Source organism: Momordica charantia (genome assembly GCF_013281855.1).
Source record: "Momordica charantia cultivar OHB3-1 chromosome 10 unlocalized genomic scaffold, Mcharantia_2.0 BLBB01000010.1, whole genome shotgun sequence".
Taxonomy (NCBI): Eukaryota; Viridiplantae; Streptophyta; class Magnoliopsida; order Cucurbitales; family Cucurbitaceae; genus Momordica; species Momordica charantia.
This window is the reverse complement of record NW_028275158.1, coordinates 7,022,176-7,165,386: the sequence shown is the minus strand read 5'-3', so window position 1 is coordinate 7,165,386 and position 143,211 is coordinate 7,022,176. Positions and strand designations below refer to the sequence as shown.

The following is a 143,211-nucleotide window of genomic DNA, read 5'->3' as shown; positions in this document are numbered from 1 at the left end:
ATTATCAGAAGATTATAAGTACTAAAAGTTGAAAAAACATGAACAAATGGAAATAAAATGATTGGTTGACTTACTTGAAGGAAGATCTTTCCTCACAGAAATACCACAAACAATTGGCCTGCCCATCTGTCCTTCAAATCTAATGGTTAAATCTTGAACATCTACAGAAGCTTTGAGGTCAGACATAACGAGAGGCTTATTTCCACCCACACGAGCATATATATCCAGGCCGGCAACAACCTACAACCGAACCAACAACATATCTATCGAGATTTCTTAAGATTTGGAACAAAAAGCATAAGATGTTGTGTGTGTAATTCGGCTATGAGACGCGGTTTCTCACCTTCTGGTCTTGTAAATAGACATCAAACACCCTCATACCAGCAGGGCCATTGGTAAATACAATTTCAGCAAAATACAGGTCAACAACATAATTCCCAGGCTCCAACGACGAGAAGCTGTAACAAAAGTTCCCGAACCGAGCCGTTTGGTATAGAGGATGTTCAATTTCATCAGACCTTATGGTGTCACCACCCTTAAACCACTTGTCTTCCACATAGCATACCCCATCCAAAGTCACAGCATCACTTGTGGAACCTGCATTGACACTTACAGCTTGAAGGGGTTCTTCAGATTGCAGAGAACTGGTTGCTGGTGGAGGAGGCAACTCAAAGGAAGATTCTGGTGACAGTTCTTGCTCATAGGTTTGGCACAACTTGGAAAATTTAACAGATGGGGTCCTCTTATTGTAGTTAACCTCAGTAGAAAAGCTATTTTCAAAAGAAAGCTCCATGGAAGACTCTATTGGTTTACAACACTTAATATCCAAGAATTCCGGTGAATCACAGTAGTTGTCTCCCGGAATATCGGGAGAACCAGCACAGACAACTAGATCAGGAGAAGTCAAGGTAAATTCGAGCCCTGAAACTTGCAAGGATTCAAGATTAGACCATAAAAAAAGAACAAAAACAGAACACAATTAGGGTTTTTCTCGCCATCGCTTCAACTTACTGAAATTGAACAATCAGAAACTAGGGTATTCAAAAACTGCAAATCATAAAGAAAAAAAAGATCAATTCACAGACGAAAATGAACGGGGTTACCTTCATCACCTGGGCTGCAACAGGAATCTTGATCTTGCATTTTCTTGAAGTGGGAAACAGAGGAAAGAACAGGGCAACGAAGAATCGAACCCCAGGAATGGAAATCTAATCAGTGGGTCAGATCAGACGTCTGTATAAAGTAGGAAACGAAGGTTAGAAAATACAATCTGAAGACTTTAAGATGGAGAAATGGCAATTAGAAGAAGAAGGAGGAGGAGAGATTCAAATGGGTGAGGCGGGAAATAGCGGAAATTCCTTAGAGAAGCAATAATGAGAGTATCCAAAGAGAATCAAAAAGGAGAAAAGAAATGGGAGTGCTCTCAAATTTCTGATTCCTTTTGTGTCAATTTCCCATGGAAAAATTTTGCGTTACTCTTTTCAGGACATGTTAGTCGACCGTTGGCTTTTTTTTCTTTTTGAATTTTGAAATTTGTATCAATCCAAATTATATTTAATTGGAAATTAAAATAAAAAAAAATAAAAAAAAGGGATTTTGAAATTCGTTAAACCGGGCAAGCCGGGCAGGGCCAGGTGGCTCTTGCTCACGTGCTGGGTCATTTACCTTATTAGTTTGTTTTTTCTTTTTTGAGATATATTTCCCTTATTAGTTTGTGTTTTTCCATGTTAAGAGATGGGAGAACTCGACAGCTCATTTGATATCGTTCTTGTTCTTGTTCGTGTTTTTTAATAAACTAAAACATAAATGTATTTGACAATATTCAAAATTTTCTGTGAGATGGCTTCTATTTGAAATTCAGTAAATAAAATTTACAAATACACAATTCAAAAAAATTCATAAATGAAATGAACTATAATTTATAAGATATAGAATTGCTGGTAAGAATTAGACTAGGGACGATAAATGCATATGCGTAAATTGGAAAAAATTTATTTTTAAGTTAAAAATAGTACTAGAGTAGGGGTGCACCATTCAGAGAGTCTTATTTTTTTTTTTTTAAAATAGAATTTTAACATCCTACCAACATATACATAGATATATATAATGAAAATTTTCTTTAGCAAAACTTCCAAGACATGATATAGGAATCAACACCTACCCAAGGAAGATAATCTATACTATAAGAAATAAATGACACCTATAAACTCGATCCACAACTATTGAGAAGAGAGTTAGGTGTCTTACCAAAACGAGAATAGCTTAGTGATAATTGACATATATCTCCAACCACCCTCACATGTTGTACTAAAAAAAGGCTTCGACACCTTCTCCACTAGACCAAGAGGGAATTCTCTTAAAAAGTATAAATAATGTAGCATATAATGAAAATCTTTCAAAGTTGAGGGACCCTTCTATAATAGATCTACCTGTGTTGAAAATTGATTGTGTTTCTTATTTAGAAAAAAAAACATATTTAGTAATTATTTTTTATTTCTCGTTTTCTAAAATATTAAATTAAAGAAAGTATAATTTTTATATGAAAATTAATTTTTAAAATTAAGTATTCAAATTTTTAATGTCATATTGTCTTTTTTTAATATTTATATGCATTTTATAATGTTTCAAATTCTTGTTTCTCGTTTTTAAATTTATTAAGAAATCTAACATTTGGCAACTATTTGTATTTCTTATTTATCATTTTTTGGCAGTGTTGATGCTTGGATTTTTGGTCTTCCCGATCCTCTCCAGAATGCACATCAAACTCAATGATCAAGGGACCGAATACCTGCAAAATCGAGTAACTCTAAATCGGTGTGATTACTGTCACACGAGCTTCGATGCCAAAGTTAGCTATGAGAGAATAGCTAAGCAAGCAGGAGTACTTAGTATACGTGTTAGCTTACCTTCAATGGGTGATTCCTCCTCTATTTATGGTTAATCTTGCTCTTAGGGTTTCACGAATTTCAACCCTAGGTCATCTCCGAATAGTCAGGTTTACTGGGTCATGATACATGCGGGCCTTTTACCAGGTTTGGGCCCGAACATTGATTGGTTGGCACTGGGATGGAGAGGGTGGTCGAGAGCCTTCTTAACCTAAAACGAGAAAGGCTCAGCGTCGAGGGGCCGAGGTAGGGTCAATAGGCTGACCCTTATGCTCTGAGTCGGCCCCAGCCGTTGGTGGTCTCAGTTCTTCCTTCTTCTTTTACGGTCCAATCTCTATTCTCATATTAACCGTATTGCTCCATAAGTAGGAAACATTCTCAAAATTATGTAGAAATTTTGGAAACAACAAAAACAAATTTATTGTTTTTCATATTCCTTTTTACAATTTGTTCCAAAACATGATAAATAAAAAATTGTTTTGTCATGCTCCAATCTATAATAAGTATTAGGAGTCATGCAAAATTCTATAAGAAGAAACATAAATAAAAAAGGAGAGAACACATTACCAAATGGACGATCCTAAAGTGTTTCTTTTAAACTTTACATATCAAATACGAAACATCTAACTCTAAATCCATTCTCGTAACTTATTCTTTTACATATGGTCCAAAGTCATTGTATCATTTTTGTAACTTATTCTTTTACAAAATCTAATTACCCTTTGAAAACAATCTCAAAATTTTGTTATGAAAGTCTTTAAATAAATTTAGGAACACTAAAAACATGCAAATTAATGTTAAAAAACCAATATAAAGCCACCAAATTTAGAACCTCACATTTTCATGAACAGCGAAGAAACGTGTAGATTCATACAGCTCCTTCTTCATCAAGTTGCGCCTGGATTCAATTTATTTCGCATTAATGGCGACGCAGAAATTAATTACCTCCTTACCACCTCCAAGGTTTTCAATTCTCAAAAGAAATTAATTATTGATGACAAATATTTCTTTTTTAAAAAAGGCATGAAAATGAAAGAAAAATAATATAAAAGATATTTCTTTAACTAAAAGTCCTTATTATTAATATCGAAGGCATGAAACAAGAAAATCTCGATTGGCCACAAAGACCAGCCAATTCGAGATGCAAGACTCCCAGCTGATTGGCCAAACTGTATTAGTTTATTTTAATAGTCTGGGGTTGAGTAAAAAAAACTAAAAAAGGACAGTAGTTGGATTTTTCGAGTGCGTACAATGTAATTTGGGGACAATTTATGAGATTTATCCATCAAATTGAATATGAACTCAAATTATAAAGGGTTTTTTTTCGTTTTTCGTTTCTCTCTCTTTTTTTTCTCGTTTTCAAGTTTTGAGAAAACGTTTGAGAATTGTTGTTCCTTGTTATTTGTTTCTCATTTTAAAGAAATGTTTACAAAATTATTAAAAGTTTTGGAAAGAACAAAATTGAGCTCGTTTTGGTTAAGCCTTATTGTTTATTGGTTTTTTTTTACCTCTTTTTTACTTTTGAGAAATATAAGCATTTTGTAAATATTCTTTCTCCTCTCTCATTTTTAAGAAACATTTCTAAAAGTGTGAACAACAAAATTAAGCTTTCTTGTTTCAGCTTGTTTTCAATTATTTTCAAAACATAAATAAAAATATTATTCTATCATTCTTGAAATTTAAAATGCATTATAAATATAAGAAAAAATTTTGAATATTTAATTTAAACAATTAGCTTTCGTATAAAAAATTCACTTTTTTTTTAATTTAAAATTTTAGAAAATAAGAAACAAATAAACGATTATCAAATATGTTTCTATTTTTTCAAGAATAAAAAATAAAAAACAATTATCAAATGCAGTTTTGTTTCTATTTATTAGGGAGAAAAAATAGAAGCAAACAACCAAACGAACTCCAAATTTCTTATTTCTTGTTTCTAGTTTTTAAAAAAACAGATATAAATATTATCTTATAATTTTTTATTTTTGAAATGCATAATAAAAATAAAAAATAAATATTTAATTAAAAATTTAAATTTTTATATAAACTTTTAGATTTATTTTAATCTAAAATTTTAGAGAAGCAAAAAGTTTCTTTCCAATAGAAAAAGAAAGAATAAGAAATAGTTAGCTAATATAGTTTTTTTTCTTTTTAATTAAAAAGAGAATATGAAAAAAAAATATAGGAATATTACCAAACCAACTCAAAAAATAAAATTAAAACGAAATTCAAAACCATATGGATTAAATTTAGAAATACCGATTAAATCTCGATATCTTTTTTCTTTTTTTAATACAACATATGTGAGTGTATGAATCAAACAATTCACAAACTCTTGACTGAAATATGTAAATTATCGTAAAATTATGTCTTGGGCAATTAAACCAATCCATAAATAAAGATAATTATGAAATGAAAATTTAATGGCCATACATACATACACATCCACCATGAATGCTGCTCCACTGCGCAGCTCAACCACCGCCATTAATGAACCATCAAGAGATGCAGAAGCAGCGTCAGATGAATTTAAATCACACGCCTTATAATTGGACCCTACGCCCACAAAAACAAAACACTCTTCCATTTCCAATTTCCAATTTCCAATTTCAAGATGGAGAAGATCACATATAGCAATGGCGACGGCGACGGCGGCGATGAGATCCTCGGCGGCGGCGGCATGCGGGCGGCGGACACGTTCCTCCGCCTTGTTCCGATGGGGCTCTGCGTGGCGGCGCTTATTGTCATGCTCAAGAACTCTCAGACCGACGACTACGGCTCTGTTGCTTACTCCGACCTCGGAGCTTTCAAGTATGGATCAAAATTTAGATTAAAAAACCCATATGATTGTTTTTTGATTCTGTGGAGTTTTTTTAGGTTGTTTTCTCGGATCTGAAATGGTTTTTTTTTCTTTTTATTTTTTATGTTCTTAGGCTAGATTTGATAACTATTTTAGTTCTCTCCGATAACATTTTTTTTTGTTATGTTTTTGAAATTTTAGCTTGTTAACTCTTATAACAATTCTCTTGGTAGGGTTTTTTCCCTTATTTTATTTAGCTAAATTAAAAAGAAAAAAAACTACTTTATTTTCTTGTTTTTTTATTTATTTAAAATTTTGTTTATAAATCAAAGGAGATTTTAGATTTTCTAAAAATCAATTTTTTAATCATTGATTTTGACAATAACAAAAAAAAAATATTTCGTCCACCGCAGGTAAAGAAATATTGTTAGTAAACAAGGATGATTTTTGAAAACAGAAGAACCAGGAATAAACAAGATCGTAATTTTTAGTTTGCTGTTTTTTAAAATGATGCTCGATCTCTTACCATTTATCAATGTGTTTTTCACGGTTGGAATTCTTAGCCAAATTTAAAAAAAAAAATTAAAAAACAAGAAAACATACCAAAAGTGGTGTTTGTGGGCATAATTTTTCAAAACAAGAAATAAAAAATAAAATAGTTATTGAATCTCTTGTGTTGTTGGAAAAAAAATGCAGGTTTTTGGTGCATGCAAATGGGATATGTGCCGGCTACTCGTTCCTGTCGGCGGTGGTGGCGGCCATGCCTCGGCCTTCCACCATGTCTAAAGCTTGGACTTTCTTCTGCCTCGATCAGGTTTACCTAATTTTCAATGCTCCCAAAATTAACATTTAATTACAACCCTAAGCCAAACTTATTATAATATCATGAATCTTCAAAGGATATATAAATAAAATAAGATTTACTAATACCAAGACTCATATGGGTAATGATAGGTTCTATCATTTTTTTTCTTTTAGATAAACAATAGGTCTAAATGGATTATTCAAATTGGTCGAGTAAAACAAATTTTGTTTTTTCTTCTGTTTATGAAAAATAGAATTGTGTCTTTAGCCCTATTAGAACTCAAGAAGAATATAAAACCATACTTTTATTATTATTTTTTAAATAAATTGAAAATAAAAATAAGAAACTTTTTTTTCGTTGTTTTCAAAATTTCTATACAATTTTGAAAATGTTTCTAAAAATTGAGGAACAAGAAACATAAATAGTTGTAAAATATTTTGGTTTCTTAATAAAATTGAAACCCAGGAATGAGATAAAAAATGTTACCAAACATACCCAAATTAGTTGTTTTTTTAGTTGAATAACATTATTGGTTAAATTTTTTATTTTTGACCGTATGATTTTGATGGATTCTATTTCATCATTTTTGTGATAGTAATTTGGACAATATAATGGGATATAAATCATAGTGAAAATGACCTATTAATCAGTTTTTCTATTGATTAATTCCAGAATTTTTGAAGAATTTTTTTTTTCAAGTCTCTATTTTTTTGCTGCCCACCAACTTCAACAAAATAATCATATATTTGATGATGGTATAAACCCCATGGACTACGCATTTTCTAACTCTCCCAATGAGAGACTATATAGATGAGTATAGAATGACTTTTTACAAGAAAATGCTATTAAGTCAAAGTACTCCTCTGGTAACTACTTGTTTTTTTTTTCTTGGTAGTACATTTTTATATTTTTAGAATTTTAAAAAATATACACCTTTTATTTTCTAATTGAGCACCAACGAAAATTTTCAAACTTGGCCTATTAAATGACAATCAAATAAATCTCTTTTTATTTGGCACGGAAAGAAGATAATCACCCTAATTTAATAAGCAGGGCTGACCTCATATCTCCCATAATTTCTTCCTACCTTCTATATGAACTCATAATTAAGTGAGTTAATACGTCTATTAAATAATTCAAATATAATCGTTCTAGATTGCAAAGTTTGAGTAGAGTTTCCTTTCTTCGTATCTTGATAGTTGCTGACCTATATAACCCTAGCGGCGGGCACGGTATCGACGGAGGTCCTATACTTAGCCTACAATGGCGACACCGAAATAACTTGGAGCTCGGCCTGCGGCTCATTCAGCAAATTCTGTAGCAAAGCCACAACTTCAGTGATCATCACCTTTGTTGTGGTTGCTTTCTATGCTTTCATTTCAATTCTCTCTTCTTACAAACTCTTCAGCAGATACGGTGCTCCCATGGCGGATCCTTCCAAGGAACTTGAAATCGCAGCCTTCCATGCCTAAATTGCTTTGGTTTTTATATACTCTCAGTCTCAGTTCTTATTGAATTAGTGGTAAAGAGAGAGTCATGTGCAATTGTGTATAAACTTTTTATGCAAAACCAAAACTTCTAAGATTCTGAAATCCATGAGCAATAAGCCCTTTGAGTTTGAGTTATAATCTTGGGAACTTTGTATTAATTCATCATTGTGACATGCTAAATAATTTTGAGATCAAATCAAATGTAATGATGTTGAAGGAATTGAATTCAGCTGTGGAGCTTAACGAAGCTTTTTGGCTTATAGCTTGTGAAGAGTTCTTCGACTTGCCTCTTAAGTGAAGAGTTTTTGAAGTTTTTGACTTTGAACACGTTGAAGATCTTAAGCTTGTTGATGATGAAGATAAGATTCAATTCTTGAAATCTTGTAGTCTTTGATTCTCTTGGCTCTAAATCCGACATCTAAGGCATCAAATGAGGGGTGACCTTTTTTATTTATAGAGTCTTAGTAAATTTTATATGGGGCTTCTTTCTCATAGGCTTAGTTTGACCCCAATTTACTTATGATCTAATTAGCGGATATCATCTAACAACCATAAGATAAACAAACTCGTTGACATAATTTGATTTGTCAATTCTAAAATTAATCCTAAAATTAATTTAAGTTTCATGCTAAATTACTTTCCATTCCTGATGCTAAATTACTTTCTTATTGAATTAGTGGTGAAGGGAGAGTGGTGCAATTGTGTGTAAACTTTTTATTCAAAACCAAAGATTCTAAGGTTGTGAAATCCAATAACAACAAGCCCTCTGGGCTTGAGTTATAATCTTGGGAACTAATTTCTATTAATTCACTATTTTGACATTCCAAATAATTTTGAGATCAAATCAAATATAATGATGCTGAAGGAATTGAATTAGCTAGTGTATTGATTTTATAACTTTTAAAGGTCCATTATTCAATTTTAAAAGATAAAAGATTGTGGCAAAATGTTAACCATACAATTCAAAGCCTATTTTTGTTGGATCTAACGAAACCCCCCCTAATATTAGATTGCCAAATAGGTATAAATATCCATAATGTGAAGTTTTTCCCATCAAGCCATTTTAGTTATTGGCTATCTTTTTGTGTTTGCTTTTGTTATCAATCATGGCCATCTCCAAGGGAAGCATGTTTATCTTTGTTGGCATTCTCTTGTATTGTATGGGCATGATTGATATTACAAATGCAACACGATTCATCCATTATGATCCTCTTAGAGGAGATGTTAGTCCTGGATGCAGTCCTACCCATCCTGAACTTTGTAAATTACATCATGCCAACCCATATGAAAGAGGTTGTACTTCAATCGATCGCTGCAGAGGAGGAAGTGATATCATAGATGGAGAAGAAATGATTGTTAAAGGTGATGCAGAAAATAAAATCAAAGATGGTAAAGAAAAGATTCTTAAGAGCGATATGAAGAATGATCTCATTGGCGGTGCAGAAAAGATTGTTAAAGGCGATGCAGGCAAGATTATTCCAGAGGATACCAAACATATTTTTTCATAAAATTGTGCAGTGAGATAAATTTTATGTTTATTTCTTCAATGCACATATTTATTGAATGATGGATCTAATTTAATACTTACATATATTGTATTTTTTAGAACATTATATAATAAAGTTTACGTGCTTATCATATAAAGAAATGTCTCCAAAAGTGACTGTTTAGTCTCTAGTCCGTGCTTTACATTTCCAAGTCTCCCGTCCAATGTTATTCTGCAGATTTAATTGTTTTTAAATATTTTTTTAGAACTATATATATATATATATATATATATTAATTAAAAATAAAAGTACTATTTTTCATTTCTTAAATTAAAAAAAATATTTAATTTTATTTTTTATTTAAACTAAATAATTTTTATTTTTTTATATCTACTAAAATATGTTTACTTTAAAACTTTAAATTCATCTATAAGATAAATATACGAAATAACTATATACATATGGTATTATGGTATTTGTTTTTAATTTCTTTCAACTATTTATATCAAATCACTAATACAACTATTGACATCAAATGAAATTTTATTTTATTATATTTCAAATTAATTCATCATATTTTCTCTATATTAATAGATATTTAATTGAGTCATATTTTATTTTGAACAAACTAACACAGGTATAAAGTCAATAATTTAATTTTTAGATTTGTTTTACAATAACTTTTAATATTTATAATATACACCCTGATATCATACACATTAATTTATTATAATTTAGTTTTCAAAATGTTGTATAACAAATACATCTAACTATTATAATAAACATTTGATATTAATTAGTTGAATTTGGGAAAGTTTTCATTTGATACCTTAAACAAAACCTCCTCAAATGGGGGCCAAGTGAGTAACAATGGTCAAGGAACTCGAACTAGAACAGACTTAGAAGCAGACTGATAAGCTAGAAGCTGTGAAACCAGGGAAAAGAATCCCAAAAGTGCTAAAAAAGGCATACAGGTCCAAGGTTGAAACAGAAAGCAGGCAAGCCAAACCAATCAAAGGAAACTCACAGTACTTAGGGTAAAAAACTGGCAAAAGACAAATAGGTTAGAAACCCAAAGGGTTCCGATTAAACTTAAGGTATCAAACCATTGGCGAAAGCCAAATAGCATAGAAACCTTAGAGTAAATCCTTAAGTATAAAACCATGGGCAAAAGCCAAACAGGTTAGAAACCCAAAAGTGGTACAGCTAGCCCAACTAAAAGTTAGATCCCAAGACAAAAACCTAAAGAGTTAAAACTAAGTGTACGGTAAAGTCCAAGAAAGCAACGACAACCAACAGCGACAAAAGGGTATGGGGCTATTCCACAAAAATAGTCATCCATGAAACGACAAAGTGTCATATACTCTCAATATAGAAGCCTTAGCATTTTATTCATACTTATTGGCTTCTACATTGGGAGTGAGGGCTATTGTTATAGGGAGAAAGAGAAGATCCAATGAAGCAAGAGAAGACCGGGGAAGAGCCAAGAGAAGGCATGAACCAGAAAGGGGGCTAGTACTAAGCGACCCATGCCTGCCCCCGACCAACTAGTGGTTGCTCAACGCCGACCAGGGCTCGACACCGAGACCTTCTCAGCGCTGACCAGTTCTCGATCCCCCGGCTGAGAACTCCAGAAGACCCAACTCGAACGCGATGCCTGCCGGCCCGAACCCATCGCGTCCTGACTCTTGATCCGACGACGGACCCATCACGAGATACGTTGGCCCATATAACCAGATTTCTTAGATGTGTCAAGATTCGAATTCCACAGTCCCTAGACGGATCAGGATTCAACTTCTATAAATAGAGAAGTAAGTCAAACCCTAAAGGTATACCTAAATACCATACTCTCTACTTCCATACCGATCTTAGTGTTATTTTGGTTTTGCAGGTCACGTCGATCCTTAGTATTTAGAAGATTGGTGTAAATTTGGAGGAATCCCAAGGAGCCAAATTTCTGCCTCAACAAACATTATTTTGTTTTGTTTTTTATTACAATTTAGTAGGGGTGAATTGATTCCATCCATAAATTTTCTTGAAAATTCAAATTCATGACCTTTTAATTAGAGACATGTACCAATTACCGCTAAGTTAAGCTCATGTTAGTAAATTGGTACACATTGTTAAGTTAAATAGTTAAAATTAATATTTTTCCATTATTGTTTACTAGTTGTGCTTTCCATATTAGTTAAATTCTGAATTCGCTCCAAAGCGAGCATAGCTCAGCGGTAATTGGCATATACTATGGAATTCCAGATCTAAAGCGAAATAGGATCTAAAGTGTCCACGTGGTTCGTTACTGTGGGAACAGTCAACTATGGTAGGATTGCTAAAAAGGAGATGAAATTGAAATGGTAGGGTTGTGCACAAAAATATGTTGTACCAGTAGCTGTTTGTTTTGTTTTTTGTTTTTTTTAAGAAACATTAATTAATTGTACTTCTGAGTATTTTTAAAATTTTCAAAATTATTTTTTATTTTCTAATTAAGCACAAATGAAAATTTTTAAAAATTAAAAACAGTTTCACCCAATCAAAATTCATTTAGAAATCACTCTAAAATCATCCTCACGTTTCTCATAATTTTTCTAGGTGTCTTCTATTCATAATTAAAATTAAGTCATACATGAGTTAAATAGTTAAAATATAATTATTATAAATCGTAAAAGTCTCCGAGTAAGGTTATTTTCTTTCCTCGCATCTCGATAGTTGCTGATGTGCATCACCCTTACGGCGGGCAGCTGTCGATGGAGGTCCTATATTTAGCCTGCAATGAAGACACCCAAATAACTTGGAGTGTGGCCTGCGGCTCACAAAAATTCCACAGCAAAGCCACAACTTTAATGATCATCTGCTTTGTTGTGGTTGCTGTTGCGAGAAATTTATGATGAGAGAATATCGAATTTAAATTAACTTGATTTGTATTTATATATAAGTGTTACAATCATTTGATGCTTTCTTTTGAATCCAAACTTCAATTCATGGGCTCGTGAGCTTGTTCTTGAATTAAGAATGGTTGGTGCCTTCGGCTTCTAACTTGTTGAAGGATCCTTGAGGTCTTTAGCTTTGAACTTGTTTGAAGATTTCAACTTGTTGATGAAGTTCTTAGGTTTATAGCTTAATGAAGTTATTTAGCTCTACAGTTTGATGAAGCTTTTTGGCTTATAGCTTGTGAAGAGTTCTTCGGCTTGCCTCTTGGTGAAGAGTTTTTGAAGTTTTTGAAGTTTTTGACTTTGAACACGTTGAAGATCTTAAGCTTGTTGATGATGAAGATAAGATTCAATTCTTGAAATCTTGTAGTCTTTGATTCTCTTGGCTCTAAATCCGACATCTAAGGCATCAAATGAGGGGTGACCTTTTTTATTTATAGAGTCTTAGTAAATTTTATATGGGGCTTCTTTCTCATAGGCTTAGTTTGACCCCAATTTACTTATGATCTAATTAGCGGATATCATCTAACAACCATAAGATAAACAAACTCGTTGACATAATTTGATTTGTCAATTCTAAAATTAATCCTAAAATTAATTTAAGTTTCATGCTAAATTACTTTCCATTCCTGATGCTAAATTACTTTCTTATTGAATTAGTGGTGAAGGGAGAGTGGTGCAATTGTGTGTAAACTTTTTATTCAAAACCAAAGATTCTAAGGTTGTGAAATCCAATAACAACAAGCCCTCTGGGCTTGAGTTATAATCTTGGGAACTAATTTCTATTAATTCACTATTTTGACATTCCAAATAATTTTGAGATCAAATCAAATATAATGATGCTGAAGGAATTGAATTAGCTAGTGTATTGATTTTATAACTTTTAAAGGTCCATTATTCAATTTTAAAAGATAAAAGATTGTGGCAAAATGTTAACCATACAATTCAAAGCCTATTTTTGTTGGATCTAACGAAACCCCCCCTAATATTAGATTGCCAAATAGGTATAAATATCCATAATGTGAAGTTTTTCCCATCAAGCCATTTTAGTTATTGGCTATCTTTTTGTGTTTGCTTTTGTTATCAATCATGGCCATCTCCAAGGGAAGCATGTTTATCTTTGTTGGCATTCTCTTGTATTGTATGGGCATGATTGATATTACAAATGCAACACGATTCATCCATTATGATCCTCTTAGAGGAGATGTTAGTCCTGGATGCAGTCCTACCCATCCTGAACTTTGTAAATTACATCATGCCAACCCATATGAAAGAGGTTGTACTTCAATCGATCGCTGCAGAGGAGGAAGTGATATCATAGATGGAGAAGAAATGATTGTTAAAGGTGATGCAGAAAATAAAATCAAAGATGGTAAAGAAAAGATTCTTAAGAGCGATACGAAGAATGATCTCATTGGCGGTGCAGAAAAGATTGTTAAAGGCGATGCAGGCAAGATTATTCCAGAGGATACCAAACATATTTTTTCATAAAATTGTGCAGTGAGATAAATTTTATGTTTATTTCTTCAATGCACATATTTATTGAATGATGGATCTAATTTAATACTTACATATATTGTATTTTTTAGAACATTATATAATAAAGTTTACGTGCTTATCATATAAAGAAATGTCTCCAAAAGTGACTGTTTAGTCTCTAGTCCGTGCTTTACATTTCCAAGTCTCCCGTCCAATGTTATTCTGCAGATTTAATTGTTTTTAAATATTTTTTTAGAACTATATATATATATATATATATATATTAATTTAAAAATAAAAGTACTATTTTTCATTTCTTAAATTAAAAAAAATATTTAATTTTATTTTTTATTTAAACTAAATAATTTTTATTTTTTTATATCTACTAAAATATGTTTACTTTAAAACTTTAAATTCATCTATAAGATAAATATACGAAATAACTATATACATATGGTATTATGGTATTTGTTTTTAATTTCTTTCAACTATTTATATCAAATCACTAATACAACTATTGACATCAAATGAAATTTTATTTTATTATATTTCAAATTAATTCATCATATTTTCTCTATATTAATAGATATTTAATTGAGTCATATTTTATTTTGAACAAACTAACACAGGTATAAAGTCAATAATTTAATTTTTAGATTTGTTTTACAATAACTTTTAATATTTATAATATACACCCTGATATCATACACATTAATTTATTATAATTTAGTTTTCAAAATGTTGTATAACAAATACATCTAACTATTATAATAAACATTTGATATTAATTAGTTGAATTTGGGAAAGTTTTCATTTGATACCTTAAACAAAACCTCCTCAAATGGGGGCCAAGTGAGTAACAATGGTCAAGGAACTCGAACTAGAACAGACTTAGAAGCAGACTGATAAGCTAGAAGCTGTGAAACCAGGGAAAAGAATCCCAAAAGTGCTAAAAAAGGCATACAGGTCCAAGGTTGAAACAGAAAGCAGGCAAGCCAAACCAATCAAAGGAAACTCACAGTACTTAGGGTAAAAAACTGGCAAAAGACAAATAGGTTAGAAACCCAAAGGGTTCCGATTAAACTTAAGGTATCAAACCATTGGCGAAAGCCAAATAGCATAGAAACCTTAGAGTAAATCCTTAAGTATAAAACCATGGGCAAAAGCCAAACAGGTTAGAAACCCAAAAGTGGTACAGCTAGCCCAACTAAAAGTTAGATCCCAAGACAAAAACCTAAAGAGTTAAAACTAAGTGTACGGTAAAGTCCAAGAAAGCAACGACAACCAACAGCGACAAAAGGGTATGGGGCTATTCCACAAAAATAGTCATCCATGAAACGACAAAGTGTCATATACTCTCAATATAGAAGCCTTAGCATTTTATTCATACTTATTGGCTTCTACATTGGGAGTGAGGGCTATTGTTATAGGGAGAAAGAGAAGATCCAATGAAGCAAGAGAAGACCGGGGAAGAGCCAAGAGAAGGCATGAACCAGAAAGGGGGCTAGTACTAAGCGACCCATGCCTGCCCCCGACCAACTAGTGGTTGCTCAACGCCGACCAGGGCTCGACACCGAGACCTTCTCAGCGCTGACCAGTTCTCGATCCCCCGGCTGAGAACTCCAGAAGACCCAACTCGAACGCGATGCCTGCCGGCCCGAACCCATCGCGTCCTGACTCTTGATCCGACGACGGACCCATCACGAGATACGTTGGCCCATATAACCAGATTTCTTAGATGTGTCAAGATTCGAATTCCACAGTCCCTAGACGGATCAGGATTCAACTTCTATAAATAGAGAAGTAAGTCAAACCCTAAAGGTATACCTAAATACCATACTCTCTACTTCCATACCGATCTTAGTGTTATTTTGGTTTTGCAGGTCACGTCGATCCTTAGTATTTAGAAGATTGGTGTAAATTTGGAGGAATCCCAAGGAGCCAAATTTCTGCCTCAACAAACATTATTTTGTTTTGTTTTTTATTACAATTTAGTAGGGGTGAATTGATTCCATCCATAAATTTTCTTGAAAATTCAAATTCATGACCTTTTAATTAGAGACATGTACCAATTACCGCTAAGTTAAGCTCATGTTAGTAAATTGGTACACATTGTTAAGTTAAATAGTTAAAATTAATATTTTTCCATTATTGTTTACTAGTTGTGCTTTCCATATTAGTTAAATTCTGAATTCGCTCCAAAGCGAGCATAGCTCAGCGGTAATTGGCATATACTATGGAATTCCAGATCTAAAGCGAAATAGGATCTAAAGTGTCCACGTGGTTCGTTACTGTGGGAACAGTCAACTATGGTAGGATTGCTAAAAAGGAGATGAAATTGAAATGGTAGGGTTGTGCACAAAAATATGTTGTACCAGTAGCTGTTTGTTTTGTTTTTTGTTTTTTTTAAGAAACATTAATTAATTGTACTTCTGAGTATTTTTAAAATTTTCAAAATTATTTTTTATTTTCTAATTAAGCACAAATGAAAATTTTTAAAAAATTAAAAACAGTTTCACCCAATCAAAATTCATTTAGAAATCACTCTAAAATCATCCTCACGTTTCTCATAATTTTTCTAGGTGTCTTCTATTCATAATTAAAATTAAGTCATACATGAGTTAAATAGTTAAAATATAATTATTATAAATCGTAAAAGTCTCCGAGTAAGGTTATTTTCTTTCCTCGCATCTCGATAGTTGCTGATGTGCATCACCCTTACGGCGGGCAGCTGTCGATGGAGGTCCTATATTTAGCCTGCAATGAAGACACCCAAATAACTTGGAGTGTGGCCTGCGGCTCACAAAAATTCCACAGCAAAGCCACAACTTTAATGATCATCTGCTTTGTTGTGGTTGCTGTTGCGAGAAATTTATGATGAGAGAATATCGAATTTAAATTAACTTGATTTGTATTTATATATAAGTGTTACAATCATTTGATGCTTTCTTTTGAATCCAAACTTCAATTCATGGGCTCGTGAGCTTGTTCTTGAATTAAGAATGGTTGGTGCCTTCGGCTTCTAACTTGTTGAAGGATCCTTGAGGTCTTTAGCTTTGAACTTGTTTGAAGATTTCAACTTGTTGATGAAGTTCTTAGGTTTATAGCTTAATGAAGTTATTTAGCTCTACAGTTTGATGAAGCTTTTTGGCTTATAGCTTGTGAAGAGTTCTTCGGCTTGCCTCTTGGTGAAGAGTTTTTGAAGTTTTTGAAGTTTTTGACTTTGAACACGTTGAAGATCTTAAGCTTGTTGATGATGAAGATAAGATTCAATTCTTGAAATCTTGTAGTCTTTGATTCTCTTGGCTCTAAATCCGACATCTAAGGCATCAAATGAGGGGTGACCTTTTTTATTTATAGAGTCTTAGTAAATTTTATATGGGGCTTCTTTCTCATAGGCTTAGTTTGACCCCAATTTACTTATGATCTAATTAGCGGATATCATCTAACAACCATAAGATAAACAAACTCGTTGACATAATTTGATTTGTCAATTCTAAAATTAATCCTAAAATTAATTTAAGTTTCATGCTAAATTACTTTCCATTCCTGATGCTAAATTACTTTCTTATTGAATTAGTGGTGAAGGGAGAGTGGTGCAATTGTGTGTAAACTTTTTATTCAAAACCAAAGATTCTAAGGTTGTGAAATCCAATAACAACAAGCCCTCTGGGCTTGAGTTATAATCTTGGGAACTAATTTCTATTAATTCACTATTTTGACATTCCAAATAATTTTGAGATCAAATCAAATATAATGATGCTGAAGGAATTGAATTAGCTAGTGTATTGATTTTATAACTTTTAAAGGTCCATTATTCAATTTTAAAAGATAAAAGATTGTGGCAAAATGTTAACCATACAATTCAAAGCCTATTTTTGTTGGATCTAACGAAACCCCCCCTAATATTAGATTGCCAAATAGGTATAAATATCCATAATGTGAAGTTTTTCCCATCAAGCCATTTTAGTTATTGGCTATCTTTTTGTGTTTGCTTTTGTTATCAATCATGGCCATCTCCAAGGGAAGCATGTTTATCTTTGTTGGCATTCTCTTGTATTGTATGGGCATGATTGATATTACAAATGCAACACGATTCATCCATTATGATCCTCTTAGAGGAGATGTTAGTCCTGGATGCAGTCATACCCATCCTGAACTTTGTAAATTACATCATGCCAACCCATATGAAAGAGGTTGTACTTCAATCGATCGCTGCAGAGGAGGAAGTGATATCATAGATGGAGAAGAAATGATTGTTAAAGGTGATGCAGAAAATAAAATCAAAGATGGTAAAGAAAAGATTCTTAAGAGCGATACGAAGAATGATCTCATTGGCAGTGTAGAAAAGATTGTCAAAGGCGATGCAGAAAATACGAAGAATGATCTCATTGGCGGTACATAAAAGATTGTTAAAGGCAATGCAGAAAAATACGAAGAATGATCTCATTGGCGGTACAGAAAAGATTGTTAAAGGCAATGCAGGGCAAGACTAATCCCGAGGGGTCTCATTCATAAATGATGCAGTGAAATAAATTATATATTTATTTCTTTAATGCACATATTTATTCAATGATGGATACAATCTAATACGTATATATATTGTATTTTGATGAATATTATATAACAAAATTTACATGCTTATGATATCAAAACAACTCCAAATGCTAAGAAAGAAGAAGATCGAGACCATTCTTTTCGAGACAAAGGGTTTGAAAAGTGCATTGCTAAGCAAAAAATAATCAAAATTATTTATTTATTTGTTCGTTAAATTTTATACAACTCCATTCAATCCTTTTCAACCACTGAAATTTTAGTTTTAGTCATCTAACTTTCATACAATACTGTCTCCTAGTTTTTTCCCTCTAAAATGTGAGATTTTATGAGATTTGATTCTCAGAGAACATATATTATTAGCACAAGAAGATTAAATAAAAAATTGATTAATAAATATTAATGTATTTTAAAATTAATTACAATATCTTCAATTAATTTTTATAAGAATGATTTATTTGTATTATTTCAATTTCTCTAAATACTATCCAACAAATTTTAAGATTTTAGAATGAGATGTAAGGTTGATAGGACAACAATAAGGGGTGACAAAATATCTAATGAAATTTAAATTTTGAAATTAAAAAAGATCGTAAAGGATAAGGAACAACAACCTAATTTTTTATACTGGTTGGCAAGTTACTACTCTATACTCTCAATTATTGCTTCAACTCTTTTTGGGTGAGAATCAAATCAATCATTTGTTCCAGAGTAAATTTTCTACTCATTCTTTTACAGTTTTAGGATACAACTTACAACCATCTTTTTCACTAGTTCAAAATCTCAAATTACACCCACACCTTAATACAAGTCCCAAATCATTAAATAATGGCCGCTATGGCCAAAATATTAATATGAAAAAAGCTGGTAACGCTAACCACGGACAACACTCAAATAAAACTTGATTGAATGGCATCCTTTTATTTTTATATAATTATTTGTAAGACGATATTATTACAATTTACAAAATATAACATCTTTAAAAAAATAATGACAAACATAGCATTTGTTTAAAATTTATTAGTCGGGTACGGTTTTGGCAATGATAGCCAATATAATTTTTTTTATTTTATATGTTATGCATTGATTTACTTATAATCAAAAATCGAATATAATTGCAAAAAAAAAAAAAAAGTTTTTCTTTTTAAGTAAAAAAAATATAAATATGAGAATTTTAATCTCTAATCTCAAATGAAGCAATTAGATGTGTTTTTAAAGCTGTACTAGGTTTATATCGATTAAAAATTACTTATCAACTTCAATATTGATGGATTATAATTATAGTAATTAGTCATTAAATCGAAGATTTCTAATTTTATACTATATTTATGATTTCTTAATTTTTTTTCTATAAAATTTTATATATTTTAATTATAATAAATTTGAAGCCACCTCATCAATATAAATTGATTTGGGCCAATTTAAATTATAGCTCCTTGCTCAAGAAGTAAAACTTACTGGCTGTTTCGAATTCTCACCTCCACATCTATTTTATTTAGTACTAAAATTAATAAATAAAGACACCAAAATTATAAAAACTCAACACAATTGTATATTGGCCCAAAATTTCTTTCTTTGCCTAATGAACGTAGATAGCCATATTTTTAGTCCCAAATAGGAAATGGTCAAAACTTCTCCATATTGCAACTATAGATTGTTTTTCATGTGGATTTTTTTTTTTTTTTTAGCTTTTCTATATTTTGTTGAAATTCATTAATGTAAGCTCCTTTTGCATCTTTCATTAACTTTTTTTTCTAAGCCTATATTTCTCCTTGATTATCGTATGTTTTACCCTTTATTTTTCTTTTATTTGTTTTTTGTCAGCTAATATATACCATGTAATTTCTACTTTGTTGGTCGATACACAAGTTTTCTTCCTTCAATTTTTGAATACTTACCTCTAATGTTTTAAATTTTTAACAATATGTCAAAATGTATCGTCGACATATAAGAGAGGCGAAAAAGTCATTTTTTTTCCTTTTTCGTCGACATGTTGTGGCAAAAGGTTAATCTACAATTCAAAGTCTATTTTTGTTGGATCTAACAAAATGCCTAATATTAGATAGCGAACTAGGTATAAATATCCATAATGTGAAGTTTTTTCCATCAAGCCATTTTAGTTGTTGGCTATCTTTTCGTGTTTGCTTTTGTTATCAATCATGGCCATCTCCAAGGGAAGCATGTTTATCTTTGTTGGCATTCTCTTGTATTGTATGGGCATGATTGATATTACAAATGCAACACGATTCATCCATTATGATCCTCTTAGAGGAGATGTTAGTCCTGGATGCAGTCCTACCCATCCTGAACTTTGTAAATTACATTCTGCCAATCCATATAAAAGAGGTTGTACTTCAATCGATCGTTGCAGAGGAGGAAGTGATATCATAGATGACGCAGAAATGATTGTTGAAGGTGATGCAGAAAATAAAATCAAAGATAGTAAAACAAAGATTCTTAAGAGCGATACCAAGAATGATCTCATTGGTGGTGCAGAAAAGATTGTTAAAGGTGATGCAGAAAATAACGTCAAAGATAGTAAAGAAAAGATTCTTAGGAGCGATATGAAGAATGATCTCATTAGCGGTGCAGAAAAGATTGTTAAGGGCGATGCAGGCAAGATTAATCCCTAAGATCCCATTCATAAAATGATGCAGTGAAATAAATTATATATTTATTTCTTTAATGCACATATTTATTCAATGATGGATGCAATTTAATACGTGTGTGTATGTATATATATATATATTTTGTATTCTTATGAATATTATATAATAAAATTTAAATGTTTATCATATCAAAACAACTATAAAAAGTGGATTGATAAGGAAATAACCCTTTCCTTACATTACTAATTTCTTTTGTAAACATGAGCATAATTGAGTGATAATTTATATGTACTAAAAAATCGTGAGTTTAAATCCCTATTTCTACATGATGTTTTACTTGGAAAAAAAAATAAGATTTTAGAGTAGAAAGCGCTAAAGTAAAACTTGAATGAGTAGCTTCATTTTTTTTTATTTTGAATTATTTCTAAGTCACTATTTTTATAAAAGTAATTACTATAACATCTTTTAGAAAATAATTACAAGCATAGCATTTTGTTTAACATTTTCTAGTCAAGTTCATGTACGGATTTTGGCAATGATAATCAAAATAAATAAATAAGTATAAATATATATATATATATATATATATATATATAGAAAAAAAATACAACAAATATGAAAATGAGAATTTAATATACTTTTAACCCTGACAATTTACTTTAAATACTTGATGGGTTACCACTATAGTAATCACTCATAGGGAAGAATTCTACCTTTCACTATATTTATGATTTTTTTTATAAATTTTTATAATATTTGATTTTATCTTTAATAAATTTGAAGTCATCCATCTCTATAAACCTACACATTAAGGCCAATTTAAGGACACCAAAGTTAGAGCAACCCATGTGCATAGCTAAAAAAAAAATATATTTATTGTTATATTAGAACTTTTCTAGAACTAGAATCAGAAATGTATGGATGTTGTTTATTAAAATTTTCTAGAATTGGAATAGACATCGTATATATGTGACAATTACTAGAATACCTCTTTCTTATTTCTAGTTAATATTGCAAATTAATTAACCAAAATGTGTGATAATATTATCTTTGATTAAAACAATAATTAAATTTATTTTGTTACTATTTTATGATAGTAAATACTTTTTTATTATAACAAATTATTTAAAATTAACAAATAATGAATATTTAAAATAAAATTACATCACATAAAAAAGATTAATATAATTTTTAATAAAACAACCTAATATAAAATATTATTAAAATTTATTTTTATAATCTTTAATAATGATGAATTATATTTTATCAATTTGATTGATATTAATTAATAATAACAAAGTATAATTAAAATCATTGATAAATTAAATATATATTTGTAATATTTTATGGTAAAATCCCATCAACTAACAAATATGGTATAATTTGTTATTAAAAAAAAAGTTATTAGTTGCATGTATAAACAAAAATTATGGATCTGGTCCATAAAATAAGAAATGAAAATAAGATTCACAAGGCTGTAGATGAGATTCAAAGTGATTTCTAAGTTTGAGGTATGTCCACGAATTAATTTTATTTTTATAATTTAATAAATGTCATAAAATGAAAATTTTCATTATTATTCTTTTGAACTAAATGAGACCTAAAATTGAAGGTTCAAATAAAGTTGTTTTAGTAAACAAATAAGCATTGCATTGGAAAGAAACAAACTCACTAAGGATTACATCACTCACAAGAGTGGTGACCACGCATCACCGTCACAATTTACCAAGGAAAACAATTGTCCCAATGGATAGAGAAACAATTAGAAATGTCACATTTGACCAACAAAACAACTTGACTGTTCAAAGAACTAGGAATATGACAAATATTAGCCCACTAAACATCTTCTTTAAAGTCACGACATCCTCAAGCACATTCAATGATGTTGAATTAATCGAGGTATCTTTGTCCTAAATGATGAAGCCATTGACCTTCACTTTGTCAGCCACAACAACACTATCAACATCCAACAAGGAGATCCCCAACACCTGACACCTGGCCACCATCCGTCACAGAAACCAATGTTTTTTTTTTCTTTGAGTTTTTCTATATTTTATTCAAATTGATTAATGTAAGTGTTTGGGGAAGAGAATACCCTGGACACGTGGAGGACCCCTATTGGTGCTCCGAGATGACTCATGAGTCATGCCCAGCTCGGAAGGCCAAGATCACCACCACTGCTGTGCATATCCTTGCATAAACATTTGGCGCCGTCTGTGGGAACGACAATCTAAGTCATCTCAATCCTTTTAAACCAATACGCGAGCGAAAATGGTTCAACCCGCAAACTCGACCAATACGGCAGACCGAAGGACCCTAGCTGCCAGCGATGCCCACCAGAGGGAAGTCGGAGCAGCAGCGGTAGAGGGGCAAGGTCACGACGGCCTAGCAACAGAACCCCTCCGCAGGTCGGCACGAATCACCGCGCCTGTTCTACCGCCTGCGCACCCGAGGACATCCAAGGCCACCCGTGGCAGAGGTGGGACCTCTAAGAAGGGCACCCGGGGTCCAGCCCCGGCTCCAACAAGTGAGAACTTTGACGCACTCCAGAGAGAAATGGAGGCAATGCGCACACAAATGCGGTCCATGGAGAAAATGTATAACGAAATGATACTAGCTGCAGGCGCAGGGTCCCGATCTGAAAATCGAGTGACGCGTGTGGACGTACGCGAGCAAAGGGGTTCCCACCTCGGCCCAGCCGATGAGGAACGTCCCGAAGACAACGAGAGCGAGGGACACACTCGCCAGAGGGGAGACCTCCGTGAGCATCTCAACAAAAAGAGAGGCTCATCTCTCCGAAAATGACAGTCACCATCCCGCTCACACAGGAGCTCCAACCAGCAGCCTGAATCCTCTCACAACCCAGCAACTCCCGCAGGGGTGATCACAAGGGAGGAGTTCGACCAGCTGAGGGGCAAGCTTGATGCTCAGGTGGAGGCCTTAAAAGCCAAATGTGAGCAGAAAGAAGATTCACTGAACGATGACGACTTGGGAGAATCGCCCTTCACCTCGGATGTTTTGGAAGCACCGATCCCTCCGAAGTTCAAAGCTCCTACCGTGAAGCCTTATGATGGGTCGAGGGACCCCAAGGACTATGTTGAGGTCTTTGAAGGCCTCATGGACTTCCAAGCGGCATCAGACGCAATCAAATGCCGCGCCTTTCAGATCGCGCTTACTGGCAGCGCGCGATTGTGGTATCGGAGACTGTCAGCCAGCTCTCTTCTCGGCATTATGACAAAAAAACAGCGACCCATCTCGCCACCATCAGACAGAAGGAGGGTGAGACGCTGCGGGAATATGTCACCAGATTCCAAGAGGAGCAGTTGAAGGTCGCACACTGCTCCGATGACTCAGCCATGTGCTACTTTCTCACCGGTCTAGCCGACGAAGCCCTCACGGTGAAACTTGGAGATGAGGCCCCGGCCACCTTCGCCGAGGTGCTTCAGAAGGCGAAGAAAGTCATCGATGGACAGGAGCTCCTCCGAACCAAAACCGGCCGACCGGAACGAAAGATCGGCCGGGGCAGAAGTGGAAAAGATATAGAAAGGGCAGATCCCAAGTCCAAGGACAAGGGATCCTTTTCCAGCGACCAAGCTGGGTATCGAAGGGCGGAGAACAAACCTACCAGAAGCCGACCTTACGAACGCTTCACCCCGACCACGATTCCAATTTCCGAGATCCTAATGAACATCGAGGAGTCTGGAATGGAAAAACTACTCAAGCGTCCTGAGAAGCTTCAGGGAGCCCCGGAGAGGCGCAGCAAGGACAAGTATTGCCGCTTCCATCGGGAGCACGGCCACAACACGTCGGACTGCTGGGAGTTGAAGCGCCAAATTGAGGATCTAATTCAAGATGGCTACTTCAAGAAATTTGTGGGAAAGCCCAGGACCAGCTCGGCAGAGAAAAAGGAAGAGCAAAAGCGTTCAAGGACGCCGTACCGGCGCACTGACCGACCTGCGGTCATCAATACCATTTTCGGAGAGCCAAGCGGGGGTCAGTCCGGACATAAAAGAAAGGAGTTAGCTCGTGCAGCCAAGCGCGAAGTGTGCATCATCAGGGAGCAGGGGCCGACCTGCCCAATCACCTTCAACGGTGCAGACTTGGGGGAAGTCCACCTGCCCCACAATGATGCACTTGTGATCGCTCCCTTGATTGATCATGTGGTGGTCAGGAGGGTGCTGGTAGACGGAGGCGCATCTGCTAACATCTTGTCCTTACCGACCTACCTCGCCCTGGGATGGACGAGGTCGCAATTGAAGAAAAGCCCGACGCCGCTGGTTGGGTTCTCTGGAGAATCGGTCATCCCAGAGGGTTGCATCGACTTGTCGGTCACGCTGGGGCAGGATCAAACTAAGGCACCCAAATGGCCGAGTTCGTGGTAATTGACGGTAGATCGGCCTATAACGCCATCTTTGGGAGACCCATCATCCACTCATTTCGGGCCATTCCCTCGACACTTCATCAAGTTTTGAAGTATCCCACCCCCAATGGCGTGGGCACGGTCCGAGGAGAACAGACCGCTTCGAGGGAGTGTTATGCCTCCTCACTCAAAGGTTTCTCGGTCTGCGCACTCGAAACTCTGGCCGGTAGGGATGAGACGCTCGAGTTCGAGGCCGACCTGCCGAGAAGGAAGTTTGCCGCACCCACTGAGGAGCTCGAGCTTGTTCCTCTGCTTAGTCCCGAGAAGCAGGTAAGCATAGGAACCAAGCTGGGGGCAACCGACAGAGAGGAGCTAATCCACTTCCTTAGATCCAACTCGAACGTCTTTGCGTGGTCCCATGAGGACATACCTGGCATTGACCAGCGAATTATGACGCATCGCCTCAGCATAGATCCATCATTCCGACCTGTGAAACAAAAAAGAAGACCTATAAACAAGGAGAGGAGTGATGTAATTGTTGAGGAAGTTAGCAAACTTCTGAAAGCTGAATACATAAGAGAAATTTCGTATCCCGAGTGGCTCTCCAATGTTGTATTAGTTAAAAAATCTAACGGAAAGTGGAGAATGTGCATAGATTTTACGAACTTAAATAAGGCATGCCCGAAAGATTGCTTCCCACTGCCGAGGATTGATCAGCTCGTGGACGCCACGGCCGGGCACGAACTGCTCACCTTCATGGACGCCTACTCTGGGTACAACCAAATCAAGATGCATGTCCCAGATCAAGGTCATACCGCTTTCATAACAGACCAAGGTCTGTACTGTTACAAGGTCATGCCCTTCGGGTTAAAGAACGCAGGAGCGACCTACCAGAGAATGGTGAACAAAATGTTCGCCAAGCAAATCGACCGGAATATGGAAGTGTACGTGGACGACATGCTTATCAAGAGCAATCAGTCTAAGTCGCATCTCTCCGATCTGACCGAAGCCTTCGAGGTTCTGAGGGCATATCAAATGAAGCTCAACCCAGCTAAATGTGCCTTCGGAGTCTCTTCGGGACAATTTCTTGGCTTCATGGTGAACAACCGGGGAATCGAGGCCAACCCCGAAAAGATTAAAGCCGTGATCGAGATGGAGGCACCTAAGACGCTGAAGCAGCTTCAGTGCCTCAATGGCAGGATTGCGACCCTGAACCGGTTTGTTTCAAGATCGACAGATAAGTGCCTTCCTTTCTTCAAAGTCCTACGAAAGAAAGGGCCGTTTGAATGGACAGCGGAGTGCGAACAAGCATTTCAGCAATTGAAGAGCTACCTCTGTTCGGCACCTTTGCTCGCCAAGCCCATGCCGGGGGACAAGCTCCAATTGTACTTAGCAGTGTCTGACAGTGCCGTCAGCTCGGCCCTAATCAGGCAAGAGGAAGCGCGGCAAAACCCGGTCTACTACACAAGCAAGGCTATGACCGAAGCTGAGACTAGATACCCTCAGATGGAGAAGTTGGCTCTCGCTTTAGTCACCTCGGCCCGACGGCTTAGACCATACTTCCAAGCCCATACGGTGGTGGTGCTCACTAACTTGCCCCTAAAAAGCATCTTCCATAAGCCAGAAGCTTCTGGACGCCTGATGAAGTGGGCAATAGAGCTAAGTGAGTACGACATCCAGTTCGAACCTAGAACTGCGTTGAAAGGACAAGCAGCGGCAGATTTCATAGCCGAGCTCACACCACCTTCCGAGCTAAACGAGTCCGACCTACCGTGGGCAATCTATGTCGACGGATCCTCCAATGAGAAGGGGTGTGGAGCCGGGGTCCTCTTGTTCAGACAAGGAGGCAAGCGATTTGAGTATGCCTTGCGGTTCGGCTTCCGGACTTCTAACAACGAGGCTGAGTATGAAGCATTTATTGCCGGCCTGCGAATCGCTAGAGCATTGGGGGCCTCTTGTGTCAAGGTCTTCAGCGACTCCCAGCTGGTTGTGAGCCAGGTCAAGGAAGAGTACCAAGCCAAAGACTCCCGAATGGAGAAGTATTTGGGCAAGGTCAGATCGTACCTCGCCCAGTTTCGAACTTACGAAGTAAGCCGGGTTCCCCGAGCAGAAAATTCTAATGCTAACGCCTTGGCCAAGTTAGCATCGGCGTACGAGACCGACCTGGCCAGGTCGGTCCCCGTCGAGATCTTAGATAATCCCTCGATCTCATAGCCAGATCTGATGGAGATCAGCGCTCCAGAATCCTCATGGATGGACCCGATTGCGGACTTCATTAGGGGCAACTCACCACAAGATCCCAAGGAGCGCAGAAAGTTGGCAAGGCGAGCAGCTCGGTTCGTGGTCCGAAGTGGAGTATTGTACCGACGCGGCTTTTCCCTGCCTCTATTGAGATGCCTAACCCCTGAAGAGGGCCTGTACGTCCTCAGAGAAATCCACGAAGGAGTGTGCGGCAATCACTCAGGCGCCCGGTCGCTGTCAGCCAAAGTGATTCGACAAGGATACTATTGGCCGACCCTCAGCCAGGACGCCAAGGAGTTCGTTAGAACTTGCGACAATTGCCAACGCTACGGAACCATAATCCACCAACCTCCCGAGCTGCTCACCCCCATCTCGGCCCCGTGGCCATTCGCGCAGTGGGGGGTAGATATCATTGGTCCTTTCCCTTTGGGCAAGGGCTAGACCAAGTTCGCTGTGGTTGCTGTGGATTACTTCACCAAGTGGGCCGAGGCCGAGGCGCTCTCCCACATAACGGAATCCAGAGTCACGTCCTTCATATGGACAAATATCATATGTCGCTTTGGTATACTGCAGGCCATTGTGACAGACAATGGGAAGCAGTTTGACAACGTCAAGTTCAAAGACTTTTGCAGCAAGCTCGGCATAAGTCACCTTAGCTCGTCCCCCGCACATCCGCAAGCAAATGGGCAGGTGGAGGCAGTCAACAAGATCATCAAGCGAGGCATCAAACTTAAACTGGACTCCAAGAAAGGCAGGTGGGCCGAGGAGCTACCAGAGGTTCTATGGTCGTACCGGACCACCCAAAGAGAATCGACGGGTGAGACCCCGTTCTCCCTGGCCTTCGGCTCCGAAGCTGTAGTCCCGGTTGAGATCGGCATGCCATCTGACAAAGTAGAGCATTACGAGCCTACGGCAAATGAGGAAGAACTGCTCCTCAACCTCGACTTGTTGGAAGAAAGAAGAGCAATGACCCAGCTACGCCTGGCGGAATATCAGGGCAGAATGGCCAGGCATTACAACGCCCGCGTTCGACCTCGGACCTTTCAGGTCGGACATCTGGTCTTAAGGAGGGTCCAAACCCATGTGGGTGCCCTTGATCCGGCTTGGGAGGGCCCGTTTGAGGTCAAGGGCATAGTCCGACCTAGGACGTACGTATTGGCCGATCTGAAAGGGGACGTCCTCGCGCACCCGTTGAACGCGGAGCACCTGAAGCGTTATTATCCTTGAAATGCCGGAAGGATTTTCAATGGATCTGTAAACACTGTTTCAAAAGAATTATGATCGGAATAAATGTGATGATTTAATTTCATGATTCCGAGTTCGACCAGAAATTAAATGGGGGCCACGGACTCCCACACGGTCGCATTCCAGCAGTCGGTTCAAATTCAATCCTCCAAAGCCTAAGGGTACGAGGTGCGATGCCAAAACCGCTGATGAACTTAAAATTCAAACCTACCTTCAAGGTAAAGGGACGATGTGAAACACCTACCTTCAAGGTAAAGGGACGATGTGAAAAGTTCAAAATGGTCAAGCCTCCAAACTTGGGGGTACGAGGAGCGATGTGAAGAATAGCTACGGACTTAGGATTTTAGCCTTTTAACGTTTTCAAGTTAAGGGTGCGATGTTAAAAAATCCAGAGTTGGTGCAATGCATTGAATGCTAGACAGAGATTCAAATTCAAACTTTCAAATTATTTTAATTAAAGGCGCGACCTCAAAAGTAAGAGGTGCGAGGTAACAGTTCAAAGAAAAAGCAAAGAAAAGATGTTGCCGACAACAAAGTAGAAACAAATGGGAGCCTCTTTATTGAATGGAGAGCAGAGCCAAGGCTTATAGACCTTGCAGCTCTGCCCTGACACTTACAAACAAGAAAGGAAGAGAAGAGAGACAGAGAAAAGCCTCATGAAGGATGATCGCCCAAGAATCCGCCTGAGGAGCGCCCTCCTGTGCGGTGCCGACCTGGTCCTCTTCGAGATCAGAGTAGTCAGAGTCCAGATCACTGACATACTGATCCACCAACGCTTGGGGGCTAGGGGTGCCGCCAGGCCCAGACGCCCACTTCTCGGCATACCTCTTTTTCAGTCCGCTGAGATCGATCTGAAGGTCAGGCATGTCGGAAGCAATGCCCTTCATGAGGAACTTGAAGCCCGCGTCAGAGAAGTCCTTGGCAAATCCATCGAAGTCAGGATGCTGCCTAAACGACTCCTCCAGTAGGACTCCATTGCTGAGACGCTCATTCGCCGTCTCCAGCTCGGCAGTCGCATGCTCCAGCTCATTATCCTTCGCTTCAAGCGCCTGGAGCATGTCGTCCTTCTCCTTCAGGAGTTGGAACTTCTCCTTCTCCAAGCCCCTGGTGATAGCGTGGGCAGCTCGGAGTTGGGCCTTGCGCCTGTCCTCTTCCTTCTTCAGCAGCTCGGCCTGGGTCTCCACCTCGGCCTTCAAAATCTCCACCTCAGAGTGAGCCTTCAGCAGCTCATCCTTCATGGTGGAGGAAGCAGCCTCCAAGGTAGCAGAGAACTCCTCTTTCTCCCTCGCTGCCAGAACTTCCCTCCCATCCAGCTCGGCCTTTACAGCCAGAGCCGATTGAATGGAAGCAACAAACGCCTGAGAAAAAGGTACAAATAAGAAAGTTAGACCGAGCTACCTGTTAGGTAAATTAAGCAAAAATGGAGACACTAGTCTTACCTCAGCGGCGTAGTCGATGGTCCTCTGCAGAACGGACCCTGGGTCGCTCACAAATTTGGACGCCCTCCTTAGGCAGCGGTCCAAACTCGCAGCCGAGATGCGGGACACCTGGTCCCTCACCCCGGAACTTGACGGCTCAACTCTGAACCGTGCTGTCACATCAGACGTCCCGCCCATCCTGGCCTCAAGATCGTCCACCCGATCTGCGAAGCTCGCAGGCAAGACCCCACAAGCTCCGACCTCCAAGGGGGAGGTCGTCTTCTTTTTCTTTCTCCTTCGCTTCAGAGGGACTTCCTCCCTCACCTCCTCGCCCAAGGGCAAGGCGTCCACCGCCTCGATCTGATCCCTGGGGCGCTTCTCTCTCGAGGGACCCCCAGAAGACTCCAGCTCGATCACTAGGGCTGGATCTTCCGAGGCAGGTCCTGCCACGGCAGGGGTGGCAGGTTTTGAACTCTGGGCGGCCTCAAGAGCATGGGCTCGGCCCTTGGACTTGCGCTTCACGTTGCTTGCAAATCCGCAAACCATGGCTGCAAAATAAAAGCAGAGGTCAACACAAGGTTAGAGGAAAAATGGGGGAAGCAAGCTCGGCATACCAAGTTCGGAGTTCGGCCTTGAGGATTCAATGGGACGAACTGTAGGGTTGTAATCTAGCAGCCCGGACTCAAGCAGCAGCTCATCGGTCACCAGGGTTTCGACCTTCCTACCCCTCGGAAAACGCTCCTTGTAAAATTTCAACGTGTCGAATGAGGCTTGCGTAAGTTCGGGGACTGGTCGGATTGAAACTGCACGAAGACAAAATCCGAGTTAGACCTGAATGTCAGAAAAGAAAATCACAAAAAGCAAGAACTACTTCGTACCTAGGTTCCCAAACCTAGTGGGGACATCAAAGAAGGAACGACCTGACTCGTCCTTTGCAAGCCATTCCCCAGAAGCGTAGAACCACTTCCTCACCCATCCCTTGATGGAGGTCGGCCCCTTAACTATACCGCATGCGCCTTTCCTTGCGCACATATAGAACCGACCAAGCTTCTTAGCTATCCTTTTCGCTTCGAAGCACGCGAGGAGCTGGTCTACGTCCAACAGCTCGGCCTCCTCACTAGCCCGAGCTCGTAGCCAAAAAAGGATGGCCAAAGCGAAAATAACACCCCACCCATTGGGGGCCACTTGAGCCGGAGCCAACCCAGTCCGGAAGAGAAATTCTTGGACAAAAGGGTGAAGGGGAAGTCTGAGGCCGTACTCAAACATTTTGAAGTAGAGAGTGACCCATCCCTCTGGAGGATCGTCAGCTCTCTCCACTTCCTCCGGAATCCTAAGGAGGATGTTCTCAGGGATAGCGAACCCCCTACGAAGGGATCCGAGGTAGTGCTCAGGTATCCTAGAAGGGTATTCCAAACCCTGACCCGAGGTGGAGGCGTCACTATCCTCCCCGTCATCGGAGAATCTAAAGTTTTCTATCTCCTCGAGCTCGGACTCTAACCTATGAGCTAAATCCTCATCGGATCCTAAGTTGCTGCTAAAAGAGGACGACATGGCAACTACGTTCGAAAGAGAAAGTGAGGGAAGAGACCGACCTACCAAGGGTTCGAGCTGCCTTCAGATCGAACTCCAAGAATTCAGGGAACGTAAGGTATGACCTGAAGGATTGGGGGCATTTATAGCCCGTCGGAAAAATTTCCCCATCGTACACGTGTAATCAATGAGCGGCTAGGATCCTCCCTGAGATCTGAAGCGTCGGAATATTTGAATATTCCGATGATAAATCTACCGCAATGGTCATATTTTCCCACGAATAGGAAGTCGTCATGCGTCCAAAGCGAATCAAATGAACTTCTCTGCCAGGTCGAGATCGGACCAGACAGAGAGGGGGGCCAATGTTTGGGGAAGAGAATACCCTGGACACGTGGAGGACCCCTATTGGTGCTCCGAGATGACTCATGAGTCATGTCCAGCTCGGAAGGCCAAGATCACCACCACTAGCGTTGACAAATGCTAAGTATGAGGGCCGAGGTGAACCTGGCCGAGGTCCGACCTACCGAGAAGCTCGGTGGGGGCCGACGTGAGCTACTGTTAGCAGCGTGATTATCGGGTATAACCGTCGGTCCCGAGATTACCGGGTGTAACCGACGGTCCCGAGATTACCGGGTGTAACCGTCGCAAGATTAACGGGACTACCACCCATAAGTAGAGGACTTCACTCCACGATCAGGTACGATGATTTCTGACCTCGAACTGAACTGGGAATCCGACCTATACTGACTTGATCGTCGGAGTGCTCACCTTTTTGTGCAGGTCTGCCCAAGTGTTCAGATCGGTCCGGAGGCCGAGTTCTAGCTGCAATCCGAAATACGCTGCTGTGCATATCCTTGCATAAACAGTAAGCTCCTCTTGCATCTCTTTTTTCTAAGCCAATATTTCTCCTCAATTATATGTTTACCCTTTGTTTTGTCATTGTTTTGTCATTGTTTTGTCATTTTAACATATACCATGTAATTTCTATTCTGTTGTTTGATGCACGAGTTTTCTTTATTCTATTTTTCTATACTTACCCTCTATATTATAGTATATGCACTTATTATGAATTTTTACCATATACACAATACTTAATTGATCCTCCCATCTTCTCATTCTTTTTACTAACTTATCGTAACTCCATTTTCTATTTATCCTTAACTTTATTCAAGTAAATTGTCCAAAACGAGCATAGTTCAGCGGTAATTGACATATACCTCCAACCAAAAGATTGTGAGTTCAAATCTCCTCCCCAATCTGTTGTACACAAAAAAAATTATATATATCCTTCTCTTAACTTTTAGACAACATATATCAAGTCGAAAAGTGTCTTTTAGCATGTGCTATGTGATTTATGTTTAGTTTTTTGGTGTACTGATTTTATTTTTATTTTTTTTTCTTTAACGTTTTTATTCTCATAAATCCATGATCAATTTTCGTTTTCACAAAATGACTATTTTGCAAGTTTTGATCTGCATTTGATGGCTTCTTCTACTCCGATTTTATATTTTTTATGATTCTTACAAACATACATATTTACAAATATCTTATGTTTTCACTCAAAAAAAAATCTTATAAGTTGGACAATAAAATTATCTTGGGATGGTGTAGTGGCAAGGACCGCCTTAGGTGATCTTGTGGTATCATGCCTACTCAATTTTATACTATATATATATTCTGTACTATGATTTCAACTTTTAATTAAATTTGTCAAATAAAAAATTGGAAGAATGTAGCAGAAATTGCTTACCACAAGTGTATGAGACAAGTTTTAATAAAGTGATCAATACCAATATCATCCTTAAGTACCTAAGTATCACAGATACAACTGTTCAATTTTATTTAGAGAACCAAAATTAAATGAGAGAATATAATCAAAATAAATAAACATGCAATAATAAAGATAAAAACAATGGGGAGAAGTGTTAGCCAGGGAATTGATTTCACCATTGAATCTATGAACAAATTGCTTAATTACTCAAGGTTGACGAATTATTAATTCTATAGGCCAAGAATTCTCAAATCTCAATTGTTCCCAAGTGCAAACTAAATCTCCTTAGCAATTAAGAAACCAATATCCCTATCTAGCTTCTAGTAAAGTCTTTATTGAATAAGTCTCTTAACGACCTCAAAATAAATTTTAAATCTCCCGATTTTAAAACCAACTCCTTCTGATCCCAACTCTCAATTCTCAACTACCTCTCCCGAGCGTAAGATTGCAATTCTAAGATCAATTAATCTTGACCAGTAGATTAAAGGCATGAAGCAAAGAGACACATAAATAGAATAAACAAATGCATTCAATCAATAAAATCAAAAATCAATCCATTAAGTTCAATGACTACGTCAGTCCTAAGATAAGAGATTTAACTACCATATTCAATGTAAAACAATAAAATCTCAATGAGAGTTGCATAACAAAACTAGAAAAATCAAGGGAAAGGAGAAGAAACTATGTTCGACGTGTCAATCGTCCGTCCCCGAAGCGACCTCCACAATGATGAGACTTGAAAATCTCTTTTCTAAGCTCGCTAATGGTCTCCTTGCCTTCCAAATAGGCCAAAAAAGGCAAACTACCGAAAAACCTCTCCAAAACTCCTCTTTCTCAGCATTAGCGTTGAGATGCTATGGACAAGGTTGAAACACTCTGAACACTGTTTCAATGCTATGACAGATTTTTCAAGCACGCTTTCTCAACGTTATCTCCTCGAGTCTTTAGCTTCAAATCTTGTTGTTATTTCTCCTTAGTCACTTTGACTCTGATTTTCTCTCATTTTGATCCAATTATGTCTCGTTTCCTTCCAATACTTCATTCATGTAACATGTATCTTATGTATTTAATTTTTCATGAAGAAACGAAAACTAATAAATAATTCCAATATAAATCTCATAAAATATAGCTCACAAAATATGCTACGAAAGAGGAGTAAAATATGCCTCGAGTTTTGGCTCCCGTGCATGGATTCCAATATACTTATTTTCTTACGAGCCCAAAGTTCAAATTCTCTATTTCTAATCTTCAACATAATATTGTGAAAAAAATATATATATCTTCTTCGCATAATACTTTTAAGTCAACTTTTTACGTGCGTTTTTGTTACTTATTTCAGTTTTTATTGTTGTTTTCATCCAGATTATTTTGTTAGTATTGCTTCTCCTTTAAAGTTGTCATTTAGTTACGTTGAATCATGCAAATTTGGCAGATTATTAGCCATTCAATTCAAAACCAATTTCTGTTGGATTTTTTTCTAGAGAGATAAATATTGCACAGCACCAAAAAAAACAAAAAGTAATATTAAAAAGCTAACCAAGTACAAATATCCTAGTTTGAAGTTTTTTACGTCAAAAACCATTCCAATTTTAGTCCCCTTTTGTATCTACTTTTATTATAAATAATGACAATCTCCCACCATGTTCAATTTTATTGGAATTCTCTTGTTTATTATTGGCATGATTGAGATTTCAAATTCATTACAGAGGCATTAGTTTTGGTGCTTTGGAAGGTGATAAATTAGGTGCTTTTGAATATATGACCTTGAACATCCTTAATTTTGTTTATCACATGAAGTCCATCGATAATAAAGAGGTTGTAGCGTAATAATCAATCGTTTCAAAGAAGAAGATGCTATCAAACATAGGAAAGAAAAGATTATTAAAGTCGATGCACGAGATCGATCATGGATAGGGAAGTATATAAGGAAAAAAAAGATTCTTAAAAACGATAGAAAAGAAAAGTTACCTAACTTTCATATATATATATATATATATATATATATATATATATATATATAATTTTTTCCAGGAAAAAAATTATTCTATTTCTTGATAATTAATGCTACTCGATTTTATGACATATTTTCTATTTTGTGATTTCAACTTTGAATTAAATTGGTGAAATGAAAAATTCGAAGTTGAGTCAAATGTTTTTTGAGTTTTGGATCTAGTACAATCACTATTGTAAATGATTGATAACAAATTCAAAAAACAAAAACAAAAATATTTTTATCATGATTTGATTCTTCCTAATTTAATTTTCCGTATTTAAATCAGTGATGATTGGCCAAAAGATATTTTTCCCATCCCCTTTCGAAGGGGAATGGATAAAAAGTAATATTTTTTACTATTCATAATCATTTTATTTTTAGTTAATTTTTACATTTTTTTAAAAAATATCTTTGATAAAACTTTTAATTAACAATAATTATATTTTGTGGACTAAGTATGGTGGTTTTTCGAGAGTCTTAGATCTCGTACATGTTCACGAGATTATTAATTTTATCCTAAGTTAAATTTTCAATTGATAGAATAAATTTACAAATTTAAAATTAAATTTGATTCATTTGATTAAGTGCCATTTAACATTTCTTTTTTTATTGTGTCATGACTTCTCATACAACAAAACGTTTGGAGTGAGGATTCAAAGTCATAATCTTTTAATCGGAGATGAATGCCTTAATCAATTAAGTTAAACTCAGATGGACCTTTTTTATTGTATCTTTTTTTTTGTCAATAATAAAAAAGAAAAAGAAAGTATGTATACGAGTATTATTTTGTTTGGTGCAATTTTTATATTACATATATTTCTCGTGGTATTTTACTTGTATATATTAGGATTAAAATTGGATCTCAAATATACTTCCTTCTCTTAAGAGTTATAAGTTAATATATATCTTCTTTGTAGAATACTTTTTAAAGTCCACTTTTTATGTTGCTATGTTAATTATTTCAATTTTTGTGTTCTTTTCTTCAAGAGTATTTTATTAGCATTACTTCTCGTTAAAGGTTGTCATTTAGAATCCAAAGTTGGCAAATTGTTAGCCATACAATTCAAAACTAATTTTTGTTGGATTTAGGTTCTAAAAAGATAAATATGCCCAATGCCAAAAAAGAAAAACTAATATTAAAAAGTTTACCAAGTATAAATATTCTAGTTTGAAGTTTTTTCTATCAAATCATTCAAGTTTTAAGCTCGTTTTGTATCAACTTTTATTATCAATAATGGCAATCTCCAAGAGAAGCATGCTCAACTTTATTGTAATTTTCTCAATTAGTATTGCCATGATTGAGATTACAAATGCGATACGATACATTAGTTTTGGTGCTCTAGAAATTGATAAATTAGGTGCTTTTGAATGTAGTCCTGAAGATCCCAAACTTTGTTTAACACATAAAGCCAACCGATATCAAAGAGGTTGTTCTGCACTTGATCGTTGCAGGGGAGGCTAGGAAGATGCTATCATAAGTAGGGAACAAAATATTCTTGTGCAGGAAACAATATCATAGATAGGGAAGCCAAGATTCTGCAAGGCGATACAAGAAATGATATCGTAGACTGTGAAGAAAAGATTCCTGAAGACAGTGCAAGCAAGATTTATTTTTTATTTTTTTTTTTATTACCCAGTAATCGGCTGCTCTTTGGCCTTTATGTCCCAATACCTGGGGTATGTACATTATCCCCATACCCGTACATACTCAAGGGGTCATTGCTTGGTGGAATTGCATTCCATGTGACTTAAACTCAAAACCTCAACGATATTCCTTGAAGCCTTAAGCTATCCTTTGGAGACCAACCAAGATTTAATTTTTCTTATTCAAGATTATTTTTCATTAAATTGTGATGTGAAATTAAATTTTATATATATATTTATTATTATTATTATTATTGTGCTTATTCGTTGAATAGTGGATTAAATCTTTATTTATTTTTAAGAGTTTTATATAATAAAGTTAATTTGATTATCATACTAAGAACTCCAAAAGTTAAAAAGGAAAAAGGTCAAAATTGTTTTTTTTTTAATTTGTTGCTTGAATATTTAAGCACTGTATTTAGTTGTTGATTACTTCTGAAATTTTAATGTTTAGTTATCTAACTTTCATACAATTTCATTTCTAGTTTTTCTATAAAAATGCATAAGATTTACGAGATTTGATTCCCAGAAAACACATACTATTGAACTAGATCCCTATTAAATTATGTAATTTGAAAATTATAATCATGAATATATTGATTACTATCTACAATCAATAAATAATTATGTTCGAGTGAGAAGCGTTGCTCTCTTGTGCATATATACATTTTCTTCTCTAATTTTCTGGAGAAATATAGGATTTTGATTTTCCACGGAAATTTGTAATAAACAAATCCTTAAGCTCCAAAGAGAAGTAATAATAAATGAGTTAAATGGACCATTTAGAACAGTTCTTCAAACAACTTCAGATGTTTGTTTTACAATTTTATGAATTAAATGGACACTAAATTTAAACATTGTATTTTGCTCTATTCTAACAAAGTACATATTTACCATTATTTTAAAAATAAATGGTGAATACTGCTCAACTAATTTTCAAATTTTAGATTAAAACTAATTGAAAAATGGTAGCTCCCATTTAAAAAGTATTTGTAAACCTATACTTCTATTAGAATAATTACAAATATAACATCGTTTAAAAAAATAATTACAAATATAGTATTTGTTAAAATTTATTAATTACTTACAAATTTTCAATATTTTTTGATTCACATATAACCAATATTGATTACCAATAATTACAAAAACTATGCATATTAACTTATATATTGATGATTATAATTATAGTAATAAGCTGCCTTCCATTTTTTACTACATATATGTGATTCTTTAAATTATTTTTGTAACTATTTGTAGTAATTATAATAAATGTGAAAACATCCATCACTATAAACTTGACTTTTTTATGACCATTTTCAACAATAATGCTGGAAAAATTACAAGTGTCTTTTGGAAAGACGACCTACACGACCTCACAGGACCTTTTAAATTAAAAAGTAGAAGTATAAGCACTACGCAAATTTGTAAAATTATGGTATAAGTCGCATTTTAAAAAGACGATATGCTAGATTAAAAAAAAACACATGGTGCCAACTAAACGCCATGCAACTACTAGAAAATCGTGAGGTGGCGTAAGTCGTTTTTCTTTCGAACATTATTCTTAGAAATAGTTTGGAGTTGGTATATGTTTTAAATTAGTTCTAGAGAAAACATTATTTTTAAAAGAATCCCGATAAACTTACTCATTACGTTCAATTTAAGAGACCAAATCTATAAACTCAAAGACGTAATTGTATGTTGTATATTGCAAACTTGAGCATAGTTGAATTGGAATATTTTTATTCTAAAAAAAATTGGAATATTTTATTTTTTAAAACATTGTTCATTTTTCTGAACTAGTTAACACTACAAATGTTATGCGCACATGCTTATCGAAAGTTTGAAAATGATTATTTACTGAAGTTACCAAACTTTATACGATGACTCTAATACCGTATCAATAATCTTGAGATTTTATTTCAAAATAAATTTACAATAAAAGGAGTAACTCATATATATTATAAATTTTTGTTAGGTTATTTATCTTTTCAACGTGTGATTTTTAACACTATTAATCTACCACTCATTTTATATTCACTCTTAATCCATTTTTTTGTGTCCACTATTCCATGGAGATGAATATTAAAAAATAAATAATTTATCTCACTACAAAATTCAATGTAAAATACATTTTGCATCATCACAATTTACTCACTTGTGTGGAATTGGATTGATTTTGCGTGCAACTTGAAGAGTATTGGTATCATTTCCTACATCAACTTTAAGAATATTTTCTCTTTTAATCTTCTCTTCACTGTCTTTGATATCACTTCCTGCACCGCGTTTAAGAGTCTTTTCTTCGTCATCGTTGATATCGTCTCCTCGATAATCACCTTTAATCTTTTCTTTGTCATCATCTTTGATATCATCATGTCTTGCATGACCTTTAACGTTGTCGTCTTCATCATCATCGATATGATTTTTTGCATCACCTTTAATTTTTTCTTCACTATCTATGTAATCATCTCTCCTACAACGATTGATTGCACTACAACCTCTTTGATATGAGTTGGCCTCATGTAATTTACAAAGTCCAGGATGTTTAGGACTACATCCCGGACTTACATCTGTTTTCAAAGCATGGTAATTGATGTATTGTATTGCATTCGTAATCTCAATCATTCTGAAGCTAACCAAGAGAATGCCAATAAAGACGAGCATGCTTCCCTTCGGGGTCATCATGATGGACTATAAAAGCCGATACAAAAAATTTGTTTAAACTTAAAATTAGAATGGTTTTTGATTTCCACAACTTAAAAACTGAGTTATATTTATACTCAACCCAATTCTTTAATATTAGGTGTTCTTTTTTGGGCGTGTGTATATTTATCTCTTCAGAACAGAGGACCGAAATAAGTTTTGAATTGTATGGTTAACATTTTGCTAGATTATCGTAAAATTAACTTAGTTTTAGTAAATGTTTTAAATATTGATATTTAATATCGATGGGTGATGGAATATTTATGGAAAAATCATAACAATAATAAAAAAGATTTAAATTAATAAATAATTAAACATTCCATTTTAACTTATTAATAGTATACAGTGATACATATAATATATATTTTTTTATATTTTATCAATTTTTTTGTGATATAATAAAAATGTCGATTGTTCATCATGACAATGTCGAATTCATAAATTTGAAAATATTTGACATGTCAATGAAAATTTAAAACTAGGATTTTAGCCTCAAAATATAAGTGTTTTCTCGGTAGCTTTCTCGAGAAAGATCGCCAAGGCTCAAAAGAGATGAGTGAAAAAAGTGGAGTTTATGGTGGATAATTTATTACGGGAAAAATTAGTAAGCACCTTTTTAATATGAGATTATCAGATTAATTGGGTCAAACTCATGTTTAACCGCCAAATAAGCATAGTTTAATAAGGCATATGTAATATATCACTGTCTAAAATTTCATTTCGTGGGTTCGAATCCCACGCCCACTTCTTATTATACTTAAAAACAATGACCTTTCTTTTGAACCCACTTTTATAAACAAAAGATTGTAACAACCCCTGCTGGTTTTTGCAAAGGGAAGAAAAAAATCTATTGCTTTAAAGCTAAAGATTTATTTTTAGAATTTGAATTAAAAAAATTGTTAATAATTTTTTTTAATACATTATCCCCATTTCAACCCGCCTTGTTTCCATCATTATCCTACACTTAAGTTGAAATTAATACTCTTAATTAGTTTTAGTTTCTATTTTTTTAAATAAAAATTTGTGAGTAGCTATAAGCCTTCTTATATGGATGAATGAGACCATTTTTTTTGGGTATTGATTCTTTCCAACTTTGTAGATAATTGCTTTTAATTAGTTAGTTTAATTTGAGCGCTTTGTTTTAATGTTTTAGCATTTCTTTTATCTGCTTGGATCTTGGGGTAATTTAAAAAAATTGTTGATTTAATAAGTATTAACGAAAATATTTGCGCGGTTTTTACCATAAATTTCAAATTTCATCAAACTACATTTTAAATTTAGATAAGTGTTTCAATCTTTACGTTAACTTTAAAAGATGTTGCAATTTTTATTCTTTAATAGATTTCTATTTGAAAATTTGTTGAAAAAATGTTGTCGTATAATGTGTTAAATGAATTAGAAAATATATAGTTGGTATGAAATTAATAGTATTTTAGACAAAAACGACACTAGAGCTGTTTTTTTATTTTAATTTGTATATTTCGATATAGTTATTTAATTTAATGGTCTGTTTTGTGCATTAATCAAACTTATTAAGTTATGAGTTTGTTTTTGGAGTTTTTTGTTTAAATTTTAATGTGTGAACTAGCGGAAATTGAATAGAAGTAAAAATTGCAACAATTATCGTGGACTTATTCAATTCTTTTTTTTAATAGGAATTTGAGTTACACTCATCATTACAATTTATTCGAGTCTTACATATGGCATGCAAAAACTCGGAGAAAGAGAACCAACTTCTCTCGCATCCAAAATTTATATAAAACGACAATATTCTCATTGAATAAAGGTCCAAAGTCCCTTTAAAAGAAAAATATCCCAAATTTCAAACTTATCATCCTCTTATGTATTGATTTCAAGGCTTACTCTAAATAATAATACATCAAACTACCAAATAAAATAAATATATATATATATATATATATATTTCACAAAAAAAAAAAAAAGAACTTTTACAATAAATACACAAAAGAAGTCAAATGTGCTATCACAGCCCCATTAAAAGCTTAACCTAACATTTTCTGTTTATGGCCATTGTTATTATATATGGCAGTTGAAGGACAGAGGACATGCCAGAAAGTATTGCTAAGATAGCTCACATTTAAATGAGGGTGAAAAATAATTATATATATTATATATAAGATACAAAATATACTTATATTTTAATTATTCAATTTTACATTTTATTATTAAATTGAATTTAATTACTTTAATATTTTGGAGATCAAGATATAGATAAAAGAAGGAATTTTAATTTAAATCACAATTTTAAAAGATAAAATAGAATTTTATTAGTCTATTTCATAAATAAAGATATATAATCATAATGGAAAACACGTGAAGAATATGATATCAGAATAGGAGGTCTTGTGTTCAAACTTCTTGTATTGTCATTTTCTCCTCATTTAATATTGATTTTCGCTCGTTGAATCTTGTACAATATTTTCAAGTCTATGAGAGGGAGTGTTAGATATCACATAAATGAATTAAATTTACCATAACCTATCAAATTAAGTTTTTCGATTCATTGGTAGTTTAATCATATTTAATATGATATTGAGGTAAAGATAATTCCTCTTTAAAAGATAATTAATCCCTATAAATAGGAGAGAATGTCATGTTATTGTTTATGTTTAGTCTCCTTTTCTAGAAATTTTCTTTTTCTTCTCATAACTTTTTTGATTTTTTTTCCAGATAAAAATTAGTTGGTGTTTTATTCTAAATGCAATTTATTGTTTTTTGTTTTTCTTCATATTTCCATATTTTTCTGTAATTAGCTAAACTATTGTTTGATTAATTTATTGATATTAAGCTATTGTTCTAATGTTCTAATATCTAGAAGCAAAGTAACATAATTGATTACCACTAGATTTTTTTTATTATGTCATCGAACGTGTGCAACCTAATCCTTGAATTGAACATTTCTTATTTGTTAGTCAGAATTGGTCGTCCCTCTTAATTTTAATGGTATTTGATAAATTAAATTCTAAAAACTTCTCTAGTTGTTTTTTGACAATGAAAATAATTAAGGGATGTTCCTTGATTATCAAATAACTAAGGAGAAATAGTTTGTTAGGGCTTCCAAATAACCATATAATGAATAAAGAAAACTTAATTTTTAAATTAATCAACAATAATTCAAAGATTTATTACTTAAATTATATCTTTGGTTTAATCTTTTTCAATATTGTCTCCTCGCTTGTTCTCTTGTCTACTCTTATCTCCGTAGTTTCTAAAAAACCCTCCAATCTTATTTTAATAAATAACTTAATTATCAATATTTATGGATTCGACCCTATTTGCTACTGCTACACTCTAAAATTACTTTTCAAAGTAAAAATTATTATGGGTTAGATTTGACACCAATCAAATCTTTGTGATTTTTTGTTGCTTTGTTGGTAGGGGCTGCCCATGGTGAAATAAAGCTATTTAATTTCTTCACAGATTGAGAGAGAATCAAACAAGAAGATATTCTTCGTGCCTATGCAATAATTGGTTGAAAAAATCAACTGTTTGTTGTTTATTTGATTGTAAAATTCCAATCGAATGAAGATCCATATCGAGTGGGAGAAGTAGCAAGAGAGGAGAAAGAATGAACCAAAAGAGAAATGAAAAATTCAAAGTTTAAAAAATGAGAAAAAAAATCGTCACGAGCTTTTAATCGAAATAAGTGTCTTAACCAATTGAGTTATACTCAGGTTGATTTTTTATTTTATTTGCTTGCTTCGACCTCAGGTAAATCTATGATAGCAAAAAGTATACATATTTTATAAGACAGAGTACAAAACCAACATATCATTGAGATACACCACAAAGAAGGGTGAAAACATCAGAAAAAATTAAAAAAATAAAAGTAAACATTCTACTAGTTAGTCCAGAACATAAAAATAAGGGCTAAAAGAAGCGTTCAAGTGCTCCCTAAACGAAGTTTTGCTAGCTATTCATGAGAGTATTATTTTACCAAGAATTAATTAGACGACATAAAGAAAACACATCATTATCTGCCTATATGAGTTTAGCTCAGTGGAAATTGGTATCTATCTTTAAACAAGAGGTCATGAGTTCGAATCTCCCGCCCCACTCTTATTGTACTAAGAAAACGTCACTCTCCCGCCCCACTCTTATTGTACTAAGAAAACGTCACTATCTTGACGTATTTGGCACCGACAAAGAACTTAATTTACAAAAATCCGAGAAATGCTCCTCTAAAACATAGGTCTCTTTTCTTCGAGGCTAATCATTCTTCCATTATCTAACTTGTTCGTTTCCATCCATATTTTTGTATAGCTCACTTATTAGTAAAATAGGCTTTTTATCATAGACCAATTCAAAGTCATTTTGGTCAGTACATACCTTTTTCCTTTATTCTTTATGGTCAGTAACTTTTTAGTAAGCTCATACAAGAATGATTACATAGATTCAAAAAATCCTCCTTCCATTACTTTTTTTTTTTCTCTTTGTATTTCACAAGTCCTCCCCTTAGAAAAACATTAATATATAGGGCGAGAGTGAGAATTCGAACCTACGAACTTAATGAAGTGAGCCATGAAAGATTAGAAGAGAGAGAGGGAGTAGAATGTCAGGCTTGTAAGGAGTGCAAAGTACAAAGTTACACATCATATAGGAAATAGCATGATCAATGGTACATATACGAGAGAACAATTATCTCCGTTGATATGAAACATTTTGGGTGAAACAAAAAACAAAACCGTGAGAGTTATGCACAAAACAAACAATATTATACTATTGTGGAGATACTCGAGATCGTGGTTGTACTCTATCAAGGTGTGTCAGGAGCTGGAGTCTTGGATAAGAGCAAACTCTCATTCCTGTTCGAGAGTGGACGGATTGGTTAACTATTGGAGGGTGAGAGTGCAAACAAATAAATTTGTGAAAGTTATACTCAAAACGGACAATATAATATCGTTTTAAATATATCTAGAGTACCGTTATCATTAACGTAGAATTAATTGACGTCAGGGGATGTAATAAGTAAAGGAAATATTAGGGGATGTAATAAGTAAAGGAAATATGAGAAGACAAGACAAGAAAGTGCCTAGAAAGGAAAAAGGGAAAGGAATCACGTGAGAAAGCTTGGAAAAATGGGAAAGAGGAAGATGAAAAATGGGATCAAATCAATCCTGTCAATCTCAACAGAACACACAGAGACTGCCTTATTGCCCATTCGTTAAATGTGGTCAAACCAAACCAAACTGCTTCCTGTTGCCTGTTCCTGCACCTGCATCTGCAGCCTTTTTCTATTTATTTATTTTTCCATTTAAAGAGGAAATTAAATAACAACCCATTATTTGATAATGTTTTTGTTTTTATTTAGCAAATGGGGATGGAAAAAATAAAACTATATGATATATCAAACATACACTCAGGGTTTACAACATTATTTTATTGGTAATCAGAAAGATTTTTTCTTATTTTCTTATTTCTAAGGGAAAGATAGGAAGGGAAAAATGAGAGAGATGAAAATTTGTGATTTAATTTATATAGGAGGGATAAAATGAATGCTTTGATGCATGGATTTGAACTAGTAATCTCCCTTGCAAAGGTTTTTTTTTTCCTTTTGTTTGACTTCAAACTTTCAACATTTTGGTAGATGATATAATGTTTTAATTTGTGTTGATGTACGATCAAATTGACAATTTCTCTTAAAAAGTTGTAGGTTTAAATCTTAGCTTCTACGTTTAGATTATATAAATTAAGTTGTAGTACTAAACAATGTCTCGAGGTGGGAATAATTTTAAGGAAAAAAATAACAAGTTAATTTTAATCTTGAATTTAATTGACTCGATTTGAATTCGAAACTTGAATAATTGATTTAAGCAATACCATCGGTCAACTAAATTTTCTTTTGATGATCTTGTGAATATTTGTAAATAGTTGTGAGTATTATAATTACTATGTTTTGACCGAATTGTTTTTGTGGGCGTTGGTGAACTCGAGTTGCACGTGTCGATTTCTCGCTCAGTCACATGGGTCAAGTCAAGAAAAGAACCAAGGATGATCAAATGCACCAAGTTAACTCTCAAGCGCATTGACAATAGGATCGAACGCACTTGAACATCCCATACAGAGGACAGCTAGCGGGCAGAATGCTAACACCCTGTATCCAAAATGTGATACACCTCAAGGGACCATTCAGGACATCGTCTTGTCCCCCATACGCACCATAGAGGAAAAAGAGGATTTTGGTGGTCCGCACGATCTTGGGGGTGCGACATATCGCTCCACTGTGTTCGCCTAACATATGACAAACTCTCTCTCTCCATATATAATGAAAACAGCAATCCAATGTAGGTGAGTCATCTTTCCCTACACAATTCTTTGGGAAGGTTCAGCACACACTACACAAGTTAGATTCTCACCCTCGAGATTATTGTCCTCTTATTCATTTTGTCTCATAACCATTTGTTCTCAACTTGAGTTCTAACTTAAACATCAGAGTGCATTCAACGACAAAGCACCACACCAATACTAAATTTCTAGATACAAACAAAAAGAGCTTAGTTGTTAGTGTCGTGTTTGACCTGCATGACATTACATGGAGTGCACCCAAAAATCAGCATCAACTAATCTCTTCTAGTCATGTTGGATAATGTGCTTAGCTAGATATCATGCTTTTTCACATTACTTTAAAATTAAAATAATCATCTTAAAACATTTTCTCTAGGTTTTCTAACCATTTTTATTTAATTCTAAGAGAAGTGTCCTCCATTGTTGTTACATTATTGAACATTATTGAACAAGATAAGATTATACCAAAATATTGTCATCATGTTGGGAATTGATCCCAAAGAAAAAAAAAACACCCTTATCCCAAGTGAGAAAGTTTTAATCTTTTTAGTTTAGTTGGGGATACTTTTCTATATTATATGATATAACACACTCAACGAAAAGGGAGAACGAAAAAAAATAGTGTAGGCTCTCGGATTATATTCTCAAATTTTTCTTAGTATATTTTAAATTACCTAATATCAACTTTCATTCTATTGGTATAATTGGTTAAAATATACATTTTCGATTAAAAAAAATGTAAGTTCGAATTTTCATCGATAGGGAAGACCAAAACAACGTAACAAAATCATAATAAATAAATAAATAAATAACTTACCTTCTCCCTAACAAAAAACAAAAGTTCTTTTTGAAAAGAGAGTTTCTTTGCACATTTCCCATCTCATTCTCAGGGGACTTTTAAGAATTTATTTCGTTTGAGGGGACTTTGTTTTGGTATCAGATATTAAAATGAGAATAAACAGCATAATATAATACAATATATTATTTAATATTAGAAAATGAAAAAAAAATTCATATACTAAAATATAATCCACACCATTATTCTCTTCATCTTTTATTATATAAAAGAAAGATACATTTTAAATTAATTAAAACTAAATCCAACCAATTGAAATCCACTTTCTAGCTACTTATATTCAGCCATTATTAAAAACTTGAAAAATAGTGGATCAGATTCTGACCCAATGTCCAACCAAAATACAATAATTGAAAAAGAATTTCTGAATTAATTCTTATGGTTTAATCTTCCAGCAATTTGAATTGAGTTTGAATAAGAAAAATGTTACCAATTTTGACCAAATTATTGTGAAGAATCTAAAGACATCCCAACCTTTTATCATCATAAACATGTTCAGAATCTATGGTACACCAAGGACCCTCCCCTTTTTTTTCCTTTTTTTTTTTAATTAATCTCTCAATAGAGCTATCACTTTCATAATTATTAAGTTCATATTATTATAAGAAAAAATATATATTCTTTTAATTCCTATATTACACACCTTTTTTTTTTTTTGAGGGGTTCTCTCATACTATTAAATAACCGAGCAATTGTGTATAAAAAAAATTACTTTGAGGTGTTGTTACAACCTCTTATTAACCATTTTACCTTGACTCAAAAAAAATGTAAAATATATAACTAAAACTAAAAATCACTTTTTTCATTGACAATAAAAATCAAATTTAATTATGATATTAAGAATCCAACCTCAAACAAGATAAAAGATCTAATAAAAAGTTTATAATACCTAAACTACTTTATTAGTTTTCGAAATGGAATCCATGAATATTGACACAGTATCATAACTCAACAAGTTCAAACGAACCTTCGATTCAAAAATGAGATCTGGACCATCAGGGTATGTTAAGGATCTCACGTCGAGACCTAACAAAGATTTATAATATACCTGAACTACTTCTCTCATTGATATGAGTCCTATTAATGTTCAAGTAAAAATGAGAATAAGGAATAAAGATAAATAATTAAAAAAGAAACATTTTTATATTTTTTCAATTATCAAATGAAATTAAATCCATCGTTTGAACTTAGACAACATACATCAAAAAAAATTTCTTTTTCTTTTTTTTTAAGATAGAGACATGTCTTCTTTTGGTTTTTTGTTTTCCTCTTTTCCTCCCCTCAAAATCAAACCAAAAACCATCCATTTTAATTATCTCTAAGTTTCATAAAATTCCAATTGAGTGGTTGTAAATGTAAGAATCCAAAAGGACATAAGCATGTTCAAATATTCCATCAACGAACAACACAATAATATCCCTTTACTTTTACCTAAAACACATCAACAAATTTCAGCTCCTTTGTTCCCATCTTGTATGTTATGAGACTAGACAACACTTTCTTATTAGATAAGCAACATTTCCACATTCTTGTCTCCTTTTGAGAGTGATTGGTTCTACGTTTTAAGGGAAATTCAATTCTCTCCGAATATCGTAAATTGAAACGTTGTATAACTTGAGGTATCGGTTTTCATAATTTAATTCAAAATTTCATATTTCCTCTCTCCTTGTTCAGGCATATAAAAGGGGTTTTTTTCCTAACAACTATTAATATCTTTCAGGTTAGGACAAGAAGTTATTCCTCTCATGGGCTAAACTCGTGTGAATTTATCTCGTACTAATAAAGAAATCAATGATTTGTAAGTTGTGTCCAAAAGCTTACATGTTTGAATGAAATTAAGTTTTATAAATAGGTACAAACAGCCTCTGAGACATAAAAATGGAGTGTTATTCGACAATTTCAAAAGTTTTATTTTCGCATATTTAATTTTAAGCTTCTATCCTAATTTTGATCTAGAAAAATTAAGATTACCCATCATAATTAATAAATAAATAAATAAGAGAGAGAGAGAAAATGAAGAAAAAATTTATTGATTGTTGGTATAGATTGAATAATATGCAACATGGTGGGATGTGTTTGGTAAGATGTTAACTTCAGGTTTGGATGGGAATATGAAGAGTTGGATAAAAGGCATTCACATCAAACAAATTATTAATTAAAAATCCACTCTCTTTTATAGCCAAAAGAAAAAATAAGAAGAAAATATAATTCTCTTCAACCATTAAAATTGCTTTTAATTTCTATATAATCAATCAATTACCTTTTTCTTTTTCATTTTGGAAGATTGCATCAAACTTGTTTCTAATTATTGTATTTCTCAATAACAAAATGTCATATATGAATTATTGCTCTTAATCTGATTTTTTTTTTTTAAATGGGAAGTTCTCTATGAGTCAAAAATTGTAAAAGTAAGTGATGATCGTCTTAAATCAAATCTAGGTCCGATACACATCATTTTATGAAATTCAATCATGTTAATTATAGACCAAAAAAGTTATGTCGTTATGTACAGAAATGTCGACACTTGTTTGTTCGAGTCATACTTAATGCAAGATCAAAATATCAAATGGACTTAATTTTTCCTCTTGACTTTAATTTTAACACTCTTTTTTTTATCTTTTATTGTTGAGAAAAAATGTATAAATTAAAAAGAAATAAAGAAACATAAAAATTTACGTACAACTTCGCAGAGGAGTCCGAGAGTATTCTATAAAATATTTTTTCTACTTTTCAAAATAAAATATTTTAAAAAATGCTCAAGTACGTCATTGTTTACTAGATTTTTTTTTATCTTTTTATATTTTAATTTCACAAGTAATTTCTACTTTCAGAATTATAAAATTATTAAAATTAGTTTCAAACACAATAAATCTCTATTTTTATTTATTTTTTTAGTTAAAAAAAATAAAATCTTTATTTTTTCGCTAATTTTAACCAATGAATTTAGCCAAATATATCAATTTTCATCCTAAGTTTTTTAATTTCATCAAATTAAATTATAGACTTAGACAAATGTATCAACTTTTATATTTTTCTTTCAAATTTTCTCTAATCCATCCCCTAATTTTAACCTAATTCAAAAATGGTAAAAATCTCTCCATATTCATTTTCAATGAAAATTAAGATTCCTAAAAAATTAGGTCTAGTCATGCAAAAAATCGATCACTTAATGATTCTATAGTAAAAAAAAAAACAACTTTTATGTTTTTTTTTTCTTTTTTGGTTTTTTCTTTTTAGCAAAATATTAAAAGATTACCAAATCCATTCTCAAATCGTTAAAAAAGGATTCATCTCTTTGGATTTTATTTATCTCAATATTAGAAATATTTTAATTCTAATATGTTAACTTTAGTTGTGTGCCTAAAAAAAAGTTGTGTGAATAATGTAAAGCATTGAGAGTTTTTTTTTTTTATATTGAGAAGAGAATTCCATGGGAATGTAATATTTTTAGTATAGTGAAACTTTTTTTTTGTTGAGTTTTCTATATAAATTATTTTATTTCTTTATTATTGTTGTTATTTTCTTTTAATTTATCAATTATTTTATGCAAGTGGAGTTTTTTTCCAACCCTTTTCTTCTTCTAATTTCGTATAAAACATGTATCATAATTCGTAGAACACTATAAGATTATCTATTTGTAACAATTCCTCGAATGAAAATATATTTTTTTCAAGTATACCTCAAATGAAAACTTACTTGAGTAAAAAATTACAACATTTTTACAAATTTAAGGTAATTATTACAACACTCATCCGGGTTTAACTTACAACTCCATGAAATTAAAAAGTATCCAATAAAAATTGATGCACCTTCCGGAAAATGCTTAAAACCATTCTTTATTTATTTTTTTTTATAAGGGCTTAAAACCATTATTGAAACACGTGGGTATGATTTGCATAATCAACTGGAAATGTTTAATTGGAATATTTAATTTAAAATATGTGTTTATTCCATACTCTAACTCTCTTGTAACATTTTAATCCTTAAACTTCTTTTTATAATAATTTAGCCCTTCCAATTTTATAAACATAGGGATTCTTTTTCAAAACATTAAAAATTTTATCAAAACATGACCTATTTAAAAATCGAGCGAACAAACATCCAACCATCTAACCTTAAACACCCGTATTCAATTACAGTCAAAGTTTTAAATGTTTATGTCGGTGGAAATGTGTTGAGGTCTCAACTTTATATAGAAATAGCAAGAAAATGTCGATGTCGATGAATATTTATAGGAAAAAAGTACATAAACTAATAAAGAATTCATATCAAATATTTAAAATAACCCATAAATATATTTAACCCTTCCTAAATAATTTAAAATTATTAATATTAATATTATGTACATATTAATTATATTTTTTGTCAATTTTTTTACAACATTATATGGAAATGTCAACTTCCTCTTAGAACTCGTAAACATATGAAAATGTTGACATGTCAGTCAATGATCAGTGGAGATTAAAAAAAACTATATCTTAAAAGTAAATTTTTTTTATTCTCTCTTTGTTGCTTAACTAGTATGATATAATTTCCATAAAATTGCATTGTATTATATATAAGGCATTGAAGTTTCTCTCTCTACCCTACACTCTCTTTTTGAGGGCTTTTTGTTGGCTTTTAGAGAGGGGGAGAGGTCCACAAAAGAGAGAGAATTGTTTGTTAAAAAGATGGCTGAGGAAACCAACACACACACAGAAAAATGGAGAATCTAATCAGACTTGCCTTTCCCTCTGTCCTTAACCACGTTCTCCTCCCATTTTTTAACTGTTAAATATATTATTTCTTTCGGGTTCAAAAATGAAATCTGACCAAAGATTTGTGAGCCTGAAAAAACTACTATGTTGAAGGGACATTAACGTTAATGATCCTAATTAAAAAGATAATGGACCTAATAATATATATGAGGTATTCTCTTCTTGTCGATTGATTTTCGGATGAACTCGATGAATCTCGATAATTTTGTCATATATTTTTATCATTTTTCAATTTTAGCCAATAACTAGAAAGTAAAATTGCACAAATCATTGACTGTAATAATGATTAGAATTTCACTCACAAACGATTTTTTAATGTAAAATGTAAAGTCTTAAGCATAATTAAATATTTGATCTTATACTAAAACAAAATTAAAAATTCCTACTTTAATAGGGTCAAATTTTTTCAATGAAAGAAGTTTGATGGTTATGCTTTAGAATTTGTGTGATCTTAATTGTTGATGCAGAGATCAGTGGCGCTCTTGCCACACAGGGTTCGATACAGTAGTTAAGTGTAAAGTGTAGGGTGTTGTGAGGACTTACTCCTCTATTTATAAGAGTTGAATATTGATCACTCATCGTGTATATATAGTAAATTTGGTTATCTAAATCTTGAGAGAATCTTGAAGCAATCAAAATATCTTTGAAGAATAGGATATATGAATTATAAGGCAATCAAAAAATCTCCCCTTTTGAATTCCTTGAGAATTTAAATAAATTCATAACATTAATAATTATATTTTATTTTAGTTTAAATTGTATTGTTATACCCATTTGCTGTACCAAAAGGGACAAAGAAAAAGAAGGAAATATTTTTATATATTTTACTTTATATTTGATTGAGGATAATTTAACCCCAAATGAAAACAAACAGAAAAAGGTGAAAAGACAAAATGACCCTCGAAAATAAAAGGGGTGAGAAATGGGCCCAGCAATTTCAGGGTTTAAGGTCAACCAGCCTCATCATTTCAATTCTCAATTTCAGAGAATACTTTTGATTATTTTTAAGAAAAATAAATACCTTTATTATTTTTTTTTTTTGGAAAATAAAAAGACAGAGAAAAAGACATATCTAATCCAATGTTGGATTTTGTGGATTGTTTTGATCACCTCTGCATTTACAAACCTAGTAATAAAAAAATGAAAATTAATTTGGAAAATTACTATTTCGCCAAAGGGGCAAAGAAGGAAAAGAGCCTATGTGAGAAAACAAAATCTCGTTTAGTAGACAGCAAGTTATGGCTTGGCCAACTCAAAGCGTTCAACGTCAGCCTACCATCTTTCGTTTTTTAGATGCACAAGTTCAATGATGAGTTATATTTAATGGGTCCTTAAATTTTTAATATTGTTTTTAGTAGATCCTTAAACTTCAAAAAAAAATGTATTCACTTTTTTAATAAAAATAAAAACTTTAAAGTAACGACATAATATTGGCCTTAACTTCTAATTTTATCTTTAACTGTTTTACAATAGTCCCTAACTTATTATACATTTTTAAAAATTTAGAGACCTATTAGACACAAATTTGAATTTTGTGCCTAATAATTTCTTGAGCTTTCAATTTTTTACACACTAAAGTTCATGAATTTACTAGACATAATTTTTAAAATTTAATGACATATTGACACTTTTAAAATTCGAGGGCCTATTAAACATAACCCTGAAAGTTTAGGAAAGTTGCATTAATGTTTCAAGTTTATTCCCTAAGGGGGTAAAATTTCAATGAAGAACTAAATAAAATGATATGATAGGTAAAAAAAAATAATAATGATAAAAAATTAGAAATTGACATATTTTTAAAGTTCATTGAAGTCTCTATTTCTCTAATTAAAGTTGTAGTTAGGGGACAAGTACATAAATCTAACATAGGAAACTATGTTATATGCCAAGATTACTTGCCCTTCCTATGAAGTCTTTTTTACTAATTCTATTTTGCCATGTTGGGCTTTTTTGGAATAAAAACAAGGCAAAATTATTTTAAAATAAGGTTAAAAAATGAGGAATATTGAAGTTGGGAAAAAAAGGAAAAAAAAAAAAAGGCCTAACAGAAATGGAAGATGAGTTGACAAGACCAAAAGAGAGAACCTAATTGTAAAGTAGCCTAGAATCAAACTCTCTATTCTCTCTAGCTATACTTTCTTCTTAGATTTTTATCAAAATATAAATAGAAGAGTCAAGATGATTCGAATTTGAACGTGTTTTGAGTAAATTAATGATCAAAATTGAATTGTGAAGCAACTAACATAGTTTATTTAATGGACATGTCACATAATAATAGAGATGCACAATTTAAATTTTAAGAACGTGAATAAAAATTTTCAAAAAAAATAATGACTAAATAGATATGATTATCAAATTTTGTGAATTAAATTTATATTACAACCTAATTATTAAATATGTTCGAACATAGTAAGAAAAAGTTGATATATTCTTTCAAATAACTAAATTATATAAAAGAAATATATACATATCAATCATCGTTGAATTAGAAAAGAGTAGTTTACAACCTTATAAAATCATGGGTCATTTTTTAATTATTTAAGAAATTGAATTTTAGGAGTAAAGTTAAAATACCAACAATGAAAGGCTTGGAAGTGAAGTGAAGTCTGATGATAATTGATGAAAGGAAGAAGTTGATGAAGAGTTCAAACAAAGAAAGAGGTATGAGTAATGAAATGGTGGTGGTCCAACTATAGCACCTGAATCCAGACATAAGGGATGTTACTTTTCGTTGCGGGACCGTCCTAAACTGAGCGGGAAATCCTCTCGCGAGACGGGATCAAAAATATTTTGTTCATATTACTTAAAAGTCTCATGTCCCCGTCTCGTTATATTTTTAACATATATATACTAAAAAAATCTTAACGAAGCTCCTAACTCTACCCACCGATTCTTTTATGGTTCCCTCCCTCTCAAATTTTTCCTTCTCTTCCTCTCAACTTTTCCTTTTTAAAATAGGGATTCTTCGTGAAAATCTAAGTTGAGCTATGCTCGATTTTGACCATTTAAACATTGAATTGAAAATTTATCATTAAAGAAAATAAAAAATAATTCTCTACACAAAATGGAGAAATATCTATCTAATTTAAAGTTTAGCAATGAGTACAGTTTCTTCAAGTTGAAGGAATAGGTTGTTGTAAATTTTTTCTGCTGATAACTTGAAGAGATCAATGAATGTTTAAATCTTATTTCCATCTAACTATTTAAATTTTATTTTAATCTCAATATTCTCACATTTTTTTATTTTATTGTTTTGTTCTCCTCCATGTCAAACGCTAGAGTTTCAAAATCTCTATTTTAATCCTAAACTTCGGAAATATATCAATTTTGATTCCTACATTATTAACAAATAGATCAAATAGTTTTGAATATGTGTACTAATCAAAGCCACACCAATTGAATGAGACAAATATCAAGTAACCAAATATCAGGTGGTAAACTAATAACGTGAACTTTTAAAATTTAAAAATTAAAAAGAAAACATTTTGGAAAGTCTGAAAAATCAAAATAATTATTTTTAAAAAAGAAAATCAAAAACCATAATGAGGAAAAGTCTTGAAACTTGAAAGGCCAAAGACCCAAAAAGAAATATAAAAAAAGTACAAACTTATCCACACAGCCTATAATTAAGACGAAACCTCGAGTTAACCATGTTAGAGAGAGAGAGAGAGAATAAATTTATTTAATATTAATAAAAATATGATTTGAAGTAGAGCTTTTGTAATTTACCAAAAAGGACATCTGTTCGAATATTGGCATCTTTTCCCAAACACCACAACAGACAACAATCACGGAAACGACGAATTCCATATTAAAATTTAAATTAAAAGAAAACAGAATTATTGGAAAAAAAAATATATGTTTTTTAATTATTAAAAAGAAAAAAGGGCTGTGAAAGGGAGAGATCCTTGAAAGCGACAGGGTTTTAGATAACAAGTATGTCACGCATCATTACGGGAAAAAAGCCTTCAAGAAAATAAGAGTTAAAGTTCCCGCACGCGCCCCCCGCGCGTGCACTTCAAGCGCTTCCTCCACTTTTGGATGGAACAGCGAAAAACCAAAATCCCCAATCCGCCAGAAGGAACGGAAGAAGAAGCAAATTTGGACTGGACACCATGGATGGATCGGAAAGGAGATTCAAAATTAGACTAACCAGAAGAAATTTACATGATGTGGTTTTGGATTTTTTTTTTCTTTTTTGGTGTTAAAAATTAGCAGTTGAATCCGATCTTTCACAGGGGGAGGAGACAGTATATGCCAAAATCAAGGAGAGAAGAAGAAAGCCAAGAAAGGGGTGTTACCCAAAATCCCTTTTCTAATGAATGATTTTTCCCCAAAGTTAGGTTCGATCCAGCCGTGTACTGCGGTTAGTGCTACTCTGGTGGTTTCTGCTGCTGCTTGCGGCGGTGCCGGAGAACAACTGCCCGAATCCGAAGACGGAGGCGGATTTCGAGGATCCTCTCAGGGAAGAACAGACTGGAACGTTGAGTACTGGAGTCACTCTCACGTTCGCCGAGTACGACCGCTCCATTCCTCTCTGCTTGAATTTTGGTCCGCCATTGAAGCTACTCGGACTGCTCGAGCTTCTCTCCAAGTTGTGGAATACGATTTTCCCCGAGGAGTTCATTCGGGGACTGTCTACGGATACTCCTCGGATTCCTAACCTGCTACTCGCCGATTCCCCTTGCGTGCGCCGGATCGGGCTCCGTCCTACTCGATGATCCGCGGTTGATCTCGGATTGGTTGTCTCTGATTTAGACCGCGGTTTCACCATTCTCATGCGCGGCGGATTATTGGTGCCGTTCGGGTTAGGGTTCCTATGGAGGAAAATCGGATTTGAGTTCGGCTTGTTGTCGCAATCGAGTGAGAGTCTGTGGAGATCTTCGTGTTCGTGGCCTGAAGAAGAAGATGAAAGCGAAACGCGAGATGAAGATAGCGAAACAGACTCGCTATCGGAATCCTTCAAAAGTGGAAGGCTCAGCGAGGAATCGAGGGAAGAAGACAACGACGATTTCGAACTCCAATGAAGAAGATACTTCAGCGCCTTCGAATTCGCTTCCGAGAAGTAAGACGATGACGATGTCGTTTTGTGATTTTCATTTTTGGCGCTGCTGCTCTGGTACACCTTCTTCAGCCCTAAAAGCTCCCTCCATCGACTGGAACATCTCGGCGCCTTGGGAGAGAACAGATACGGATCCGTACTGCATTCCTCCTCAACTCTCCGGCGGGATTTAGCAGCAGTCTCCGGCAACTCGTCACACCTCGTGGATTTAAACTCGTTGACCGATGGTTTAACAGACGAGAGCTGGAGCGGCACCAGCTTTCCATCGAGGAAAAGCTCATCCGCAGGGAGCATCATCGCGACGGGATCTTGAAGCCGGAACTCGAACTCACAGACGGAGAGTTCAGGATCCGGATCTCGAATCTCGGACTCACCGGCAGGCGCAGGCGCAGGCTTAGGCTTAGATTTAGCTCCGGCGAGCTTAGAGGAGGCGGGGGAGCCATCCGTGAAGTCGCGGCTGAAGGAGATACGAGGACTGAGCCAGCCGTAGGGGGAATGGCAAGGAGCAGAAGAACAGTCGAGAAAGTTCTCCGGCGACATTCCGACATTGTTAACACATGCGGAAGCCATGGATTGCGGCGATCATGCGACGGTGAAGGGAAACTCCGATAATGGGAAGTGGATGATGCCGTAGGAGGTCAACGTTTTGCCGTAATCACATCGGCGAAAAATCCGACGAGATCTGGAAGAGAGAGAGCGCTAGGGTTTGGGAAAGGTGATGAGTTGGCTTTTAGAAAGAGGACCGTGGTGCCACCGTACAGGAAACCCACTATTTATATCCGAAAATAAATATATAACTGTATAATTTTTTAATTTTTTTAACAAATTTGTGCAGGTGCAGCCAAAAATGCCAATCGCACTATTTCCATTTTCTTTTCCTTTTTAATTATTAAAAAAGTATAGCATAAAATATTTGTCCAATTTACACTTTTAACCTGAGTAATTGTTTTAAGCATTTAAGAAAACAAAGCATTTTACAACTATTATAAACACTCTCAATATTATATAGAAATTTTATAAATGATAAAAATTAGTTTATTTTTTTTCTGTTGTTGTATTATCATTCTTGAATTTATTGGTACTGGGAGTCATGCGATTCTATTTTACTTAATTAAAAAAGAGAAATCATAAATGATAATGTTATCAAACAGACTCCTAAATTTTCAATATTGGACATTGAATTGACTAAATGAAATATAATATTAATAAAATATCTCTAATATAGACGTAATGATAATTTTTAAGTTTTTCAAAAAGATTAAATTTTTTATTTTTATGTTGTTATAGAACTGTCTATTGATCTTTGATTGATATTTTAATTTACATTTTTATTAAATTGAGAACTTGAAATTTCTGTTAACATCAATTTGAAATTTTGGATGGGAGTTTTTTTTCCCTTTCTGGAAACTCAAATTCAAAAGTTATAAATAAAATTAACATTTTTCTTTTTCTATAGAGTTATACCATTCAAACCATGGAGGGGAAGTTTTAACCTATCATTGCTAATATCTTAGCCAGTCAAACTATCTCATTTTTCATTGATTTTTTTGTTTTATTTTTTTTAACTAAATTTTTAAAATATTTATTTTGATATCTTTTAACTTTTTAGATTTATTTTATTTTAATTTTTACATTTCGCCCCTGAATTTTAAAAAATAATAATTTTAGTTATTCCTACTGTTTTAAAGTGGTAGTATGACTTCAAATATGTACAAAGTATATTACGATGATGAAGTGGACATCCATTCCAGCTTAATTGATTTTTTTTTTTTTAGTATTACAGTTTAAACTCGAGGGTGAAGGATTCGAACCTACAAATTTTAAGAGAGTGATATCTTAATCAATTGAATAGTATTTAGGTGCACCGTACTGAAAAATTCAATATTGGATGAGGTAGTGTAGATTCTAATTTGCAATAATTCTAAATAAAGTCTTTTTGCCTCTTTTGGAGAAACAATTCCAAAGAAATATTAACCAAATTCAAAATTCAAAGTTTTTTTTTTAGAAAATATTATTAAAGTTTTTTCCATCCCATATAATAACTATCAAAGAGGTTATAGTTTCCAATTTTAGGAGGCTATTTGAAAGTTTTCTGTTATAGTTTTAAATAAATGTCATAAAGAACTATGATTTAATAAATTGGCTAACAACATTGTGCAATTAAAATCATTGTCTACATATCTATTACTACACTACCTACCAACTTTTAAAAATAAACTTAAAATATAGTTTTAATCCTAAAGTTTGTGATTATTAAAGTTATAAAGTTCTAAAATTGTCTATTTTTTAACCCTTCTCTCTTTTCTTTTTGCTCTTTTTTTTCCTTTTCCCTTTTTAGTTTTGACCACTTTAATGATTTGGTGACTTTTAATATTATGTACACTTAATATATTTCTTGAAATGTTGTTATAGGATTTTTGCAGGGTAAAGAATTTGTGTTAGAATTTTATAAAAATAGGTCAAAATGATTATTTTTTTAAAGTATAAAGATAAAAACAAACATTTTTTAAAGTATAAAAACTAAAATCTACCAAAATTGAAAGTACATAGACCAAAATTAAAATTTTAAAATTTGAGGAGCTAAAACGAACCAAAGATAAAAATACATTGAATAAAAATAGAATTTTAAACTCAACAATAAAATAGATTATATCAATTATTTGTTAACTTCTTATTAAAAATTTATCAATAAAAAATAAATTTGAAACTCCTTAAAATTTGAAGGATCAAAATAAAAAGTGAAAGTAAAATTCTAAGGACCAAAACTATATTTTATTTTTATTTTTTTCATAAAATAAAAAGTCTTAGAAAAATAGCTCCCAAAAAAGCTTCACTGGTCTCATTTGGATAATATTTGATTTATTTCAGTTTTCCTTCGACTTTTACCTATATATTTCTACAACATAATTTAAATACTATTTTAGACTTTGATTTATTTTCATTCATGTAGATCCAAAACGTCAAACTGTAACTTTTGTTCATTTTAATCTCTGTACATTCAAAGAAAAGCGCCAGTTTAATCCCTGTACGGTTAAAAAATTGACTATTTTAGTCCCTATTTACCAAATGTTAACATAAATTTTATACACGATAAAAACCCTTTAATACAATTTCATGACTACATTTCAAAAAATTTTATGAGTGAAATATTATGTTAAAATTTTGATCCAACAAAATAAGGAGATGAAAATCAATAAACTAAAATTATCACTTTTTAAAAGTACAAAAACTAAAATGAACAAAATTTGAAAGTACGGAAATCAAAATGAACGTTTTAAAAGTTCATTTACCAAAATGAACCAAAGCCGAACACATCGATATTTAAATCTAATTTAAATCAATTCTCATATCAACCATTAGAAAACAGTATGAATGGAAATTCTCTAATCCCTCATTATACAAGAAGTTCAAACTTTATACTTAACTAATTTCATTTTAATTCCCCTACAAACTTTCCCATTTGGTAAAATCTAACCAACTTGATAATCATAACTACAAATTCTTTACTTTGAAACCATCTCACATCAGACCAGTCATTCATTCATGAGAGAGAGAATAAGAGAGAGAAACTTTGGGATAGGGCTTTCCATAACACCACCATCTGCCAAGTTATTCTGTCTTCAACCTCGACAAGTCAGAAGTTGGAACTTTCAACTGATGCAGCTGCTTCTGCTTCTGCTTCTGCTTCTGCTGCACTTCACATGGTAAGCTGTATTGATGAGAGGACACAACACAAACAGAAGCATGGTTTGCCAGCAGCCACAAAACTGCATTTCCTTCAGCAATCGCTTGCCCCCGGAAAATTCAGAAGCTGCTTTTTGCATTAAAACGGCCGTTGGTTTTCAAACGGTAGCTCCACGGGAGTTGCGTTGCCGTAGAACTCTTCCAAGTTGTAGAACTCCCTCTGCTGGGGTAGAAAAATGTGGATAACCACATCTCCTGAGAACACAAACAACCAGAGGCAACTTGCTTTCTGAGTTCATTAGTATCAAAGATCAACTTGATGTTTTGGGACTAACATTACCTGAATAACCGAAACGCGATTGCGGAGTTGGAATAATTTACATCTACATCTCTAAGGGCATAGTAAAATCCAATTTGTTCATTTTGATCTAATGAATTTGTCTATCATGCGATACAAATCCTACAAATACCCGAGCCATTCAGATGATATTGGCCATCTAGAAAAAACTATCTCTAATTTTTTGGAAGAATCTATAGTTACAAAGAGGTGTAGAAGCAATCCACTCTACGGTAGATGAAGAACTTTTTGACTGGTGGAATCAATTTAGGCATTTTGGTAGGCTGAATCTGATATACATTTAAAGATTGAGCCATTGATTTAGTGCACTTCATCTCTTCACTATGGACTTCTAAGACAACATATTAGAATGTGAAATTTTGTTCCTTGCAATTGAGAGGTATGCAACTCACTTTGGCATCGGTTTCTAAAGACTTTCCTAACATCCTTCGCCTCTTATTCACTTTAGTTGAAGCCGGGTTTGCTGTTTAGTTGTTTCCTCTGTACAGACTTCTTTCTGTAGTGGGCAATTTTTTCTTTTTTGTATAGCTCGTTTATATTCTCTCATTGTCTTAATGAAAGCTTGGTTCATACACCGTGTTTCCCCAAAGCTTGTAGTTTATTTGGTGAAGGATTTCTGTATACCTTGTTTCTTCCTCATTGGTGTTCCTATCCAGTCTCTTTAGTACTTCCATCTTCTATAAAGAAACACTTGAATCCTATCTTAAATAAACAAATTGAAATGCAAATAGTGCATACCAAAATCCAACAGAGTCCAGGAATTCGGTTTCACGTCACCGGAAGGACTTCTTCCATACTTCTTCTCAGCGAGGTCTCTCAAACGGGATCTGCATTGCAAAATACAGTTGAATAGTGAGTTTAAGTAATGCCTTCATAATTCATATGGAGAGCTCAATTTGCCTTGCTGCAGGCAAAAAGAAGTATACCAAGAAAGCAGCAGTACCCTATAGCATCAATCTGAGGACGAGAAAACGCGGTTGCAATGATGAAAAATCTGGTCCAATAGACAAGAGGCTTCACAAACAGAACACGGATATCAGCTGCCTTCACATCACTTGCAACCTTTGCCATCGATACAGCAACTGCAGAGATAAGCATTGATATTAGACTGACAACCATTCTATGTGACACAACTAAAGCTTGGAATTCAAAAGATGTACGTGTGCGCACGGGACAACATATGTATGTACTAAACATTCATCCATGAGTAAGAGCATATGGATTTTGTTCAAACAAAAGTGATGATTGTCCGTTGGATTCTAATGGCCAGTTCTTTTCTCTATTTACTGAACACTTGAGATTATGGGGTGTAAGCTTTTTACAAAGGCTAATTCAATTACTTCATGATGAATAAGAATTCTCTCTCTTTCTCGAGTGAAAAGGACCACTCAGTCGAATCAGTGACCTACACTTGCTTCTGCATAGACATGTAATTTGCTTGAAACCGTTCTCTGGTGACGCCGAGGGAAGAATTTTTTCCATCCCACTTCCAATTTCTGTTATTTGATTCAATCAAATAAGGAAAATATCGTTCCGTTCCTTTCATTCAACTTCCCCACAATTAAATGACAGAAAACCATACTAATTTAAGATAAATTAGCAGACTATTTAGCAGCCAAAACAAAACATGAACACAAAACATTAATCCTCAGAAAACTTATGTTTATTTCTTGTTCCTGCTAATCACAAGAGAGAGCTTACACGAAAGGCTTTCCGCATCATCATCAACTTCTGCACTAGGAAGCTTTTGATCATTGCTCTTGAACACCACGTTCCCGTATTTCTTGAACAAGTCATCGTACATATCGTCGGTATCCTCGCTCATATTCTGCAAGAAACGACTGACCGGGTTGATAAATATGACAAGCAGATGCAGTAACACATAATTGCAAGAAAAACATCAGGACACTGCATAAATGCACTAAAATGCATCAAGATCTCTATTCTTTGGCAATCATTTAGACAAACCATATTCAGAGTTTGCACAAATCAGTTTGATTAGTCATTTTTCCTTTAGATGAAGTCAAAAATAGTTTGGAGTATGACATAAAAGAACTTAATGATAACTAGATTTTCCTATGAAGACACGAGATCCAAAACGATTGAAATGAGTGGCTTAAATTCAGCACGTTTGATCTTCAGTTTCCTGTTTCTTTTCAAGAAGTATATGAGGCTTCAAATTTCTAAACAAAAATCAAATCTCTAACAAGAATAAAATCTCTTCCGAAATCGAAACAGGCTTCAAATTGGTTCCACAGTTTAAAACAAAAGAAATTAAAGCACAGTACCGATAGAGAGCTATCTTCAGCTTCTCCTCCGACGGCGAACAGCGGCGAAGACTCCATTGACTTCAAATGGAAGTTACTGGCAGAGGGTAGCCTCCAAATGCAGTTTCGGTATGGGAAAGGGGACCGGTTCCGGTTCCAGTTCCAGGACGAGCGGCAAAATTGTTTTCTGGGCCTTATGGAAATCCTGAAAACTTCGTGACCCAGTTGCCGGAATTCGCCGCCGAACAAAGTCCCGGCGCCGCCGTGAAGAGATAAGATAGTGGATAACGCCATGGTTGTTCCTTTCGGGCGGAAAGGAGAAACAGTACACGGTGGGGAAAGATAATTTGAATGGAGAGTGTGAAATTCAATTGTCAAAATCTAATTATATTTGTCATTCTATGAAACCCGATTAGATTAGAACGGAAGAAAGAAGATAAATTGGTTTACGAGATTATTTATTCGGGTAATATTCTCATAAGAAAATAATGGACTCCACCAAGTTCCACTTTAATTTGAATTTACAACATATATACATATTTTTAGTTCTGAATTAACATAAATTTTAACCAACTTCATTCATAACTTCTATGAGTTTAAAAGTTAAATCTCACCTCTCCAATTTACAATTAAACGCTGAATGAAGTATATATTGATCCTCATTTACTCCTTTTATCAAAATATTATTTTAAAATGTGACTCAAAATTTCATATCCTAAAACTCACTTGCCGTATTGATTAGAAAAGAATTATACATTAAATTTTTGTTATTCCTAAATAATGTTAACGATGTCTGATTAAATAAAAATTAATAATATAAGACGAGATTGAAACTTATATTAAAATATAAGCACTAAATAACAATGAACCAATCTAAATGATAGTCATCATTCAAGCTAGATACGAACAAATCTATAAGATAAATGATAACTTATAAGTTCAAATCGTCATCCCAACCGTAAATGTGCTAAAAACATATCAATACATTAACATTCAAAGTAGTCACATTCATTTCCACAATGTTTTTTTTTTCTGACAATCAGAATAGGAGTTTGGCTCCCCTATACCCACAACACCCATGTCCACTCGACTCTAAGAGACATTAAAAATTTTTAGTATTAAACTTACTCGAAGGTTCGAACTTGAGACCTTTAAACTGATATAACCAATAGACTCCAAACCCTTTCCAATGAAACCACCCTTTGAGGCCACATAGTAAGACATCAACTTTCAAATGACATGAAATTTAAATGGTAGGAGAGAGATTCAACCTCTCAACCTTTTGATAAAAAATATATGCCTTGAGCAATACTCATTGGTATAACATAAGTTTTAATTTTCTTTTATATTGAAAATGAATTTCTGCAAATAACAGCATCATAAAATGTAGGGAAAAAGTGGGTTCAGAGCTTGGGGAATATTTGGAAGTCATATCACAGGAACCAAACACCCAAGATTCTGTTTACACAGTAGCATCAAACAAGTGAATTCTACTGCTAATGCTGAACCAAAGAAACATAACTAGTGAATATTGGAACTGTATTCAACACTATCTACTAAACATAATATGAAAGAAAGATATGTACATGAGATTGGAAAGTGTACAAGTTAAATCTTCTAGCAGAATGGGATTCAGGTTGAAACTTGAAAGGGGGTGAGAAAACTGAAGCAGCAGCAGCAGCAGCAGATACATTTCATTTAAACTTAGTGGGGGATGGGGGGCTACATTTGAGGGTACTACTTGAAAGTGAGGCCAAAAAGTTACAAGGGGCTCTCATGCTTTAGAAATCTAAGAGGATGTGTAAGAATGTCATGAGCAGAGGCTATTTTGTCTAAGCTTTTGGATTAAACCTGCCACCTCGTACCAGCGATCCTATATTACTGTCAATTTAGGCACTTGTGGTTTTGATAAGTCTAGGCATTCTTCCAACCTGGTTGAGTAAACTGTTTCTCGCTCATACCTTGTGAATGAGAAGACTTAACATTTCTGCATCGAACCAAGCAAGTGATGTTGCTAAGACTTTTGTGACTAGCATGACGTTCTTCGCCATTGTTTGCTCCCTATCTTCTGGCTCAATTTGAATGGGCTCCAGCTCTTCCTCCGTTTTGAGCTTTCGCAAAAGAGACCAGAGGCTAAAGCCTGCTGAAGCCACAGCTCAAATTCTTCCTCGTCTTCATCCATCATTTCGGCATCCAATTCCCAAGGAAATCTACTCGACTTGGATCGTTGTGTGGTTTTCCCTACACCTACCATGTTTACATGAAAGCTCGGGCGATGCGTATTGGGCCTGCAAGCCATTTTCTGCTCCAAAGTTGAAATTACAACTTAAATCCTTGAAAAAGTTAAGAGTGAAGCAACCAGATTCATAACAAAACTGGAAAAATTATGAGATTTGAAAGAACTCTCTTCTCACAATCACTTAATTTTGTTATATCAACACTCTACCAAACTATCTTGTTAGTGACACATAACGGTAGGTCAAAATCAATTAATTATGTAATTCAGACCATGAACCCTAACTATTAATTTTGGCATGTAAACCCACTTACTTGACAAATCGCCCATTCTGACACATCAAAGATTTTGCTCTCGGCACAAACGAAAGCGCGTGGTATATCCATCTACAAAAAAAATGTAATGATTGGCAAATAGACTACCATCAAATATGGCCAGCGCCAGATATTATATGTGTATAAATATATATATATATATATATAAAGCGAGGGAGCATCAAAAATTCAAGATTCAAGTAAGTGGAAGTCTAGAACTAAAGGACTAAAGGTTGCCTGCCTCCAAAAGAAACCAATTTTTCACTGTTAGTTCTAATATTGGTTACTTCACAATGTGGTTAGCAGAAACTTCTAAGATAAGAACTTATCTTAATGTGATTGTCCCCTAGAGCTAACGTTGCGTCTGCAAAGTCTTCCCTCATGGTAGGGTTGGGACCCTATGCCACGAACATTTTGCGATTAAAAGAAAGGCTAAATATATGTTTTGGTCTCTAATGTTTCACTGTTTTTTCAAGTTAGTTCCTATTGTTTAAAAAGTTTCAATTCAATCTCTATGTTTCACCATTTTAGTTGGTAAATGCTAAAATTGGCGCTTATATAGCATGATACTTAGTGAGTAGGTAAAAATTTAGAGGAATTAGGCTACCTAAGAGAAGAAAAGTCAAATTTCTATGACTTCTTAAAAATTCGCAAGAGGAATTCTAAACTTCCCTCTTTTAGGTGATCCACTTCCTCCTCTAAATGCCCGTCAACTTTTTAATTTTTTTTTCTTTTTGGATAAGAAACATTTCATTAGAAGGTAAACGAAAGAGAAAACGCTTTCCAACGAAATAATTGCAAAATAATTGCAAAAGAATTGCAAAAACATTTCATTAGCTTTCGAATCTCGCAAAAACATTGAAAGGCTGTAATTGCAAAAGAATTTCCTATTTCTATGACACCACCAAGAAGCCAAGATATGTACACTATTATAAAAAGAATTAGTTGTTTTGGCCTTGTCCTCGAAAGACCTAGAATTCCTTTCCAACCAAATACTCGACTTATTAATTATCATGCCCTTTAAATGCCTACCGACTTATTAATTATCATGTCAAGTAAGTTTATCATCAACCAATTTAAACATCATTGCACTATAGTAATTTGAAAACAATGGAGTGAAAAAAGTAAGGGGAACAAGAAAATGCTTGAGCATGTCAAGGAGCTTACTTTTTGAGGCTTATCAAAGACCAGAGAACCTCTATGTTCAACCCATCCATCTCCATCCTTTGCTTGATGATATTGACAGCAATCCTGACACCAAAGCATGTATCAAAACTAATTTATTCTCAAAAGTAAAATTTACAAAGGGGTAGATCCGGACAAACAGGAGTATATATGTAATGCTCGGGGAATAACCTGACACCATCTTGCTTTCGTCTTATTCCTATTCGTGCATACCCATATGTGTGAATGGCCGCATTTACCACACTGTATGCGTCTTGACTCTTCAGAGCAATAATCGGAATTCATCTGCTTATAGAGTAGATCAGAAGTTACAAAATTTCAACTCAAGAAATGCTTGGAAAATAACCAACAAGCTTCAAAATCCACACACATCCCTGATAATTTAACTTACCCACCCTACTTATTTCGAAACATTGGGGAGGAAATTCAAGTAATTATAAGAATCTCACATAGAATTGATACACCATTCTGGATAAGGTAAAAGCTTCTTCTGTAAATGGCTACTTGAGATTGACACTTAAATTCCTTTGGCTATTATCTCACCTTCACTTCTTGACAAAAATAGTTATTGAAAAGCTATACCAAATTCTTGACAGGGTCCCACGTCTATCTTCAAAAATGATTTTCAATACACTAATTCACAGTCAAGGATTAAAATGATCATACAAATGGATACAGAAGAAACTAAGATGAATTCCAGCATATAAGAAATGGAAAGACTAAGGTCTAAGAGTCTCTATTCAAGCAGTTCAAATCTTACAATGTCGTTTAGATGAAAGCGTATAAACCCCAAGAATAAGATTGACTGATTCCTAGAAGATACTTTATTCTCTCTCTCCCTCCTATAGATCTCGTCAGAAAAAAATTTGTATCTTAATTATATTATTATTGGTATTTCCTTTATAATTCACCATAAACCTCACCCGTGTTAGAAGCAAAAGAAAATTTATCACAATTGAGAACACATACATAAATCAAACAACAGATGTCAGTATCATTTGAATAAATATTATGACAGACCTGTTGTGAAGTCCCATAGGACTGGGACCTCTGACAGACACTTTTGGTCTTCGATTCCTCCTTCCGCAATTGCTCATCATAGTCTAGTTTCTTCACGGAATCAGAAAGAACCTAATTTTCCATACCAACTTGAGTAAGAGATGATAATGATCACGAGATTTGAAAGTCGCTCAACTCATGTGGCAGATATGATTGAAGGAACAGATAGCTTAGAATTCCTTCATTTTTGGGCTGTGATGTAAGCCCCTTTCTTTTATTTTCCTGGGTGGAGACTACTTCATTCCATAGAAAGAAAATTACCTCGTATGCACATTGAAGCTTCTTAAACGACTCGCTAGCCAATGGGCTTCCCATATTCTTATCAGGATGCACAAGCACAGCCTAAAGGAGAGAAGATATTTAGTTCAATGTTTCCTTGAGATATTCCAGGAATGACTAAAAATTTAGTGTTAGCTCCTATAGCACGTGGATAGGAATTTCATTAGCCTCCCCCCCATATAATACTATTTCTTCCAGGCAACATTATCTAATTTCTTTTATATTACTTCATTCAAACAGTATTCAACTTCAACCCTTAATTGATAAAAAATAAAAATAAAATAATAATAATAATAGTATATCTATAATCATATTAAATATGATTAGGAGTTACACCAAAATGTTAATACGATAACAAGTATAGCATAAGATAGCATGACATAGAATTTCATCATTGCTCCCCTATACGCAGAGCACCTACGCCCGTCCCAAGGCCTGGACTTGCGAGACATCAAGAGTTTTTGGTATTAAACTCATCCGAAGGTTCAAACTTGAGACATCTAAATTGGTATGACCAAGAGACCCCAAGTTCTAGCCAACGGGGCGCCCCTTGGGGACTAGACATGACATAGAATTACAAAAATATTATTATGTATTTACATATAAATAAAATCAATATATGTCAGTGCATTATCTGACAAGTAATCCAATGTAGATATATAAAATTCTGTCACGTATTATAGCTAGAATTTCCAATAGAGATGGTTTTATGAACTTTCTTGAGGAAGGTGCCTATAAGACAAAATGTCTAAGATTCATTCTCAGAATGCAAGTAATAGCCCTTCGAGAAATATTTCAATAATTGGCAAGAAGAATGCAGTGAGAGTGACCCCAATAACTGAATTACATAATTGGACCCCTACCACCTTCCGCATGTGAAAAAGGACAGAAGGAAATTATATCTGAAAAAAGTGAAAATGATTTGACATATCACCTTTTTTCTGTATTCTTTTTTCAAAACTATAGCATCAATCTTCTTGTGACGTGGAAATCCCAGTGCTTCATAATGGTCGCCGCTATTTAATATTCTTTTCATCTCGTCAACTGAATCAGTCTGCTCTTTGGTCACCTTGCTACAAGAAGCCTCTTTCTGGTTATCCACAACAGCCGTCACAACAGTTGGGCTGGATGATTTACAAGAGTGCACCTTCTCAGATTCACTAGTAGGAACAGAATACTCACACTCCCCCGAGAATTCATCTTCAGATACTGTTTCTGATTGTTTCTGCTCTTCAAAGTGTGAACTCTCACTTGCCTTATCACACCATTGGAGCAAATAATTTAATGCATCATTTGACAAAAATGCAAGATTTATCGCGAGAAATACACCCGGCCATCCAACCCGAACTTTAACACAATAGATAGCATATATAGTTGCCATTAAGACCACCAACCGTGCATGATTAAGAGAAAACAAATAACCTGCATTTAAGCAAAGGATAAATAAAAAAACTCAAAACAACTGACAGGATTTTCAAGATTCATGCAGCAATTTTATTGAAGTGGAGTACAGGTTCAAACAACCAAGAATAATCTAAGGGGTTATCTTCCATCACGAAAAGTTACTTAAAAAGACATTAAAGCGGGCATAAGGGCGAATAGACATAAGTTAGAAGTATAAAAGATCTCTAATTGCAACCACGATGAGATGTGTGCACTCAAATTGGAAAAAAAATTGAAAAAAACATCTATCTCTTCATGTCATTCCTGGATCTAGATGAACATTTTAGAGATAATATGCCCATAAATATCTTCCTTCCTGATTTTATGGACTTTTTATTAGTACACGTAACTCCATACAAAGGCAGAAACAAATTAGTATTTCTTTGTAAGTTGTAACACCCTCATGACAGTTCATAGATGGGCAATCCATCTTGGCAGATGTGGAGACATCTGTATACACGACATCAGCTTTCCAGTCAACCATATCATTCAATATGGTTAACATGCCACCATGATTCTCCTTCCCCCAAATCTACCTTACTTATTTATGAAATACATATGGAAAGTGCTTTATTTTGCCATTGTTACTTGGTTTATTACAGAAGAAATTATTGCATTAGGGAGAGTCATACACAGATTGGGATAGTGGACCTTCATTGACAAAAGATAGAGGTAGATTGGCTACTGAGAGGACACACAAACCACAAGCACGAGAAAAATCGAGTAGTCACCTTTGTACCAGAGTATTACTTATTTAAAAATTCAATTCTCACAAGGAAAGAAGTTCATACCTCCAACTATAAACAGCGTCCCTGTAATCCAAAAGTTAGCATACATCCACAAGATAAGAATGGCAAAGAGTCCCACGATAAAAAGTCCAGGAGTATAACCCAGGTATTGAACAGCAACTCCTGCAGCTCCCTGAAACAGTGGACTAAACTGTCAATATATGGAGATGAAATTTCATATTGTTAACCAAGTATGCAATTAAACTAATATTGAAGGAATCTGAAAAATAAACTTCATGAATTAGTTTTCTAAAAGTAACTAAGACAAGAATCCAATTATTGCACATTTCAATTACACTATAAGACTCCTGGGGTCATTATTCAAAGAACTGGACTACACAGTAGAGAAGTGAAACAAAAGTGAGTTCCTTTACAAATCGCTAACAATACCATATAGTTTCAGCTATTAACAGAATAATAAACCTCAATACAACTCTCAGAATAATTTTCAACAAACTTACATTTGGTCTACTCAATGTAACTCTAATCACCAGTAGCAAAGCAAAACGACAGCTCAACCAAGGACAATACGGAAAAAGTAAGGTAGATACTGAATATTAGTATTAACCTTCATAGATGGAACGGTAGTTACTAATTTTAACTCTTTGGAAGCCTAGACCAGTAGACCTAGAGCAAAACATATCCTGTTTCTCAAGTTAAAAATTTAAGACTATGAAGATCCAGTAAGAAGGCTCATTCAAAAGGCCAATCATTTGACCAACCACTGCTCTCATTTGATTGGACCTTTTTGAAATTAACTTCTCAACTCTCAGTTATCATTTCAAGAAAGTTCGTAAATCCTAATTCCAAAAGGGCACCAAATAACAGAAATGACTTTTATCAGAAATCGCAAAAGTAGGTGTATACCATACTGAGAAGAACATAAACAAGGCAGGACATGGATGTTAAACTAAGAAAGCAACTCCACATTATAAGGAGTAACGCCGCAGAGCCTAATCCAACAAGTGACCGGAAGCCTTTTATAATGCAGTCCCACCATTGAAGCACTGCTAGACGCAGTAAACTCCCCATCCAGGCACAGCCCCGGCACACCGTTGGCCAATGTCTCTCTATAAACATCCCAACTTTGTCTCTGAAACTAAAAAACGCAGTTTGAGCTCGCGAATAAGTGTGTTTCTGCGACTGGAACCATTTCCACCCTTGTTTGAAAAGGCCTATATCCTCCATGGCAGCTACAAAAACCAAAGCTGAGCCCTTCACCAATAGACCCTTGCAGAGAAGCTGCTGCAATCGCTATAGATAACCATCAACGCTACCAAAAAACACAGTCTCCCTCGAGAATTGCGATGCAAAGTCTAAAATGCACCCCATGGGTAATGAATCAAAACCTCGATCTGCCCTTAGACCACCACAAAAAGGAAGCCCATAAGCCAAAAATTCACGGGTTTCCAGCCGTAAGAAGATCCGGAAACTTCTTTACGCACAACCACACACTAAAGTAAGCAGCAACACTTTGTAAGTGATGGAATGAGTTAAATTCGATCACGATAAGGGTGGTCAGTTCGTTCAACGCAAATTGCTTCACATGTAAGTTTCCCGGAAGAAAAAAACACAAAAAGAGCAACCAACAGGAACACTTTTCTAAGAAAAAGGCACAATCAGAAGATCCCACATACTAAATTCTTGAAACCCACAAAAACCCAAGAAGGAAAACAAAAGGGGAATATCTCAGTTTCCTCTTTAGGCTCAACAATCAATAGACGGAAACCCCATTAACAAGAAGAAATCAAAAATGGGGCAAACGAACAGCAGCACATTGGGAAAAGCAGAAAGGGAGAAGAACACAAGAAGAAGGTGAACGGAGCACCGGCAGGGACTGAAATGAAAGCTTTTAATAATGGAGGAATCAAAATAACAATCTGGGTGTTGGATTTGGAGGAAGATAGAGAAGAACTGGGGAGAGGAAACAAACCCTAACTTCTTCTCTCTCTCATTTTTTCCTCCTCTTTTGGATTTAGAGGCATAAACATAACATAACTCGTGAAAAAGGAAAGTGGGTTGTAGAAAAAGTTTGAAAAAGTAGAGAGCTTGAAGAGAGAGAGAGAAATGGCAGACTTAAATGGATGAGAGAGAGGGAGAGAGAAAATTAGAAAAAAAAAAAAAGAAAAAAAAAACTGAGGTGGAAGGAGGGAGCCGGAAGTGGAGGAGAGCTTGCTTTACATTAATGATTCTGTGGGACCCACATCTGTTTTCTTGCTCACGTTATCAAAAATTAATAGTTGATTTAATTTTGTTTTTCTAAATTAAATCTAATGTTTTTTTATTTTATTTTTGTGAAAATATATTTTTGATCCGGAGTTTTAACTTGATTTCTATTTTTCATTTGAATTTTTAAAGTTTGGATTTAGTTTAGTTCCTCCTCAGGTTTAAATTTGGTTTCTAATTAATATAGCATGGTTTATTTTCTTTTGTGTTAGAAAAGCCTCGTCAATATAGGTTAAATATCACGTCATTATTTGCTAGGTCAACTCAAAGTAGGGAACTATTAGAAATCAAATTCAAATCTCATGATCAAATAAAATCCAAAACGCCAATATAAACTTAGCTCAATAGTAACTGTCACATGTCTCTAACGAATAAGTCATGAGTTTGAATCCTCCACTTCACTTGTTGTATTAAAAAACAAAATTCAAACTTATACTTGGTGTACTAATTAAAATGGTCACTTGCAAATATAACAAAAATATTTTATAAAATTAACACAATAACAACCACATTGAGTTTTTCCAAATATAGTATTTATAAAAAAAAGGTTCAATTTTAAAATGACAACTTTACATAAATGATATACATCTGTAATATATTTGTAATATATCTGTAATATATCTGATTACTGATATATGTATGTGACATATATCTGATATATTACTGATACGAGTGTCTGATATACTTGCAATATGTATGTGATGTATATTTGATCTACTATTGATATGAGTGTTTGTGCAATATGTATGTGATATACATCTGATATACTACTAATATGAGTATCTGATATATTAGATATAAGTGAAAATTTGTGCTATATTTGAAATTTTGAAAAAACGGGTGACATATTTTGAGGTACATAATAGATTTTTGCTATCCACTGCAATTTCTCTAATTAAAACTTAAATTTAAATATCGGGGACCAAAAATGACGATTTTTTTTAACTCACCGACCAAATGTAAATCTAAATTCAAATCTTAGAGACTAAAAATGTATTTTATTATTATTTTTAAAATATAGTGTGATGTTGAGTTTTAACTTTTAAGGTATGTAATATTTGGTGAAATTCCTTAATGTTACTTTAGTATATATTATGAAATCTTTATTGGTAGGTGAAGGAAAAATAAATAATGTGTACTCCTCCTTTTGATATGACGTGGGAGAAAGTGTTAAAAATAAAGCTCTCAAAAGGAAAAAAAAAAGTGTTAAAAAGAAAATAGTCTACTCTCCTCAAAATATTTATTTTCTAAGTTAAAATACAGAAACATGATATGAATAATTAATTAAAATTTTAACAATAAAAATAAAAATATTTTTTTTATGGGACGTTTAAGTGCAATTATCCTTCACTTATACTAGAGACAACTGTAATCCAGCCCAGCCCACCTTGTCCAAAATTTTCAATCATTATGGAACAAAATAACACAGTCAATATTTTTTTTTATTTTTGTCACATGCTCGAACATTATTAAGTGTATTAATGGTTTATTCTTTTTATTTTTATTTTTATTATTATATTTTTTTTTAGGTTTCAACCCTATTTATTTCAAAATGTATATTTTAGTGGTCCATGTACTTTCACTGAAGTAATAATTTAGTCTCTGAACTTTAACGTTTTAGTCTCTATCCTTTCCCTAAAGTAACAATTTAGTCTCTGAACCTTAACTTGTAACGATTTAGTCCCTATAATTTAAAATTTGTAACAATTTAGTCCCTATCTTAAAAAATTTTATTAAAATTAAGTGTCAAATTTTATCATATAACAATTTAATCTTTCTAATTCATAAACATATTTGATCCATCTTTACTTTATCAATCTATACATGCAAGAAACTTAATAAAAAAAATTTCACGATAAGGACTAAATCGTTACCAACTTAAATTACAAGGACTAAATTGTTATATATTAAAGTTCAAGGACGAGATTGTTATCAATTTGAAAGTACAGGGACTAAATCGTTACAAATTAAAGTTTAGGGACTAAATTGTTACTTTAGCGAAAGTGTAATGACTAAAAATATCTTTTAACTTTTTAGTTACTATACTCTCAATTTTTGTTAACTTTAACTTATGTACTTTTGAACGGTTGATTTTAATCCTGGTATTTTCTTACATAATTATTTTTGTCCTTTCTTTTTCAATTTTGTTTCATTCATTTATGTGTATTTTTTAGCATAATCTTTCACCTATTACATTCATTGTACCATTTATGTTAAATTTTGTAATATTTAATTGTTTTTATTGATGTATGAATTTAAAAATCAATCAACATATTTACTGATAAAGGGATGGAGTGTGTTTCCTGGCCCAATCCAAGATAAAAGAAAATTAATCATATCCCCATTTAAATCGAGTAATTCTCGTAAAGGTAAATGCAAACCTAACCGGTCAATATATTACTTACCTCGAAATTTTGACAAATTTTAAATAAATTTATTGGTTGTTATTATGTGAAATAGACCTGATTTTAAATCATGTCTTCACGTAAAATAATTCCTAACCAAAATGATCGCATTTTATATGATTTCATAGAATTTCTTTAACATCATTATCGTTCCGAATAAGATTAAAAAAAATTCTCAAATTTCAAAACATGATTTGAAATCATTTCGAACTTTCTTGATGCCAAACAAAACCAAAGAAAGGGTAAAAAATCGAAGATTCAAATTTACACTCGACAAATAGAGATTAGAGGGGGAGGACCAAAACATTTCCTCTAAGAATGAGGATAAGGGATCATAGGCAGGTTGCCAAGAAAACACATCAATTTCTACAATACTTCCAAAAACTCTTCCTACCTAAAAAGATAAAAACAAAACATATAAAACAATTTACACACATTTCTCCAAAACCTTATCACAGAGAGAATAATAAATAAAATTGGCTCATCAGTTTTGTTTCATAGTACTGATGAGAAAGTGTTCCTGTCATATTGTCCAGTGAAGGTTGCAGTTGTAACAGTTGAGGTTCCAGATGACACTGTTGAGTTTCCAAGGTTGTGTGATCCAGAGGACAGACTGTCAGAAGTCATTCCCCCTCTGTTCTGTTTGTTTTTCGCTGGATTATTTACCTTAAGATCCATGAAGTCTGAAATCAGCCCCGGTTTCGTTATCTTTCTGTCTTCGATGCTGATTTCGCCCGTTAGCATCTTCACCACCGTTGACATGGATGGACGCAGCTTCGGACTGTCTTGCGTGCAGAGTAGACCAATCTTTAGATATTTACAAGCCTCCTCGGCGTCGAAGTCGCCGTTTAACGACATATCTACCAGCAGAACGAGCTCGCCCCGCTCGTAAAGACTCCATGTCTGCAAAATCCAAACATAGATTGAACACATTCGGTTCGTTCACTAAAGCATGGAGTTAAATGTAATCTTGGTCTGTTTTTTTCCATAATAGATGACGTGCATTGGTGACCAAAGATTTGTACGGGTGAGTTTTAAGATGTACAATGAATCAAGATTGCTTTGTGACGAGTTCGGGTACCGAACAATGTCTTGAGACAACTAAATCAACAGCTAATGGTAACCATTTAGTTTTTTGCTTTCTGTTTTTGAAAATTAAGCTTGTAAATACTATTTTCACCAATGTATTTATTTGTTTTGCGTCTACTATGTGAAAATATTTTCATAATCTAAAAAGCTTTTAGAAAATCGTTTTTTATTTTGAAATTTGACTAAGAGTTCAAGTTCAAATGTGCTTCTAAGAAAAGTTAAAACATAATAAAGAAATGGTAAGCCAGCATGATTTAAAAAAACAGAAAACGAAAAACAAGATGTTTGAATCTTTCATGGGTTATTATTATTTCCTCTTTTTCTTTTTCTTTCGATCACTAGACCATGAAGTAAAAAGTCAGTTTCATCTCAAGAATCCTTTGAAGAAACTACATAATCACAATTCACTACTCAGGGAAAGTAATTAGAAGATTATGATAGGAAGGACTTGAGAAACTAGTGCGTACCCTTTCGAGAATATACTGTTCTCCAATTGGTAACTGTGAATTCGTGTTGCATCTCCCGCTGACTATTTCCACAAGGAGGACACCGAAACTGTAAATATCTGATTTTCTCGTCACTTGCCCTCTTATCGCATATTCTGGTGCCAGGTAACCACTAAATAAACACAAACATAAACAACATTAAAAAGCTAGTTTCCTCAACCAAAACAGAGAAGTGAAATGAGAGATCAAACATGTAAAAAGGGTTGTTCTCAGGAAGAAAACTGAGTTTTGGTTATGCTTTTGTGTTCCTACGTCTCCATTTAAAGCTTTCTTGAGGTTGGTGTTCAAAATTTTTGATGTTTGTACAATCATAGCAAAATGCCTATATCACTAAATGCTACAAAGTGAACTAAAACTATATGAACAATGTTAGCAAACATACAATATCAGCACGAAAATTCAGCTGTGCGGCAAACAATCGACCGAAAAAAGTCATGCCTATATACTGTTGTGATATATGAGTGTCAGAGCCACAATTTCACACACAAACTACATAAACAACACAGATGATTTCTTCAAACATCCAGGTGTAGTTTTAATTTTTAAACAAGATATGACAAAGTCTATGCACAATTCGAAAGTTCCATTGGAAATAGAGTGTCTGCTTACATTGTTCCTGCCACTCGTGTACTGACGTGAGTCATGCTGGCTGGAATGAGCTTTGCAAGACCAAAGTCCGAAATTTTAGGAGTGAGATCATGGTCAAGGAGAATGTTGCTCGCTTTGATATCTCTATGAATGATATGGGGTTGTACATCCTCGTGAAGAAATGCGAGCCCACGTGCAATTCCGACGCAAATCATAGACCTAGTTTGCCAGCCAAACTGGATGTTACTGTAACCTCGCCCTGAAACAAACAATACTCTTGAGTATTGAACTGGAATCTAACAGTACAAACTAAAGCATGACCTCCATTAAACATGTATGCCTACCCTAACAGTGTAAATGAAAGAGGACAGTCAAGAATGCAACTGCGCGATCCGCTGAGAGAGAATTTGAAAAGAAAGGCATGGTATAAAGGAAACAAAATCGAGCACGGGATTAAGTAAATACCGAGAAGAGTTTGTTGGAGGCTATTATTCTCGAGGTAGTTGTAGACAAGAATTCTATGATTATCATCCACACAGCATCCATAAAGCTGCACCAGATTTTCGTGTTCAATCACTGAGATGACATTGATTTCTGTCAAGAATTCTTTCAATCCTTGTCTTGATTCAGCCGAAAGAACTTTTATCGCAGCAATCTTTCCATCTTTTAGCTTTCCCTGATCATAAATAGTAGTTTTCAAGGTTCTATTCATGATGGACGAAAGAAATTATTCTATTTACAAATGTCTAACTCAAAACAGAACAATTGTAGTTCATGTTAAAGGAGATTTGGCTACCTTGAAGACAGAACCAAAACCGCCCTCCCCTATTTTATTTGCCAAGCTGAAATCTTCAGTCGCAACTTTCAGCTCTTTGTATGTGTAAAATTTAACATTGTGAATGCCTGAAAGTTCTGTTCCAAATAAGAAAGCATGTTAGAATTTCCTTACAGAAAGGACTGCCTGATGTTGCACATTCCTTTAACATAAACGAAAAAACTGATCAAATATGTACGTAAAACAACGGTATATAACCACATGGTTGAGGTTATGAAAGCTCGTGAAATTTACCTTCATCCTCGTCAATACTTCCTGTTGGGGGTTTTACCCTCTTAGTCCTACTGAACAAAAAAGGGAAGCAAGTCATATCTAGATGAAAATCAGCAGCTGTTCACTGCTACTTCAAGGAATCAAATGATGAAAAAACCGCTTCAGATACTGAAACCTGTCAAATTGAACCATCGAAACACCTTAGTTTACAATTTTGATACATGATTAGATCAGAAGAAACTATAAAAGAATTGAGTTGTTGTTAACTTTTTGTAAGAACTAAGAAGATTATCTATGCACTCTCTGTCCAAAAAAAGCAACTCTTGTACAAATCTAGTCCAAACATACTATGATTCTACTAATGATTTTATCAGTTCATCAACTCTAAAAGTGAAAATAGATAGTTCTCAATTTATAAGTCCAAGCTTTCCGTGCTTATGTGATAAAAATACAAAAAATTTTGCAGACAACAAATGATCAACAATGTAGCAGGTTTGCATAGGTAGATATTCATTGAGATTTGCAAATATTATTTGACACTGCCCAAAAAAAAGCAACCCACAATTCCCTGTCATCATTTATCAGCATCATCTTTTTAAGTGGAACTGGCAACTTGGAGTTGGTTTTCCAGATCTGTAGGGCTCAGTGAAATTTTTTGTACTACTCAGTGCTCACTAACAAAAATAAATGGAAAACAAATGTTTAACCCAATTGGAAAGTAGAAAATTGGAGATCCCTCCATGAACCAAGAACTTCAGATTGTTTCCTCATAAATGTAACCGATAAGATATAGCTATTATAATGATTTGAAGTCAAGCCCAATAGACTTCGAGAAGCAGTCATCAAAGATAATGGGGTGAGCATCATCTCGCCAAGAACACCTCTAGAGAGACGACTCATCTTCTGGGTTTTCCTGAACCCAAAATCCACTTCCAATTTCAAGTTATTCGCCATCTAACAAATAAAACTCAGAAAACCCAACGTAACAGATTTATCAAGCGGCAAAATCCTTCCAAAACTAACGAAAAAACGATTCAGGTCGCTGACCCAATTCCCCCAGTTCGTTTCAAACTCCAAAAACAACAAAAGAATGTGAAGATGCACAGAAAAAGAGAGAGAGGTAACTTGCAAAACATCAAACCAGAGCAGACAACAATACCATAACTAGAATTTTGAACCCAAAACAACAGAAAACAAGAGAGACCCAGAAGCTAAACTGACCTTAGAAGGTCGGATGAGTTGAGAGAAAATTGAAGAACTAAACGCAGAGAGGGATAAAGGGGAGAGACGGGAATTGGGGGTCGATTCGTGGACTTTTCTGTAAAGTACTCATATAGTCCTGTCATGTGGCTTCTTCCATCCAGTTACGCGTACGCCCCTTTTGAAAATTCCAACAAAAAGTCATAGTCGCCATTGTTAGCTGCTTTAATCTTGACCCTCGACCCAAAATTTTAAACCCAAATGGCTGCCTTAATTGTACCAACCAATCGGTGAAGTTGATTAATTTGTGGAGCTGTTGAACAAAAATTAGTGTGAAAAGATGAGAGTTTAGTCTTGTTTCTTTCGTTGAAAATGGGAAAGGAGAATTTTTGTGTTGCATTTGGATATTTGGTCACTATATTTTATTAATCGATAATTATCAAGTTTTTCAATGCTTTTAAGAATTCTTTACATGCCAATATGTCTTTTTTTTAGTTACCTGATCCCATCATTTTCGTTATTCGAAGTATTTTAATTATTAATTATATGCGATGACAATTGAACAAGGAAATTTTGATAATTTATGATTCTGAATAACCGTCGATGACATTTCTATCGACATATCCATATTTCCATTGGTTCGGGTTCAACGTCGATACGAAGGGTAAATCGACATTTTCATTATAGTGCCAGAAAATTGACAAAATATCTATAATATATACATAATATTAATATTAATTATTTATAACTAATTTAGAAATATGAAAAATGTTTATTTAAATAATTTTTACGATTTTTTAATTTTTCTAACTTTTACATAAATATCAATCGACATCAACATTTTATCGATATTTTTATGAAATCGAGACCTCGATATTCTCACCGACATTTAAAACCTTACCTATGTTGTAACATTTTAATATTTAATTAATTATGAGTTTTCTTTTATATTAAATTGAAGAGTTTAAAGTTTATCAAATTTTATTAGCGAACATATTTGAAGGAAGGTTAATGATTTCTTTATTTAATTTCATATTAAGTTATTACTTCTAAAATTTCTATGAATACCTCTCTTTCTACACTCTCAATACACACCAACGCAATCTACAATCTTTCTCTATTCTCTACTCTGTTATTTTAAGAGCAATGGGTTTGGAGATTTGAGCCCAAGCTCTAGTTACTTGGATTATTCTATCCGGACAAGTCAAAGAATATATGTTGCATCAGTGGTTGATAAAGAAATATACACGTTGAATCTCCATAAAGAGAGCGAGATATCTGCACCTCAACCTAATTGATTACGTATTTGTTTCTCAATATTTACTCAATTTACCTCTGTTATTTGTAATTCCTCAACAACTTATATTCATTTATTTTTGTATGATTTTGATTGGCATTTAAATTTAGCAAAGTCTCATACTCCATATTTGTTAATCTCGTAAGCTATATACCAATCTATATTTTTTTGTTATAAAAAACTTCCTTTAAATAAATAATGCGAACATCATCTCCGTTCACTAGACAATCATCTTTAAGTATAATATATATAGAATTGAAGTATTCCAATATATTTTTAAGCTACGAGTTTTTGTTAGTATGACAAAAATAAATGGGTGGATAAAAACATGTACAACAAAAATAATATATATATTATTTTACTATACACATGACGTCCTACATAATCCATATTTTAGATATGTGTAAACTTTTATAGTATATGATACTTTTTCGGTTACGTGTCACTCCATCTTCAAATTTAGGGGTTGAAATCGAAACATGGTACATTGGAAGTTGAACTTTATAATTCCAACATGTTATTTAATTTTTATGGGGAAAATTAAAGAAGGAAGAAAATACAGCTATACTATTATGAGGACAAAAATATTCCAAATAAAGAATTAAAAAAACACGTGCTTATATCACTGTAGAATTATAGTCAACAAATATATAATCATGATTCTATTTTTCCTTTTTTCTAAAAGATGCAATTTTGTCTGGTGGCTTTATTAGGTAAATTTTATTTTAATGATTTTGATTTAAAACAATTTTGCAGACACGGGTGAAAGTGAAAAATTCCAAAACAAAATACACTGAATTGTGGAGGGTGAGGATTCGAACTCATAATCTTTTAATCAGAGATAGGTGCCTTAACCACTTGAGCTATGCTCGGTTTGACAATTTTTTTATTTTAAACATTGTCGTTTTGGTTCATATATATTACCTTCTTGGTCTATTATTTTTAGTTTTTTACCTCATTTACTTTTTGGCTCTTCATTCAATAAATTTTTAAAATATAAGAAAATAATTTTCACAATGTATAAAATTTATCTTAAAATTTTGTAAATAAAAATCAAAATATCACCTTTTGTTCTAATAAAAGAAGTGAAAAATATAAGGCAAAATTGGTATTTAAAATTAACAAATAAAAATATTATAGGATTTTAAAATCAACTCCCCACCAAACCCAATTCTACTCGGATCTCATCCCACGCAAGATAATTAATTTAAAGTAAATGAAAGGGTCGGATATTTTGTTTCTATTATTTTTTGAGAATGACAAATAAAGTAATTAAATTTAAATTGTGAATTTATTGATTAACTAAAATAAGGAAAGTCAAGGGGTAATAAATGGGAATTTATTTTTTCTAATGTGTCCTTATCATAGGAATTTTAACATACATTTAAAATTATATCCCAAGTAAAGTCCAATTTTTTCCCGGGGTTTAAATTATATTTTAGTTTAGAACTTCTAATTTCATTATATTTAAATTTTATTTATTAACCCTGAAACCTTTTTAGGTTAGGTTTAATAATCATTATATTTTAAAAAATTAAGTTTGTAAATAAATTTTTATTAGACAACTGACCCTACTACTAGGAGTGTACCGTAGTCATAGTGGGTAAAAAAAAAATATATATATATATATATATATATTATTCTTTTGCAAATTAAAACCTAATCAACCCAAATTTGAAAAACTCAAGAAGCAAGAAAATCTAAAAAACCCAAAATTCCAATCTAATCAATTTTACAGAGTTAAGAACATCTAAAAACCCAAAATTAAGCGTGTGGCTTGGAACAAGTGACATTTTTCTTATAAAATATGTGAGTGAGGTCCAAATATCCTTAAATGACTCATGTTAGTTTGTAGGGATAGTATTCGTTTTCCTAAGTAAACAGTGACGCAACAAAGTCTCAGGAGAATCTCGGGACGATTAGGTGTCGAATCAAGATTACGAATCCTGGGTTGTATCTTAGACCTGGGACATTACATTATCAAATATAATTTAAATAGTTGAATTTTGTATTATTTATTATTCAATAATTAAAACTTTTCAAGATAAGGTATAATGCATATTTAAGTTCCACTTTTATTTGTCAAGACGAGCATAGTTCAGCGATAATTGATATATATCTCCAACAAAAAAGGTTCTGAGTTCGACCCCACCCCCATGATGTAATGTGATAGATAGTTAGACAGTAATAATATATCATGACAATATTTTGATATCCATATTAACAACAATATTAAATAAAAGCGTAATTTTTAGAGTATAAATACTAAGTTTTAAATTTTAAACTTTATAAATTAAATATACGTAAAACGTAAAGTATAATTACACTATATAACTTTAACTCGCAATACAAATTCATTAATATTTTATCTAACTTTATTTCATGTCATAGAAGAAATTGTAACTATATATTTAAAATTTTAGGCGCTTAGGTCCACTACCAATCTTTTACTTTAGCTCATAATAAAAATTTAAGTAATATTTTATCTAATTTTATTGCGTGTCATGGATGGAACTGTGGCTATATATTTAAAATTTTAGTAAGTAAATAGCAAGAAACAAATATGTAACTTTTAATATAGATGCTACTTTTGAAAAAAAAAAACCGTTATGATATTCTGTATCTTTTTTTTTTATAATAATTCAAACGAAGAGTTTGCATGTTTATAATAATTTAATTTATTATTATTATTATTATTTTCCTCGTCAAACTTAGATGTTCAACGGAAAATTGAGATTTTTGACCCCTTTCAATAGCTACTTTGGACTTTTGACCCCCTTTTAATTTTTACCTATTTATGACCCGTCCACCTCAGATTTCTGACCTCTCCCCTTTTTGCTTTGTAAAATTACCAAGTTACCCTCAATTTAAAAAAAGAAATCAAACCCAGCCCTCCCCTCCTTTCCCTCCCTGTCTCGGTCCTCCCCCTCCCTCATTCATTATCTCGTTGTCCATCCCAGTCTTCATCCCGGTCTCTCCCTCACAACTAGAAAGTGAGGGAGGGGATGAAGAAACGACGGAGATGAACTTTCTGGTTGTGAGGGAGAGACCGGGATGAAGACTGGGATGGACAACGAGATAGTGAATGAGGGAGGGGAAGGACCGAGACAGGGAGGGAAAGGAGGGGAGGGCTGAGTTTGATTTCTTTTTTTAAATTGAAGGTAACTTGGTAATTTTACAAAAGCAAAAAGGGGAGAGGTCAGAAATCTGAGGTGGACGGGTCATAAATAGGTAAAAATCAAAACGAGGTCAAAAGTCCAAAGTGATTATAAAAGAGGTCAAAAATCCCAATTTCCCATGTTCAACTTCAACTTCCAAATCATGAACTTCAATGGTCAAAAAATGGTGTGAAACCTCATACTTTGATATTTGAAATGTGAACTGCATTTAACACGTGTAAGGTTGATCATTGTCCACGTCGTCTATCGTTTTGTAAAGACTTTCAAAACAAATGTACAGCCGTATACTATTGAAATTTATTGTGAACACCTCAAAATAATAATGATAATAATAACAACAAATAAATAAATAAATCAAATACAAAACAAGAACAAAAACAACAAATTTGTTTCCCGTGTGTGTTCTTTATTCAATCGAATTAAGTTCAATTCCTAACTCATTAACTACGAGTTGAGTTATAGTTTCCATTTAAAGAAAATAAATACAATTACTTGTGATGTTGCTATGGTCGGACGATATTACTGTTTTTTGTTCATGTACTTTTGGTGTTAGTTATTACATCGAAGTCAATTTGTTGTATTCTTGTACTTTTAAAAAATAACAAATTTTTTGGTATTTTTATTTTTATATTATTTATTCATATCAAAATATGAATCACAACATTGTTTTAAAAATTATTTTAAATACTAGACAATATTTTTGAAATGGCTACCATGTAGACATTTTAAATATTTGAAGTTAAATTGATAATTCATTTATAAATATTTGAAGTTAAATTGATAATTCATTTATGAAAATTCAACGATATCTATTTAGTCATAAACCTAAAAAAGTAAAAAGTCCAAAATATATCACTATTTGATTTTGAATACAACACAACAAAGTTTATTGATGTTAACGAAAATTCACAAATATAATTTAGAGTTTAAAATTGAAGTACAAAACTTAGGATAAAAAAAAACTTTGAAGGCCTTAATTCAAAATTTAAAGACATAGACTATGTTTAAAATAACCATTTTGTTTTATTTGTTTTGTTCCACTGCTCTTAAAAAGTGTTATTAAAATTGAAGTCAGAAATTTGAAAACTAAAAATATAATTTTAAAATTTTAAAATTGGTCAAAAATTAAAATTTATTTATTTATTTATTTTTGAGGTGGAATTAAAATTTATTTTTAGGAGAGGGGAAAAACATATAAAAGAATCATGAAAAATCAGCATAATTTTTAAAAACAGAAAACATGGTTATTCATGATAATAGGATTAAATAAATAAACACACCATCGAAATTCCTTAAAGAAAGCGTAAAATAAACCATCACTTTAAACAAGAAAGTATAATTTTCACGGCGGCCGGCGAGCGGAATGTTACCAAGGCGGGCAGTGGCGGTGCAGGCGGCGGCGATAGGGTGGGTGAGAAGCCAAAGATCATCGAGCACGTGGACCAATGCAGCCCACAAGCTCGTCTCCTTCACCTCTCTAAACTCCATAGCAATGGCAACCTACAATTTTTTAGGGAAATCGAATTTGTCGCAGTGAGGAACTCAAAATCACTGCCATGAGCTCCGTTCTGACCAAAGTCGCCGTCGTGGGAAGTGGAAGTAAGCGATTCATCGCCTTTCTCTCTTTCTTTCCGATTCTGTAAGCTATTAACGTGTAATTCGGTCGTCGTTCATGGCGCAGTTTCTGGAGCCGCTTGCGCATGGAGTTTGGCCAGAAATGGGGTCTCGGTCACCTTGTTCGAGTCTGCCAGAGGGCCCGGTGGAAGAATGTCCCAGCGGAGGTGAGATGAATCTGCTCCCGTTTCTTGTTTGGGTGTTTTTCGATTGTTCACTTTCTGTTCGCCAAAGAAAGAGAAACTGCGGAATGGAGTTTCGTGGATTAGAAAAGATCTTATGAGAACTGTTTGATAATTTCGAAGAACGAGTACTCGAAGTGTTTTCGATTTGTAAATCATTGGAAAATTTGGAGTGAGAAAACCAGAGAATGGATGAACAAGAGCTCTACAGAAATGAATAAAATATTATTTTATCAGCTTATTCTGAAACTATTGTTACTTACTCGTCTTAAATAGAAAACATAATATTGCAACAGCGGAATTTGAATGTTTTCTTAATTTTACTAATGGGCATTTCAAACAGAGAAATTGCAGAAGATGGGAAAGAACTGCTCTTCGACCATGGTGCCCCATATTTTACTGTCAGCTCCCCGGACGTACTGAGTATTGTTCGTGAGTGGGAATCACAAAATCTTTGTGCAGAATGGAGAGAGGGTTTTGGGATTTTTGATTGCTTTTCCAATCAATTTACCAGCATAGAACAGGTTAAAACTCCACTTTTATTCTAATCTTGTCGGGACTTTAGTTCGCGCCATAATGGATCATACTTCATTTTGCTACCTCTCATTAAGTGCTCGCAGCTTCTTCAATCAACAGCACATAAATGGGAAATATAGAATCTGGCTGGTTTCTTGATATGTTTCCGATTCTGACATGGTGACGTTTAACTAAGTTTTTGAGTGCATATATACTAGTTAGATCACTAAATTATCTGTCTGTTCACCATGCCTGTAATTTATTTTTTCTAAGCATTTTATGTATGTACGTACTCTCTATTAGCTGCCCCTGCTGTTCAAACTTCCGTTCCCTCAAGAAGAGAGATGGATGGAAGTTTTAAATGAGAAGTGAAGAAAGAATGTGGATCACTGGTATCTAGAAGTACAAAATTGAACTACTTGAGAATAATGGAAAAGGAGAAGAGAAGTCTGGGATGTGAAATCCATATATGCTGTAATGTCTAGAGAGATTTGAGAATCTTACCTAGTTTTAAGTTTTATATGCTACATCAAGACTTGGAACTTCAAAAAGTGAGTATGTTAACTGTTAGTTTTTATCTAATTAATTCATCAGCAGCTCTTGGAGGCTGTAGTTCACTGCAGAAGAGTGATTAATATCTAATGACCTCTTCATACTTATGGGGCGAAAACAATGGTGGCTATTCACATATAATACAAAGTTACGAACTAATGCTCAACATCAGGACAAAAAATTAAAGACAATTGTTTACTCTCCTATCATATTATCCTTTATATTGGATCAATTTATCTGAGTATCAATACTATTTAGGAAGGAGTAAGTGGGCGATATGTGGGTACTCCGGGCATGAATTCTATTTGCAAAGCGTTATGCAATGAACCTGGTATATAACCTACTTTCTTATATATAAAATTTTTGTAATTCAAGGTTGTAAATGAACATAGGAAGGTGCTTATTTTCCACTTATTTTCAGGTGTGGAGAGTAAGTTTGGGGTAAGTGTTGGGAGAATGGAATGGTTGGAGAAAGATAACTCATGGTTGTTATTGGGCATCAATGGACAAAGTCTTGGTCAGTTTGAGAGTATTGTTGCATCAGACAAAAACATAGTTTCTCCAAGGTTTACCAGTGTAACAGGACGAGTGCCACCTCTAGGTAAGTTGTATGTTGGATCTCCTTCAGTCATTTTTGTTGCGAGTATCTCCTGTTGTTGTGCATGAGAATATATTTGGCATTATTCCCCAGCTGCATTAGCTTTATAACTTTTCTTTATTGACTCAATTTGATTCCCTTCTATTTATGGAACTTTAGCGTGTAGCATGTATTTTCTTCTCCTCCTTTTCCCCTCGCCCCTCTATCATATTTATTTGGGAGTGATGGTGAACAAACAGGAAAGAAATTTTTTTACTTTTGGTAAACCATGCTGGAGAATGAAATAAGTTCATCTGACTTTTCAAAATTATGCAGACCTTAATTTGGTTCCAGATTTGGCAATTAAGCTGCAGAACATTCCTGTTATTTCATGTTTTGCCCTGATGCTTGCATTTGAACAGCCTCTCTCTTCGGTAATATTCCACTTTCACACATCCAAACTACTTCAAAGTTTTATGCAATTACCAATTAGTAGTATCAAAAAAATTCGTTTGTTGGCACCGGACACTCTTTTCCTATAGGAAGTTTTCACTAGATCAATCTTATAGTGACAGTCTTGGTTTAAATTTTCCTCTGATACCAGTTTATCTTGTTTTCATAGAGAGACGTTGGCCTAATGAATGTCCTTGTTCAATTGTCAGATACCCGTCAAAGGTTTCTCTATAAAGAATTCTAAAGTTCTAAGCTGGGCTTACTGTGACAGCAGCAAGCCAAGGCGTTCAACTTCTAGGTATGTGATAGTTTATTTATTCATATAGAAAGGTACATAGTAAAGGAGAATTCAAGAGCACCCTGTCTCTCTGGTTTACCTATGAGACTCTTGCCTAAAAAGTACTCTCACCATTGTAATCCAACTCCTAAATGCTAAGCTGTTCCCTCCCTTACTCTCTTATGCCTATACACTAACTATTTGGGGGGTTTATCACTGTGTTTATTTGGGGGGTTTATCACTGTGAAGCAAAATTATCAAATATTAGCAGAGTATACTATTCATAATTTTTTTGCTTCGGTCTTGCTACTTTAATTTTTATATTCTAGTGAACGATGGATTTTGCATTCAACAATGGAGTACGCTGAGAGAGTAATTGCAGAATATGGGCTTCAGAAACCTTCAGATGCCACGTTGAAAAAAGTGGCTGAAGAACTCTATCAGGAGTTACAAAGCATGGGATTTAGCATACCTCATCCATTCTTCATGAAAGCTCACAGATGGTAAGCATTTGATTTAGAACTGCAACTTTGACTGCTAATTTTCACTTCATAAATATATCAAATATAAGTCATGACTTCTGCTTCAAAGTGTGCTGGATATTGAGATTATTGCCTTTTAGACAGAAATAGGGAACGGTTCTATTGAAAATAAGTTCCTCTTTAAAGGGCAGAATAGTCATTAACTAAAGAGTTTGTAATAGGAGGTGGTTATAAATATAGTGAGTAAGATTGAAGGAAGCAATGATTTAAGTAGTTTAGGCTTGAGTTTACTTGGGAGATTTCAGGTCCTCTTACTACTTGGGGTATCTTTCTGTATTTTCTTATTCTTTAACAATGTAATTCTCTGGCTTTTACATAAAAGAGACTAGACTAGAGCTTGAATTTAGGAATTTGGTGGTTTAAATCATTCTTCTGTTCTCTGCAATTCACATCTATCAACTGGCTTTGCGACAATCTTTTTTTCTTTTTTAAATCAGAAACATTGGTGTATAAATATATGGGTAACTGGGGATGAGAAGGCCCCTGTCTTAATACCTCAAGAGCACGAGAGTCTGTATTAAATCTTGTTGTGATGAATATGTATTATATATGGATGGAGAGAATTTCTGATAGAAGAAGAGGTTATATTGCAAAGGTGAACAAATTTGATGGAAGAGGGAAAAAGTGGTGCATTAGGATTCCATAAGAAGTGGATAAAGAAGGTTGGAAAAAGTTTCTTAGTATTATAGGGCTATCTGGGAGAGCCAAAAGTTCCTTCCAAAGTTTCGGAAGATGTTTGGCTCACATTTTTTTCTTTTTAAATGAAAAAAGAACGAATACACAAGGGTATACAAAAGATCATCCTTAAAACAGGAGGTCCTTAGAACAGGAAACCATCTAAAAGGAGCTCCAATCCAAAAGGATAACTCCTAACTGATAAAAATAAAAACTAAAAAAGGACACTTCGAAACTGACCCCACAGTATTAAATCTAATAAGCTCCTTGGATCTCTCGACTCCTAAAGATTCTACTATTTCTCTCCATCAATAAGCTCACACTTTTAATATGTTTGAGTTCATCTAATATGTGTTTGGATTTTGTAATGGAATCGAGTTTGTAAAACAAGTATTTAGTTCGTGGGTTTATGATTCGTAAAAGTTAGTACATATTATAACATGTGAGATTCTTAAATCTGGGCTTATGTAGTCGAAACACGTAGTTTAGGATAAGAAATTCAAAAGATAAATGTAGGCTCAACTTCCCGAATAGGAGTTTGCAAACAAACCAAACTGTCGAGCCCGAGCCCCCGAGTCTGTATGTAGACTATTGAATGTGCTTTCCTCCATTTCTGAGTTCTTTAGAATGTCTGTGGGGGCTTCTTGCAGGGGAAGTGCTTTTCCAGGTGCAAGCATAGCCAGAGAGGAAAAGTGCCTTTGGGATGGAAGCAAGCGGCTCGCAGTATGTGGGGATTTCTGTGTTAGCCCAAACGTTGAAGGGGCCATTCTTAGTGGCTTGGCTGCTGCTTCCAAACTCCACAAGATTGTTAGCTACCTATAGTAATTAGTAGCCTTCCTTTCCCGGGCGGAGCTAGAAATTTTCTGAACGGCCAAGTATTTAATGGTCGGTGGTCGGTTTTAATAAATTGTTTACAAATAAAGCCTGATGAGTGGCACAACCAACCTCTAGGCGAGATATAGGCCGTAATTAGTATGATATAATATGATGGAGTGCTTACCCAACATGGAAAGTTATGAAGGTGAGCTTTGGTTGTATTGAGTGGATTTGTTTATTTTAGGCCATGAATTTTTTCTCAACTTAGTTTTCAAGCTACATACTTGTACATTTATATTTATGTAACAATTCATTTGAATTTTCGATGTTTTAATAAGTACATGCTTCGTGTGCCAATTGGTTAGGGCATATGTCTAGGTTGGAGATTCGAATCTCCACCTCCATGTGTTGTTGAACTAAAAAAAAAGGGAAAACAAAGTACATGCTTTGTGTTGCACAAATTTATGCATATGTTTGTATTTTTACCGTTTCTCATTAATTATTGACTTTTTTTCTCGTACATCTAATGGTGTAAAACTATTATCTACAGGGTTTCGGCCATCTCCAACGATATCTGCTATAACAGTTTTTATGTAAAGTTTTAAAGAGTAAAACATAGTGTGAAAAGTTTGGGGGCCAAAATGGGAGGTGGGAAAAAAAAATCTTAAATAGCAATAAATTAATTAATGGCTAATATTCACCAGTAATTGATTAATACTAATTTAGTAGGTTGTAGGTTGTAACTAATTAGTTAGAATGGTTGATCCAATAAATATATCTATTTGGTGGTTATTGATACCTTTAAGTGATTTTTTTTAAACTAACAAATATATTAATTTATTACGTAATATTAAGTAATTATTTTATTGTTTGAATTAAAAATTTGGAAACTGTTTTGGTTAATTTTGGTTCCCATATTTGTATTTTAAACTTTTGTTCATTTTTATTCATTATTGTTATACTTTTAATACGTTCGTTTTTATGAAAATTTGTTAATACAAACTTATGGTTACATTTTAAATTAAGAAATTTAAGTGAATGAAGTGTCATGTTAAAATTATGATTATAAAAAAAAAAGATATAAATGAAGATGAAGAGGCCAAAATAGTAAATTTAAAAAAGTATATTGACAAAAAGAAATTGATGTTTCAAAGTAGATCAAAAGTTGAAAGTTGAAAATGAGACTAAAAATGAACCCTTTGAATACCTAGATATCAAAATCAGAATACTGATAAAAAGTAAATAGTATTTTAGTTTAGTTTTTTTTAATCAAATAGATATGTGTATACAATTGGTACATCATTATACATATATATAATTATAATTGGTTTATATTAGTTTTCACACCTATCTCAAATATTCAACATTTATAACATTGAAATGCAAAAAATCCCAAATATAATACAAAACATTCGTTGTCATTTAACTCTATCGAGACGAATAAGTATTATTACAACTTGCTGATATTCTTACAGACGGCTCACATTTATGAATAAATATTTTCTTTTTGTTATATTTGTAATTCTAATCCAATAAACTTCCATATTTTATTTATTTATTTATTTATTCATGTGGTTGTCATAATTAAAATGAAAATTACGTGGTCTCAGTTTTACAAGAAAATAAAGACAAAATACACAACATTTTATAATTCATTTAAAAATTACATCAATAAACCGAAGAGAAATGATCACAGCCGTTGAAGCAAAGATCAACGGCCGTTGTTTGAACTTGAACGGAAGCGGCTAAAATAGCTCGAAAAAAGATTCCAGATAACACAGGAAGATTATATCCAGATTACCACCATTCACGGCCCGCCACGTGTCGCTCTGCCAATCACATTTCTCAGATTATCAAGCTCCGAGTTTCGCTTGCGCCATTGCAGATTTCCCAGCAGAAGCAGCAGAAGAAGAAGAAGAAGAAAAAGCTCGTTGATCGGAAATGGCGGCGTCGGTGATGACCTCCGTGAGTCTCAAACCAGCTCCCTTCACCGTCGAGAAATCGGCAAAAGGTCTTCCGTCTCTCGCCAGGACTTCCGCCTCCTTCAAAGTCGAGGCCAGCGGCGGGAAGAAGATCAAGACCGACAAACCCTACGGTAGAATTAACCACCGATTATATCATGTGATTCTTGGCTTATTTAATTAGATTCTAACTCGTTCTTCGATGGAATGCGAGCAGGAATCAATGGTTCGATGAATTTGAGGGACGGACTTGATGCATCGGGAAGGAAGGGCAAGGTTGTTATCTCTGAATCTCTCTGAAATCTGTATCTTATTTGAATTTGCTATTTGATACTCTGCAACTGAGATTTGGTTCTGCTTTTGAATCTGATCGATTTAGGGCAAGGGAGTCTACCAGTTTGTCGACAAGTATGGGGCCAATGTCGATGGCTACAGGTAAACAAGGTTTTTGGCTATGATTTTGTTCATAGTTCTCTGGTTTGGAAATGAAAACCTGAATTTACTATCATGTCAATGAACTCATGTATGTGTTCTATTCACCTACTCTAATTTGCAGTCCCATCTACGATACCAAGGACTGGTCTCCGAGTGGTGATGTCTATGTTGGTGGTAAGTTGTTCTTCCTTCACTTTTGAATCTTCAATCCTATTTCTTTAGACTCATACCATAAATATATAAACTAGATTATACAATAAAGTTTCACGTTAGTAATTTGAATGCGCCTGCTGAGTAAATTCACGATTGATTGATCATTCATTTTTTGGACTTGTTCATAACATATACATCTAATCATTTTTCAGTTGGTATACATGAATTGAAAAACACAGAAATTTATTAGTTATTGTGTTGAAGTGTGGGTTTTCCTTTGGTTTTGTTCATTGGACAGAAATGACTGGTTTTTCCCTTTTTTTTTTTCTCATTAATTTCTGTTATTGATGTAGTTCATCTTATTAATTACAATTGTTTATCTCCATCCATACCTTATGAATTAAGACCCTTTTTTTTTCCCAATTACAACGCTTATTTTCCTTCAATTTTGTTTATTTTAAGTATGTTTTCACCCAAGACTTAACAACCAATATATTATGAACACTTTCTAAGTTCAAATATTAGCTCAAAGCTCAAGAAATAAACTATTAATATGAAATGGAAGAGAAACAACATTGTATCACGTATGATTACAATTCAAAAGTTCATACCTTTATTTTGGAGTTGTTTTCTCACCTATATATCAAAATTACCCTAACAAAGAAAAGTTTCACTAAATATCAACAATGGCTTGTAAAACAGTAACACCAAGCATTAAGAGATAGGATTGAAATATGGTCTTGGGACTAAAAATGAACGCAATAGTTCTTGATATTGTGGACAACATTGAATTGTAGGTACCACTGGATTAGCCATTTGGGCAGTGACCTTGGCTGGGCTCCTTGCTGGAGGTGCTCTTCTTGTGTACAACACCAGTGCTTTGGTCCAGTAAGATTTGTTGGAATTTGGAAGTCTGTTTTTTTTTTTTTCAGAGTATAGCTTGTAGCATGTTATCATGAACCAACAATATTAAGAAATTTGTGTAATTATCTGGACTATTTTGTCATAAGTGCTTTCTCTTCTTCTTGTTCTTTTCATTTATGCTTTTCCTGCATTACAGGTGATTGATCTACCTTGAAACCCATTTAATTTTATGTCACATTTTTCTTTTTTTGTGTGCAATGAAGGAAGATTTGAGGCTACACTCTAAATTTTTTTTTTTTTTAATGTGTCAGTCGAGTTATGTTACTATTGGTGATTTTATGTCATATTGAATGAATCATGGAAGTAAAGAATTATTATTATTATTAATTTTTTTAAAGAGTATTTTTAGAAGACATCTAAAATACTAGTAGACTATATTTTAGACTATTTTAAATAGTTTTTTAAATTTTTTTAGGAACATAATGTGAAGTGATTTTTTTTTTTGGTAGGTAATTTATTTATTTTTATTATTCCAACAACTTATTCTAAAAGGTTAAGGTACCAGTAAAGAATTATGTTGCATATCTCAATAATTTTTTGGTTTGCCCATTTAGGTAGAAGTATTTTATGAACCTTTATCAAGTATTAGAAAATAGTTAAACAAGTTAATTTTATGTTGAGCTATTTGAGAAATGTAAAAAGATAAATGGAATGATTCCTAAAGCTTTATACTTTGGCCTTATAAGACAACTATTGGAAAGATAAAATTGAGTGTTGGAATAAAATTAACCAAAACAATATGTGTTTGATCAATTAACATGATTGGTAGGGTGTGTTGTCCACTTCATTGGTAAGTTAATATACATTTATAAAAAGTAACTTGAATCTACGTAGAAATTTCTTAATATTTTCTTTAGTACAACAAATTCGGGGTGACGAGGGTTTGAATATTCGACCTCAATAGAAGGACTAAATATTAATTACTGCTGAACTGTATCATGTTGGCTTAATCATTAAACTACATTAGATTTATAGAGATTTAATACAAATTTAGTGATAAAATAATATGTAGTCCAAGAAAAAATGAGATAAAATATTAAATTAGTTTATTTATTTATTACTTTTAATGTAGAGTTAAAAGACTAAAATAAAAAATTTGAAAATTTGGACTGTCACAACAAAGTAGGTGTTAATACATTCTTTAATGCTAACCTAATCTGAACATATTTCAAAGGGTTATACCATAGATTTTTTTAGTTCCTTTTTTTTTTCATAAGCATTGCATGGCTCCAGCAATTTGATATCTATACCTTCTGAATAATATTGTAGGTTTAAATTATTTTGCATCCTTTAATTTGCAGTGGTAATATTAATTAAAAATAAAAATCCATAACAAGTATACTTAAAACTGTTTGACTGAAATAAATTAGAGAAAAAGTTAAAATATTTCCTTGAACATGGCAAGTTATTTTTGACAAGTCAATTTTTACCATTAATTTTTAATTTCAATTGGGCAAGTGTTGCAAATGGATGGAATTTAAATTTTAAGGTAAAAATATTGGTAGTTAACCCGACACTACTAGTCTTAAGATTCGAATCTCCCTTTAAATAGAAAAAGAAATAATTTATGGTAAAAATGAAGAGTAAAGTTTGATTTTTTTTTCTTTTTTTAACCAAAAATTGCTCCTTAAATTGTATTCATCTCCTTTAAAAAGTAGGTGGTTTCGATCGAAAAAAGAGAGTAAGTGTTTTGTTTTATTGACAGAAAAAAGTAACTCGGGACTGGATTCCAAATCTCACCCTTAATAAAAAGATATTGAAGCTGCATCATTTCTTTCTATTACGTGACAACATTATGGTTCTTACAGTCGGTGCTTTGCGTTCATGATACTGGGGTGAGCTTCCTTAATATTAAGGTGGCAAAGTATTCGAGAATTGGTTGAGGAAGAGGAAAAACTTGAACTTTTATTAACTCTAGCTGTTGGAACAAGGGTGGTTGAAGAAAGTCGTCTGGAGATTCAAACGCCCGTCCTGATCAATACAAAATTGATCGATTGGATCATGATTTTCTTGGAAATGCGTAAGTAAGAAGAGATGGGAGTAAGCGCGTCTTATGTACTATGAAAAACCTTTTGCATTTCTTTCATTTAATAGAAACTAATTATATACTAAAATCAATTGTTTTATTTTTCTAATAAATATTTTTTTACAAGATTAGGAAATGAAACATGAGTAGCCAACTCGAGCATGGTTCAAGATATCTATCTCTTATAAAAAGTCACAAGTTAGAATTTCCGCTCTAAGATAAAATTAACGTCTCTATATTTGCAAAAAGAAAGAAAGAAAAAAAAAGATTGACATCTCTAAAGGTTAAAATTTAAAATATGTGTAATGTTTTTCATAAAAAATAAGGTTATTGCATTGGGTGGCAAATAAGTTTTAGGTATTTAACAATATAGCACCCACTTATCAAAATTTCAAATATAGCAATTTTTATAGGATTCTGATTTTGAATTTTTTAGTATTCCCAAATTGCCCTCATCATATTTATCACGAGTTTTCGTTCTCTCTCGGATCATCGTCTTCTTCGCGCATCTTCGTTCTCTCTCGGATCATCGTCTTCTTCTTTCATCTCTTCTTCACGTGTCTTCATTTGTTCATCAGGTATCAATTTTAGCTTCTTCATTCGTATTCATTCGTTCATCAGGTATCGATTTTAGCTTCTTACTTTGTCTTCGTTCGTTCAACAGGTTTCCATTTTAGCTCTTTCGATTTTATTTCTTCTTTTTCTTCGATTTTGTTCGTGAAGAACTTTCGGCCTTTGAGGAACTTCTGTCCGTTTTAATAAGGCAGATTTCGAAAAGAAGAATTTGGACTTCTTGATGGACTATTATAATTATATTTAGTTTTTGTTCTTCTTCTTCTTCGATTTTGTTCGTTTCTGAGGTCTTGATTTTAGTTTTTCTTCTTCTTCTTTCGAATTTAAGCTTGATTTTAGTTATTGGTGTCTGATTTTGGGCGAAGGATCACCATTAAGATTGTGGAGAACCTGCCTGAATTTTAGGTGAGGTATATCATACTGATATACTCCCATTGAATATGAAGTATATTAGTGAGGTATATCATAGATATTTTACGTATATCTATAACTGATATACTCAATATAGATATTAAATATAGCATATGTCTGCGGCTTATGTTATGTTATTTGTTGATTGATATACTAATATCATCAATATTTTATATTTTTGCAGTGTTTGTAGTTATGGGCAAGCTTGCAATAATTGTTTTTCAGGTGAATGAGATGATAGTCATTGCTATATGAATTACAAAACTATTAGGATTTTGGTTGACGAAGATATGAATTTTCAAAATTTTAGGAATTTATTGAATGAAGTGAAGTTAGATCCATCAATTTGTTTTGTCCAATTTTCAGTTTTATTAAAGTTTGGTAGTAATGGAGTTCAAACTGTTGTTGAGATTAATGAAGATAAAGATGTTGCTTGGTTTTTTACTTTGGTTAAGGATGACAGTACAAGATATCCTTTAGTTGCTCATGTAAATGCTATGCCTTTGGAGGATTCTAGTGTTATTAATTCTGGAAGTGAGAATTTAGGTCTGGTTGTTGCTTCTTCTGCTATAATTGAAAGAGATTTTCAAGTTTATAACGATGTTGATATTACTAGTATGTCTTCTGCATTTTATCTGAAGGAGAAGGATCTATTTGCAAATAAGGAAGTTTTGTCAAAAGCTTTTCACTTTATGGCTATAAAGAATAACTTTCAGTTCAAGACTTTGAGATCAAATTTCAAATCAGTTGAGTTTGAATGTGTTCAGAATGGCTGCCTATGGTATGTTAGAACATCTCGTTATAGAGGTAGTGAACTATGGATGATTAGAAAGTATGTTAGTGATCATAATTGTCGTATGACGATAGTTCAATCTTCTCATAGACAAGCTTCATCATCTTTTATTGGTGAATGTATAGTTGAGAAATTTATATTTAGTTCTTCTGATCGTTCGACTCTGAAAGATATCATTCATCATATGCGCACAAACTATGGAGTTGGTGTTAGTTATTATAAAGCTTGGAGGGCAAAAACAGCTGTTAATAAATTGTTGACAGGAGATGTTGATGATTCTTATGCATTGATTCCGAAGTTTTTTGTGAAGTTGAAAGAAATGAATCCAGGTTTGTTTTCTTTAATGATATACCAGTAATATATGCTTCTGATATATGTATAATATGTATGAGATGATATATCTTCTTGATTTTATTATGATGTAGGTGTTCTGATATACTGTTAATATACTACTGATATATATTTGATTATACTACTGATTATCATATCTAATTTTGATATCTTGACATGTTGCTGTGATATATTACTGATATATTTGACGTGTTGATGTGATATATTATTGATATATTTGATGTGTAATGATATTTTGCGCTGATGCAATAGTTCTATTTATATTATTTTTGTAGGTACATACACTGCATATGAAATTGATAAGACCAGACATTTTAAGTATTGTTTCATGGCTCTAGGTGCATCTATTGAAGGTTGGAGGTATTGTAGACATAATATATCTGTTGATGGGACATTTTTGACGAGCAAATATGGTGGTACATTATTGACTGCCTCAACGTGCGATGGTAACAATCAGATTTTCCCTCTTGCTTTTGGTATAGTAGATTCAGAAAATGATGCATCATGGAGATGGTTTTTTCAAAATTTAAAGAACAGTTTTGGAGATCGAGAAGAGTTAGTTATCATTTCTGATGGTCATTTAAGCATTGGAAAAAGTGTTCTAAAGGTTTTTCTATATGCTCAATATTGTGTTTGTAAGCGATATCTGTTGAAGAATTTGAAGTTGTCATACAAGGATTCCTTGATTGATAGACTTTTTGAAAATTGTGCCAAATCCTACACAACTAATGATTTTGAGTTAAATATGAGGTTGATGGAGTCAATATATCCTACTATACAAGAATATCTTAGTAATGTTGGATTTTAGAAAGGGGCTCGTGCACACACTAAAGAAAGAAGATATCAAATGTTGACAACTAATATTTTTGAGAGCCTAAATGCAACTTTGAAAGGGTCAAGAGATTTACCTATTGCATCACTACTTGATTCAGTTAGACAATTACTTCAAAGGTGGTTTTATGATAGAAGTAAATCAGCATCTTCTCTGAATAGTTTTTTGAGTCCTTGGGCTGATACTGAGATACATAAACAATTTAATGAATCCAAAAGTTTGATGGTAAGTGTTTTTACTTTTTATTATTTAATAATGTTTATTTTTCTTTCACAACCTATTATTATTATTATTATTTTTCTTTTTTTTTTCAGGTTGATCCTATCAACAACGTTGAATTTCAAGTAATTCATAAAGCGGATAATTTTTTGGTAAATTTGGGTTCTAAAAGTTGCACTTGTCGTGTTTGGGATTTGGAAGAAATTCCTTGAGCCCATGCACTTGCAGTTATTTGTAGGATTGATTTGAATCCTTATTCATATGTGTCTGAGTATTATTTGTCTAGTAGATTGTTATTTACTTATAATGGTTCAATTCGTCCTGTCGATAACCATTTGGATTGGGGATCTGTAGCAATTGATGTTAATGTATTACCTCCTATCATTAAACGTCCAGTAGGAAGGCCTCGAAAACAAAGGATTCCTTCAATTGGTGAGGTGAGAAAGCACACAAGATGCGGACGTTGTCAACGTGTTGGACACAATCGTAGAACTTGTAAATTTGCACCTATTGAACAATGATGTATATCAAGGATGTATACCAAAACATTGCTTTTATGATTTGAATTTACAATGAAGTAGTTTCTTTGTTACAACACAATGTGTATACCCCATAGAGTTTGCTTATATGATTTTTCTTCTGTAAGTTATAATTGATGACATAATTTAGAACATTACATTAGTCTGTATATCAGAATTATATCAGTTGTAACTCTATATATCAATAATCTATCAGTAATATATCAAGTATACATCATACATATATCAGTAGTACAAGGAGAAGTAATATCAATATGAACTCAAAAAGTTTAAAGGTTTAAACATCAAAATAAACTCAAAGGTATTCATATCAAAAGAACATTGCCCCAAAAAAATGGCATATCATTTAAAACCTTTAAGATATTGTCTTGTGATCTAAACATGAGTAGATTGTCACATTCATAAACACAAAGTAGACTAACAATGTCACTATAAAAGTAAAAGTATGAGTTCCAAAAGCCTAGAAAAGTAGAAGCAAGTTCCAAAAGCACAAGTTCCAAGTTCTTCATCATTGAGTAATCTTCAAGTCAAAGCTTGGGCAATCATGATCAATCTTCGTTCTCGGTGATTGTCGCGTCTTAGGAGATGATATTTTTGCAGCTTTTCGTTTTTCCATAGACAACACTTTTAGAGTTGATTTATGCTGTCTTTTGGGATGCACAACATCAACCTTTTCTTCAATGACTTTAGTTTTCATTTTCCTTGTTTGGACCATTGTTTTCATCTGAAAAAAAATTATTTGATATATTAGTAGTATTTAAGAAACATATTAGAGGTAATATATTTGAAATAATTTGTAGATATCATATTTATAGCAGAAGTAAATCAGTTCTATATCATATGTCTATCAAATATATATCACATATATATCAGAAATATATCTGTCAATCATTAGTATATCAAAAGTATAGTAGAAGTCAATCAGTTATATATCAGCTATAGTATTAGATATCATAGTTATATCAAACGTAAATCAGTTATATATCATATGTATATCAAACATATATCACATACATATTATGAGTATATCTGTCAATCATTAGTACATTAGAAGTAAATCAATAGTATATCAGAAGTCAATCAGTTACATATCATATATCAAGAGTATATGTGCAAATTAGTAGTATATTAGAAGTAAATCTGTAGTATATCAGAAGCCAATAATCAATAGTATATCAGAAGTTAGTCAGTTCTATATCTGTTATATATCAGTTATATAACAGTAATCAATTGTATATCAGAAGTCCATAAGTTATATATCAATATATATCAGCTGTATAACAATAAATCACTATTTTACCTGCTTTGACCCTTTGTCGTGGATTTTTTTTATCGTTTCTCTGTAATTTTCTGTAAATAAAAATCATCGATGAGTTTCAATAAGTGAATAACACGAGTAAATGATTAATAAAACTAACTATTGTCTCACTGTACTTACAATTTCATCTTCATTAGCTTTTTCCTCTTCTTTGTCTTCTGCTCCTTCTTGTTTTTCTTCCTCACTTGTTTCTTTTTCTTCATTCTCATTGTCTTGTTCATTTTTCTAAGAAGCATTCCAAAGACAAGAAAAGTAAATCAATGTAAGAAAAGTAAAGCAATTTAGATTTACCTCTTTTTCCTTTTATTTCCCTTTCCCATCCCGATCTGAATCCTCTTTCTCATGATTGATTGCATATTCCACAATTTTATCAATATCTACTTCTTCGTCAAGAAGCTCAAGACTTATCGATGGAGGTACGTTCTTCTGAAGTGATTCTTGGGATTGTTTTTCAATGTTTGATTTTGGTGCAAATCTATCATTGATTACTTCTAATATATAAGTCAACATCCCCAGCATTTTTTTCTGGACACTTCTAATTTCTTGTATTTCCTCCTTCAAAGTCAAGCTTTTACTTGAACCATGTGTTTCTGTTCCTTCTTTCTCCTCAATATTTATTCCTTCTGCCATATCATCCATATTGTTGGGATCATCATTGTTTGGGGAAGGGAATACTCTGGACACGTGGAAGACCCCTATTGGTGCTCCAAGATGACTCATGAATCATGCCCAGCTCGGAAGGCCGAGATGGCCGCCACCAACGCCGACAAATGCCGAGTGTGAGGGCCGAGGTGAGCCTGGCCTAGGTCCGACCCACCGGGGAGCTCGGTATGGGCCGAGATGCGCAACTGTCTGCGGCGTGATTATCGGGCGTAACCGTCGGTCCCGAGATTACCGGATGTAACCGACGGTCCCGAGATTACCGAATGTAACAGTCGCTAGATTAGCGGGACCACCACCCATAAGTAGGGGACCTCACTCCCCGATCAGGTACGAGGATTTCTGGCTTCGAACTAGACTTGGAATCCGACCTATACTGACTTGATCGTCGGAGTGCTCACCTTTTTGTGCAGGTCCGCCCAAGTGTTCAGGTCGGTCCGGAGGCCGGGTTCGAGCTACAACCAGGAACACACTGTTGTGCACATCTTTGCATAAACAATCATCTTGCACAATGTCTTCTTGCATCATCAAATTTGTGAAGATATCAATAGATAATTCATCTTTTGTAGGAAGAATTGTAATCATTGAGAACAACAAATGTAGTAAATCAATAGAAACAAGAACAAAAAAAAAGAGAGAGAGAGAGATCAGTGAAGTAAGAAACTAAACATCACCTGCAGAGAAAATATTTTCTTGCAGATGGTGCCAATTCGGCTGTGAAAGGATATCCCATTTCAACATTCTTGGGATTTGATGTCCATCCTTTTTTGTTGCAATTCCAACCCTCGGATCAGAAAGTTTGGGAATTACTTCACACGCCCAACAAATCAGTGCAAGTGGGAAGCCTTGCAAGGTATAATTTGATGATCTATCTTGTGAAGCTTTTTTGATGTATTCAATTGTTATATCATATACCAAGCTACCCTATGGATATTTCGGAAATAACTTTTCACTATCGACAATGTCAACATGCTTCCATTCTACTTTAGTGTGAAGTTGTTTGACAAACAATAAGCATTCTAAGATGTACAAGTTAGCAATTTTCACCATTAAATTGTCATTTTGAGACCTAATGTGAAAAGCTGCTTGTACATTTCTTCTATCTATTGTCTCTTTAAGCTTAAAAAAGGTGTTCCTAAGCTCATGAGTATTTGTTTCTCCATCTATAATGATCTCGTCAAGAGTGGGGTATTCATCACAACAATTCAAACTTGTCATCAAACTGAACTCTTTCAATCCAAATATTGTAAACTTTCCACCAAAGTTGAATACTAATGCATCTTTTGGACTTTTGTCAGATATTCTCTTAATTAGATGCACTAGTAATTGTAGTGGACATCTGCCAACCCTAAATGACAAGAAGTGTCCAAAGGGTCCTTTTTCAAATATTTCTTTCTGAGTTGGTGAAAGTATTTTTAAGATGTTGTCAATTGTTTCTAGTTTAGAGTACTGTTGTACTTTAACCCCAGACTACCACATTTCAATATCCTGCTAAAGTAAAATATAATATATCAAATATGTCATAAGTATGTCATAAGTATTTCAATACTATATCAGACATATATCAAACATATATTGCATAGAAACTCACATCAAGTCTCTCAGAATATCATATGAAAAGTAATAATTATCATATCAATAATATATTGAACGTATATCAAACATATCATTATCATATCAATAATATATCAAACGTATATCATATATATATTGTATAGAAAATCATATAAGGAATATTATATCATAAATTTTTAAAATCAGTAGTATATCACATACCTCACTCTTTTCTTCTTTTGTTTCTTCGCCTTGGAAGATTCACCCTTCAATACTACTCGTTCTCTTTTTTTGAACCATTTTACTTTCTTTCTTATCCATATAGGTGTAACTTGCACTAAAACATATAAACAAATGAAAAAAATAAAACCAAACTAAAAAAATATAAAGTTTAAACAAAATTAATGGTAGTTACTGCTATAGTCACTGCTATGTGAACCATCATAACTGATATATTCAATATAGTCACTGCTATAGTAAATTGAAATCAAAATGGAAGCAAACATATATATCTCTACTTATCCCAAAAATCGAAACGTAAGTATTGTGTGTTAGGAGTTCAGCAAAAATCGAAATGGAAACATATACCTCTACTTAAAGAAATCAAATGAAAATCGAACGATATCAGAACAAACGAACGAACAGAAATCAGACGGAAATTGAAATTTGGTAAACATTGTCGCTCCTTGCTAGTTGGATGAGAATCGAACGAACGAAAAATGGTAGTTGGGGATGACATTCTTGACGGAAATTGAACGGAAATCAGATGATATTTGGGCTGGAAATCCGAAGCTCGAAGGTTAGATGAGAATCAAATGAACGAAAATGATTTGGGGATAACTTTCTTGACGAAAATCGAACGGAAATCAGAGTGAAAATTGAAAAGTTAGGTTTTGTTTTGATGCTTTGAATGAAAAAGTGGTGGTGAAGGATTGACGTCGGACGAAAATGATGGAATTTGAAAAATTAAGTTTTCTTTTAGTTTGGGCTACCATTTTTTAGCTTTTGCATGTTAATAATGGGCTTGCAGGGTAATTAGGACTTTTAACAATGTGGGCCTCCGAGTGGGTAAAAAATTGCTATATTTGAAATTTTAGAATGTGAGTGCTATTTTATTAATTTTATGTAATCGTTTTACCATATTTGCAACCGCCAGAGGAAAAGAAAAATTGTGGTAGATAAATATTGGTGTAAATTGTAATCTATAATTATACATATCGAGAAAAACATTTTTGCCCTCTTTGGCGCCCTAATCACGAACATGGAGTGGAGAGATTTTGGTTGCTGAAGGAGATTGCAGAGTTCAAACCAACGTCACTACCGTCGCTGCAAAATCCCATTCCCAATTCCTAGACCCTTTTTCTGTTCATCGCCATTTCGATTCATCAATAAGTCTTCAAACAGCTGTTCTCTCCCATTTTTCTTCCGAAGCCTAAATGAGTAGATCCATCGGAAGAAAGGTTCCAGGACTCTCATTTCTACCCAATGCGACTAAACTAAGCTTTGTGCCGTTTTCTTCTTCTTCTTCTTCTTCTTCTTCCGGTGGCCATGGTCGTGGCCGGGGTCGAGGTGGTTCTCCCTCCCATGGTGGAGGTGGACCCTTTGATTTCACTTCTCGAGTCCCGGGTCAAGAAGATTCAAATGCGTCCAAGCAAGAATCCGTGGATTCTCCTGGTACTTCTGGGTTAGGACATGGGCGTGGCAAGCCCGGTCCTTCCTCCCCAATTCTTCCATCTTTCTCTTCCTTTACGCCCTCCGTTAAGTCCTCGTCTGCTGGTCGGGGTAGAGTCGCTGGTTCGCCACCGATTCGATCTACTCCCGAGTCAGGCTCATCGAAGCAATCTGATTTGGAGCCGAAGAAACCTGTGTTTTTCTCGAAGGATAATGCGGCGAACTCGGCTGCAAGTACTCGACTTGGCGCGTTGGACAGGGGTGTGGGGGAGAGAAACTTGCCTGACAGTTTACTTTCTGTGTTATCCGGTGTTGGCCGAGGAAAACCCATGAAGCAACCAGTCCCAGAAGATCAACCAAAGCAGGAGAATCGTCATCTGAGACCTAGACAAGAGTCGGGTGGTCGTGGGATTGGTGGGCCTGTAAGGGGCGTTGGTGGGGGCCCGAGAATGAGCCGCGATGAAGGTGTGAGGAACACTGGTAGGATGGTGTCAAGAGGTGGTCCTGATGGTGAAGATGGTGGTGGAGGTAGAGGAAGAGGCGGGTTTCGGGGCAGAGGAGGCTTCCGAGGCAGAGGAGGGTTTAGAGGGAGAGGTAGGGGACCGTTCAGAACTGGGGAGAGAGGAGAGAGAGGAAGAGCTCAAGATATGGAGGATGGATATGCAGCAGGGCTTTATTTAGGTGACAATGCAGATGGTGAGAAGCTAGCAAAGAGGATTGGAACAGAAAATATGAACCAACTGGTTGAAGGGTTTGAAGAGATGAGTGGTAGAACGCTGCCTTCGCCACTGGAAGAAGAGTATTTAGATGGGATGCATACTAATTATATGGTGAGCACTTCCTGTATCTTTTTTTGTCCCTGATTTTGAGGATTAGCTTTCAACTGTTTGGTATGATTGAAAAATAAACTGTTTATGGTGCTGGTGAAAGGGTGAGAAATTTAATAGTGTTTTTGGTTGAATTAATGGAAATCAGATTTTGTTTCAATTTATCTCGCAAAATGTAGAGATTGGAGTTGGACTAATGCTCAGTTTTGATTGTTATGGCAGATAGAGTGTGAGCCAGAGTACTTGATGGGGGACTTTGAAAGTAACCCGGATATTGATGAGAAGCCACCTATTCCTCTTCGGGATGTACTCGAGATGACGAAACCTTTCTTAATGGCGTATGAAAACATTCAAAGCCACGAAGAGTGGGAGGTATTCTCTTTCTGCTAGTTCAAAGTTTCCATGTTTCAATTCTTATGCTTTTGGTTTTTTGCTCTTATTGTTAATTTGTGTTTGCCTTTTTAGTCGAGTGCATGAGTTCTTTTTTGTGACTTTTGAGCGTCGATGAGAACATCCACTATACTTTGTTTACAAAAAAGTTTTGGCTGCTTTTTTTCTGTATCATGCTATTGTTAGATGTTATATGCAATAGTGTTATATTTATCTGTTAGAGATGCAGAAGTGTGACGAAGTATGTAGATTATTTATATTATATTCTTCTATTCCATTGCTTTTGTCCTTGGTATTTATTTCTTCACAGGAGGTATTAAGCTGAGGTTTTTGAGATTGTATCAGAAAGTTTGCTTAGGGTATATAGGGAGGACATATGTTAGAGACAAAAGGCTATGGGTGGGTTAGATATGGTGACAAGAATTGCAAGCTTTAAAAGAAATAAGTGTTTCTGAGTCTCTTGCAGGGGAAAAAGGTGAAATGTTGTTGAGTCTCTTCACCTTCCTTCACTCCCCATCATCGTTTTCAAGGTGCACTTAGGTGACCGCCTATGACAAGGGGCGATACGAGGTGCATGCCCATCGCATGAGTGATATCCTAAACGAGCACCTTCAATATCTTAGAGATGGCAATTATAATACATTATTTTTCCATTGAATTGCGAGCTTTAAAAGAAATAAGAGCGTTGTTGAGTCTCTTATGATGGGACGAAGGTGGATTGTGGTGGGGAATAAAGTTTGGTCGATAGCAAGGTTTCATGCTTCTCTCCATGTGCCGAGAATTACTGTAAAGTTGTAACCTTGGCTGGTTAGCTATGGTCATTACTCATTTATTTTTGGGGTTTTGTGGCACTAATATTTATGCCTTTTTAATCAATATCTTTTATGTTGTTAATTATGCTCGGCTTTTTCTTTGGTATGCTTATCATTAAATTGAGTATAAATTTAGTAAATCTTTGATAAATTGGTGTTTAGTTCATCATACTTTGCTTTGATTAGATGTTGGTCTACATTCATTTGATTGTGAATGTTTATCTGGTGGTTAGGATATTTGGTATAGGTTGTACATGTTGGATTTCTTGTAATAATTATAAGATAATGTGAAGGGGGGAAGATCCGTCTTATATATACACTTGCTGCTGCTTTTATTTTGATTATTTTCGAAATACGTTGTCTTTTCCTTGGTATTTTAGAGCTAGCGGATCGTACACGTGAAGTACTATACACTTGACAACGTTTTCTTTTTAGTAAGTGCATTAACTGTCTTGGTGAGACAACACAGATCCATAATTTGAAGTTTCAGTTTAGCTTTTAAAACTCCAATATTATGTCCTTTTTATTTTCAACTAAAAAGAATATTACAATACATATGGAGTGAGGAATTTTAACCTACGATCTTTTAGAGAAAGTAGAGATACCTTAACCACTGAGCTAAGCTTATGTTTGTAAAAGTAGGTCCTTTGTTGATTGATGATCATAATGTATGATCAGTAAGTGCAGCCTATCCTCAACAATTTAGTTGTTTGGCATTGAGCTCATTAAATTTTGAATCTCAACCTGAAAAAATAATAAATGATTTTTTAGATTTTTTCAGCCTCCTGTATTGTTATGTATAGATCTTTTTGTATTATTATTTTTTATTAGTACCAACTGGAGAAGTTTTTTATCCTCAGCTTGGGTTGGGAGGATAACTTGAAAGTATGATGCACTCCTTATATTGGTGGTTCTTCTTCTGACCTTTTCTTTTGGCTGTACAAGGAAATCGTAGAAGAAATCATGCAGCAGAGAGTTCCATTGCTAAAGGAGATAGTAGACTATTACAGTGGACCGGATAGAGTAACTGCAAAGCAACAGCAAGAGGAACTAGAAAGAGTTGCAAAAACACTTCCACAAAGTGCGCCTAATTCCATAAAGCAGTTTACCAATCGTGCAGTTCTTTCTCTGCAGGTTAGTGAAGCCACCTTAATAGAAGACTTGTTATTTATCTTTTGAATTATTATTATTATTATTATTATTTTAAAAGAAAAAATGCTAAGCTGGAAGCATAAATTTGAACCCACTATGTCAGGCATACTATATTCCTAAGTTTGTTGTTTTTGGGAATGCAAGAATATAAGAATACTATATTTGTGTAGTTATCGTTTTCCTTGTACATAAGTTTTAGATGAGATAACCGACTTTTGAGAAGAAATGAAAGAATAAACAAGAAAATATAAAAAGGAAAGTCCAAGACTGAAGGAGCAGAGAACAAAAACCAAAAAGCCAACTAATAACACAATTACGAAAAAGGCTCTAGTACAAAATATGATATTCTAAAATTAATTGTAATATCAATACATATATATAATGGATATATTTTTTGAGTAATAGTAACAATAAAAATAATATTTATACCATACACAATTTAAGTTTACAATCAAGTATATAGTGTATGTTCATTGATTTAGTATTTATAGTATTGAATAGTGTTCCATAACATTTTATTATTTGTACGTTGAAGTTATTGCTGGTAGTTTAATTTTTATGGTTGGAATTGTGTAATTGCGTTCTTACTTGGTGGGAATGCTGCAAACTCACTTACATTGATAGGAATAAATTGTGGGAATGTCATATTTTAGAGGAATTTTTTATTCCTGCAGAATGAAATAATGGTGATGCTATTCTATCCTTTTTTGTTCTTCCCTTTGGTTTGATCGTTTCTTATCAATATGAAACCCTGGTGGAATGTTTAAATTCAGGTAATTTGAATGCCTTTTAAATTACTTTCTTTCCACTGAGAAATGTAAAATTCTTTGAGGAAAAAGCATTGGCTAAGGAATAAGAATGATGGGATTCGGAAACCAATGTAAAAATATAAGAAGGTAACGACCTTAAATGCAGATATAGTGGAACCAGAAAAGATAAAGAACTGCTATCTGGTTTTGCTGCAATATTAACATCTTGAATAGATCTAAATGAGCTGCTTTGTTGATCTGTTTGTGGAGCCAATGTCATTTTACATAACTGTTCCATAGATTCTTAAATTAGGCAGCTTAATTTAACATTAAACCCAAAATGTTGAATCTTCAATTCCATTTTTGGTTTTAGAGGCTTAAATTGACATCTCCTTTCCATGTAATTTGTGAGTCATACATTAGGCTTTCACATTCAAAATGAAGAAAATGTCAAATGTGATGCTAATTTGCTTCATTCTAATTTGCAAAATCCTTGCATTTGCAGAGCAACCCAGGATGGGGATTTGACAGGAAATGCCAGTTCATGGACAAGCTTGTGAGGGAGTTCTCCCAGCAATACAAGTAGGTTACTGAAGTTCCATCTTATTGACCATTAAGCGTTATAAACTACACTCAACCAAAATGAAGCTACACCTTTTTCTTTTTAGTTTTGGTTTCTAATTTTAGCTCATGAGATATTAGAAGTTCTACACTTTTCTTTCTGGTGTGTCAGAAGGATGGTTTTCTTTTTGTAGTCTAATGTTGCTGCAAGTTGTATTACTGAATTGTTGAAATATTGCTTCATATTTTGGGGAGCAATAATGGCAGTGTCTTATCAACATGCTGCACTGAGAAATTTTCCCTTTTATGTTTATACAATCCCATCTCTTTGCTATTCTTGCACTCTCCTATTCTTATTATTAATAAGGCAGGCACTGCTAAAACTCATTTTAGTTCTTTTTTGCTGAGTTTGAGCAGTAAAGCATGTAGAGTTTCAAATGAATGCTCAAAGGCGAGTTGGTTTTATTTGAACTTTGGACGAAATCGAGTCAAATAGAAAACGACCGAAAAAATTGGTTTAAATTGTATTTCGACTTGCTTGTTCTGTTAAACTTTTGTTTTTGGCTCACTTGTACTTGTCTTATCAAATTGATTTAGGATGCGTTTGGGAGTGATGATAGAATAAGTAATTTTGAGAAAAGAGATTTAAGTATAATTGATTTTCTAAAATTATTGTTCAAGTGATATCTTAAAAATCAATTTAAAGTGATTTTAAACTTTTTTATAATCAATTTTCTAATTTGCCAAACATAATAAATGGGAAGGGAAGTTTTTGACAATGCTCGTATTGAAGCACAAATGTTAGGATACGGGAGAAGAGACTCCTTAGAATAAAAAAAGTGAATGATTTGGGAGGTAATTGTAAATTACAAAGTTCAAGATGGATATTATTTTCACCAATTAGGGATTGAATTTGTAATTTAACTTAAATCTTTTTAAAATTTGAAAAAATAAAATTAAATTAAAGCTTTGGTTCATTTTTTTATCCTGTTCTGGTTTGTCATGGTACTTTTTAAAAAGGATTATTTTGATCTCTTTACAAAATTTACATCACAAAATTTTCACATACATAAATTTTTTAATATAAAATAATGATTACATTTCAAGAAATATACAATAAATTTTCACATACATAAATTTTTAATATAAAATAATGAAATATAAAATAATGATTACATTTCAAGAAATATACAATGAAACAAAACATTCAGAAAAAGGGAAAAAAAACCATAATTCATTTGGTTGAACTATCCTAGGAGTTAAAGAAAAAAGTCATTCATGAAAATGAAATAAAAATATAATGACAGATTTCATATTATCCAAATTTCCAAATGTAATACTACAATATATATTTTTAAGAAGTAGAAAAATATTTTTAAAAAACATTTGCGTGTTTCTTTTAGGAAAAAAAATAAGAGAAAAACAAGTAAAAGAAAGATTCTTTTAATTTAATTAAATAAATAAAAATGATTCTGAGGGATAATAACAGTCCCAACTGAAAGTCCAGAAAGCAAACCTAAGAAGAAGCGTTTGGCGGAAATCTCGATCGAAGAATTAGACAAAAATCGCAGCTTGAATCCAATACATACGCCAATTTCCTCCGATAGTGAATTGCTTGTTGTTTGGTAGCTCGGCCACCCGATTCCGATCCATTATGGCCTCTAATGGTGCAATTCCGGTGGGTGTCTCTTCGTTTTTGCGGTGTATGATGTTTTTGTGCTCAACATGTTTTGAATTTGTGATGCTTGTCGGAGCAGAGAGCGGAAGATGCCGGGAACAGCTTGGAGAAGATCAAGCGGCAGCTGACCTCTGGGTCTGGTCGGAATTTGTTGCAGGGTCCCCTTCTCAAGCGATCTGAAACAGTACGATCATTAATTTAACAATTGCGGCTCGCTTTCTCTCTTGTGTTTTGAATGGGTGTTTACTACTGAAATTGGCAGGGTTTGGCGCTTTCATTTGAATCTTTCTCGTCGAATTTTTGGTCTCTAAATTGGGGGCAAATTGCTCATGGGGTTTCTGTTTGGCAAAGCGGGATAGTTTTAGGTATTCTATTGATTTGGGAGAAATTTTCTTTATTTCTTTCTTTTTCTTGCCACCCCCTCCCCTCCCTGGGTGGTATACTTAGTTTCCGCTTGTCATGATTAAGGTAGGGCAACTTTCGCTGATAACTCGTTTGACATTGATTTTCCATTTGAAAAGGGTTCAAATTTTCCCATGAGGCCGGTCTTTAATTGGGGAAATTACACTGGTTTTAGTGATGTTTTGGGACTTGATTAATTAGGGTTCATTGAACTCATCAAGAACTTAAGATGACGGTCAACAAGAAATGTGAGAAATACCGATGTTCATGCTTTAGCTGTCTACAAATGTGTGATTTTGAATATGGCTGTTGATGTGCTAATTTTCTCAAGACTGTTTTACGGTGCGCCAATGTAGAATCATGCTCACATTTAATGATCAGTCCTATCCGCATCTTTTGGTCTGAGACTGCATTTCAATAGCAATGAGCTCTTCACCCTTGCTAATATGGTGTTCTCTGTTTCGATGTTTACAGTTGAGGAAATGGAATGAGCGATGGGTTATTTTGGACCCAACGACAGGGAAAATGGAATACAAGTAACTAGATTTCCAATATTTACACTTCTTTTTCTCTCCTGCTTGGTTTGAGTATAGTATCACATTGGCAATAACTCTTTTACTTTTTCTTTCTTTTGCAACTTTCTGCTATAGAATTAGGAGAAATGAGGCAACTATCAAAGGAACCATTATATTTGATGCAAATAGCAATATTACTGTTTCTCCTGTGAATTTCCAGTAAGTCTGATTTCTAAAGCTAATTTATAATTCTCATCTAGTACTTTTCTCTAGTCATTATGGCTTTGATTGTTACTAATTTATCTTTTCTTTTCTTCAAAATTCTTTTATTTTAGTGGGCTACCAAAGTATGATGGTTGCTGTGTCTGTATCCTCATTATTTTCCTACTTTATTGCATTGTTAATTGGTAGAAAAAGTTTACTCAAATGTTAGTCTTGTCGATCCAAATGAAAATGTTATATCTGAACTGATCTACTGAAATGTTAAAATTTCTTAACCATACCTTCAGATATTGGTACCCCCCAGAAGCAAGATTACTTTCTCTGTGCAGAGACTCCTGGTGCAGCTAGAGCTTGGGTGTCTACTTTGCAGTAAGTCATTCAAACACGCGTCCTATCAGTGACATTCTTTGTGCAATATCATAATGAACCCACGCAAGACCCAATTATTTCCATTCCTTTACATGCACAATGATTTGTCACGTCTGTAAGCTCCTACATACATGAAGTGACATTTTCTAAACCATTATTGGAGTATATGCTTTGTTGCAGAAAAAGAGGGTAAGTTATCCTCTTGAAACAAACTAATAACTACAATACCAATTATCATTTATTGCATATAGAATAGCAAACTAATTGATGTATAACCTGCAAATGGCCACAATCTTGATTAGGTAAAAACCAATTTCTTTTTGGCCAACCGAAATGTTTTTATTTTTAATATGAAACAATATATTCCCTAATAAAAACACAGAATGGGAAGATGAGAAATCTCCCTGCCATCAAGGAGCTTTGAAAAATGCATCCCAATTGGCGAAAGTAAATCAAGGTCTATAACTTCAAGAGTTATTGGAAAGAATATACCAACTAGAAGCAAGAAGCCATTTTGATAAGAAGCAAGACGCCATTTAATATCCCAGAAATCACATAAACTTCTAGGCTTGTCATCAAAGATTCTTCTATTTCTTTCCCTCTAAACCTCTTGTAAAAGAGTTTTAATATCTGTACAACAGTCTGGTTTCAGTTTTCAGAAAACACTATTTCAACCCAAAGACTGTTCTTAACATTGTTTGATGACTCCCCATGATTGGCTTATTTTCTATGACATAACGATTCACCTTATTTAAGGAAACAAATTGATAATTTTTCCCCTATTTTCATTAGATTCATAGTATGCCTGACAATATGTCTTAATATTATTGTTTTGACTTTCTCCAATCAGTGCAACCCAGTTGGTTCTTAAGGCCCATAAAGAGGCTGTAAATTCCTTGAGTGGCAATGGCTCTGCAAAATTGGGAACAGTGGCCACAGTAGTTGCTGCTGCCAATTCAATTGCCCAGGAGAGTTCCAAAGAAATTGAAAAAGCAATGCAGATTTCTTTAAGAAATACTCTGGGAATTGTGGCAAATAAAATAACTGATGGCCCAATGGATGATTTAGCAATTATGAAGGTAAAGCATATGTGACCATATTTGGAATGCATGTCTGATATTTTCCTCCATACTGAGCTGCTTCTCCACGTTAGTTTAGCTCAAGGTGTGGAATGTTTCATTTCTTCTGGAAGAAGTTTGCCTCTTATTCCAGCCTATGTGCAAATTAGAAATATAAAAACTGGAGTAAGATTGATGCATTATGCTCCTCTGACACGATGAATTCAGTTCTAAATCTATTTTTTGCACTTTATTATTCTGCTATTTGCCATTGATAGTAGGTCAATATGTGGTCCCATGCCAAATTCTGGAGGTTGATGGAACCTCCATATAATATAGGTTTTTATCTGTATAAGTTACGAAGTGCTGGGTTTATCACAATGGTTGGAATGTGTTACAATCAACCCCTTTCTATATTCATTTTATTCTTAATCATTTCTACTCTGTTTTAGTGGATGATTTTAAAATTTGTTGATAATTTATTTAGGTTATTGGTCCTTTCTAGATAAAGGTATGACTCAGGTGTAACCACCTGGAATATATCCTTGTTTTGGATCATGTTGGTTGTGCAAGAATCATAATCCTTGTATGAGGTTCGATTTGCTTGAGATGTGATGAACTATGAATATAGTAAGCTGTAAGCCTTTCTGGCATTTCATTCACCTATATATTGTTCTCAGTGTTCATCTCCATTCTTATACAGGAGACACTACGAGTTAAGGATGAGGAACTACAGAATTTGGCTCGCGATCTTCGTGCACGAGATTCAACAATAAATGATATAGCTGAAAAATTGTCTGAGACTGCTGAAGCAGCTGAGGCTGCCGCTTCTGCAGCCCATATGATGGATAAACAAAGGAAAATTGTTTGTGCAGAAATCCAACGTATAAAAGAAGATTCAGAGAAGCAACTGGATGCATCCATGTTGAAGGTATTGCCTTCTTTATTATGCAACACTTAATTAGAATTTGAGGATGGGCCTATGGCCTACCAATCATTATGGCTTCCTTGATATGTATTTTATTTCTATTAACTGTTATGTTTATGATTTTCACTTCCACTTCCAGATTAAAGAATCTGAAGCAAGATTAACTGATATGAGTAGAGAAAGAGATCAGTTGATAAAACAAAGAGATGCTGCTAATCAGGAAGCACATATGTGGCGGTCTGAGCTTGCAAAAGCTAGAGAGCAGGTTGTGATTCTAGAAGGCGCTGTCGTGAGAGCGGAGGAAAAAGTCAGGGTTGCAGAGACAGATGCTGAAGCAAGAATAAAGGAGGCTAAACAGAAAGAGGTAGCTGCTTTGCAGGAGAAGCAGGAGCTTATGGCATACATAAATAGGTTACAAGCACAAATTCAGAGGTTTATCATCTTTCCCATTTTAGAGTTTCCTACTTAGACGTAGCAGTGTTACTCTTTTTCTCTCTCTTAAAGCAACAAGCTCCTCTTTCACTGGAGTTGTTACCCTCTTGATCAATCTAGGCCTTTTTGCACATATTTTGTAGATACATTTATTTAGCCATTATTTATCTGGGTACTATTAAAAATAAGGTTGTTTACCAACAATTTCTGCTTTGTTTTTCCCCCCCTTTTTAAATCATAGCCATATTTTAAAACTTAAAAGAAAAAGAAAAAGTTTTCTGAGTCTCATAAATAAAAAAAGAAGTTTCTTAAAAGTAGATAAGAAAAACAAATAAGTTGTTAGCAAGCCACCCTATTTTTAAAAAAGACGAGACCATAAATGGATCCTCATTTGTTCTCTCAACTCCACATGGATCAATATTGTATCTTAAATTTTATCGTTGAAAATGTATCATCTTTAGGATCTGTTAACTTGATTTGAAAGGATTCATGTGATGTGACTTTTGGTGGCTACTAAAGTCAAATGTGTTATTTTCTCTGCCTCGCAGACAACATATACAAGTTTTTGAGGAGAAGATGGAGTCTTGCCCAGGTAATGGTAGTTCTCTGCTAACAAAGCACGTTGACTCATCAGACGATAACGTGGACAAAGCATGCTTGAGTGACGACTCTAGGGCAATACCAGTCTCTGGTGAGGTTAATCTACAACCGATTGGAGATGGGGAATGGAGCGATATTCAGACAACGGAATCAAGAATCGCCGACGTTAGAGAAATCGCTGCAGAAACCGAAGGAAGCAGCTTAGATATCACTGTTGTTAGCCAACCAGTCAGCAGCCATCATGAGCAAGATGTGAACCCTGCACATCAGCCTTAAACAAAGAAGAAAAAATGCATGTCAACTGTCAAGTAAACAATACACAGCACCCAGTTAAGAAAAATGCCCACTGTTTTTGCATTCTTCTGTGGGAGTAATTTTCAAATTATTTGACTGACTGATCTGATGTTGGTGATGTGGTGTACATTTCTGGATGTTAGATGCTTAAGTTTTAACAGAATGCGTCTTGTCGTGTGAGCCAATTAATCGATTATTTTTACTGTTGTGTAGAGAGCCAGGAGATGTAAAGCTAGAAAGACAACATTGATGAGTGTTTTTTTAATTGATACTTAGCTTCATTCCTGCTGTTGTTTTTACAGAATATCTTCCCCCAAGAGTACTGACTGTGATTGATGGCATCTGAACTTTTTACAGAAGCAATGTCTTTTCTTTTAAATCCTTTCTTGGATAGTTCCTAAACTAATAAAAATTAGAGTAATGTAATTAGTTTAGAGTGTGACTTGTATCAATCTAGGCCCCCTCAAGTTCTTACCCTTCTTCAGTGGGCAGGGCAAATGTTCTTCTTGCCATATTTTTTACTAGTTTTTCTCCACAAAAACAGTCTAATGTTGGTTTATGAAACCTTTCCTTCAATTTTTAGGAACTAATGAGGTTACTTGTCACAAATATGGATATTGATCGATATGTACATTTTGATGGGATACTACTGAAATAAAATCATACCTATCGAAGAATTTTAGAGATTCGAACTTATGACTTGGTTGGAGACAGATGTCAGTACTGCTAAGCTAAGCTCGTGTGGGCAATAATATTGTTGTTTTAATGGAAAAAAGAAACATGTTTGATAATCTATTTTTGTTTCTTGTTCTCTAAAATTATGAATTAAAAAAATTTATGTTATATTTTAAAAGTGAAAATGATAAAATAATATTTAAATAGAAAGATAGGGGATGTTTTGAATGCTTTCAAAATTGCTTCAATTAGGGAATGGTACAAATGGATCACGTGATTCTGCAACGTCCTCTAACTTGTTGTCCGCTCCCCTTCTTTGTTAGATAGGAAGATGCAAACTGCAAAGACCTTTCCACCACGCGAAGTTCAAACTTCACCGGTATTTACTGGAAAAAAATTGAAAACAAGAACAAAAGAAAGATTTGATTTTGTGAACAAATACTTGAATGTTTCAAAACAAGAAACAAGTACGGAAGATTAAATTGTATAAGTGTTTGTTTCCTGAACTTGCACAAAATTGAAACAATTCAAAAGATCTTACCCAAACTAAATGATGTAGGGTCAACTTCAATGTTCCATAACATTTCAAATAAAGTTTATAAGCAACGACTCCATTCATTTTCAACTACCAAAAAAGGTTTACAAGCTCAAACCCATAAAACAAGAAATTGTAGAGACTACATTTACAAAAAGGTAAACTGTGGAACATTCATTCAGTCACTTTCCTGTTCCATTGCGTTGTGGAAAATCTCTCAACTGACCTGTGATTATGACAGAGCTTCCAAAAATATGGATTACAGAAATCAATCACTTTCACTTTGGCAGTATTGAAGAATCCATTCAATTCAACTGGGGATGGAATTTTATCAGTACGATACCACTGAACTGGGTTGGATTGAAGATTGCAACCGTGAAAGTGCTGTATCATCTTCCTCATCAAAAGCTACTAGCTTTCCTTGAAAATTCTTCCTGCACATTCATGTACACAATGGGGAATTAAAAGCTCTGAAACAATTTCATAGGTTTTTAACTTCAAATTTACAAGAATCACCTTCAGACACCTTATGAAGTGCTTTTGAATCTAAAAGTGATTATTGAAAAAAAAAAAACCTTCTTTCAAAAGTCAGTCCCATCCCAAACTCACTCTAACTCACTCTAGGACTATCTGTTGAATTACTGACAAAAGTAATAACTCTAAAATCATGCCTATCGAATCATTAGAATTGAGAATATATGGGAACGATCAAACTTGAATCCAATTGCATTATATTACAATCGAAACTCAGTATTCGAGATAGATTTTCCTCGACTGAACACACCAGAATTCAAAATTCTCTCGAATATTAACTGGTTCAAGCTATTCTATTCTAATACTTTCTACTTGGAGTATCAAACATATAGCGTTGTGCAGAGACGAAAACAAAGATTGTCTTCACTTGTTTCTGGGTTATTTTGAGTTTGTTTGAGATTGCTCCACCACTTTCTTCCAAAGAACTACGGTGTTTAATTCAGTAAGTTGAGACCCGTGACTCTATAAACATTTAACACACTCAAGTTTGTTATTCTTCCATTGGTAGGTGCATCACGTCTAATGATAAATCTTATCAGTTGAAAATTCGAGTGGAAAGTAGTTGTTTAGCTCCTAGAATAAAATATAGCAAGAGAGAGTAGAGTACCTTGTAACTATGCTTTCTTCTGATAGTGCCTTCTCTAGCCTCTCCTCAAATGGAGTTGCATGCCAACTCACTTTCTGATCCTGCTAACAGGAAAACAATCTGTTAACAAACAAATTTAAAAGTTCGTACCAAATGGAAATTTTCAAAAGCAGTCGTAAAATTACCTCCTTGTACTTATTGGTCGAATTTGGGATTCCATTCCCATCCCATTCCTTAGGTGAGACTTGAGCAGGTTCATCCTCGTTCCAGTGAGCAGCAACCATCCCTATGATTGGCCTGTCCCCTGCAGTTCTTCCAACACGATTTGGCCGATATTCAGCTCCAAATTTCTTACTGCCATCATCTTGAATAGCTACTGGTTTCAACCAAGCAGACAAGCTTGCTTCCACCATCAAGTCCTCATGTGTATTTGCTTTCACATTCCTTTCTGGCATAGGTGTCATAATTTCAGGCTCTTCAAGGGATTCTCTCATTTCTCTTGAAAGTCCTTCCAGGTAAGAATCTTGTTCCTTCAGTGCCTTCAACTGAGAGGCACTTTCAACCGGGTTCATAACTGAATAAACGTACTGGGCCCTGATTCTTGCTTTTCCACGATCCAAGTTTGCAGGAAAAACAGTTCCAGGAGTTTGCATTCCATCAGATAGCTGTAGAGGGGTTGGATAAGGTGATTGCTTCGATACACTTCTATTACTATCCGATGAATCAAATTCCTTCACTTGTTCTCTTCCATTTCCAGATGAACTTCGGCTGAGAGATTCGTTTATATCACATTCAAAACGTACGGATTTACTGCGGCAGGTAGTCATCACATTATCAGGACTATTAAGAGCAGCTACCGAGGTAATAACACTTCCAGTTTCACTGCCTTCAGTGGGGTAAGCAGAGATTCTTTTAGTATTCCGTTCACTGGTAGTACAGCTGTAGAATCAACAAGTTCCATAATGTGACAGGAACCCAGTTTTGTTAGAATGATATCTAAGTCTGATCTTAAAGGTAAAAGGAAAGTTGAACTAAATTCAGCATAGGATTTCTGCAGCTATTTCAAAAAGATGAGATAGTAAATACCATACTAAATTCAGCCAGTATATCAGACAAAATTTGCACATTTTCCTATCAAAACTATACCATGTTCTTCAGTTCTTGCGGGAATAGATAGCAGAATACTCATGGATAATTTGCTAGTGCATCAAGCAATAAGATGACCATGCAAACTAACTCAAAATATATGTTGTTTCAGATATATTACAACCTGCTAGGCGTACGTTCAGCAGAACCTGACTCATTCCCCCACTCTTTCAAATTCTTGGCAGGTGTATGGGTAAAATCCAGATGTGTTTCGGTGGATGCGTTCGGAAGTGATTGGTACTTTGGAGGTTCCATGTCTCTGCCATCACGAGGGGAATCCAAAAGTTTTCTAGATGCTTTCCGAATTTCAGTTGGGGTCTCCACTATAGTCCCACAAGCCTTGAGAAATTTGGCCTGCAGATTAATGTTCACTTCAACAAGAGGACTATAATAGTACACCAAAATTGGAGATTCATTTCTTTAAGGTAGCTTATTAACATATACGATCCAAGTCAAGAGACAAGAATAAGATTTGAGGAATTGAAGAGCAGTCTGAGCATTTGCAAAAAAATAAAAAAGGTGGGAGGAAGCAGGAGTAAGGAATCTTCAGTAAACAAAGGAATTTTGAAACATAGGTTCCATTGGAAACTTGGACTCATAGTATCTATCACTTGCATTTCACCAGGTTGAATCATTGATACATTAGCAGCCATCAAAGTCAACACACACTGTAATCTGAGCCGTACACAATTTGGGAAGGGAAGGTTACATACCTGATCCTTCAACTCCTTGGTATACCCTGGAGATCCAAAAGCCTTGGAATCTGTATCCTTCCTTGGGGAATCTTCATTTTCTTTGGAAAAACAAAACAAAAACACAAAAGGGAGTAAGAATCCGCAGATTCGAATATAAGAAACAAACATGGAGGAACCAAACATCTACCTTCAGATAGGAAGAGAGATGACAACTGATTTCGAGATACCACAGGTGCCTGAAGCATGAAATGGAAAGCAATAGGTGATCAAAAACCCATTTATACCTTTCCCTGATTCCAACAGATACAAAAGGAAACTAGAAAAAGACATAAAAAAGAAGAGTAGAATCTCCTAAATTGCACATCTAGTTATATTCCAATCAAAGCAAAATCAGCTACCTTATTCTAGTAAACTATCAGAGCTACCATATAAGCCCCAACCCGCAAAATGGAAGAGGAAGAAACCCATGATACGAAAAAGCCAATAAAAGAAAAAAGCTCAAAAAGCAGAATCAGGACAGAATCTTCCCAAGAAACAGGGGAACAAAATTTCCCATTTGATTTCATTCCCTCAAATTCCTCTTGAACCAGACGAAGGATTACAAAATTTAGAAAGAGCGAAATCGAAAGATCGAAAACGCACCCCATGCTTCGAACAAGAAGGGTCAGAAACAAGATACGGTCGACGCCGATGGCGATCGTCTCTGACTTTGAAGCAATCTAAGAAGCAGCCCATGGCTCTGGAAACCGATCGATCAAGAAACCCCACCAAAGACCTGCAAAGAAACCCCAATTCACGCCGCAACTGCGAGCATATCATTGATGATCGCCACCGCCCAAAGAACGAAAAACCCCCCACCGCACCCCACCCCACCCCTGATTCCAGCACAAAACAAAACAAAAATCTCCTCTCTCCTTTTGGGTATTACTTTTCTTTCAAAATTTTCTTGTGGGGTTGTAATAAATTTTCTCCTTTTTTCGTTTTTTCGAGTTGGGATTTATGCAATCAGTGAGGAGGAGAGAGTTGTTGGGTCGTTTTTTGAAATTTGAATTCACAAAACGAGGGAAAGATGTTGGTCTCATTTCCCTTTCCTACTATTTTGCTACTCGAATTGATTTGTACTCGCTTCCAGATGCTGACACGTGGAGACAATCAGCATATTTTGGTAATAAAATAAATGTATTTGACTTGTTTTAGACAAGATATTATTGTCACAAAAGCAATTCTTTTTGAAAATTTAAAATGGTTTTGTAACGTTACCAAATAAAATTTCTTAAATTTATTTGCATTTATTTTGTGTCATTTTGACTAGATTCAATGAGAGATTATTGCTGATGAAAATTTTAAATAAATAATTACTTCGAAGAATTTAGGTTAACACCAAAGTTTTAAACGTCGATGTCTCAATTTCGTTGAAATTCGATGAAAATATTGATAAAATGTCAATGTTGATAGATATCCGTAAAAAATATTTAAATTAACAAATAAATATTTCATCATTTTTAAATAAATTTAAAAGGATTAATATTAATATTATGTGTATATTAGTGATATTTTGTTTATATTTTCATATTTTGTCGAAAATGTCGATTTACTCCTCACATTGATGTTGAACTCATGAACACGTAGAAATGTTGATGAAAATGTCGACCAAAATTTAATATCCTAATTAATACTTTGATGTAAGATGTTAAAAAATTCAACCAAAAGAGGTCTGACTTAAACCTTTATGTTGAATTTAACTATAAGGTCTCAGTTGAAAACGTTTTCATTTTTACTTGGTTTGTTTTCCATGTTTCTTTTGTGTCTCAATTTCAAAAAAAAAAGAAACATATTTTTCGAAACTATATATTTATCCATTTAAAATTTTTGTCATTTTCATATATTTTCAATGAGTTACAATGTTGAGATAGAATAAATTTAAAATATAACATGAATATTTGATTTAGAGCTAAATTTGTCTAATTGTGACATGACTCGACCTATTAACATCGATATGAAAGTTTAGATGGTAATTAATATATTAAATGATTTTCCATCAATTGACCAATTCAATTAATTATAGGACATGATATTGAAATTTTAAATTAAGTAATGAGATGGTCGCCCATTATATAAGTGGTTTTTCATGTTAATGTTTTGTTGTTGTTCCCCCTTTTCTATTATTTTATTATTTATTATTTTTTTCCTTCTTCTTCATTGTTTTGTTTTGGGTGTGATTGTAATATTTCTAAGGTATTAAAATATAATAGATTTAATTATAAGTTAAAGTTTAGTCTCTAAATTTTTAAAATTGTATACATTTAGTTTTTTTTAGATACACGTATATTTTGTCCTTATACTAAGAGCATTAAAAAGAGATAAAAAAAACTAACTCAACCCAACATAATATAAAATCATAAATTTTATTAGCATTGTTAATCTAAGATTCACTCATTCGAGCTCGCTTTTTCTATTCCTAACAAAAAAAAATAATAATAATAATTTTAAACCCAAATCCAAATGGTACGAATCAAGTTGTTTGGGATCTTGGAGTAATCAATTTCATAGCTCTACCTAACAATTATGAGGTGTGAATTTTGATTGAACCCTGATCTAGCGGATCCAACCCAATTTTTTATTGATTGGCTTGAGTTGGATTTATAACTTAACAAAGGTTGTTCGAGTTTTAGGAATCTACCACCTAAACAATTGGATTAGATCTAGAATATTACAAAACTCAATCCAACCCAACTTAGAAACGTCCTTATACATTTCAAAAAATTTTCTTAAACTGTGGTTGACATGTTTACCTATTGTTAATTCTATTAGTTTAATATTAATATGGGCATAGCTCAACTTAATTAGGGTATTAGACGAAAGTTCACGCCCTCCCTCACAAAAAAGAAATCCACTAATTTAATTATTATTGTTTTTTTTTAATTTAGATTTTACTAGTAGACTCATTGTAGATGTTGAAAATTCTCTTATGGACAAAGAATATGTTTAAAGGCTTAATAAATGCTATCACGTAGGGATTGAGTAGAGATTGGTTCACGCAAGGCAAATACATGCCACCATGTATGACGACTTAGATATATCAAACTAATATATGGTTAAACAAAGACCTATCTTAAAATTATAACGGTTTAATTTAAGCCATGTCGAGCGACTTTGTCACATGCTGAGCACGTAATGTAATATATGTTAGTCGTGTAACATCTATTGAGTAACCACTACTACAAAATATGGAATAGACTATACTAGCTTTTAGACATTCAACTACGCTTTTCAAAAAATATGTAGTCTAATATTCAAGAAATTGACGTAACCATAGTCTAAAAAATGCACGGATGTACAGACCTTGATTTTTAGCAACCATGGTTTAACAATATGTAATAGACTACGACTACGACTTTAGAACAAAGAGTAGTCTAAAATCCTACTTTAAACAATGGATATAAAAACCAATGTCTATACATATGTGTATTGATCTACTTTTGATTACGGTTGTGGTCTAAAATCTCACTTTACACTACGGTTCAAAAAAACAGTGGTCTATAAGATAGATATGAGATTATTTTTTACTACGAGTGTGGTCTAAAATCTTCTTCTTCACCGTAGTAAAAAAATCTCATGGTCTATAGGTCAAATATTAGTAGAATTTAGATCAATAGTTATTAACATTATCTTTAGCTAAGTACTAATTGAGTTGAGAATGAACCAATAATTAATCAAAATCTAACAAATATCCATAAATTTTACATTAATATCAATAGAATTCAACATGTTCGATTTTTTTTCTTCTAATTATTGTCGATATGGACATGATTTAGTGGGTAAGATATCTCTATTTTCTCTAAGAAAATGGATATACGTCTCATATGTAATATTATATTCTTTAAAAAGAATATATATCAATAATAAATTGATATTGGGCCAATTTTTTAAGATGGATTATTTTTCTTTCCCAAATGGCATTGAGATTGCATAGGAGTAGAAGTTGAAAGGCTAATGCAATATTTGGAGAGACATAAAAATTGGTAGAATGTATAACTTTTGCCTTGGCCACATGTCTTTGTACTCTCTAATTCATGAAAGATGAAAGGACCAATTTGCAAAAATTATATATGCAACGCTATATATAGATTGTTAAGTTGAACACGCTTAACTTTGAAGTTTTTTTTATTGAGTCGAAAAAAAATGGTGTCTTTGTTATATATGCAGTAACTATTAATTCTTTTAAGTTTTTTTTTTTAACCATACTTCCATGATCTCAAGATCTCTTTGATTCGAATATGGTGCCGGTTCATCTATATATCACTCATTTCTATTCGAGCGTCACAAAAAATGGTAAAAATACCAAAATATATAAAAATTAAAAATGAACAACTATATTTTATATGTTTAAAGAATCACATGATATGATATGTTATTTTAATAGAAAAAAACATTAATTAAGGTACCAATATATTTTTTAATGAATTATTTAATTATGTGTTATCTATCTTTCTTTGATCGTTTAGTATATGATATTGAATTTTTTGAAATCATCTTCCGTCGTTCTAAATAAATAAAGTATAACTAAATATTAAATAAAATTGTCAAAAACTCAATCAAATTTAATTATGATAAGATCAGAAAAGTTAAGAAATTAGGTTAGGACAAATTATATTTTTTTTAATACTTCCTTTATGTGTAGACTCGAATTTGGTAGGGTGTTATATTAAATAGGGAAGAAATAATGTTGTAATCCTAAAATTAATATTTAATTTGAAGATAACTTTAACATTTTGAATATATTCTTAATAGTTCGTGGCCAAACATGAGTATAACTCAACGTAATTGCCACCTACTCCTTCCAATCAGATCGAAAGTTCAAATTCCTATATCCCAATTTGTTATATTAAAAAAAAAAATTCCTCCCTCAGATGAGCTTAACATTTTAAAACAATCATTTTTTCCCTTAAAATTTGGCTAAAATTCCAAAAGTATTTAAAAGAAAAGTAACAAATGAAATAATGAAAATTTAACTAAACTTAATTTCTAAAAATAATAAAGACAAAATCATTATCAAATCAAACAAAATTACACACTAAAAATTAGAAAGTGAATGGGCTGGTTCCAATCGTAAGTTTTCTATACCACCCATCACCCATGTGCCTCTCGCATGCATGCATGGTGGTAGGTTGGTAAGAAATTTAATATTTACGTGTGACAAAAATATTTTACTTAAAATTCCATAAAATATTCAATCAATGAATTTTCTTAGTAAAAGTCTTAATTTTATTTTCAAATTAATACTAGACATGATTAACATGGAGAAGGGAATGAAAAAAAAAAACAAATATTTAAATTAGAAAAAGAAAGAAGAAAAAAAAGTTAAATTAATGTCCTATTTTCTACTTGAAAAGATTTGGAGTTATTTTTTAATTCAATTTTCCATAACAAGTGAAAAGGAAACGATGATTGATTTTATGAAAAAAAAAAAAAAAACAAAACTACTATTACTTCATCAACTTGGAATATTGCAAATCATCCCTCTTACATTTTGCCTTTTTCCTTAAATCTACAACCTCAAAAACTTGTTCTAAATAATTAAAATGTAACTAAATACTCAATCAATTTATCGCAAAATTAATTCAATTTTATCTATTATTGATCCATAAGAGAAACAAACAGGTTGGACTAAATTTAATATTTTCAATATATTTTTGATACTAATACAGTAGGAAGGAACAATAGCATTATAATTTTAAAGTAAATCTAATATTTTCGTTATATTATTATCGTTCATTCATAAGTGTGGCTTAGATATTCACGAACCAATAAACTTAAATAAAATCGAGCGAGAGGAAATTACGTGGTAGGACGTCCAATCCTGAAAGGAACTAAAATACAATTAGATTTTAGAAATATAAAGGGTTCTCTCCCTGCTCAATTTATTAGTTTCATTAATTTAATAATTAATAAAAGCATTGGGTTTCTTCTAATTGATCTTGTCAAACATTTTGATCATTAAAGAATCTTAGTGCTTACTCCTTAAGTCAAACAACTTATTTTTCTAATCATTAAATGGTTGTTAAAAACCAGGTCTTGAACCATTATTTTTCTTTATTTTGTACTTTATTTAAAAAAGTTCTAGTTAAATTAAAAAGAAAACTGAATTTTCTTTTAAAAAATAAAAACTATAAATGCCTCTTGTTTCCTTAAAAAATTTACTAAGATTTCAAAACCACCTTTAAAATTCGATCAAACAAGATGTGTCGAAAGATTGAACTCGTATTGAAGATACATGTCAATTATGATTAAACTTGTGCACGTTTTGGCCAAACATAATTGTTTTGAGATGGAAACAGTTGTTTTATTATTAAAAATAAAAATGAATGTGGGTCCCACTCATAAGTTTTCTATATCACCCATGTGCCTCTCACATGCCTGGATGGTGGCCTAAGCTGACTTTTCAAAGGTAGTTTAGTTGGGCAATTTATTTTAAAAAATACTCTGCTTCAAAAATATTAGAGAAAATATTTTCCGAGTGAAAATTTGATTTTTTGAACTTTTATAAAATATTCAATCAATGAGTTTTAACCTTAATTTTCATTCATTACACATTTTTTGTCATAAAAAAGTGAAAAAAGAAGTCCGTTGTAGAAAATTACATTTTTCTTTATTTTAATTCTCAAGATCATCCATATTTTAATAAGCACACTGTTACTCCTCGCAACGAATATTATTAAGTCAATTTAGTAAGATGCTTTCCTCCTCCGTTTTAACAGAGTAATAAAATGATTATTTGAGAGCGTTATCAGGCATGTAGATCTTGTTAAAGAATTATGTTCGAAACAAATTTTTTTGGACTAAAAATTAAGAAAAATATGTATTTATATTACTATTTAAGAAAGTTTTCCAAATTTTTTTAATATGTTTTAAAATAACTAAATATATCCCTTCTTTTGAAATTACGACTTTATTTATAATAGCTTTTACAACATTTCTGATTATGATTCTTAAAACTAGTTCTAAAATAAAAAACAAGAGCATGTTCTAAAAATAATTTAAAACTATAAATGATGAATTTGAAACTCTAAATCAAGTAATCATATTGAATCAACACACTATCATGGATGCTTCATTGGTTCAAAATGGTCAATATAAAGCCTGAGGGAGCTACCTACTTAAAAAATTAAATCCTGTGTGTTTTCTGTGAGCATAAGCGGGCTGAACAGTGTGAATATAAAAAAAAAAAATAAAATTAAACAGTTAACACCAATCCTTTTTAACACTACTTTTTTGCTAATTTTATTGGAGTTACAAACTACTATTTTTGGTCCAAGTAGAGGCCATATTCACTCCATCATAAGGACCACAATCCTAGTGCCCCTAGTAAAACTTTTGAAGGACAAAGATGATATGAGGTTTTAACTCTGTCCACAAATGCTTCCATTTCTGATCTTTGGGATGAGACAGCATATTCCCGTATGCCGGTGCATGTCCTTGAAATACCACCATAAAACAAGTTGAAAAGTTTTTAATTTTCTATTGCCCCAATCCAAAATGGTCAAAAATTGCTAGTCACCCATTTACCCTCTGTCTCTCTTTCAATCTCTCTGGCTCTCAAAACCCCCCAAATGTAAAAGGCTTCAAAAAGCTGCAGAGAGAAGTAGAAGACCCAATTAAAATATTGAGGGGGTTTTCTGGCTGGTTGTGGAGGAGATGTCTGGTGTCAATGCAAACTCTCTGCTGAGCCCCAAGCCTAGAATCAGCAGCAAATGGGCAACTGGGTCCAAACTCTGCTCCAGATTGAGCTTCTCTTCTGGTGGGGTTTCAGCTTCCTCTGCGGCTGTGGCGAACCCTTCGTCAAGATCCTCTGAAGAAAGGGTCTATGAAGTGGTGCTGAAGCAAGCGGCTCTAGTGAGAGAGCCCAAGAGAGAGAGGGAGAGAGAGAAAGCTTTGGATTGGGAAAAACCCGTCCAAAATGAGGGCGTCCCAGATGGGAATCTGTTGGCTGAGGCCTATGCTCGCTGTGGTGAGGTCTGTGCTGAGTACGCCAAAACATTTTACTTGGGTATACACACTCTCTCTCTCTCTCTGCTACTGTTTCATTTCTGAGTGAAATGCTTTTGGTTCAGTTTGATCAAGTCTATTTGGTTTCTGCCATCAAGTTTTGATAATTCCATGACAATTTTTTAGTGTTGTTGTCTTGGGGATATAAACTGTTGGGTTGCCAAGAAAATTGAACAGAGAATGACAATTTTGGAATGTTTTCTGTTATTGTGATGTCTTTCGCTGTGGCTGGAATTGGGTTCAAACAATTTGACCCTTTACTCCCCTTGTTAGTTCTAGATTGTTATAAAGAGGCTAAGTTTTGTTATCATCAGAGATTCTTTTGGAAAACCATTCACATTTCTCAACTTTTCAAATCTGCAAAAATGGGGAGAATAGAACACCAGTTAGATTTTAACATCCCAATTATAATTGTTTGATTGAGCCTTTCGTTGCTATTCTCAGGGACACAGCTTATGACACCGGAGCGACAAAGAGCAGTGTGGGCAATTTACGGTATTGGTTGCCCTCTTTCTCCATCATGTTATCTTTTTGTCTACTGCAATTTTTTCCATTTCTATAGACCAAGTTGCTTGTTGGTTGGACATGGCAGTGGAAAGCCAATGTATTGCTCCAAATTGTAGCCATGCTTTCCTAGTAGTTTCTCTTGATGATTCTGGTTTTGCTTTTTCCTTTAAAAGACACGTAGTATCATAAGTTTTTTCGTAACTTTTGTATCATTTCTTTAAGATTTGTAGTTAAGTTAGGTAACAATATGAAATGACAGTTAATTTGGAGACGATTCTTTATCAATATTCTTCTTATTTAATAATCGTTAGTATCGGGGACCCAATCTTTGCATTAGGTTCATGTCCCACCCCTTACTTATCTTCGTAGTTTTTTCGAGAGTAAGAATTTTTTCAATTTGAGAGCTTTGTTGTTGAACCCTGTGAATTGCATGAAAGCAGGATACTCCAGAGGTCTCGAAGGGGCATGGAAACACATAAAAACTCTGGAATGAAATTATCTCTTTATTTAGTCCGACTTAGTGAGATGACAGAATCCATAAAATATCTTTCAAATATAACATAGATTCTTGCAATGCAATATAGTTGGACTCTCTTGTGGATCCGAATGAAACATCCACAAAGGTTTGTCGTATAGAAATTTGATTCAATACATCTAGTTGACTCTCTGGAGGAGAGTATCTCCAAACATATTGAGCTTCCGATCACTACATTTCCAATCCTGTTACTTTTTATTTGTTTTTCGATCATAATTTACCATCCCAGGGCCTGATATTTGCTGTGCTATCCTTTTTTATAATGCTATTGATATGTCCTTTGTCATCCACTATTCTGAACATTCTTTTTGATGTTGTCTTCATTTTTTGAACTTTCAAGAGTGTAACTCTCTGTAATGCAGTGTGGTGCCGAAGGACTGATGAGCTTGTGGACGGACCAAATGCTTCGCACATCACCCCCAAGGCTCTCGAGAGATGGGAAAAGAGACTAACGGATCTTTTCGAGGGTCGACCGTATGATATGTATGATGCTGCTCTTTCTGATACTGTCTCAAAATATCCTGTCGACATTCAGGTAAACTCACTTGGTTTAGAAGTTAAAATTGTACAATGTTTCCTTTCCTTGCTCTGCATTCCTTCCTCTGTGATATGTGAACTTTAGGCTGCCATGACTGAGATCTTGTGAAACTTAACAAAAAATAAAATCCCAATGAACAAATTATGACGTTTTTTTTACAGTACAATAACAACAAAAATAAATTATCACAATTTAGAGGATGTTTTTGCCTTCGTTTTGTCAGTCGTTAAATGAGTTCTAGCTCTTCTTTGCTATAGTTTGGATTGGCAGTTACCGACGTTCGAACTAATCAAAAGCATTTGAATTAAAACTAGCCACAACGATTTAACTACTATCGCTTCGAGTTCAGGAGGTCTAAATTCCTTTATCATCTAGCTACATCTGCGTATGTTTTGTTCCACTTAGCATGAAATGATACATTATGTCTCGACAGCCCTTCAAGGACATGATCGAAGGAATGAGGTTGGACTTGCGAAAATCAAGATACGAGAACTTCGATGAGCTTTACCTCTATTGCTACTATGTTGCTGGGACTGTAGGGCTCATGAGTGTTCCTGTCATGGGATTAGCACCCGAGTCGAAAGCTTCAGTAGAGAGCGTCTACAATGCAGCATTGGCTCTCGGACTTGCCAATCAACTCACTAACATTCTCAGAGACGTAGGAGAAGAGTAAGCTTCCTTCCATTATCTTTCTAGAACGATCGAAATTGTTTTGCTTCCAAGCGGAATTGCCTCACGTTTTGTTTCCCACAGTGCTAGGAGGGGAAGAGTGTACCTCCCACAAGACGAGTTGGCACAGGCGGGGCTGTGCGACGACGACATATTCCGAGGGAAAGTGACCGAGAAGTGGCGGAGTTTCATGAAAGGACAGATAAAAAGAGCAAGGAGGTTGTTTGATGAGGCTGAGGAGGGGATTGGAGAGCTGAATGCAGCCAGTAGATGGCCAGTGTGGGCATCTCTAATGCTTTATAAGCAAATATTGGATTCAATTGAAGCAAATGACTATGACAACTTCACCAAAAGGGCTTATGTAGGCAAAGCAAAGAAACTACTATCACTTCCCATAGCCTTTGGAAGAGCTGTGGTGGGGCCCTCAACAAGATAGATTTTTTCTTTTTAATTTCTTTTTTCTTTTCTGTGATTATTCAATGTGTTTAGCTAATTGTAAATTTTAGATGTTAGATGTGGTTTGAAGCAAATTGACTTCACAAAAGAAAAGCCTTGAATTGGTACAAATTATGGAATGAAAAATTCTTAAATTTGTATGGTCAATTTCCTAAACTTAAAAAAAAAACAGAAATCACTTCCCTCTATTCTATTGATTGGGAGTGAAAATTATTTTGTTATTGTCAAAATCACTTCCCTTTCCATTTATAATGTTCGGTAATTAAAAAATTGATTTTAGGAAAGTTTGAAATCACTTTACGATGTGTCTAGGAGTGATGGTAGAATTAACGATTTTGATAAAAGAGATTCAAGTATACTTGATTTTTTAAAATCATCATCCAAGTATATTCTAAAAATCAATTAAAAAAATCTTTGACATGGTAGTATTTCCAGTGACTTATATTTTGATTGGAGGATGCTGTATTTTCGGGATTGGATTACTATAGGATCTCCCTTTCAAAATCGGACGTGAAAATTTCTTTTCATCCGGCTAAAGTAGTTACATTGAGTTCCCACTTTACTCAAGTTCTCAATTAAGACCAAACAACATTTCATTTATTCTTTTTCTTTTTTATTTTAATTTTCTGAGTTCTTTAATATATCAATTACAACATAAAAAAAAAAGTTGACATTTTTTAGTATTCTATTTCCTCAAAATGACGAATCCCTTTAATTAAAAGGAGTAGAATTTAAATAACCTCTTTTAAACAAAAAAAAAAAAAGTGACCTTTTTTTTTTCTTGTCTCATCCACAAACTATATTGCTTTTCTTTTTTTTTATTATAATTAATTGATTTTTATCCGGGAATATGTTAACTTGAAACTCAATTAGTTAAAACATATATCTTCCACCAAAATGTTAGAAGTTCGAATATCCGACCTAACATGTTGAATTCAATAAAAGAAAGAATTTAGATTTGAAGGAGAGGAGTACACGCCTTCAACGTTGAGTTATGTTGATATTCACAAATATAAATGTATTAAAAATTTGGAAAGAACACCCAAGAGTTCAAATCTCCATGCACTTTAATTATTAAAAGAAAGACCTATTATATGATTTTAGTACGATGTTTTTTTTATTCATTTCACCGTGTCAAATTTTATATAAATCAATACAAAAAGAGAAGTAGAAAAGGACAATTTAATTGAAAGAAAAAAAAAAGAAACACTATCATCATATTTATTATCCTAAGTCGTGAAAAAAAGGACCTAATTTTCATAGAGAGAGACTCTATTTGCATTTATTTATACCATAATTGAAATGACAAAATAGATAATAGTCAACAATATATGCATTTGGGTAAATCCACTTTAGAAATATTTATTTTGTTTTATTATTATTTTAAGGATAGAAATATTAATTTGGAAGCTCTTGGATTTGTCTTTTTTAGCCTATATTCTTAACAAGCTTTTTGTTAAGATTTTCTTTTTTACTTTTTTTTTTTTCCTTTTCTGTTCAATCATCGTTCCTTAGGAAAAAAAACATGAAAAGAAAATAATTTTTATTTATTTTCCTAAATACACAACCGAAAGAGAGTAACATTTTTATTTTGTTTAATAATTCCACTAGGAAGGGTTTCATGAATCACGGATAATGTATTTTTTTTTTAAGAAAAAAATTATTGAGTTGATAACATCATTTTCTAAAACACTTGTATGCTGCTGTTTTTTAAAACGGATTGTTTGAAAATTACTTTTTGTTGGAATAAATATATTTTTCCGTCTACTAAAAGTCATTTCAAACTTACCGTTTAATATGTAAATTTGTCTATTCCAATTCACAAGTTACATAAATTAAGACTTTTGAAACATGTCAATATAATATAATTCAACGATAATTATCATGTATTTTTTTCCTAAAAAAAAAGACTTTTGAAACATGAAACCTGTTGCTCTATAAAATTGAACCAAAAAGTTTAAATAAGAAAAAACAGGAAGAGAAACTCGGGCTAAAAAATTATTGAATGAGACTATTACAACGTGCCTACCCTCAAATGGTATAAAATTACCAATTTTATTATGGCGGTCTCTCCCAATAATTTCTCGTAATATTCGCATGGATCACATCAAGAACAAGATATGTATTAAATTTACTATTTTCCATATTTCCAAAAAGAATAAAGAAAAGAAATTGCTATTTAATCCACTAGGAAAGCGCACAATTTCCTTTTCCCCATAAGCTAACAAGTTAAGAATTATTTTACAGGCCAAAAACAGAAAGGATAGGTTGAGAAAGCAAGATGGGAATTCTTGTCCTATTATACAGAAAAAGCCACAGCACATCTCTACATTCCTGTAAATATCCTTCCAAGGAAAATTCTATGGCACATTTCAACTGTATGTTACCTACAAAAATGTAGCACAACTCTGGCTTCTATTTTCTTCTAACTTTGTGATTTACACCCACTTTTGGTGAGGATGAAGATGAGGAGGAAGATGAAAAACCTGATCGGTTATTCTCTGCCATGTCCTTGCAGAATGCCTTCTGAACATCATCTTTAAGTTCCATGAACCGGGTCTTCTTCTTTCGCTGCTCTTCTGGGGTGCCCTTTTCGAGGAACAGAAGGTCAGGCATGTCGTCTGTCAAGAAGTTGTCGAGAACTTCGGAGCAATGAGGGAAAAAACGTCGACCCGTCCCCACTGCAGTCAGTTGTGAAATGAGTTCATCAGACACTCTCAATTTGATAGAAACAAACTACATTATTACGAGATATCAGAAGTTTGCACATCAACAAGACCTATACTCTATATTCCCGATGTTATCGAGAGATAGAAGATAGAGTCTGGCCCTATTATATTCGGTTCGGTTGCCAAGGAAGTATATTAAATCTGAGGTAGTTAGCTGCTATGGTTTAAACTCATTCCCTTTTAAACCATTTACTAATTACATGAGTTGTTATTGACCACAGGCTAATCCATGATGATTTCTTATCAAGGTTTAGTACTAAGCATGCTTAATGATTATTTGAGAAAATTATGAACGGAAAAATAGAGCACATACATGGAAATACTGTTTATAAACTTAACTTTTGAAAACATAAATCAAAATCAAAATGGTTATCAAATGAGACCAAAGTTATATAGGATAATCTAACGGCTAGAACAATGCATGTAGATCAAAACCTTCATTCAAGCCAACTCATGAACATCCTTGATAGTAATAACAGCCATTTGAATGCCATCGCAGATTAACTTGAGATTTTATAAACATGATTAGCATTTTAAAAATGATTCAAATTACTGTTGAGTGATTAACATGATGTAAGATTTATAGGTAAAGCATTAGGAAGGTAGCGGAATTAGTTAAAATCGGTTGAGGCACGTGAATCTCAAGTTTTTAATTTTTTACAACACCAAATAATGTTGTGCCATTCAACAAAAATTAGGGATAGATGAGTTTGAAATTGGTCGACTTGATAACAGAATTCAATTTAACCCTCAAGGAACAGCCCTGATGATAAGGGCTAGGTAGGCAAAGCTATCTTGGGTAGGCAAAGCCTCCTTAAGAGGTAGGGTGTGCCATGAGCATAAAACAAAGATTTAAATACCCCAATTATATAGTAAAAAATCACATTTTAATTCATATCTCAATTCATGTTAGTAAAATCCCTTCTTCCATATCAAACGTCAGAAAATACTATGATATTAAACTTGTTTCTCTTTTCCCCTCTAGCAAAGAGAATTAAGAGTGTTTTGAAAGTACCTGTTTTAAGTAGAGCTTGCATTCTTGATTGGAGTCTTTTGGTTCCTACAGATGGTGTTTCATTCAAGTCGACCTTCAGCAAGTTGCCTGATGATCCCTTGGCTGATTCACGGCCAGTATATGCTATTGTTGAATCCGCATCCGCAATTTCCATAGCAACCTTGGCCTCGGCAGGGAAAAAAAGACGAGCGAAGGCCACTGAAACAAATGAACGGAATGTTGAGTTCTTGATTTGAGTGTCAAAGATTAAAAATATAATTAGCTTTACAACATTAGGGGAAGAGAAATCAAGGCACCAATTTCAAGATTAATTCTTCCATAATCTTGTATTTTTCTTGTCATTAGAGCCGATCCAAGGCATCATTTTCTAGATTATGATAAATCAAAATTCACCAAAGGTCCAAAGCAAATCCACTTCCATGAGAGAAAAACTAAAATTTTGATAGTGCATGGATCAAAGTTTGTTAGATCAAGTCATTGCTTTGATGGAGAGAATTTTGTTTGAAGTAGCCTATTTCTCCTCTGAACCTTTTCCTCAAGCTGATCTTCAATGTAATAGCTCAAAATACATTTGGCTCAACTTAAATCATAAATTATACAACTCAATTAGACTTTACTGCCATGAATCCTAATAACTCAAAATTTTTTGTTAATGAAGTTTATCAATCATACAAAAATTGACATTAAACTCATGGAATACAATTGTTTTTACTGAGTAATCAAAACAGCAGAATCGCAGTAGTTTAACATAATACAATGTCATTATATTATCAATATGACATCAATCTGGAAAAGTGTCAATTAGTCTATTAACTAACACAATAAAGTTTGAATCAACGTATTAACTTTATAAGTTTCCAGCCCTTACGGCATACATACTAATTTGCACCAGCATACATACTAACAATCAGCCCAATAAAATCTCCATGATAGGTAATGGAAGTTTGAGAAGACAAGTTCAAATGATGTGAGGGACTAGATTTCTGACATGGAGCTTTCTTACTGACACTAACTGTGTGTGAGTATGAACAAACTGTTATTCATTTTAATACATGCTCTCCACACCAAAGCAGACTCTTCCTCGTATTCCTTTGTCCAAGAAGTTTAGCATAATTTCTCCACTATTTTCTAGTGCTTATTAACCTTGTAACATCTTAGCAAGCAAATAAATAAGAAAATTTATAAGCTAGAAGTTTCAAGGGGCATGTGCATCATTGCTAGTAAGGTTAAATACATTTTCAGAGTTTCCTTCTTAGAATCCTAATGGAAAGAAAACTTCAATTGGCTATCTGATGGGAAGCAAAAATGTATATATAATGAGAGAATATCACCTCTGTTTTCTAGATAGTCTAGCATCACGTGCATATCAGCAGGGGAAACCTGAGTTGTCATTTCAATGCTACCAGAAATCGAATTCCTTCGCATCTCTCTCTCCAACACATCAATGCATAACCGATCTTTATTCGATTCCTGTCCCTGGTGAGTCGTCTCATTATAATCCTTAGGCCTAGTCAGCCTCCGACAGATTGCAACAGCAGTTTGTCCATCTTTTGTAGGTTCTAGTGCAGAGGTTCCCTTGTCCAAAAGGGCCACAATGATTTTAGGATCCTTACGCCTTGCTGCGACATGAAGAACCGTTTGTCCCCGATGGTTTTTAAGATTGAGATCTGCCAAGCCTAGATTGAGAACCTCCTTAATGACCTTAGGATCACAATAGCCAGTTGCATAGTGAAGAGCATAAGCATCATCCAAGGTAATATCAGATGATTCGCTTAAAAGAAGTTTCAGTAGTTCAACATCATCAGAATCCAATGCTTTGTGGAGCCTCCTGATTCTCTTCTCGCGATTCAGATCCACTTCTTCCACAATATTTGGTTCAGTCTCTTGCTGAGATTTCATACGCAGTGATTTAATCTCACTTGCAACTTCGCCAGGAAGCTCTCTTTCTATAGACACGGCGTCAAGATCCGACCTTACGACTCTTTGGATGCAGGGGAAGAGTAGCTGGTCCAGATGAAAATGGGATGCAGCAATCAGTATATTCATCACATCTTCCACAAACGCCTTTTCAACAAAATTCAAGAGTCGACGCTGCACAAGTTAGTGAGAGAGAGTTAGATTATAAAACAAATCACGACCAGAAGCACCCAATGAGTTGATTTTGTTTGGCCAAAACAGTATAGGCATTCAACTAAGTGAACTAAATTATGCAGATTAAGCTATCTATTAAGCCGCCTAAGTCAAGCCCATATAAGATAGCCTTAGCCAGTAACCCATGCACAGTCAATTCATACAGAGCAACCATTTACTAGCAGAGCTAATGATCTCGTTCTTAGAAACAGCAATAAGTTCAATTATGCTAAATGCTATCATTCGATTTCACTTTCTTTTTTAATTGATTTCGCCATAAAAGTCTCCATCTGTAAACATATGTTAGAGGAAGTTAGTTACAGTATCGGGCTCAAACGACATATTGATAACAAGGACTATGGAAATTTAATGAATAAAACAATTGATCCAAGTAAGCATTCCACAAAAGAAACCGACCACAAAGCAATATGAATAAGAAATCTAATGAATCTGGGAAAATGTTCAACTAAGTCCTACCTGTACAAGCAAAACCAGCTCTTTCATCTTGAAAGTGGCTGAAGCATACATCAACTCCACAGCATAGTTAATAGCAGGGCCACAAGCATCATGGGCACAGGCCTCGTCCACACAAGTTGACACTTCTGGTGGTGATGGCTTCAGCTTTCCCGTGTACAAATAAGTCAAAATAACCTTGAAAGCTTCAATTCCAACCTTGCCGAAAGGTACCAACTGAGACATACAATACTTTGGCTTCCCATCCTTGGTGGAGCCATCCATTTCCTGCTTAAACAGCTCATGAAAAAACTGGCTCCTAGCAGCCAATAGACAGCGATGAACACCCACCTCCGTGCCCTCAACAACAACGACGGCATCGGTGTAGTCATAGTCAGAATCAACCACTAGCTTCTCCAGGTTTGCACTTAGCTTGCTAAGGCTCATATGGTCAGAATTTGCAGAAGGGTCGTTGCATAATGTGGCAGAAACGTTGGTATAACTGGACCCATTTGACACATAAGATGAGGCGAAACTTGGGGACGAGGAGGGATCACTGGCATTGTCCATGGCTTAAAATACGCTTTTCCACTAATCTAACTCAATAAAGAAGCTCAACAGTAATACAGATTGAGCAAAATTTACCAGCCCCAGTTCCTTAAATCAAAAGGAATCTAAAAACACCAAAGACCGGATTTGGAACGACAACGGATTGAACCAAATATGGAAACAAATACAGTTATTACCTAATCGAATCCGTGGCAATTATGTCGTCAATAATCAGACAAACATAGACAACCGAAACTCCACAGCCAGAAATGGAATCAAACTACTACTGCTTACAAAGAACTTCAGACCCAAAACTTACTCGAACGAAAAAACATCGCAAAAGATCAATCCAAAAACAGAGCAAAAACAATAAGGGCAAGGCAAGTTCTGGCAAGAGGGGGAGGGTCAGGATTGCTTACAAAGACACCCTTTTGACCGAAATTAATAATCACAGAAGCTAGAGTTTATGATCTGAATCACAGGCAGGATTCAGGAAGAACAGCTAGAAGAGGACTGACCGTGTTGACCCAGGAAAAATTCGGAGAAAGAATCGACAAAAAAGAAGAGATAAATCACAGAAATCGAACATAACTGCAAAGAAAAAATCAATAAATTTACAGGAAGTTCACGAATCAGCACATGTAATCAAAAGGGTTTGAAGAAGGAGGGAAAATTCTTATGGGCACAGCACAGATTTCTCAGAGATGCAGAGAGAAAGAGGAGGAAGAAAGAAGAAGAGAAGAAGCACAGTTGACCCAACAAAAGAAATGGAAGACCCATTAACAGTTAATTACACGTTGTGGAAATTAATTACTCCATAATCCTATAATTAAGTTAAGTACTTTTCTTTAACCAAATTTAAATCAATAAATGTTTATATAACTTCTTATTATTATTAAATTATTAATTAATAACGTAATTTTTGTATTATTATTGATAATGTGATTGGTTTTTCTCAAGAAAAAGATAATGTGATTGGTGGTGCATGGGTTTGATTCTCAAATTTCCAACTTGACTCATGTTAATTCAAAATGACGATATTGTCCCTATATATATATAATTTTTTTTATTTAAATCTATTTCCACTTCTTTTAATTTATTTTGATTTTTTTAAAAGTTGTCCCCACCAACCATCATTTTCTCTCTTTTACATCTAGGTATTTATTATTTTAAGGAAAATATTGTTAAATAAAGTAATGAAATTATTAATTAGAGTGGTTTATGTCACGTACGTCGTGGTCTCATGAGCATATATTAGTTTTTTTTTAATTCAATTTAGTTCAATTTTTAGTTTGATTATTTTATAAATCATTAGTCTTGATTATTAAAGCGCTTTTTAAGTATCTTTGACTCATTAATTATTAAAAATTGTTTTTGACTCATTGACTTCATTCTTAATCTATTTTTATAGGTTAACATAAATATAACTTAATTAACTAAGACGTCTGGATATCCACTCACTTCTTTCTTTGTTTGAAAATAAAATCTCTCAGGATACATATTTTATATTTTAAAATATAAGTCGAAAATTTTGTTAAACAAATAAGAAACCGAAACTTCGGCCTAATGACTTACCTATTTGAGTTTCAATTTAATTTTCTACTTCATTTATTAGTTTTTATTATGATTTAACTAGATGATCAAATGAGATGATAATTAGTTAAGGTTTAGACCTCATCTTCATCGACACTCTTTTAGTGTTTTTTTTTGTTATATTTTAAAAATACCTATTTTGATATATAAACTTTTAAAAAACTATCCTTTTGATTTCTGTTATTAATATGTCATCTATTAAGTAATAGATCAGCGATGGAATGAGATTAGAATCTGATTGAGAAGAGAAGGAGAATAAGTGCTTTCCAAACTAACATTGGCGACGACACTAACAATCTATTATTTCATTTATGGGAAAAAAATATATTGACAAAATAGTCATTTTTAAATTTTAGAAACAAAGGTAAAAAATATCATGACTAAAATGAAAATAAAAAATTAAACGCAAATGTGAAAAATACGTGTTTTGAATTACATTGACCAAAATGAAAATAAAAAAAAAAATTATTGTGAGATTTGCCCCATTTCATAAATCTTCATAATTCTCTTTATTTATTTTTTTCTTATATTTTCCATTAATCTCCACCATCATCCTTTCTTACCATAAATTCAATGACCAAGATTCATCCTCGAAACTCTATTTAAAGTCACAAAGTTCATCCTTCCCTACACCAATTATCAAAGTAAACATCTTTCCCTCTTCAAATTATTTTGCTCTCAAATTTTCATATTCTCCACATAAAAAGTTGTCCATATTTTTTTGTGAGATATACATCGTGGCTTTTTAGTCATTGCTTTAGTGTGAAATTTGTAAATCTATTTTGGTAAGTTATTTCTTGTATTGCTTATTTTTAAATGCAATTTGGGTTTTTGTATTAAGGTGTGGATTCATCTTGGGTTGTGAGAAAATTGGATATCCCGAACCAGTAAAAAAAAAAAAAGGGTTTCTCTTTAGAACAAAAAGAGGGTCGATCAGTTTGGTTCTCACACCTGCAAGAGAGTCGTTGCAGGGGAATGGAGTAAAGATTTCCGAACCACAATAAAAATTCACTCGTTTTAATTTATGCATTTTAATTTCATTTGATTTTTTTATTATTAATTTTATTGCTGAAACCAAAAAGTCGATATGCAACCTTATTCACCCCCTGTCACCATAGGATCCTACATAAAGAGATTAAAATTGTACACCGGTGTGGTGCTACGTCCAATACCCTCTAATGTCTAAATTAACAAAGAGTTTTGTTGAGAGTAGCAGAAGTAGAATTCTTAGAGCGTACCTCACACGCCACTCTCTCCTGCCTCTCATTTATAGAGGGAGTCTTATTGGGTTGGTTCGGTTAGATTGACTGGACTGAATTCAGTTGATTCGGATATGGTTTAATTTGGTGGTTTGACTCATGTTGCTTCCTTTGTCTTCAACTTATACAAACCTTGTAGGGTAATTTCACTCATAATATAATATATTATGTATAATCGCATAAATGTTTGAATAAAAATTTGTTTCATTTTGCACTATACTTTCCAAATGTGTCTATTTCAGTCTTTTATTTTTTCTTAAGAAAAGAGTTACTATTTTAATCCTTAACCTTTACTTTAATTTTAACAAATTAATAAAATTGTTTCGAATATGTACATTAATATATTAACATGAGCATGTATTCAAAATACATATGTTATTGAGAGCGCGAGTATATTGGATAAATAAATTTTTTGTGGCAAAATAATGTAACAAGACCCAAAATTATTACTTTTTTTTTCTTTTAGTTTAAGAGACTATATACATCATAAAAATCGTGCGACTAAAACAGTTTTTTTTTCCTTTGCAAAAAAAAAAACAGATTTTTTTAGTGCAAAGATTAACATACACATTTAAAAATTTTGATTTAAAAATTGAAATAAAATAAACCTAAAATTTTGGTGGGACATTAGGATTTAAAAAAACAGCTTAGGGAGACCATTTTTTTTTTACAACAAATGTAACTGGGAGAATTAGATTTTCGAAATTGAGGAAGTAAATGAGTAGTTTATCTATTAAACTATGTCCGAATTGACATTTAGTCATTTTTATTTAAATTGCGTTCAAATGATAGTGAAGCTTTTTAATAAAAAAGAATTCATGAGAGAGTGGTCGTGGTCGGAGGCTAAAAAAACCTATATACTTAGAGTAGCTAGTACAAAAAGATTTTCATACTACCTTCATATATTTAAAAATGACGTTAAAATAAAATAATATATCACTTAATAATATATCAAATTGTGAATCAAATGAATAACTAATATCGTCGTATTATAAATATCTTTATCAGGAGTTGGCCCTATTTCACTCGATTATGGCAAGTCCGATGGCCACCTATACTATAATACTATCGTGTTTGAAACTTTGAACATGACTTTCTTATAAGCTATTATAGTTTAAATACAATTTTCCTTTACAATTATCATATAATCCTGTAATAGCATATTTATTTTCATTATTAATAATATAAAATATGATAAATTTATTTTTATTTTAAAATTTCTATTTTGTTTTTTATATGTTTAATTTAAACCTACTCTTAATAATAAGTGGATAAGACGCATTAAAAATTCATTAAAATTGATTAAAAAAAACTCAATGATGCAATGTTAAATTACATAATTAACATGCATGATAAACCTAATGAATTGCAATAACTCGTGTAAAAAATAAAAAATAAAAGTTAGAAATCTTATTTTACCCTCTAAACTTTCAAAATATTTGTAAATCTTTAAACTTGTAATTACATATTCCCGTCCCTACCATTAATTAATGAATTAATAAATTGGTGAAGTGGCTTCAATGTTGAGAGGACGAGCTAAACTAAGTGATTAGGTTAATGACTTGAAAAATGAATGAACCTTCTGGTGAGTTTTCGACTCCAATGTGATAAAGACAAAAGAAGATAAAAGGAAGATCGGATTGATTTAACGCGAGAGGACTCTAAATAGGAGGTCCATGTCGAATTCAAGAATCCAAGACGATTTGAATCTGACTAAAAATCTTGACTCACCTGTTTATTTGGCAACACATCAACAGTTAGATGGATACTTATTTATCTTAAGATAAGAGTCATTTCACCATTTTGTTAAGTCAATGGAGTATTAATGACAAAATCTAAAATGAACTTTTAAAATTTTGGACCAAAATAAGATTTAAACCCATTAAAAATTATTACACCCATATATATTATAGTATAGTTTAAATAACAAATGAGAGAATTCTTCCAAAACTCTAAAATCTTTTATTAAGATTTTAAAGTATGTGCCAAGTACAAGTGATTGACAACTAAGTATTTAAAAAACCAAAAAAAAAAAAATGAACTACAATTTTTTTTTTTTTTTTATCAAACTCTGCACCATATTTATTTCCCAAACATGGAATTACTAACCTTAAAAATTAATAGTAGCGAGTTACATGAATATTTAATTTAATTTGGATAACATTTATTTTTGAATCGTACAGATTTTATTCACTTTTTCTAATTCACTCGACTTTTTTTTATTATATAATTTTACATTACACAGATAAATGGTGGGGTCGTTGACAAGCAACCCATAAAAAAGAAAAAAAAGAAGGGAAATTATATTCATAATTCTGCATATATTTTAATAAGTTTACATTTCTTCAATGTGATTTAAATTCCATAATGTATTGAAAAAAAAACTTGTGAAAATTAATAAATATTTATAAGTAAATTTTATGAAAGAATGAACTAAGGAATGTTAACATTAATATTGTTGTGCTTCGAAGCTTCTGAACTTCCCACATGCTCATAAATACCTATGTCTTTATTTCCAGAGATGTAAATTCCACAATTAAACAAAGTGATCAAAATAATTTATGAAAATTTATGAAAAAAAAAATCATATGTTCTTGCATTTTCCTTTCATCACCTTTTCATATTCACTAATGTTGGAATTTTTTTCATCTTCATAACTTTGTTTCTTTTTAGAACTATCTTCAATATCATGCATGGTATAATATTAATTTATAAAAGAAAAATGTAGATAGAGATAAAGTAATAGTAATGGTAATGAAAACAATGGCTCGATAAATATGATGTTTTATAAGATGTTACAAACCAAAAGCTAATATCAATCGACACCGAACACAAAAATCAAAATAAACCAAGCTGAAGATGTCAACACAAATAATCT

The 143,211-nt window shown here is 33.6% G+C and overlaps 13 protein-coding genes and 1 pseudogene across 17 annotated transcripts in view; 7 read left to right on the top strand and 7 right to left on the bottom strand.

The window, feature by feature from the left end:
- Positions 1–1,460, bottom strand: part of LOC111012902 (Di-glucose binding protein with Kinesin motor domain-containing protein) — a 5,593-nt gene extending 4,133 nt beyond the window's left edge. For 2 of the 4 annotated variants that reach the window (XM_088119232.1, XM_088119233.1), the window contains exons 1-3: positions 1,104–1,460; positions 344–927; positions 75–240 (exon numbers count right to left, since the gene is read on the bottom strand). In XM_088119232.1, the coding sequence (XP_087975358.1) occupies positions 75–240; positions 344–927; positions 1,104–1,143 (790 nt within the window). In that variant the 5' untranslated portion in view covers positions 1,144–1,460. Of the gene's footprint in view, positions 1–74; positions 264–343; positions 928–1,103 lie in introns of those variants that run through there. The other 2 variants (XM_022287208.2, XM_088119234.1) reach the window with 2 other exon arrangements.
- A 3,966-nt stretch (positions 1,461–5,426) lies between these two features.
- LOC111012792 (CASP-like protein 2A1) lies at positions 5,427–8,240 on the top strand. Its single transcript, XM_022287059.2, has 3 exons — positions 5,427–5,696; positions 6,382–6,499; positions 7,690–8,240. The coding sequence occupies exons 1-3, from the start codon at positions 5,500–5,502 to the stop codon at positions 7,960–7,962; spliced, it is 588 nt and encodes a 195-aa protein (XP_022142751.1). The 5' UTR covers positions 5,427–5,499; the 3' UTR covers positions 7,963–8,240.
- A 47,737-nt stretch (positions 8,241–55,977) lies between these two features.
- LOC111008104 (uncharacterized) lies at positions 55,978–57,663 on the bottom strand. The gene has a single exon (XM_022280688.2). It carries the CDS (start codon positions 57,487–57,489, stop codon positions 56,197–56,199), a length of 1,293 nt encoding a protein of 430 aa, XP_022136380.1. The 5' UTR covers positions 57,490–57,663; the 3' UTR covers positions 55,978–56,196.
- A 2,576-nt stretch (positions 57,664–60,239) lies between these two features.
- Positions 60,240–63,611, bottom strand: LOC111008516 (Lojap-related protein). Its single transcript, XM_022281254.2, has 5 exons — positions 63,250–63,611; positions 62,663–62,789; positions 61,905–62,043; positions 61,700–61,788; positions 60,240–60,858 (listed from the first exon to the last, which is right to left on the bottom strand). Exons 1-5 carry the CDS (start codon positions 63,520–63,522, stop codon positions 60,743–60,745), a joined length of 744 nt encoding a protein of 247 aa, XP_022136946.1. The 5' UTR covers positions 63,523–63,611; the 3' UTR covers positions 60,240–60,742.
- Positions 63,612–64,638: 1,027 nt separating this feature from the next.
- On the bottom strand, positions 64,639–72,659 carry LOC111008210 (Chaperone DnaJ-domain superfamily protein). Its single transcript, XM_022280841.2, has 9 exons — positions 71,400–72,659; positions 70,536–70,665; positions 69,236–69,723; positions 68,284–68,364; positions 67,984–68,094; positions 67,135–67,248; positions 66,946–67,029; positions 65,779–65,850; positions 64,639–65,530 (listed from the first exon to the last, which is right to left on the bottom strand). The coding sequence occupies exons 1-9, from the start codon at positions 71,718–71,720 to the stop codon at positions 65,258–65,260; spliced, it is 1,674 nt and encodes a 557-aa protein (XP_022136533.1). The 5' UTR covers positions 71,721–72,659; the 3' UTR covers positions 64,639–65,257.
- A 2,747-nt stretch (positions 72,660–75,406) lies between these two features.
- LOC111008211 (Protein kinase superfamily protein) lies at positions 75,407–79,772 on the bottom strand. Of its 2 annotated transcripts, none has more exons than XM_022280842.2 (7): positions 79,616–79,772; positions 78,416–78,569; positions 78,143–78,258; positions 77,812–78,022; positions 77,368–77,605; positions 76,720–76,870; positions 75,407–76,066 (listed from the first exon to the last, which is right to left on the bottom strand). In XM_022280842.2, exons 2-7 carry the CDS (start codon positions 78,489–78,491, stop codon positions 75,659–75,661), a joined length of 1,200 nt encoding a protein of 399 aa, XP_022136534.1. In that variant the 5' UTR covers positions 78,492–78,569; positions 79,616–79,772; the 3' UTR covers positions 75,407–75,658. The 2 variants fall into 2 exon arrangements, with proteins under 2 accessions (XP_022136534.1, XP_087974949.1); XM_088118823.1 differs by lacking the exon at positions 79,616–79,772 and adding an exon at positions 79,554–79,575.
- A 5,605-nt stretch (positions 79,773–85,377) lies between these two features.
- LOC111008213 (FAD/NAD(P)-binding oxidoreductase family protein) lies at positions 85,378–90,614 on the top strand. Its single transcript, XM_022280843.2, has 9 exons — positions 85,378–85,669; positions 85,752–85,851; positions 86,210–86,390; positions 87,193–87,265; positions 87,356–87,535; positions 87,848–87,945; positions 88,174–88,262; positions 88,571–88,744; positions 90,109–90,614. Exons 1-9 carry the CDS (start codon positions 85,627–85,629, stop codon positions 90,278–90,280), a joined length of 1,110 nt encoding a protein of 369 aa, XP_022136535.1. The 5' UTR covers positions 85,378–85,626; the 3' UTR covers positions 90,281–90,614.
- A 1,529-nt stretch (positions 90,615–92,143) lies between these two features.
- Positions 92,144–93,860, top strand: PSBR (photosystem II subunit R). The gene is made up of 5 exons (XM_022280844.1): positions 92,144–92,369; positions 92,453–92,511; positions 92,615–92,670; positions 92,792–92,844; positions 93,621–93,860. Exons 1-5 carry the CDS (start codon positions 92,216–92,218, stop codon positions 93,713–93,715), a joined length of 417 nt encoding a protein of 138 aa, XP_022136536.1. The 5' UTR covers positions 92,144–92,215; the 3' UTR covers positions 93,716–93,860.
- Positions 93,861–97,022: 3,162 nt separating this feature from the next.
- LOC148208466 (uncharacterized) lies at positions 97,023–99,524 on the top strand (annotated as a pseudogene).
- A 4,717-nt stretch (positions 99,525–104,241) lies between these two features.
- On the top strand, positions 104,242–109,519 carry LOC111008406 (hydroxyproline-rich glycoprotein family protein). Its single transcript, XM_022281101.2, has 4 exons — positions 104,242–105,524; positions 105,744–105,893; positions 107,669–107,857; positions 109,130–109,519. The coding sequence occupies exons 1-4, from the start codon at positions 104,460–104,462 to the stop codon at positions 109,208–109,210; spliced, it is 1,485 nt and encodes a 494-aa protein (XP_022136793.1). The 5' UTR covers positions 104,242–104,459; the 3' UTR covers positions 109,211–109,519.
- Positions 109,520–110,667: 1,148 nt separating this feature from the next.
- SWAP70 (Pleckstrin homology (PH) domain-containing protein) lies at positions 110,668–115,968 on the top strand. Its single transcript, XM_022280918.2, has 10 exons — positions 110,668–110,863; positions 110,943–111,047; positions 111,740–111,801; positions 111,916–111,999; positions 112,116–112,147; positions 112,290–112,371; positions 113,222–113,450; positions 114,133–114,360; positions 114,497–114,789; positions 115,338–115,968. Exons 1-10 carry the CDS (start codon positions 110,840–110,842, stop codon positions 115,663–115,665), a joined length of 1,467 nt encoding a protein of 488 aa, XP_022136610.1. The 5' UTR covers positions 110,668–110,839; the 3' UTR covers positions 115,666–115,968.
- A 946-nt stretch (positions 115,969–116,914) lies between these two features.
- Positions 116,915–120,829, bottom strand: JASON (aspartyl/glutamyl-tRNA(Asn/Gln) amidotransferase subunit). Its single transcript, XM_022281224.2, has 7 exons — positions 120,497–120,829; positions 120,042–120,090; positions 119,873–119,952; positions 119,284–119,513; positions 118,199–118,952; positions 118,035–118,114; positions 116,915–117,327 (listed from the first exon to the last, which is right to left on the bottom strand). The coding sequence occupies exons 1-7, from the start codon at positions 120,671–120,673 to the stop codon at positions 117,225–117,227; spliced, it is 1,473 nt and encodes a 490-aa protein (XP_022136916.1). The 5' UTR covers positions 120,674–120,829; the 3' UTR covers positions 116,915–117,224.
- A 6,539-nt stretch (positions 120,830–127,368) lies between these two features.
- On the top strand, positions 127,369–130,752 carry LOC111008208 (phytoene synthase 2, chloroplastic). The gene is made up of 5 exons (XM_022280838.2): positions 127,369–127,901; positions 128,345–128,395; positions 129,305–129,477; positions 129,914–130,149; positions 130,234–130,752. The coding sequence occupies exons 1-5, from the start codon at positions 127,550–127,552 to the stop codon at positions 130,583–130,585; spliced, it is 1,164 nt and encodes a 387-aa protein (XP_022136530.1). The 5' UTR covers positions 127,369–127,549; the 3' UTR covers positions 130,586–130,752.
- A 1,974-nt stretch (positions 130,753–132,726) lies between these two features.
- Positions 132,727–138,254, bottom strand: LOC111008207 (BTB/POZ domain and ankyrin repeat-containing protein NPR1). The gene is made up of 4 exons (XM_022280837.2): positions 136,957–138,254; positions 135,681–136,440; positions 134,350–134,547; positions 132,727–133,286 (listed from the first exon to the last, which is right to left on the bottom strand). The coding sequence occupies exons 1-4, from the start codon at positions 137,500–137,502 to the stop codon at positions 133,021–133,023; spliced, it is 1,770 nt and encodes a 589-aa protein (XP_022136529.1). The 5' UTR covers positions 137,503–138,254; the 3' UTR covers positions 132,727–133,020.
- Between the last annotated feature and the right edge of the window lie 4,957 nt (positions 138,255–143,211).

Bases quoted from the DNA above. Each gene is read 5' to 3' on its own strand.
- PSBR (XM_022280844.1), top strand. From the start codon at position 92,216: ATGGCGGCGTCGGTGATGACCTCCGTGAGTCTCAAACCAGCTCCCTTC. The intron at 92,370-92,452 runs GTAGAATTAACC...GAATGCGAGCAG, and splicing joins CAAGACCGACAAACCCTACG to GAATCAATGGTTCGATGAAT. The intron at 92,845-93,620 runs GTAAGTTGTTCT...ATTGAATTGTAG, and splicing joins TGGTGATGTCTATGTTGGTG to GTACCACTGGATTAGCCATT.
- JASON (XM_022281224.2), bottom strand. From the start codon at position 120,673: ATGATATGCTCGCAGTTGCGGCGTGAATTGGGGTTTCTTTGCAGGTCT. The intron at 118,953-119,283 runs GTTGTAATATAT...TTGATTCTACAG, and splicing joins GCTGAACGTACGCCTAGCAG to CTGTACTACCAGTGAACGGA. The intron at 117,328-118,034 runs GTACTCTACTCT...ATGAATGTGCAG, and splicing joins GAAGAAAGCATAGTTACAAG to GAAGAATTTTCAAGGAAAGC.
- LOC111008516 (XM_022281254.2), bottom strand. From the start codon at position 63,522: ATGGCGTTATCCACTATCTTATCTCTTCACGGCGGCGCCGGGACTTTG. The intron at 62,790-63,249 runs GTACTGTGCTTT...CGTTTCTTGCAG, and splicing joins CTGAAGATAGCTCTCTATCG to AATATGAGCGAGGATACCGA. The intron at 62,044-62,662 runs GTAAGCTCTCTC...TTATCTCTGCAG, and splicing joins TGATGCGGAAAGCCTTTCGT to TTGCTGTATCGATGGCAAAG.
- LOC111008406 (XM_022281101.2), top strand. From the start codon at position 104,460: ATGAGTAGATCCATCGGAAGAAAGGTTCCAGGACTCTCATTTCTACCC. The intron at 105,894-107,668 runs GTATTCTCTTTC...TGGCTGTACAAG, and splicing joins AAAGCCACGAAGAGTGGGAG to GAAATCGTAGAAGAAATCAT. The intron at 107,858-109,129 runs GTTAGTGAAGCC...TTGCATTTGCAG, and splicing joins GTGCAGTTCTTTCTCTGCAG to AGCAACCCAGGATGGGGATT.
- LOC111012792 (XM_022287059.2), top strand. From the start codon at position 5,500: ATGGAGAAGATCACATATAGCAATGGCGACGGCGACGGCGGCGATGAG. The intron at 5,697-6,381 runs GTATGGATCAAA...AAAAAAATGCAG, and splicing joins TCCGACCTCGGAGCTTTCAA to GTTTTTGGTGCATGCAAATG. The intron at 6,500-7,689 runs GTTTACCTAATT...GTATCTTGATAG, and splicing joins CTTTCTTCTGCCTCGATCAG to TTGCTGACCTATATAACCCT.
- LOC111008210 (XM_022280841.2), bottom strand. From the start codon at position 71,720: ATGGAGGATATAGGCCTTTTCAAACAAGGGTGGAAATGGTTCCAGTCG. The intron at 70,666-71,399 runs GTATACACCTAC...CCACTGTTTCAG, and splicing joins TTTATGTTCTTCTCAGTATG to GGAGCTGCAGGAGTTGCTGT. The intron at 69,724-70,535 runs GTATGAACTTCT...GCTTAAATGCAG, and splicing joins GACGCTGTTTATAGTTGGAG to GTTATTTGTTTTCTCTTAAT.
- LOC111008104 (XM_022280688.2), bottom strand. From the start codon at position 57,489: ATGGCTTCCGCATGTGTTAACAATGTCGGAATGTCGCCGGAGAACTTT.
- SWAP70 (XM_022280918.2), top strand. From the start codon at position 110,840: ATGGCCTCTAATGGTGCAATTCCG. The intron at 111,802-111,915 runs GTAACTAGATTT...TTTCTGCTATAG, and splicing joins ACAGGGAAAATGGAATACAA to AATTAGGAGAAATGAGGCAA. The intron at 113,451-114,132 runs GTAAAGCATATG...ATTCTTATACAG, and splicing joins ATGATTTAGCAATTATGAAG to GAGACACTACGAGTTAAGGA.
- LOC111008211 (XM_022280842.2), bottom strand. From the start codon at position 78,491: ATGACTTGCTTCCCTTTTTTGTTCAGTAGGACTAAGAGGGTAAAACCC. The intron at 78,259-78,415 runs GTAAATTTCACG...TATTTGGAACAG, and splicing joins AAGTATTGACGAGGATGAAG to AACTTTCAGGCATTCACAAT. The intron at 77,606-77,811 runs GTATTTACTTAA...TGTTTGTTTCAG, and splicing joins CCTCCAACAAACTCTTCTCG to GGCGAGGTTACAGTAACATC.
- LOC111008213 (XM_022280843.2), top strand. From the start codon at position 85,627: ATGAGCTCCGTTCTGACCAAAGTCGCCGTCGTGGGAAGTGGAA. The intron at 87,536-87,847 runs GTAAGTTGTATG...AAAATTATGCAG, and splicing joins AGGACGAGTGCCACCTCTAG to ACCTTAATTTGGTTCCAGAT. The intron at 88,745-90,108 runs GTAAGCATTTGA...GGCTTCTTGCAG, and splicing joins TTCATGAAAGCTCACAGATG to GGGAAGTGCTTTTCCAGGTG.
- LOC111008208 (XM_022280838.2), top strand. From the start codon at position 127,550: ATGTCTGGTGTCAATGCAAACTCTCTGCTGAGCCCCAAGCCTAGAATC. The intron at 128,396-129,304 runs GTATTGGTTGCC...TCTGTAATGCAG, and splicing joins AGCAGTGTGGGCAATTTACG to TGTGGTGCCGAAGGACTGAT. The intron at 129,478-129,913 runs GTAAACTCACTT...ATGTCTCGACAG, and splicing joins AATATCCTGTCGACATTCAG to CCCTTCAAGGACATGATCGA.
- LOC111008207 (XM_022280837.2), bottom strand. From the start codon at position 137,502: ATGGACAATGCCAGTGATCCCTCCTCGTCCCCAAGTTTCGCCTCATCT. The intron at 136,441-136,956 runs GTAGGACTTAGT...TAACTTGTGCAG, and splicing joins AGCTGGTTTTGCTTGTACAG to CGTCGACTCTTGAATTTTGT. The intron at 133,287-134,349 runs GTACTTTCAAAA...AACTGACTGCAG, and splicing joins GCAAGCTCTACTTAAAACAG to TGGGGACGGGTCGACGTTTT.